The 137,828-nt window shown below is 37.8% G+C and overlaps 5 protein-coding genes across 6 annotated transcripts; 3 read left to right on the top strand and 2 right to left on the bottom strand.

Annotated features, from left to right (window-relative positions):
• The first annotated feature begins 6,138 nt into the window (after window positions 1–6,138).
• Window positions 6,139–17,298, top strand: zgc:154093 (uncharacterized protein LOC777623 homolog). Its single transcript, XM_062418682.1, has 2 exons — window positions 6,139–6,283; window positions 14,607–17,298. Exon 2 carries the CDS (start codon window positions 15,167–15,169, stop codon window positions 16,103–16,105), a length of 939 nt encoding a protein of 312 aa, XP_062274666.1. The 5' UTR covers window positions 6,139–6,283; window positions 14,607–15,166; the 3' UTR covers window positions 16,106–17,298.
• Window positions 17,299–19,195: 1,897 nt separating this feature from the next.
• ercc2 (excision repair cross-complementation group 2) lies at window positions 19,196–34,336 on the top strand. Its single transcript, XM_062418665.1, has 23 exons — window positions 19,196–19,334; window positions 19,555–19,654; window positions 20,577–20,654; window positions 20,868–20,930; window positions 21,126–21,239; window positions 22,032–22,148; window positions 24,475–24,591; window positions 24,838–24,961; window positions 25,141–25,237; window positions 25,656–25,789; window positions 25,899–26,067; window positions 26,653–26,771; window positions 27,652–27,721; window positions 28,285–28,354; window positions 28,989–29,090; window positions 29,341–29,404; window positions 29,564–29,685; window positions 30,321–30,413; window positions 30,669–30,741; window positions 30,925–30,995; window positions 31,188–31,331; window positions 32,142–32,285; window positions 32,650–34,336. Exons 1-23 carry the CDS (start codon window positions 19,330–19,332, stop codon window positions 32,740–32,742), a joined length of 2,283 nt encoding a protein of 760 aa, XP_062274649.1. The 5' UTR covers window positions 19,196–19,329; the 3' UTR covers window positions 32,743–34,336.
• A 538-nt stretch (window positions 34,337–34,874) lies between these two features.
• On the bottom strand, window positions 34,875–53,077 carry klc3 (kinesin light chain 3). Its single transcript, XM_062419053.1, has 14 exons — window positions 52,909–53,077; window positions 49,896–50,144; window positions 48,844–48,909; window positions 48,045–48,209; window positions 46,178–46,253; window positions 43,992–44,137; window positions 43,774–43,856; window positions 42,956–43,043; window positions 42,483–42,584; window positions 40,648–40,821; window positions 39,452–39,551; window positions 38,881–39,061; window positions 38,109–38,175; window positions 34,875–37,900 (listed from the first exon to the last, which is right to left on the bottom strand). The coding sequence occupies exons 2-14, from the start codon at window positions 50,103–50,105 to the stop codon at window positions 37,805–37,807; spliced, it is 1,554 nt and encodes a 517-aa protein (XP_062275037.1). The 5' UTR covers window positions 50,106–50,144; window positions 52,909–53,077; the 3' UTR covers window positions 34,875–37,804.
• A 14,132-nt stretch (window positions 53,078–67,209) lies between these two features.
• Window positions 67,210–72,607, top strand: ckmb (creatine kinase, muscle b). The gene is made up of 9 exons (XM_062419766.1): window positions 67,210–67,280; window positions 68,774–68,886; window positions 69,085–69,181; window positions 69,391–69,545; window positions 69,845–69,977; window positions 70,107–70,278; window positions 70,969–71,092; window positions 71,239–71,428; window positions 72,067–72,607. Exons 2-9 carry the CDS (start codon window positions 68,794–68,796, stop codon window positions 72,243–72,245), a joined length of 1,143 nt encoding a protein of 380 aa, XP_062275750.1. The 5' UTR covers window positions 67,210–67,280; window positions 68,774–68,793; the 3' UTR covers window positions 72,246–72,607.
• A 173-nt stretch (window positions 72,608–72,780) lies between these two features.
• On the bottom strand, window positions 72,781–137,615 carry mark4b (MAP/microtubule affinity-regulating kinase 4b). 2 transcript variants are annotated; one of them, XM_062419764.1, is made up of 17 exons: window positions 136,544–137,615; window positions 114,180–114,377; window positions 111,982–112,035; window positions 97,397–97,445; window positions 97,216–97,281; window positions 95,990–96,060; window positions 95,517–95,573; window positions 94,831–95,067; window positions 94,174–94,293; window positions 93,183–93,282; window positions 92,442–92,551; window positions 91,492–91,684; window positions 90,432–90,673; window positions 89,100–89,203; window positions 84,321–84,599; window positions 77,928–77,972; window positions 72,781–76,189 (listed from the first exon to the last, which is right to left on the bottom strand). In XM_062419764.1, exons 1-17 carry the CDS (start codon window positions 136,589–136,591, stop codon window positions 75,856–75,858), a joined length of 2,307 nt encoding a protein of 768 aa, XP_062275748.1. In that variant the 5' UTR covers window positions 136,592–137,615; the 3' UTR covers window positions 72,781–75,855. The 2 variants fall into 2 exon arrangements, with proteins under 2 accessions (XP_062275748.1, XP_062275749.1); XM_062419765.1 differs by having other exon boundaries at window positions 90,432–90,652.
• Window positions 137,616–137,828: the final 213 nt, after the last annotated feature.

Here is a 137,828-nt window from a genome sequence, read left to right as displayed (position 1 = left end):
AGTATAAAAGCAGAGTGAGTACATGTACTCAGTAGGGCTGGGTATTGTCATCAGTACCAATTCAAGTACCCTTAAAGTGATACCGAAACTGAATGAGTACTTCAATCGATACCCATTACACATGTTGTTTTATCCAGTTTAAAAGAGTGTTTAGGTGGCATCTTGGCTGATATTCAGCAGTTTAGCTCTCTGATGGCACTTGGATAAAAACTAGGAATCACAGATCAGGAATCTGAAAGTGTGAGTTTTTAAGGACCTATATCACTTAACAGAAGGAAGGTGGTGGCACTAAAAAGTCAAAAGATCATCAAAGTCAGTAGGATTTATCCTCTGGGCACCATGATTGTCACTAAAATTTCACAGCAATCCATCTAATATTTGTTGAGATCAAGGCTGCAATCCCCAGGTGCCTCTGGGCGCTGAAGCTCATGAACCCCAAAAAACATCAAGAGATTGGATCAAGCCTTGTTTTATTTCTATAGAACTAAATTATTAATGCACGATAGAAGGTTTGCATGTGTGTGTTCTATTTTACCATTAACATTAATATCTGATTCTCATTTTATCAGAAAAAGATCACCTACACTTTCTTTCACTTACAATTTGTTTTGTGCAACATCATACAATATTTTGTTTTTATTGCACGTCAACAACTTAGGAAAGCAAAAAGAGAAGGGAAAAGAATGAAATAATAATATGAAATCTGAAACACTGCATTTTGAACTATAAAGAGCACATCATTAGCACAAAGACTGATTAAGAGCATTATCTACATTAGAGTCTGACGGTGATGCACACAGAAGCTGTAGTTTGTCTTTCACTTATCAGGAAACCAGGATCCTATGAGGAATGAGAGTGGGGGTTACTGTAGGTCAAAAGTCGACAGCAGGATGCTTCCACGTTGATGAATGAGTCAGGAGACAGTTTTCCTCTGATGCAGGAACGTGTAGCACTGAGGTCATTTTTCTGATCAAAGGGCCAGTTTTTCTCTCTCTTCTCATCATTCTAATCTCTCTCTTTAATCTCTATGCCCCAAATACAAGCTGTAAACATGAACAAATGGCTTGTTAAATCTATTTTCCCCCTCTTTTTTGTTTTTCTCAACTTTTTCTTGTTTCTCCCCACCACCCTCATCTATCTTTCCTCTCTTTCTCTCTCTCCCTGTCTTCCTTCAGTCTTTTACCCCCAAGGCTCTGCAGTTTTTTTCAGTCACAGCAAACTAAATGGAAACACATGCAAGGTCATTTACTCACAGATTCCCAGAATTCCTCGCTATGAGGTCACTCGGTGTCTCAGCTGCATGTCGGTCATGACTTTCACTGCTCGGGAATGGGAATGCAAACCCCCACACTCACTACAAACGACCAAAGGGCCGGACGTTAAGATCTGTGGGTCAAGACTAATGAGACCGAAGCATTTTTTAAGGTTTTTTTCAAGTTAGATTGTGATTTCATGTTTATGTTAAACAGAAGATGATTTTAGGGTTTATCTTGAAGGACTTGGAGCACTTGGCACCAAACCAGATAAAAGAAACATATCATGACACAAGGGATAACAAGACAGCTGTCAAAAAATGGGTTGTAACAAATAGAGGGGAATGGACAATCATCATAACCTCTGAAACAGAAGCACAGAGCTTCAGACTACGTGTTCACCATCATAATCTTTTTTAAATATGATCTTTTTTAAAGTTACTAACTAGTTACAAACATTTTCATGTCAGTAAATTGTTCAAAACCTTGAGAACTGCTTAAAACATCTTTAATCCTGCTCGGCCCAGCAAAGGGTCCATCATAGCAGCTGTTTTGTGTAAAACGGGGGTGTTAAAGGGTACCAATCTGGCCCACTGGATAACTTTCAAAGTATGATACCAGGTTTCAGGACCAGAATACAGTTACTCTGAAAAAACAATGATTATATTTTGTGATCGTATTTTTTTAAAAAGCATTCATATATTGAACATCAATCAGCAGCTTTTGTGCAAAATAATCTGATAAAGACTACACCCTTTTTTCTTAAGACATATCATATAGATAGTCTCCATTCAGATGCAATAATCTTCTTTTAAATTATTGTTTTAAAGAAATTTCGGTTAAACTGTCTCTACAAAAATGTAAAAAGTACTCCTATTTTTGTATATTCTGGGTCAAATTAGAAGAGCACATCAAATTTAAGGCTAAAAAAAAGTGAATTACTGAACAGTTGAAAAAACGATGATGATGACCACATAGTTTGAATCTCTGTGCAGAAAAGTTAATCCTGCTCAACCCAACAACAGTTTCATCTGAAACATTGTTCAAACTTCCTTTTATTTGTAGTCAAAATCTTAGTTTTCTCATTAATTTTGAACCACGGCAAGATGTATAAAAGGATGCACAAAAGATCTAGTTGTCATCATAAAGCCTTACATATTTTGTTTACTTATTATATAGCTTCAGGTAAGTGCTGGGTGAGGCAGATACAAAATATCTACGCTTGTGATATCGTCATCTCCTGTGAAAAATGCTTGCACAATGAGTAAAATCTCTGAACTGCCTGAGGGGGAATTTTAAGGGGTTAATCACGTTTTAAAACAGGCTCAGGAGCAGCGAAGTAGACTTCCTGGGAAGTAGATTGTTGGTGATTCAGCAGCAGAACTTTTTTTTGCTTAATGTTGAGTCTTGTGAAATCCTCGAGAACCGCATGGATCATGGAAAAGGATTATTTCCACCTGGCTGAGTCAGCCTGTTGCATAATATCTCACAATGACAGGGGACAGACTGGCTCTGGTTTTGATTTGTGTGTGCCAGCATCAGTTTACGGGGACCAACATGGTGCTGTGTTACAAAAGATAATCTCCCTGCCTCTTGTACTTCTGTTCCTTCTACTTCCCCTCTTTCTCTCTCAACGTCCTGAACTCAGGAACTGAAAGAAAATGTCTGTTACTTTATGTGACTGTGATTTCTGTTTTGTTTTTTTCTGCACCTTTCTTTTTTTTTTCTTCCTTTGTTTTTACTTACACAGACCTCACTGTCTTGCTGGGGGTGAAACTCTGTCAGAATATGCACACACACACACAGAGAAGCACCAGCCTCTCTTGGAGTCTCAGCATGGGGCGACACCTGGGGGGTGGGCTGGAGCCTCGCCATGGGGCCTAGTGGTGTGTGTGTGTGTGTGTGTGTGTGTGTGTGTGTGTGTGTGTGTGTGTGTGTGTGTGTGTGTGTGTGTGTGTGTGTGTGTGTGTGCGCTAAAAGAGAGAGTGAGAGAGAGATGATAATGATCTCATGGATCCTCATGTGGACCCTGCCCATACTGCACTGATTACATCTTGATTTACTTAGGTGATGTCATATCTTTGTGTGCTTGTGTGTGTGTGTGTGTGTGTGTGTGTGTGTGTGTGTGTGTGCGTGATAGAGTGTTCCTATGTGTGTTTGTGTGTGTGTGTGTGTGTGTGTGTGTGATAGTGTTCATATGTGTGTGTGTTTGTGTTAGTGTGTGTGTGTGTGATAGAGGTGTTCCTCTGTATGTGTTTGTGTGTGTGTGTGTGTGTGTGTGTGTGTGATAGAGGTGTTCCTCTGTGTGTGTGTTTGTGTGTGATAGTGTTCCTATGTGTGTGTGTTTGTGTGTGTGTTTGTGCATGTGCGTCTACACGTTGTTTGACTCTGTGTGATGTAACCACATCATCCAGACCCTCCGCTTATCTAGTTTACACATTCCAGTTGGCTTCAAACACTTACAAAGAGCGAGAGCAATACAGAGAGCCAAGAGAGAGATAAAGAGTGTGTGTATAATAGTGTCCTCCCCTAATGTTTGCCCTGTTATAATAAATTCCTCTGGCAGCTTTGAGGTTTTAACTTTCACCCCCAAAAGCATTAAAAAAAAAACAACATCTCAGATTGTTTGGAGGCCGTCGTTCTGCTTGTGTGCACTTTTATAGCGTGATGCTGCTTCAGCAGTAAAAGATGCTTGTGTTCCTTTGCAGACGAGCACACGAGTGGATGCACAAAGAGGGAATGGGTTTAATTTGCCTTGCAGGCATCCCGCAGGAGCTGTAAACAAGATGTGTCTGCAGAGTGACCTACGAATAGCAAACGTCTGCATTCTCCATTTGCTAAATCCTCATTAACTCGTTGTAATTATGCTCAGCGCCAAACCCTGTTGAGGACAACCAGTATGTGCCTCCAAACTTTATGCACCAGCAGGCCTCTGAGCTTTGAGCCAGCAGTTAAAAAAAAAAAAAATTGAAGGCCCATTTAAACGTCTGATTACTCGCAGAGAAGGAGAAAACAAGGCAGTTGTTGTAGCCTGACCCAGATATTTGCGTGACATTAGCGAAGCATCATCAGACTTTAAATTTTAACTTTCTAGAAGCTCTGTAACATGACGTCAGCCTCTGATCACCTCATACTAAACTGATGAGGAAGGTAAAAGATATCTAACAGGTAGTCTGTAATTCTCGCTTAATGGTGGGACAAGTGGTGTCACGTTTTGTTTCTTCGTGTCCGCTGAGCCAGAAATATTCCACTCACTGTTCTTTCCTAACAGCAGAATGACACGTAAGCAGATAAATAAAGCCTCATTAATTTAAAACTTTTAACATTTAACCTCATAAAAACACATAAACTCATGCACTTAACTTGTACAGCTGTTAAAAGCATTAAAATAAGCTGCAGGCCAATATTTCTAATGCAACCTGACATTTATTTAACCACAACTCACAACGTTCAACCATCATGTGAGTGCACCACACATGTTTGTCAGTGTGATTGAAGCCTGATGAGAGATCTGTGCATGCTTCTGCTTCTTGCTTTTTTTTTGGGACTGCACTGGTTTGGCTGTTGGATTTGTGGTTTCATGCCCTGCTGCTAATCAAATTAAAGAACAGAGCCTTCATCACCTCCACCTCCTTGGTCACAGCAGGAGATTAACGCTGACGGAGCGCTCTGTCTTATTGGCTGAATGAAAAGCAGGACAGGTGGTCAGAAAACTGTGACTTACTAGTTGCACTTACAGCTGACTTGCAGGTGTCATAGCAACATCTGGACCCCCCCCCCCCCCCCTAAATAAAGTATCTGGTTGTGTTTTGTAAGACAGATGAGCTCTGTAGTGAATAAATCATTATTTGAGAGTCATATGACCCATTTCAGCTTGAGGTTAAACTCTGGGAAGCCCGGCCTTGACAAGGCTACATCCTGACTTTATTTCTCACCCGTTGACCATTGACCTCCATTGGCTTCACACCAATTTGATCAAAGCAACTGCCTTAAAGCACTCCATCACAGGCAGCTTTACTTTATTTTTGATGGCGAATTTGATCAATAGTGTTGTCTTTTCTCTACTAATCCTCTTTATAAGACAGCTCTGGTATTATGATCTTATTTTAGGACCTGTTTAGTAGGTTATTATCCCACTTGGCTGCTGTGTCAAATCCACCCAGGTACAAGCGGAAGCGGTGTGATTCCTTCCTTCAGAATAAAACCAAGCACATGTAGTTTGTATTTGGAAAGATAATGCGTGTTTTTCCCCATCATTTAAGAGGCATATGACATTAGATACTACTACTACTACTACTACTACTACTACTACTACTACTACTACTCCTGCTACCATTACTACTGCTACTACTACTACTACTACTACTACTACTACAACTCCTGCTACCATTACTACTACTACTACTACTACTACTAATAATAATAATAATAATAATAATAATAACAAAAATAATACATTTGATTTGTACTGCAAAGTGATTTTAAAGGCACTCAAAGCTACATTGAAGTTACTGACAAGAACAGAGCAGCAGGAAAAACACAGTGTTAAAAGTAGAAAACGTACACAGTAAAAGAGTAAAAGACCAAAAATGGACAGTTTAGTTTTTATTTTCTATTTTTAGTTTGATATATAGTTGGTTACTTCTCTCTCCCTCTTTTATTTTTATTTGTTTTGTTTTTTTGTTTTTTTTTAGCTCTCTCCTGTAAAAGAAACTCCAAACTTTAAACTTATAAAATGTAACCACAGCTCACTGATGAACATGTTTTTAATTTGAACTTCCTAACCGGATGTGGTCTAATCTCAGTATAGCGGGCTTGACGCAGCTCCTTGTGTTACTGACCGGCTGATCTGCTTCACTTTCTCCCCTCCAGAGCGCTACAGGCACTCATAACCGGACTGTTAAGAGGTTTACCTGGACTCGGAGCTGAACTGTGCCTGTGGGTGGATTGTACAACTGAACTGAACAACAGACATTATTTTGATTAATAGATTTTTATCAAACTTGACGGAGTGACGCTTCATTTTAAAGGTGAGTCCTGATGTCTAAAAAATCAGTTTATCGTGAGATTCTTTTTATGTTTTTTTTTTTCTCAGGGGGGTAAATATTGTCAGTGGTCGGTGGTGGGTGACCGCTGCCTACCTGTTGAATAGACCTATTGTTTCTCTATTATGTGAATAACAATAAGAGGAAAAACTGACCAGTGTAACATTTTTATTTGTCAACATAATAGACTCTGCTCCAGCGTGTGACACTCCCTTTGGTTGCAAGTGCGCAACGTGCGTATAGTTTGTCTCAACTGGAGATGTAGTAGAGAGGATGAAAAAAATCTTCACCTTTTAATAGCATATTTATATATCAAAAAACTTGTTTTGATTATAAACTGAGGTTTTATCACATATTATCGACTATTAGGTAATAACCAATCCTATTAGGTAACATGAGCGCGGTGTTTTCAGGCGTTTCTGGCAACACAAGGAACTTCTGCTCGGAGTCTAAAAGGCTATTATTGTTTCACCATTCAGTCACCATTGTCACAGCTTAGGCTATAGTGGTCAAATCTCACCAGATCTAGGTTATCTTATTTCTAAGCAGATTACAGTCAATTTTTGGTGCGTCCAGTCCAGAGTTGTTGCTCCTGTTCAACAATTACCAAAAAAGGGGAGAGAGCTAATCAGCGATGGGGGTTGGAGAGGTATATTATGTTAAAACACATCCACTGACACTGACACAGGCTGGTAATCACTGCTACCTGTATACAGTGCTCCAGTACAGCAATCGACTCCCTCACTCTTGCCAAGAGGAGTTCACAGCACTCGGCAGGGAGCCAGTGTCCCCTCTGCTGTCAATGCTCAATGCGTTCTAGTTGCACACTTGGACCATTTTAAGATAAAGTAGAAGGTCGTAACGCAGCATGATAAAAACACGATTTGTTAGTCTATGAAATAAGATTAAAAAAAGTTGTTTTGCAAAGGTTAATTCTGCAGTGTGCGTTTAGTCCCAGCCAATCAGCAGCACACATGTAGGCGTCTATATTAGCCTGATTGAAAATAGCTGTGCTGGATCTGTGACCGTCTGTGTGGATTAGACTAGAGAGAGAGAGATTTGTTCCACTGGTACCAATCAGTCAACCGGCGGCAGAGTCTTCAGGAGGACAGAGATGATCTCAGAGGCTGCAGTTGCATAACACATGGAGAGAGAGAGAGAGACAGAGTGGAGGGGGGTGTTGGTTTGGCTTTATTCTCCCTATCTTTTATCTTTAATCTCTGTGCTTCAGCAGTGTTAGAATTGGGTGTTGATTAGATTTGTTTTTGATTAGTGGTTTATATACTCTTTGTGGAAGAGAGAAAGAGAGAAGGGGAAAGAAAAGGGAAGGGGGCGGGGTGCTATTCAAACTCAATCTAATGTTGCTTCAACACCCTGTGAGAGATTCATCACATTTACACATGTAGAAAACACTTCACTGGTGTTTTGAATCTATTCATACTTTTACTGAGCGTCAGGTCTGACCTCCTTTGAGTTAGTCATCATTAACTCACTACAGCTGACACAGACTCGTCATAGGGGAAACCTCATTTGGGGTAAAAACAACCATATAAACTCGATGACAGAAGAAAATCAGCTTTACTTTTTATGGTAAAAAAACAAATGGATTAAGCAGACAACCAAAGGGCTTTTTTGTCAACAATCGCCTGCTGTGCGCAATTACGCATGACGCAAGAGTCTGCGGAGGATAACCACGATAAAAGGAGTGGTGCCGTCTTGCCGTTCAAACAATTTCCGCGTGTTTGTGTGTTTGTCCTCGAAGATGACAGAGCTCAGGGGTGGTTCACTGCTCCTCTGTCCTGTTTTAGAGGAGACAGGCGGCAAATGGGGCCTGAGAGCAGAAACAGATGTCAGATCAGCCTCCGCTGCGGCTGATTGCATCATCAGCAGTGTCCCAAATTCCAGCTTCCAGGAAAGGTGATGCATGGAGGAAAGAAACACTAGAGTCTGAGCTTCTTCCTTCCTTGTTGATTATAATTACTTTTCATGCATTGTGGGTTCACTATTTAATATCTTAAACGTTGTATTACTTTTTTTTTTTTTTTTTTTAATTGAAAACACTTCTTGTTGAACAGCTGGTGTCACTAAAGTAACATTTTTGGATGTCCAGATTTGGTTTTGATTCTTTTTTTTAATCAAATATGGGTACATGGGTTATCTGAAAGTATCCGAGAAATGCTTTTACAAGTATTACAACTTGATGATTGTTGTAAAAATCAGATTGTGTAGTGTTGTGATCTAGTTTCTGCACAACAAATCATTCATGAATAGTCATCAGTCACAGATAATAATCAAGATTAATCCTTAATGAAGCTTTCAGAGAGCTGAGAGTTTATTATTCAGTTTCTACACTTTTCGTTCATGGAGAAAAAACATGAACTATATTAAATGGGAAGAATGCAACATTTTTTTTGTTGAATTTTTGGATAAATACAGGTCAAAAACTCTGCTGCACTTAAATGTTTTAAGGAGAAGTCATCAAAGTTCAGGTATTTTGAGTTCAAGTATTTAGACTGTATTTACTGCTTTCAAATGTAAAAATGGGTCAAATTTGACCCTGAACAGCAACTAAGGGTTAATATTAATAACTATACTTCAGTCTGACAACCTCTGAGTTTTTTATTGATTGAATATCCTCACTAATTAAATGAAAAAACAGCCCACTCACTCACAATGAGATGAAAAGAGGGTTTTAAGCTGAGTAGAACAAATGAATTTGTCTAATGACCTATGGTGCATTCATGAAGTGAAATATCTCTCTAATATCTCTGAGCTTTCTGTCACCTTTGAGATAAAGTCAGGATGTACAAAATACGTTTAAATGTGATTAGTGCGGTTGTGTAGCCATAAAAGCAGCGCTGCGGGATGCTCGAAGTTGTAATTAGACGTCCTAGTCAATAGTTAAGTAGCAAGAACGTGGAGATGAAAGTATGCAGTCAGTTATCCTGCAGATTTCAACAGAGTTTCAACAGACGCTGATTTATGACTGAATCTTCCTTATTTGGACACACTGCTCCTTTAAAGGCACAGCTGAAGGTCAGGTCGTCCCCTTCTGAGTCACATACAAATCATTCATCAGTGGGGAAAACACACACACACACACACACAAAGATACTGTCATGTCATAATTTCAACGTCTCCGCCCCCTCCGAACCGGTTCTGTCTTCAGGTCCTGCAAATGTGCATTGTTGTGGTCGAACTGATGTCACATTTTCACAGTCTGGTTGTTTTTGTGGGCTTTAATGAATCCAACAGTGCATGTCCTCCTTTCATTAGACTTGATGGTTTGTTAGCACAGTTGGTTTTTTTTTACTCATTTGTCTCCCTTCTTCTTTTGCTCGGGACTACATTATTGTAGTAAAGAAAGTAAAGTCTCGTTCATTACGACTCTTGGTGAGGTTATTTCGACTGTTTAAAGCTATTCTCTCTGATAAATCTGTCGCTCAGATGTTCTTACAGTCAGACAGAGAGAGGAGCTGTGCTGTTGATAGATGCTTTTGGATAATTGTGTTTGAGAAAGAGAGAACAGAAATGAGTGAACAACTGATCCTCTTCAAATACTCTTGTTTTTTATTGTCAAACTGGATGTTCAGAAGTGAATTATTGCAAGGAGATATCATTTAGTTTGGATGATCCGTCACATCTGCATCTTTTTAATAGATCTCAACCGTACCCCCACCAAAACCCAACCAGTCTGTAACATTTTATACTTTTTACTTAGATTTAACCACATTTTTTAAAGGTATTTGTACTTCACTCCAATCATACTTGTACTCCACAACATTTCAAATGGACATATTGTACTTTTTACTTCCATATACAGTCCCAGTAAAAAGTTTTGGACACACTTTTCCATTTAAGTGAATAGGAAAACATTTGGTGCTGTTTATCTTTCAGTCTTCTTGGTACTTCATAGTTTAAGAGATTATGTCTAGCCCCAGATATCAGTATAGAAAATATAATGCACTGTTACAGATTAAAATATCCATCAGCATCTATAAAATGAGCTTCATATTGACCAGTTTAAAAAAGTATGCATTAATAATCATTTTAAAGGGTTAAAGGTTCTGCACAGTCTCATTTTTGACACTTAAAGAACATTTTACTGCCAATACCTTCACCTAAGTGTAATTATTAAGTATTTTACATTGTATTATTAGTATATTTACTTAAAAAAAAGGATGTAAGCGCCAAAGTTTGTAGTCACAGGAACCATTATCGAGTCATCTATTCCTTTTTTCTAAGTCATTTATTATGTTTACCAGAAATCCTTTCAGCAGCCATGAGAAAGGAGGTGTCAACATTTTGTAAGCAGTTCTGGGTTTCATGTTGCTTCATTCATGTTTTTCCCCTCACGAGTAAAAAAAATGAACCAATAAAATCTACCTTAATCCAGGGATTGAAAGTATGTTACCGGTAGCTGTTGTGGGAAGAAGGGGGTGGATTCTTCTTGATAAGCGATACAGAAACTGTCTGAGTTGCACGTTGCTGACATCATGTAGGATTAGAGGAACAACGGCAGCGGGACACTCAGACTATTCATCCATCTTCATTATGTATCTGATCCCAAGTGTGTGTGTCAGCACTGAGCTGATTACGAAAGACGCAGAGACATTCAGTAAACTTCTTCTCGTGTCCAACTGAATGAAGAAGGCTCCATTTCACTTTTAAGTACCAAAAGTGGCTGAAATGTAAAGTTTATAGTCATTAGTTCTGTGTTTATCTTATCTTTTGCACTCAGTTTACAGTGAAAGAAGAGCCCAACATTGATTATAAACACAGTTAAGAGTGGTAATAGCAGCATTAGACTTCCCTTTCATCATTTTTAATTCAAAATAATTAAATATCTCTAAAGATCTACTGCTGCTATGAAAAACAAGATTATTCAAGTCATGAGTGTTTCGGTTATGAAATGTTTTTATCAATGCAAGTTAGACGAATACAAAACTAGTCCCATGTGTCTAATGAACCTTTAGCAATGTGACCAATCAGGCTCATCTTAGCTTATTATTTCTTGTTTCCTGAAGTAAATTATTTGTCCTTTTAATAATATTAAAAGAAGGTAGAAACCAAACGGCGACATATTCTTGTTGAGCTATTACATGCTGCGACATGAAGAAAACAAAAAAGACTAAAGCAATTCAATTAAATATTGCTTCAGAGGAACTCAGGGGGACACTTTGTTCTGTTGGTTTCCAAAATAACTGCGAAATCAAGTGTTGATATCATCTCCAGTTGATGAGAGTTTGTCCCAAAACACAATCACAGAGGATTTAGGTTTCTTTTTCAGCTGAGGTGGAGTAGAACAATGTTTACAAAGCGAGATGGCGAAAAGTTTTGCTTACATTTTTATACAGCTTTGATCATTTTCAAATGAAAGACAAAACAATTCATTATCAGTAATATTCTTTAAAAGTAGGACACACCATTCATCAGCCACAGCCACCAGCCAAAAAACACAATCTACTGATAATTGAGTGGCTGGTAAAATTTGAGCATTCATTAGTCATTTGACAGTGTTAGGGAGTAACTAGTTACATGTAACAGCATTAAGTAATTTAATTACAAAATAAATGTAACTGTATTCTGTTACAGTTACTGAGAAAAATGTGTAATTAAATGAGTTACTGATGAAAATGTTGATGATTACAAAGGACGTTACATCTGAAGTCAGACCTTTAAGATTTTACTCAGGAAGGTTTTTCCTCATTTTTAAATATTTAAAATATTACTGAATAAATATGTTGCTGTTTTTAATTCTTTGAAATCAATATTCTTTTATATATTTTGTAAATAAATCATGACGTGGGCATAATAAGAGCACACATGGGCTTAAATGGTGTCACAGTACCAATTAAGCCCATGCTAGACTTTTGACTTTTTTCATCAAGTATCTATTTTATATTCCAAAATCTACATGAACTAATGAATACATTTTCAAATGAGAGATAAACTTGCTTTATAAGAAATGATCTTTGACTATGGGTCTATTTGACTATTGGGTCTATTTGACCAATGCACAATGTAAATGTAGTTTTTATTTAATACTCCACCTGACACGTCTATCTCACCTCATGCTCAGCGACCTAGATGTGAACCCTGTGTGAACTTTCCATAGACTGTATGGAACTTTCACACCAGCGTTCCAGATACCATTGCGATCATGACATGATGGAAACAAGGATGTTTTGTTGCTGTCAGCTGAAAATTCAGTTTAAATTAAGTTTACATTCAGTAATGAAGTACACAGAAACACAAACAAGAAACAGCTAAGACACAGGTCAAAAGCCTCCAACTGGACACACCTACAGACAAAAAAAAACAAGTTGCCAGAGTAGCAAAAAATTGTTCATGTATGCTTGGATATGTTGTATTTTTAGCATCCACAGTGCCCATGACGGAGACATCCATACAGGCTAAAACTGACCGTACAGTTACAGTCTGAGGTAGTTAAAATAAACTAAATCACATTAATCACATTAATCAACACTAATTAATTAGCAGTACTTAGCTGCAGCTGAGGTCATATACTTTCTAATATAATCAATAAAGGAACCCCAGATATTAATAAATTGACTGTATGAGTCAGATGAGATGGGATTGCATAAACCCCCCAATAAACAGGAACTCATATCATTGAGCCACTGAAAAAAGGGAAGGAGGTGGATTTCCATCCTCTTAAAATAACTGTTTTTGCTGTTACAGTATATGTGAACATGTTACTGTAAATTAAGCAAAAATGTTTCCTTCCAGCACTGGTAACATGCATTTTGGAGATTTGAAATACAAGATTCAACAAAAGACAATAACGATGCCGTAGCATGAAGTGTAAATTTACTCTTATAGCTGTTCTGCTTCATGCAAAGTTGCAGAAAAATATCAGTCTAAAAGATCAGTCTCAAAGTGAGGCTGTGTAATTCTTGAAATCATAACTTCAATCATAAAGGAAACATGCTCCTAAAATGCTCCAGGATACATTTTTTTTTTTTACTAGTTAAAAATGATCAGTTTTGCTGTTTTAGGATGTTTATTATCATTCACACATGATAATCCACATATTTCCACAGTGCATCTCCTCAGATAACATCATTACGCAGTGATTTTTAATGCTCTCTGTTCAGCTCTTATGATATTTTTCAAACAATGGTGAGCACACATCAATGATTAAAACACTTTCCGTTAGATTTCATGAAGCATTCAGACAGACTGCGAGTCACAATATCTCCAAATTATATAAGATGTAAATAAAATATCTGTTATGTAGTACACCAGGGTTGGGAAGGTTACTTTTGAATTGTAATAAGTTACAGATTACTAGTTATCCTATTTAAAATGTAATAAGTAGTGTAACTATTTCAATCAAAGTAATGTAACTTATTACATTTGATTACTTTTTGATTACTTTTCTAATTTTCTAACCAATGTTTTCAGCTATTAGGGTAAATGTAACTCCCCAACACTGTAGTACACACACAAAGTTTTAAAGACACAACTTTACCTCAAGCTACTCCTCTCTGTCCTAAAGTCAGCCTTTCCTTCTGATTTTGTGTCAAAACATTTCCGAATAATATCAGTTAGACTTCCTCAACACAGATCAGTATACTTCTTTATGTTAAACACCAAAGGAGCGTTTAGGATGCTGATGGGGTCACAAGATCACAAAGTCCTCAGACGTGACCTGACCGCCAGAGTTCTTTTCAGTAAAGAATCTCTTAGATCCTTCGCTGATAACAGGCCGCCACACGAGTGAGGACGGAGCAGAGCTGCAAGGGCGAAAAAAGCTTTTTAAAAAAAACAAAAAAGAAACAACTCAACAATTTCCATGCTGTAATTTGTGTTTCCACTTAACTGAGCTGAGGGGTCCTTTAGAATGCGTGACCAATTTTCTGGGGCTGTTTCATTGACTGACTCACTGTAAGGAACAACCTCAACGCCCACATGGCCTCAAGTCACACACACACACACACACACACACACACACACACACACACACACACACACACACACACACACACACACACACACACACACACACACACACACATACATACACACACATTTTCACATAATTTGGGGCAGGCAGACCCCTCTCTTAGCAAACACTCAGGATTCTTGGAGTGTTTTCCATCATAAGTCCTCTGGTTCACTGAAAAGAAGGTTGTAAATCTCCCTCCCGCCTTCATTCCTCTCTCTCCCCCAACTTCCATTTATCTCCCCCCCTCACCCCCTTGCTTTTCCTCCCTTTTCTCTTCATCTCTTTTAGCTACTTTCTAACTTTTTTTCCCCCTCTTGTTGTTTCTCTTCACAGATCTTCAAGCATTTCGATGTCACATTCCTGAAGTTTCTGAAGAACCCAAGACGACCAAACCCCCGGCAGCAGACAGCGAGAGCCCGTCAGAGATTATACTCTTCATCCTCTTTGTGTGTGTGTGTGTGGAGGGATAAAGAGCAGAGTGTGTGTGTGTGTGAGAAAAGGTCCCAGTGTTTGCTTGGATATGGCATTTCTTCTTATGAGAGAGAGAAAGACTGAGCTGATCTGAGGTCAAGGCCTTCCTCCTCTCTCCCTGGAGTCACATGTCAGCGTGAGGCACAACCCCCAGGGTTGCTAACGCTACACTGACCGACCTAAATACTTGAATACTCACTAGGAGAAGCAGCACAGACTGGAGTGTTCAGCTGGGAGTGGAAAGAGCAAAAAAAAAAACGCTTCTTATCAAGTGAGTTTGCTGTGTGAGCTGTTTACACTTCAGTTTCATTTTCCTGCTGGTTTAAGTCACCCTGAGAAACTGACTGCCACCCAAATCTACAGAGGAGCCTTTTTTAGCCAGTGAGTGGATTTAAGGAGAGGTCGACTTTTTAAGAGGCAAAATGCCAGCAAAGACGCCCATTTACTTAAAAACTACAACACCCAAGAAGGGGAAGAAGCTGAAGCTCCGCGACGTCCTCTCAGGTGACATGATCAGCCCGCCGCTGGGTGATGTACGTCACAGCGCCCATGTGGGGCCTGAAGGGGAGGGTGACATGTTTGGAGATGTGGGTTTCCTCCAGGGCAAGATGGACATGCTGCCGTCCCTGAGCCGGGTGCAGAACGGGCACTCACGCTCGCACAGCGTGGAGAGACGCCTGGATGACGGCATCCCCGAGAAGCAGGACTCACACAGCTACGCCTACAATGGTTACCACTATCAGAGTTCCTCCACAGGTCTGCTCAAGACCACCATCTCCATGCCTGTGTTCATCTCCCACGAACAGGCTCCACCCAAACCGCCACGCCTCCACCTGGACGACCCCTCGCCTTCCCAGCATAACAATTTCCACCACCATCAGCAGCCAACAGAGACCAGCTACGGCCAGACGCAGAGCAACGGCTACAGTCACACAGACAGCACCCACATCCAGCAGCACCCCACCCTGTCGCTCTGTGGGAACAGAGTGGTGGGCCGTTTGGCATCAGAGCCCTGCCGTGACATCTCCATCTCCCCGGGCATCCACAGGCTTGTCCCCTCTTCTAGCTCCTTCTCAGAGGCCTCTTCTGAAGACTCCATGTCAGAGACCTGCGTGCCCCTTGATGCTCACCGGGGCCTCAGCCTCGACTCCGATGCCGGCCTGAGCAACGAGGATCTGAGGAGCGAGCGCAGTGAGTCGCCCTGCGCTCCCTTCCATCTTTCCGGTCTCACAGCCTCATCCAATGTGTCACGCTCAGAGTCGATGGCGGGATTGGACCTGGATCTGGGGCCCTCGATCCTGGAGGATGTCCTGAGCATCATGGACCGCTACAAGAGTGTGGACGACCGCTGTGAGCTGTGAAGAAGGGAGAGATTAATGAAATGTACATATATATTTTTTATACATGGTTTAAAAAAATCCTTTAAAAAAAAAAGAAAAACTCTGTGAACAGACTCAAAGACGATGAAGGTTGAAGGATTTAGAAAATGCCTTTTTTCTTGAGGACTTGCCAGCTGAGTTTTAAAGGTGAATAAAAAACTGAAGACAAGGTGAGATGCATGTGGACATTATTGTGCTGGGATGTTGCTGCCCTGCAATGACAGCAGCCAAGGCAACAGGCTGGTCCTTAGGAGCCTTTATCAAAGCTGAACCTCATAAACAATTAAAAACTGTAAGAGCAGAACCCGCAGTCACGTTATTATCACTACCCCACATCGTATTTGTCTTTCTTAATCCGAACTTGTGTAGAGGATCTTCTTCTGCCCACTTTTTTCTGCTTGTTAATGGTTAACAAACTGCTAACTGAGTCAGATATAAATGTCTGTTAGACTAACATGGAGGGGAGGAATGGGAGAAAACGCCAGCTGTGAACAAATTTCCGGAGCAGCAGGGACTCTTCTTATCCATCTGCTAATATTTCTCACACTTTTACATTGATGACGCTAGATTGTGAAACACTTCTTTTTTTCTTTTTTCTTTTTTTTTTTTTTAAAAATGTGAATTTCTGCAGTAGAGCTCAGTCTATGCACACACTAAGCTGGACTGCAAACATAAATATCATATTCTATAGGCCATATTCTGTCCTAATTCACTTCTGCAGCCTAAAAATATCAGTTTCAGACCTAAAAAGTTTCAGAACAGAAATATAATATCCTCATTCTTTAACTGTAATGTTTCATAATGTGCAGATCAGTTCATTTACTCGCTTGCTTAACACATGGAAGCTGAAATGGTCTGTACTCCCCATCTAGTGTTGCTTTAGAGAACAGCAGCTGGGAACAGCATTCTTCTGATCAGAGGGAAACAGATGATTCTTCTACTTCTTCTTCAACTAATAAAACAGTTTTAGTGTAAGAAAAAAAGGGCTGCTTCGTAGATAGTTTTCAGATATTGGTCTTTGGGTTTTTTTGTTCTCTTTAAAAAAAAAAGAAGACACTCATCTTCCATGTTGTGGCTCACTGTTGGCCTCCCCTAACGTTCACTGTCTGCATAATCACAGCAGCCTATTATTCAAAAGTCATTTATGCATATCTCTGTTAATGTATGAATAAAATGTTGCCATTGAAAAAAAATGGAATCTGTGGATTTGAGGTCATTTCTTTACAAACACATAAACATATAAGCAGCGTATTGAGATGTTTAAAAAAATGTTCAAAATCAGCATTTTACCAGTCGAAGACACAGCTTTTGTCCCCAGTTGCACAAGCTGTCCCCAATCAACTGGTCTTAAGTCTGGTGTGTGTCCCTGAAAGTAGGCTAAGTCATACACAGTATGTTGAGTCAGTAACTGTGATTAAACACAATATTAATACAAAGAATACGACATATTTACACTGCAAGCTGCTTATTGGAATGTAGTATATAAAACTGCAGGGCTTAATGTCGTTTGATAACCAAGTGTACATTAATACAGACTATTGGACCCAATATGTAGTTGTGGAAGAGCGAGAGGATCATAGACACAGTGCTGCCTGTAGTATTTCTGTGATCAAAATTATGATCATTTAGTGGCGTCTGTGCTGCTGGAAATACACTCCCAGACCACCTCTGTAGCAAAATATTTTAGGGGAGACATTACAACATGACTACCATTCCACTGGGTTATCCCCCCTGTTAAAATGAACAAACCACCTACTGAACATGGTTATCAAGACTCCCAAAAAGTATCCCACAGTTTCCTTCGTTTGGCCAATATGAAAACCACAAACAAATAAAAGAGGTAGTTATTCATAGTGAGGGAAAGTAAATTTACTCAAGTACTGCACTTAGTACAATTTTAAGGTACTTGTAGTGTGGTATTTCCATGTGATGCTACTTCATACTTCCACTTCACTATATTTCAGAGGGAAATATTGTACTTTCTACTCCACTATATTTATTTGACAGCTTTAGTTACTTTTCAGATGAAGATTTGACACAATGGAGAATATAACAAGCTTTTAAAATACAACACATTGTTAAAGATGAAACCAGTTGTTTTCAACCTTTTTGTCTTTTGACGTCTTACAAAAAGCAGTGTGTAGTCAGTGTCACATTTCAGATGTCTATGAGTTAATAGCTCCACCAAATAGTGATTTTTCCCTCTAAACTTCTCACATGATTGGATCATTTGAACATTTATTGAAATTAATTTGACCAAAGATTAGAGAAAAAAGTTAGAGAAAATGTTTGTATCAGAACTTAGTTTTTATTCTTCTTAATTCTTAATCATCTCACCAACCCTCACATTTATCTGCTGACCCTTTGGAGGGGCCCCACCCCTAGGTTGGGAACCACTGGACTAAACTAGATAACTGTATATAAAGTAGTGTAAACTAGCTCCACCTCCAGCAGCGACAACAGTAACATGCTGCTCTAACACTGATGCTTCACTATTAATAATCTAATGATGTCACAAATATTAATATATCAGTCAGAGGGACCAAACCACTACTTTTACTGTATTGCAGTAAAAGTACATCAATATTATGAGATTGATGTAGTTAAAGTATTACAGTAAAAGTACATAAGTATTGAGCTCGATTACAGTAAAAGTACATAAGTATTGTGAGCTTGATGTAGTTAAAGTATTACAGTAAAAGTACATAAGTATTGTGAGCTTGATGTAGTTAAGTTATTACAGTAAAAGTACATAAATATTATGAGATTGACGTAGTTAAATTATTATAGTAAAAGTACATAATTGAGCTTGATATAGTTAAAGTATTACAGTAAAAGTACATAATTATTATGAGCTTGATGTAATATATAAATGCAATACTTTATATTAAGCTCATAATACTTATGTACTTTTACTGTTATACTTTAACTACATAATACAGCTCATAATACTGTATCCGTGTAAATGGGGACTCATGTAATTCACTCTTCCGCCGATTGGGGACGGTAACCTGACAAGCCGAGGAACGTTTAAACGGACAAATAAACTGTAGAAGAAGAAGAAGAACAGTAGCATGTCTGCAGCGTCGCACCACATTAGTGTGTGTTTAGTGTTATGTTTTTTATAAAACACTCATCAGTAATTGTTTAAAAGTAGCGAAAGTGATTGACAAAGAAGAGGAGAAGCTGCTACACATTTTACAAAAATGAAGTGAGTGTTTCTGAAGAATAACAGCCCCTTGAATGACACCTAGCTAACACATTTAAGCTAACGTCAATAGCGTTCACGTTATCTTCTATAAGTCAGTTACGAGTCTGTGTATTCATTTAATTAACTTTGAGTGATAAAGCCAGCCATATTAGCTCAGCTTCATATACATGTTTAAATCAGTAAATGCAGTTTATAGTTATGTATACGTATTTTATTCCAGGATCAATATCGAGGGTCTGCTGGTGTATTTTCCATATGATTACATCTATCCTGAGCAGTACTCCTACATGCTGGAGCTGAAGAGGACGCTGGATGCGAAGGTGGGGGATGTTTATCTGTTTCTTAGTTTATTTTACAGGTTATTAATGAGCTGGATTAAAGGACAGGTTCACAGTGTTTCAAGTGTATCTTAAAACAGCAATTAAGTGCCGATATGAACAGTAAAAGTAAAGGTTTTCCTCCCTGTACTCATTCCTCCTGTTCATACTGACTATTTACAGATCTTCAAATGTGCTTTCAATGGAAGTGATGGAGGACAAAATCGACAGTGACACAGTCATTTAAAAGTAGATGTGAAGCTTATATGAGGCTTCAATAGTCTGAGTTAGTCATATGTGGATATCTGACACATTTACAATCTTTTTAACATCAAATTCCCTCTTTGTGTTTCCCTGTTGAGCTGTGGTGGAAGTAAAGCAACAAAAAGAGGGACTTTGGCACTAAAAAGACTGTAACGTTGAAACCTTTCTACTTGATTTGACTCATTTGGAACAGCTGAAGCTTCATATTAGCTTCAGATAATTTGCTAATTTGCACAGGAGGAGGACTGTGGATTTTGTCCTCCATCACTTACATTGAACAGCTGTTACAGGAGGAATGACTACAGTGAGAGAAAACCTCTTTCAGTGTTCATATGGGCAACTGACTGTTGTTTTAAGACAGACTTGGAAAAATCGTGAACCTGTCTTTTAGTCAATATTGCTGAATTAGTAGCTGAATGACTTATTTCCCACCTCTGACAAACTTAATGATCCAGCATGAGCTCAGCTGAAAACATTAAGTTTTTCATTGAAAAGTACATGATTGTTTAAAGTATGTATATTAATAATATGAATATTGTTTCTTCTATTCTTTCTTTTATTATTACTTCTTTCCTCTTAAAGACTGATGGAACATAAGTCCTTACTATTGTTTACCACTGTGTTATTATAGTCAGTGTTAATTTTGAGTGCATGTTTTCAGGGTCATGGAGTCCTGGAGATGCCTTCAGGAACAGGGAAGACCATCTCCCTGCTGTCTCTCATCATTGCCTATCAAAAGGTGAGTTTAACCATGTGTTCATATGACTTCTTGCTTAGACGTTCTGTGCTTTAGGCTATGATCTACTCTGGCTTCCCACCAGAAAATATCACGTGAACACTTTAATAAGTGAGATTCTCTCTCTCTCTCTCTCTCTCTCTCTCTCTCTCTCTCTCTCTCTCACTCTCACTCTCACTCTCACTCTCACTCACTCACTCTCTCTCTCTCTCTCAGACCTATCCTTTGGAAGTGACCAAGCTGATATACTGCTCCAGAACAGTTCCAGAGATTGAGAAGGTCAGTCAAAGAAAACCACTCTCCACATGAACTGTAATTCATAGTCCATATAGGTTTAATCCCTCTAACAATAATTCATCCAGTCAGCTACATGTAAGAAGAACATTTATAACAGTAAGAAGAAGCCACTTTATAATTGAGACTTTATAATACAGAGTTTGTTTCGTACATCTGATCGTGTGGTCGTCTGATTAGGTCGTGGAAGAGCTCAGGAAGCTGATGGAGTTTTATTCCAAGGAAACCGGAAAGAGCAACAACTTCCTGGCTCTGGCTCTTTCCTCCAGGAAAAACCTCTGCATCCACCCCGAGGTAAGAGAACCTGCTGTCTCCTGTGTGTGTTACACATGGTTACCTGTGAGGTTAGATTTTACTGCTGGTTTTTAAAGCATTGAACGGTCAGGCTCCTGCCTATATTCATGATTTGCTAACCTCCTTATGAGCCTGACCGCTGCCTGAGATCCTCCAGCAGGCATGGTTCCTAAATCTTGACATTTTACTAGAGGGGACCGGGCCTTTGCTGTTCGGGCCCCTCAGCTGTGGAGCTCCCTGCCTGAAGATCTCAGGCAGGCAAACTCAGGATCATCTTTTAAATCTCTTCTCAAGACTCACTTTAATCGTATGGCTTTTTCTTAACTGTTGGTTTTTGTTGTGTTATTATTTATTGTATATTGTCTATATTTTTACCTTGGATCTTTTATTTGCATTATCCATTTTTTTGTATAGCACTTTGTAACTTTGTTTTGAAAGGTGCTATATAAATAAAGTTATCATTTTTTATTATTATTATCATTATTATTATTATTATTGTTTTTGTTATTAGACACACTTTCACAGGCTTTCTGCTCTTCTATTTTTTTGTGATATTTAACAACTTTTTATTGAAAATACACAAATAAACACAGGAAAAAATGTCCAACCTTACATAAAAAACACAACAAAGAAACAAAAAGACTCACCCAAACTATAATAAACCATCTTCAGGCCCGGAAAACGCAACCAGCACTATGCCCTTTTCAATGTTTGCTGCTGTAAATGTCTAAAAGATTAAAATAATGCTTTTCTTCCTTTTGACTCTAACAAGTTTCCTCTGTTTATATCCAGGTGAGCTCTCTGCGCTTCGGTAAGGAGGTCGATGGAAAGTGTCACAGTCTGACAGCGTCGTATATTCGTGCACAACGCCACAGCAACCCCGACCAGCCTATGTGTAGCTTCTACGAGGTGAGAGGCGCCTGAATTGATTTTTAATTTTTCAACTTTAAAAGAAGCACGCGAGGCAGGTTGAAGGAAAGTTTGGGCAAAAAAACACCTGATCACAACTGTTATGGAGGTAGTTTAAACCTTTTAACTTTTTATTTTTGAGGATACAGTTTGTGAAGATGTGTTTGAGTGTGTTTTTTTTTTAAGCCTCATGTAGGTAGTATCTGATAAACTGCCGCTCTATTGGATTTCTAAAAACGTAATTACTTCTTGAACATTTGCAGGTCTTTATCTGTGAAGTACGGGAATCTTTCTGATATTTGCATAACATTTGGGATTCAGCAAGGCTCTGCTGACACTGAGCCGTCTGATTTTCATAGTTTCATAATTGGACAAAGCTCTGACCAAAATTTACCAGACATCGCTCACAGCAGCAGACTGAAGAATCATGGGAACAACAAAAACTGAAATCCATCCATGGTGTGACCCTCCTGTGAGGACCTCTAAATAGGCTAAAGCAAACAATGAAAAGTACTCACATAATAATATCTTGTGTGTAGCTGCAGACTATAGTGAGTATCTGGTTTCTGGTTGTCCTCTGAATGAACTCACAATGCTGTTTCAGGTGCAGCCACGCTTAAGTTACGATAACATCAGTGATAATGTATGTTTGAAACTGTGTTCCTTTATTTAGTTGAAACCCAAAACTTCTAACTCTTTACTTCAATAAAAGTACCAATACAATGTAAAAATACTACTTATGTATAAGTACATCAGTATTATGATCTCAATGTAGTTAAAAGTATTGCAGTAAAAGTACATAAGTATTATGAGCTTGATGTAGTTTAAGTATTACAGTAAAACTGACTGAGAAAAATTACATTAAAAACTACGTTAAAAACTTTAATTTGTCTTTTTACAGGAAAATCGTCCTGCCAGGCACAGTCTGTTAAACATTCACAAACATGCCTCATATGTATAATAATAATAATAATAAAAATAATAACTTTATTTGTATAGCACCTCTCATACAATAAATGCAGCTCAAAGTGCTTTACAACACAAGAAATGCTTCACATAAAAGGAGCATAGAGCAATGTGAAAAAGAACAAAAAAGAAAGAGGAAAGAAAATAAAATAATTTTTAAAATAGTACATAGTAAAAGTAGTTAAAATGGAGAATTTGTTTGTCAGTGGTTAACTTAACTAGTGCAAGATGCCACCACGATTTTGAAAAACTGTCCTCTGTGGATAGTCTTTAACCCTTACATATTGTTCATATTCTGACTAATTATTCTCTTCACCAATTCACATTCATAAATTCCCCATTAGTTATTAATAAATATTTGATTAATCCTTCTTTTTGATTAATCTTATGAAGAAAATACATTCACATTCACTATTTTATAGAATACATGTTGATGAATACAGCATGTTTGAATGCTGATTTTTGTGCATTTGCATATATAAAAATGTGTATCAGCTGCACAAAAATGGGTGGAAAAAAGCATTTTATTTTTTTTATATTTTATTTTATTTTTGTAAACTGTGGGTCACATTAGGAAAAGTCTGGCTAAAATAAATGTGTATAAGGTGTTTTTACAGCTTTTAAGTGTATAAATGGGTCACATTTGACCCTGAGCAGTATGTAAGGGTTAAGCCTTCTTCAGTGCCATAAATGCTCTATGCCCATGTATAGTCAAACTCAATGCATCTACAGCATGTGGAATTTGCCTATTGGTTTGTTACTCTACAAACATCTGTGGGTTTTTAGGGAGTCAGACAGTCATATCCTCTGACTTTGATTACCACAGCAATGCTGCGCCACCGTTATCAAAGTGGCTCCCGCTTTCCCCAAAACACCACAGAGAGCTGCCTTCACCGTCTCAAGGAGAGAAAACAGTGTGTGTCTCTCTTCCAAGACGATAGTGCTGCTTTTACTGTGACCTCAAGGCTTGATCCTAAATATGGAAAATTGCCTAACAATAGAATTCCAGTTGCATGTTAGTTGCAATTCAGGATTCTGTGCAAATTGTCTATTTAATCCTTACATACTGTTCGACGGAGACAGTGATGTAACCTGGACACTACACTATGAAACCTGACCTCACACCTGTGTGCTGTTATTGGGTGGAGGGCTACAGACCCACTGCCTAAAGCTTGGCACCCAGAATTATCCTGAAAACAGCAAAAATACAGGCAGATCAATACACCGCCGCACATTTGTTTTTTAGGAAAATCCTGCATAGTATACCTTTAATCCAGCCATGCTTTAAAGGTATATCTGTTTATATCTGTGTGTCTTTCTGCTCCTCTTATTTGCTTGAACTTCCCTTGTCGTTCTGTAGGAGTTTGATGCAGTCGGCCGGCAGGTGCCCCTTCCTGCTGGCATCTACAACCTTGATGACCTGAAGGACTTTGGCAGGAGGAAAGGCTGGTGTCCTTATTATCTGGCACGCTACTCGGTACGCTGCACCAAAGATAATCTATCTGACGTAAAGCATTGAGCCTGGTGTGGAAAAATGCTTTCCTAGCATTTTAGTAGCAAAGAATGAATGTTTTACTACAATAATACAACCTGACAATGCCTCTCTTAAAGACAATATTACTCTTGAGTGAATAATATTATAATGTTTTAAGCTATACCACAAAGATTGGTGGGATGTCTCTTGATTTGTGCTCTTATCTCTTCGGGCTTTATTTCCTCTCAGATCCTGCATGCAAACATCGTGGTGTACAGCTACCACTACCTGCTGGACCCCAAAATAGCTGACCTGGTGTCCAAGGAGCTGGCCAAGAGCTCTGTGGTGGTGTTTGACGAGGCTCACAATATAGGTGAGGGGATAAATGTTTATTATCTAATTCTAAGTATCACAAAAATATGATACTAAATGTATAATTCTGTTTTTTGAAATTAGTTTAACATGAATTATTGTGAAGATGAAAAAAGGGTGTTAGTGTTTCCTTTCTTTCTCTACACTGCTTTTTCTCCTGTTCTTTCCCTCTCTTCTCAGACAACGTGTGTATCGACTCCATGAGCGTGAACATCACCAGACGAACGCTCGACCGATGCCAGAATAACGTGGACACGCTTCAGACAACCATACAACAGTAAGAGTCCGGTAAATGTCTGTTGTTAGTAGATAAATATGTCATACGTCTGAAAAATACAAAGCTGTAATCGACAATCACAAAGAGGTTGAAGTTTATGACATGGTGTTTTTACATTGAATGTTATTGTACAAACATTGATTGTATATAAATATGGACGATGCATCTTCATTTCCTGCTACTATGCAAAAGTGATTCAGTTACTTTATTTATTGAATTACTCCTCTTTTTTTCTTTTAAGGACATTTGTTTGCAGTTGTAATGTTTTATGATTGGTTCTACTCATCTGTCACTTGTGAAAATAAAATTAAACCAACAGAGTGCCATTTAACCACATATTTCCACATGTTATGGGATGTCTTCGTTATACCAGCGTGTTTCAGTGAGCTCTGATAAATCTCCACCTCCTGTCTGACAGGATAAAGGAGACAGATGCTGCTAAACTGAAGCAGGAGTACAGGCGATTGGTGGAAGGTTTGAAGGAAGCTAACGTTGCCAGAGAAACAGACGTCTACCTCGCAAATCCAGTGCTGCCAGATGAAATTCTTCGAGGTAAAACCACCAGCAGGACTGGACATCAACACAAAATTAATCTCTCCCTTTTTTTCTAGAGTAGATGGTACAGACAAACACACATCTGCTCCTTATCTTACCCCCACAGAGGCCGTGCCCGGCACCATTCGCACAGCGGAGCACTTCGTTGGTTTCTTGAGGCGTTTCCTGGAGTATCTGAAGGCCCGTCTGAGAGTCCAGCATGTGGTGCAGGAGAGCACCCCACAGTTCCTCAAAGACATCTTCGACAAAGTCTGCATCGACCGCAAACCTCTCAGGTCAGTGTCGACACTCCGGACAAACATAAACCAATCACTACCTCATTATCTTGTTCTTTTATTTCTTTAGTAGGATGCCTTTATCATTTTTTGGGGCTTTTCCATTATACAGCTCTAGCACTACTCGGCTCAACTCGGCCCGGTTTTGGTACCAGGCACGTCGTTTTCCATTACTTCATAGTACCTCCTCAACGTGGGCGGGGTCGTCATAGCACGGTTGCGCAAACTGCAGTGACTTTGTTCAATACGCGACACAAATGCATAAACAATGGAGGACATCGAGGCGATGGTGTATTTTCTGCTCTGCCTGTGTCTTTTGTAACACACAAAGCAAGAGAAAAGAGTCGAATCGCTGTAACGCTGTTGCCAGTATTTAAAAATGGCGGGTTTAATTCTTGTGTGGGATGTTGCGCTCATGACTCTTCCAGTGACGACACTCTCTGGAAAAGCAAAAAAAACCGAGTCAAACTGTATAATGGAAAAGTCCCATTTCTTACTCAATGACTCACCTCCTTCATGCGCTCTCAGTTGCAGCTCATTTCCTCGTTTACTTAATTACTTTATAACCTTTTTGTGTCTCTCCAGGTTTTGTGCAGAGCGGTTGCAGTCGTTACTACGAACTCTGGAGATCGCCGACATCGCAGACTTCTCGGCTGTTACTCTCATCTCTAACTTTGCTACCCTGGTCAGCACCTACAGCCAAGGTACTCAGTGACACTGAATGATTCTGCTTGCAGTATTTAGAGATGTACAGACACTGTTAATAAATATATTACTTTGGCAGATACTGTTGTTGCTATAAGGTGTGAGGTAGAAGTCAGATTCTAGTCTGTGATACTGATTGTTGTAGTTGCAGTGGCAGATTTTAGCTTTTGATATCTCCCAAATGTCACTGCTTATACTGTCTAAAAAATAAATAAAAATAAATAAAATTGGCACGCAGGTGGTTTAGTGGTTAGAGTGCATGTCACGTATGCAGCGGACCCCGGTTCGAATCCCGGCCGGAGGACCTTTACCGCATGTCACATCCCCTTCTCTCTCCCATGATTTCCTGTCTATCTACTATCAATACAGGTGTCTGTGCCTGAAAACAATCTAAAAAGCAGAGCGGTTAAACATCTATAAAAATAATTTATTATAAAAGTAGCTAAAAAAAACCCACCCAGAGTAAATACAGTATATAAAATCAAGTATTATACATCATTTTAAAAGAAGTTCAATAGTGCATCAGTGTGGACATGACTGTCAGAAAAGCTAGTTAAAGGCTAAAGTGAAGAGATATGTTTTTAACTTTCTTTTAGTTTTGGGGCATAATAGACAAAGTCTGCATCCCTGATTTTCTGAACCTCCAATAAACCAGCAGCAGATGAGTGCATTGTATGTGGAAAAATAAGTTCTCTTGATAGCTTTTTTTGATAGCGCAGCTTGTTTGTTTCAACAGACAAAAAAAAAACAATCCCAAAAGATTTTTGTTTGTTTGTTTTGTGGCTTTGGAAACCTCTTGACTGTATTTATTCTATTTTAACTTAATGAAGCACTTCTCTCTCCCTCTCTCTCTCTTTCTGTCCTTCTCTATCCGTCAAGGTTTTACTATAATCATCGAGCCATTTGACGACAGAACTCCAACTATTGCCAACCCCGTGCTGCACTTCAGGTAAGATAGATTTTAGAAATTAAGAGTTAGTAATGGGGAAACATTATAGATTAATATCTGTTTGAGGTTACAGTCGGCACAAGCAAAGTAACTGATGAGGTCACCTGTTAGTGATTTGGTGGACTTTTAATACAAAATATCACCAGTATTTTAAATGTTCAAACATTTAAGTTTAAAATCTTCCATCCACCAACTTCTAATTTCACCACCTACTGAGAGATTTGAATGCTTGTTTTATCTATCTATGCTTGACTGTTGTTTTTATTGTGTTTTTGTGTATATTCCTTTAATTTTATTTAGTTTAGTGTGTTTTGTGAAGCACTTTATAACCTCAGTTTTGAGAGGTGCCTAGAAATGAAGTTTATTATTATTATTTCACTAGTTTACATGCTGATGATCATCATTAGGTGTTTGAGATGACTCGAGACTCCAATACATTTATGACAGGTTGCAGTAAATTAATCAAATATGTAAGATAATAGAGAGCTAAGCCACGTGTCGTATAAACAGGTCGTCATGTGACTATCCTGATATTTATTTTCTGTCTTTTGTTCCCCTTCCAGCTGCATGGATCCGTCTATAGCCATCAAACCTGTTTTTCAAAGATTTCAGTCGGTCGTCATCACCTCGGGGGTAAGTTAGATACAACTCTGTCTCTTTCCTCTCTGCTCAGTTTACAGTCTGTTGTCATTTCAGTCCTGTAACTTACACTGTTTCATTAATGCTTGAAGATTTTTGCCTCATGGTGTCAAAAACCCAGCATGATGTCTATTTGTAACCTACATGTCTCAGGCTGTGTGCAGAATGAGGAACACTTCAAGTAAAAATAGTTTTCTCAAGGTTACCTACTTGCATCATTCCCAACCCGCATAGAGAGTAAAAATACTAAATGTCTCCTTCAGATGGAGACTTTCCATACGGCTCTTCCCCTACCTATTTCATTTTATTAAATTGTTTTTAAATATCTAATATAAATGTTACTGCTGTGTGTAAGGAGAGCAACAAAGTAAGAATTTTGTTGCATCTTCAACTTCAATCTTAAACCCTTAAACTTAAATATCATTTTGCTGTTGCTTTGGAATATAATCATGCATCTTCTTCCTCTTTCTTCATTTCTTTACATTTATTTAAAGCACATAGAATAGCTGCCTATCATAAACCACGTTGTTTAAAGTATGAAAACTTTGGCCCCCAAATAAACGACACTGATAAATTAATATATCTGCTCTGATTTAGAGTCTCTCGTCCTTCTCTTTGTCCTCCTCAGACTCTCTCCCCGCTGGACATCTATCCCCGGATCCTGGACTTCCGCCCTGTTACCATGGCGTCTTTCACCATGACGCTGGCACGGACCTGCCTCTGTCCTCTGGTGTGTAACCAGAGACGCTTGTTCACTTCAGTGGATTTTGCGAATGATTATTAAACCAGAGAAGGACTTTTTGAAATGTACTAATCATGCCATCCATCGGTCTATCCATCCATACATCCACCTACCCTTCTTTCTTTCTTACTTTCTTTCTTTCTTTCTTATTGTTTCATTGAATTGTTTCAACCTGTCTAACTCCCTCTGATGGCCCCATTAATGTCTTTTTTTTTTCTTCCTCTTGTTTATTTCGTAGATTGTCGGCAGAGGAAACGACCAGGTGGCCCTCAGCTCAAAGTTTGAGACCAGAGAGGACTTTGGTTAGTAGAAATTATTTTTTTTTAAAAAGGGGTTTAAAATTGCAGCTATGACATAAATGTACATCTAAATGTTTCTTTTTCAGCACATAATATCTCAAAATAGACCAAACCTTCATGTCTTTTGATAACTGATGATGACGGATGACTTTTTTCTTCCAGCTGTGATTCGTAACTATGGCAACCTGCTTCTGGAGATGTCGGCCATTGTTCCTGATGGCATTGTGGCATTTTTCACCAGCTACGTTTACATGGAGAACATAGTTGCGTCTTGGTATGAACAGGTCAGTGTACGCACGCACGCACACACACACACACACACACACACACACACACACACACACACACACACACACACACACACACACACACACACACACACACACACGCATATCTCAGAGACTGTGATGTCCTCCTGCTCTTTTGGATCCCAATTTACCTTCACATTCACGTTATTCTTAACCCTTACATACTGTTTGAGTCAAATTTGACCCGTTTTCACATTTGACAGCTGTAAAAACACCCCAAATGTCTTTTACTCGGACTTAATGCACAAAGGTGCTACAAAGATTTGTCAGTCAGATCGACTATTGATGCTTTGTAAACAGATCTGTGGTTCAAAATGTGGTATAGACACTTTTTATGAGGGGCTTCTTACTGCCAGCGAGGGTGAAGAATATGAACAGTATGTAAGGGTTAATAGTTGCAGTAAAATGGTAACACTGATAACGATAAAACTGTCATTAGGTATTAATAAGGGTTTTGTTCTTCAAGAGCAGAATTCTTTTTTTCTTTTTTTCTTTTTTATTCTTTTTTTTTTTCACTATTTAATGTTAAACATATTTGTATATGCAAAAGAAGCACATTTTTATAATGGTGTGTGTTTTTGTGCATGGTTTTTTGTTTGTTTGTTTTGCAGGGTATCCTGGAGAATATCCAGAGAAACAAGCTGATCTTCATCGAGACTCCGGATGCTGCAGAAACCAGCATGGCCCTGGAGAAATATCAGGAGGTCAGAGAGACACCTGTCAGCTTACTTCAGTCTTATTATATAATGAAAGAAGTCACAAGTATCTGTACAAAAAACACACACTCACAGCTGCAAAGGCTTGATTTGAAGATCAAGTTGGTAAAAAACGGATGATTCAGTGTTTATAATTTGTTCCATTTAGCAGCAGACTCATGGAGCTGTTTTATCTTCCTTATCTCCTGGTGAGTCTCAGACTTTTGACATCTGACCTTTTCCCTTTCTGTGTCGTCTCTTCAGGCATGTGAGAACGGCAGAGGAGCCATCCTCCTGTCTGTGGCCAGAGGGAAGGTGTCTGAGGGAATAGATTTCGGTAAATGATCAGAAAGCTGCTAACATATTATTTTATATTATTATAAAATAAGGAATGAAAGGACACAGTTAAAGCAATGCAACAGATTCATTTATGCTTACTTATATTGTAATGATGCAGCAAACATGTGGGTATGTTTAATTTTTTAACATAACCATGAGTCTTGTTATGTTTTCTGTTCAGTGCACCACTTTGGCCGAGCGGTCATCATGTTCGGAGTGCCCTACGTTTACACACAGAGCCGCATCCTAAAGGTCAGAACTGTCACCGTGTAGCTTTATATCATATAAACTTCTACATAAATCAGTGCTGACATACATGCAGCTAAATAACTGATATGGTAGACTGTAATGTTGATTTTACTTATGATTTACTTGTTGATTTGTTGGGGTTACCTGTGCCAGCAGATAAAAGAGAACGTAACTTGCAACGTAAACTTGTTTCAGGCTCGTCTGGAGTACCTTCGGGATCAGTTCCAGATCAGAGAGAATGACTTCCTCACATTTGATGCTATGCGTCATGCAGCCCAGTGTGTGGGCAGAGCCATCAGAGGCAAGACGGACTACGGACTGATGGTTTTTGCTGACAAGGTGTGTCTGTCTGTGTGTGTGTGTGTGTGTGTGTGTGTGTGTGTGTGTGTGTGTGTGTGTGTGTGTGTGTGTGTGTGTGTGTGTGTGTGTGTGTGTGTGTGTGTGTGTGTGTGTGTGTGTGTGTGTGTGTGTTTTGTCTTCTGATCTCAATTCCAATTTTATTTAATGTACAGTATTTCCCTTAACCTAAGATACCTACAAACACATGAACAGTTTCTCAGCATCACCCTGCTTCACATTCACTGCTGGTGGCACCCCATTACTACCAGTATTCTGACATTGGCATTAACCCTTTACATACTGTTGAGGGTTCAAATTTGACCAATTTTTACCTTTAGGAGCTGTAAAAACACCCTTTACATATTTTTTAGGTGGACTTTCTAAATGTGACCCACAGTATACAAAAATGGAAATAAAATGCACCTTTTAAAAAAACATTTGGACAGCTGATACACATTTTTTTAAGTACAAATGTACAAATTGACCTGTGTTTATTCAATCAGCATTCAAAGATCTTGTATTCTTCATATTCTATAAAATGTTTTTTCCCCGTAAATAAATAGATTACACTCTTTGTTTGCTCTCTGACAGCTTCACTAAAAATTAATCAAACATTTATTAATAACTAATGGGGAGTTTATGAATGTAAATTGGTGTAAAGACTAATTATGAGTCAGAATATGAACAGTATGCAAGGTTAAAGTAGATCCACTTGAGGAGTTGATGGTTTATTACCTTCAGTAAAGATGAATCACTATGCAATCTCCCTTCCATACTCCTCCTCCTCATCTTCCTCATCTTCCTCCACAGCGTTATGCTCGAGCAGACAAACGTGGGAAGCTTCCCCGCTGGATCCAGGAGCACATCAGCGACGGCAGTCTGAACCTCACTGTGGACGAGGCGGTGCAGCTCTCCAAGCACTTCCTGCGTCAGATGGCTCAGCCGTTCAGACAGGTACTATTCAAACCGGCCAATCACCACACAAGTGTAAAATCTGCGCTAAATTGTTCTTTTATACATAATAAATGGAAGAGTGGGAGAGTTTTAGATTTAAAGTGCAGTTTTATTTATTTTAAATCCACTTTGACTTTCCTAGTGACACGAAGTGACAAGATGATTAATCAGAGGTCTGCAGGAACAGCTTCATATAACAAGACACACAATAGTTGACCAGACTGTCTGTTAACACCAAACTCAACTTATTGTTTCTTTAAACTTTATCTGTATTTATTTTTTACCCTTTTCTCACAATCTCTTTCTCTCTCTCTCTCTCTCTCTCTCTCTCTCTCTCTCTCTCTCTCTCTCTCTCTCTCTCCAGGAGGACCAGTTGGGTCTGTCTCTGCTGACTCTCGAGCAGCTGGAGTCGGAGGAAGTGCTGAAGAAAATCAGTCAGATCGCTCATCAGACCTGAAGGTGACATACGCCTTTAATGCCGTCACCATGGCGGTGCCCGTGATGATGACAGGTCCTCAACCTGTTAAAAATGATTAGAACCGGGGTTAAAAAAGCAGATGCAACATAAGAGTTAATTTTTTTTTGCCTAATGTGGAGCGCAGATGTTTGTTGGTGATCAACTTCACCATTAAGGCTAAAAATGATCTGGTATAACAAACATATTTAACATTGGTTCAGCTCTGGTGGTTATAGTGATGGTGACTGCCTTTCAGTGTCAAACACCACCAGGAAAAAAAGCCAAAGCCACTCATCATTCAGTATTTTGGGACACACACTGAGTCCACTGAATATCAGCAGCACAGCCTTTACATAGTGCTCTGTCCACCGTCATTTACTGTAGATTTAAACAAACCTCTGAGAATGTGACAGGATTCATTTTTTTAACTTAATCATCACTGCTCTAAAGTTACAAACCTGAAATGTGTTACAGTGATTTGTGCAATTTTTATAGATGGTTTACATGTTGGTCCTACAGTCTCAAACCAACACAAAACAGTGATGAGGATCAGTTAGGAAAACCACAATTTAACCAAGAACACAACTAGAGCCTGACCGATACTGATTTTTTGGGGCCAATGCCGATATTAAGAAGTAAAAAAATCCCAATATCAATATATAGCCCAATACATATTCATAATATATACAAAAACTAATTTTTTGCAATCATCCATCAAATGTGACTTATCACTTCTGGCAAAGATATGTAATAGAGGCTGTGATATTTTACAGTTTAAGAATAAACCTTATTCTGTAAAGTGACATCAGTGCACAGAAAGAGTAAACCTCACTGGGAATTTAATAATTAGAAATAACTATAAATATAAAGAGGCAAGTATATAAAACTCAAGGATCAAGTATACATAAAATGTGGCCTATATAATTTTTAAGAATTAAAAATATGCATATATGCTGATAACAATATATCTGAGATAGACCAATATCGGTCAGGCTCTAAACACAACATTACACACGGGAGAAGGACTTTATGTTGAAGGTCTTAGCATTTTTTTGACTCAGTCAGGGCTCAAAATTAGCACCAGACAAATGTGGGTAAAATACACAAGTGGCTGTTAAAATTTGAGCACACACTATCTATTTATATAGTGGACATTTTAAGTTGATTTCGAGCCCTGAGTGAATATTTCCAGTATTATAACTAATTCACAGACTCCCTAAGAGACGATACTACATTAAGTGCAACAATATTTCCATTATAATGAAAACTTTTACTTGAAATTAAACTCCTAAAAAAAGTTTTGTGCTATTTTTGGCACATCAGAGCTACTGTAGTCTGTGACATAAAAAAACATTTTACACTGTTTTTGCTTTTTTGTTGCTTAAAATGAGACAAGCAGATGTATTTAAGGATAAGTTATAAAACAGTGTGAACATGTTGCGTTAAAACGTTATCCTGTCTGCGGCTGTAACATCGGTCCATTTAGTGTCTGTCATACAGATATAGTTAGTCTACTTTTCTACCGCAACTGTACATAGAAATATTTGTATGTTTTTCAACCTGAAAATTGAAATATATAAATGTTTGTATATAACAGTTGTCTTGTTTTTCTTGTGTTTTAGTCTTTATATATTTTACTTAAGAGGTTTATATATGGGTCAATTATGTTTTTTTGTGTTCATGTGCTTTAGTCAAATTTAAAGGGGTTAAAATGTGAAAATAAACGTATGAATAACTTGCACACATTAGTTTTTTGTGGACCCAGCATAAAATGTTGAGGATTATGGCAAAAACGTCTAAGTGGTGTAACCATAAAAACTTTGTACCAAATAATTCAACTTGCTTAAAAACGCTAAATTCTCAATAAAACACCATATCAACTAGTTTGGCATGATCTCACATTATAACTTTTTTATATTAAATAAAGGTAATGGAATAAATTGTTCTAAATATTACATTTAATCTGGGGAATCATGTAAATCTGGATTTTTTAATGAAGTAAATATTTGTATAAGTACACTTAAATACACTTTAGGTGGATAAAATATTTAATATTTATCATTCTTTTGTGTTTACACCATTTTTAAATTTTCAGGAGCATTCAGTCTTTTGGTTAAAAAAAATGGTGCAAATGTCATTTCAAATGACATAAAACCAACAAAAATACGAAAAGTACATTTTAACAAACCTTAATTTTATGTTATGTTATCCAAACATAACAAGAGCACCAACCCTAAAAAAAACCCCCAAAGCATTTCCATGCAAACACACACACACACACACACTAAAATTTAAAGTTTTACATCTTCTCATACTTTTATTTTACATTTCAGCTCAACTTTGCAAATATAAAATACAAACATTCATATTTATTTTACCAGAATAAGCACAGCACATGATGAAATAATTGTCCGTATTTTCTACATAATAGTTTTTTCATTGTTTTCATTTCGTACGTTAACATTCTCACAATGCTTCAGTAAAAGCTGGTAACAGACTGGATTTTCTACAAGAAAACTAATAATTTTCAACCCTTTTAAATAAACAGCAGTGAAAGTGTTTTCTACCACAGCAGACGTACAATCAATAGTTCTTTCACCATCATGAAAAAATAGGTTATATGTTCGTTTATGAGCAAAAATAAAACTTTATTAGAGCCCAAACAGGAGTTTCTTGAAATAAAATCCAGTGGTCATTTTAAGGGAGATTTCTTAGCAGCACTCTCTCCATCTATTTTGCATCAGTATCTTTCTTTCTTAAAACATTCCTGAGTGTTTATTTATAAAAATGGAAGAATCAGTTTTTGTTGTTATTTCACCTAAATTTTGACTTGAGTCTCAAATTCAAGTAACTAGTTCAAGTAATTCTTGCTACTATAGATTTAAACTTAATAAAAAGCACAAAGAAATCTACCAAATGTCCTATTTAAAATTTAGAAAGCGGGTTTATGGTTTATTATAGTGAGTATATGGTAAGTTGTAGAGTAGTTTAACAGGCATTTCAGTGAAGAGGAATAGGAGTAAAATTACAAGGAGGAAGAAAACTACTTGAAAACGTTGTTCATGCTGTAATGAGCTATTTTCACCCCTGTGGGTAAAAAACACAGCATTACATCTACATGCCATTTTGTCTTTTTAAAAAAAATGTTTAAATGCACTGCTGCTGAGAGGCAACAAAAGTCTGAAATGATTTAATCCTTTAGAGTGGCTTTGGGTAAACTGTACAGATCTGTCTTAATTAGTCTTGATTTTTAAGTGAGTCGCTTCATTTTAATCCAAATAGCGAATGAAAAAATCAAAGTTTGGGAATTTTTGCATTACAACTTTGACTCAGGCACACAATTTTGAGTATCTAGAAAACTTAAAATATTTTATGAACGAATAAATAATCTGTGAAGTTCATCAAGCGTAATTGGGATGGTTAATATTCAATTACAGTTTGCTACAGTTAAACGTTTAAATTAAATATATTAACTGATAATGTGCAAAAAGCATTGACAATCCTTTTAAAATACCATCTTTCAGTGACACGTACCTTCATTTTGCAGCAGTTTTTTTTAACTGATTCATGAAACATTTTAGATTCTTTAAACTTAAATTCAGTCATAAAAATTTGGTCCTTAGTTTAATAATGTGGAATAAAATGTTTGTTTGTTTTTGTAAATTATTAGCTCTGATATGAAAATATAATTTCTATGACCTGCACATGGTAAACATTTAAGTAACTTTTTTTTAAACAGTATAAACTTTGTAGCTTTACTTCTACCTCGTAAACCAAAATGTAACATTTATATTTGGACAAACATCACATGCATTAATGATTGTGCAAACGACTTTTCATCCCTGTGCTTCTCAAAAGAGAAATTATTAAATATGGTTTAAAAAAAAAAAAAGATATAAAAAAGGGCAAAACAAGCATAATTAAATCCTAATAAAGTAAATGTGACAATAATTATGACAGATTTCTGTTAATCTGCAAAGGATTTGGTCTCATTTATGCCAATATAGTGAAAATATAAGTTTTCCTACATTGTAAATGCTGGTTTTAATTGTAAGTGGTCTAAAGTGAGATTATGTTTTTTACGTTTATAATTAACTTGTAATACTCAGGAAGGAATGAAGGTACATTTCAAGTGAACAGGAAGGAAAGTGTAGATGTATTAGTGGTTCTAGTGCAATGTAGAAATGTGGCGCTAATGACTTTTTAATCACCTTTCATTACTGGAGACAAACATGTCATTTTATACTGTGAAGGACAAAGAAAACAATAATATTCTGTTACTTATTTAGAGCAAAATGGTGAAAACAGTTGAGTGATTCTCATGAAGCCAAACGCAACATATGTCTGAAGATTTTAGGGACATACTCGTACGTAACGTACAAAACGTAAAATGATTCACTTTTATTTGACACTACAACATGTCTATTACATGTTACGGTTTGCTGTTAAGCACCAAAATATAATATATGTAAATAAAAGTATTTTATATGTTTTTTTTAAAGATTTATGAGTCACTAATTCATTACTGTAATTGCGCCTTGGAGAAAAATTAAATGGTTTCCCCTCAATTTAGCATAATAAATATTCAAGCAAGTTTAGGGATTTAAATATAAATTTGTAGAAAATTGTAGAATTTAACAGATTGATCAGATATAATGGTTTCCAGCATTGTATAAATACATATATCAGTGTCCGAACATGCAGCTTTCGTTACCATTGCACCATTCACAGCACCACAAACAAGAGGAGACAATAGATCATAGACGATGCATTGACTGCTGCAGTTTTTCTGGAGAAAAACTATTAAAACGTTTACATTTCTCAACTGATTTCAATAACTTTATATATTATAGTTTAAATATTCAAAGATTTATGACCTACGTGGAGTTGGAGTTGTATCGTGTTCATGAGAATCACTCAGGTGCAAGTTAGATGTCGAAAAAGGCTCCAGTTGTTACAATTATTATCTTAGTTTTGCTTAAGGGTATTTAAATCCACTGTAGTGTTCGATATCAGATTGATTCAGAGCAGCGGACTGTGTGAACATTTGTCTAATTATCCTTTAAGGTGTGTGTGTTATGGTCCCACCGAGTGACCCCCGTCTCGTCAGGTTCTGCGTGCTGCAGCTCAGGGATCGACGATCTGTCAATTGACTCAACTGAGCAACAAAACAAAAAAACACATGATGAGTCAAAAGGATTTTTAATCAGTTAACAAGGACATGCACATGTACATATATTAGTTGTGGAGAGAAGAAACATCACAGAAACGGTCATTTAACACCAAAGGAGTACGTAGATTTATTACTACAAGTACATACATGTCATCGGTTAAATGGGTTAATGAATCACCAACAGTTTGCTCACCTGAGATCCGTCCTGAGATTCTCCAGCTCCGACATTCAACACATTCAGAGAGTTTGCCCTTTTCATCCTGAAAACAGCACACAGTGACATAATGAACTCTTAATACTTACCAAAGGAGCCTAATGTCACTAAACTACTCACTAAAACTTCTGTTATAAACCAAAGTCAAGCTCAGCCTCTCTTTAAACTGTGTTTGAATCTTGTGACATTTCTATTTTTCAGTGCTGAATTTTTAATCTTAATAATTATATATGGGTCAATGACGTGATGCAACCCAGTGTCAGTTGGTGTAACCAGTATTTTTTCATAAAAATCTGACTATATACAGGATATAAATGTGAACTAAAATGTGGAATAAATATAATCACTTTTACAATGCAACACTGTTTTTAACACATTTTACATCATTTGTCAAAACTTGTTTTTAGGATTTTTTTTTTTTTTTTTTAAATGAAGTAATTATAAAACCCAACAGAAATACAAAATGTACATTTCAACAAACCTGATTCTGCTTTTAAAACTATTTTTTAAGATATTTTTGAATTGCTCAACCTGCCAACCCTTATGTCACTGACCCATAAAGGATATGTTTTCAAAAGATGAAATAACCACAATTTGAATAAAAAAAGAGCTCCTCTTTCTTTTCTTATAACTTTTACCAGTAAACTTTGATGACATCAGATTGCATTCATGAGCTAAAAACCTTCCAGTACTGGTTCAGGATCTGGTTTCAGCTACATTGGGGACCTGCATTGGGGGTCTAACCCCTTACCCGGCATTCCTCGGGGTTGTCTCCTCCATGGCTGCGACTTTCAGCTTGCGGATGAGTTTCTCGCTGCTTCGTCGTATCGACTCTCTGAGTTTGGTGAAGGAGCCGCTGCGCTTCAGGTTGCCGAGTCCGTCTGCTCTGGAGCCGCCGTCCTCGCCGCCGGACCAGCTGGGACGACCGTCACCTGGAGAGACGATTGGACGGTCAAAACGACAAACTGATGGAAGAACGTATCCATTACATCAAAGACCTGCTTCTAACAGGAACAACAGAGTATTTACATTTCATTATAGTACGTTTCTGGCTTATTCTCATGCACTTAAACATTATAATTTAATCCATCTGTCACTGATGGAAAATTGGGTGTTCATTTTTGTAGATTTAGCCTTTATTGGAATAAAGGAAACGTTATAAGTAAATATGTCTTTATAATACAAACCTCATTTAATGTGTTAATGCTTTCACTTTTAACATACTGTTCAGGGTCAAATTTAACCAATTTCTTTTTTTTTTTTTTTTTACATTTGAGAGCTGTAAAAACACACTATACACATTTCTTTTCACCATTTTGTACCTTCTACAGATCCAAACTCCTTTTCATGCGCTCTTGTAAGGATCTCTTTGTAAAGGGCTTCGGCTTGTCTGTATTTTCCCTGCTTCAGATAACAGGAAGCCTAAAAAAAGAGAGAGAGAAACAGGAAAGTGAGATGAGTGAGTGTTGAAAGAAGGTTTGAGTGATGGAGACATAAAATGTAAAATTTGCTCCACATGCAGTTGTAAATGCAAGTATTTGGGAGGCATAAAATAAACAATGACTCGACTGTATGAGAAGGTTTCTATTTGTCATATTTTTCTTTTTTGTCTTTATTAAACAATGATTATGCACAAAAAAACATTAATCTCCCAATGAGAAGAGATGATTTATGCCAGATTTAGGTTACAGATGATTAGTTACCCTATTTAAAATGTAATAAGTAATGTAACTATTTCAATTACTTCATCAAAGTAATGTAACTTATTACATTTGATTACCTTTACATTACTTTTATAATTTTTTAACAAATATTTTCAGCTGTTAGGGTAAGTGTACCCATTAAGCACCAAAATCTAAGTTCAGGTGTTTTTCATGGATACTGACATGATTAATAAGGGAGATCATTTCTTATGAAGCAAGATTTATCTCTCATTTGAAAATGTATTCATTAGTTCATGTAGAGTTTGGAATATAAAATAAAGATATTTGATGAAAAAAGTCAAAACTCGGGCATGGGCTTAATTGGTACTGTGACACCATTTAAGATCATGTGTGCTCCAATTAAGCCCATGTCATGATTTATTTACTAAATATTTAAAAAATATTGATTTCAAAGAATTAAAAACAGCAATATATTTATTCAGTAACATGTTAAATATTAAAAATTGAGGAAAAAACCCTCCTGAGCAAAATCTTAAAGGTGTGACTTCAGATGTAACCTCCTTTGTAATCATCAACATTTTCATAACTGTAATTTAATCATACATTTTTTCTTAGTAACTGTAACAGAGTACAGTTACAATTATTTTATAATTAAATTATGTAACGCTGCTACATGTGACTAGACACTCCCCAACACAGCTGGGCAGGTACACAGCAATGTTGTGGATTAATGATGTGTGATTTTACAAACTCTTACATGTGAAAGGACAAACTCATTGAGGAAACATGTAAAGAGAGAATAGTCACAGCACAATGTTAAAAAAAAAAAAAGCAGAATAACAGACACCTCTCACCAGGTTATTCTTGGTCTTGGCCACGTTGGCGTCATCTGGTCCCAGTTTGCTCTGGTAGATGTGCAGAGCGCGTTCGTAGTACTGCTCCACCTCCTGGTATTTCCCCTGATTCTGACACAGCAGAGCCAGGTTGTTCAGCTGCTTGGCCACATCTGGATGGTCTGTACCCAAAACCTGAACCCCAAGAAAGAGAAAACACACCCTGAGGACAAACAACAGGATCTGATCCACACGCAAAATCCTGATGTTCAGAGATCACTTGGGGTGGTGTTTGGTTCAGTGATGGAAGATATATTCAGATTCTTACCTAAAAAAATATAACTATACAACGGTGTAAAATACTCCATTAAAGTAAAAGTCCTGCATTAAAAATCTCACTTAAAAGTACGTTATGCAGAAAAATGTATGTTCTATTGTTACAATTATATTATTATTACAGATGTTTTGTGTTTTATTAGAATGTGACAAATAACCAACAGAACTGAAATCAGCCCCCAAATGTGAATATGTTTAAATCCAGGTTAAAACTTTTCTTTTTTCATGTGCTTATGATTTTGCTATTTTAAAGCACTTTAAGTGTTAGTCTTTCATTTGCACTGTATGTTATTTTAATAATTTTAATGCAAATAATTATTTTATGCTGCACTCTCATATTTTATGCTCTATTTTAGTCTAGCTTTTTATTGTCTTTCTCTGTATTTTTCTGAACTTTGTTGTCTTTCTTATTATAATTGGGTTTTCTTTTCTTTTTTTTAATTGTATGTTTTAATGTGTCCTATTTTTACTGTTTATTCATCCGGATGTTTTGTATTTATGTAAAGCATATTGAGTTACTCCTGTGTATGAAATGCGCTATATAAATAAAGCTGCCTTGCCTTAAAGTAACTTGTAACTATGGCTGTTTGCTGTATGAAGGAGATAATTTAGTTATATTTGACCACTGCTGCAGCTGAGGGTTGAGAGCGAAGCTGGCTGCATATTTAGACATATTTTGGGAAGATATCTTTGAACTTTTGATCCTTTTTATCTGCCGTAGACTCACAGGTCTACACTTTGCTCATAGAGACTGAGGACAACGACCGAGGTGTTGTTGTTAAAAGTGGGTGGAAACAATCCAAAGTCTTCATACTGACGTGGTGGCATGCAGTTCACTATGTAGGATAATTGTGTTGAGTGCCATGATGGGGGCATTATTCCCAATAAGGTGTGCCCTCAACAAAATATAAGGGTGTAGGTTTGTTAGCGGTTGTTGTTGTCACTGTTCAAACAACTGCCCCTTGTATTAAGAAATCCTCAGACTTCAGTAGGCGGAGATGTATGATTGTCTGGTATCACCACTGGGATCCACTGTAAACTGGGAATCCAAACTGGTTTTTACAGTGACAAAGCAAACAATAAACATTTCACAGCCACCTCTTAAGCCTACAGGACAGGAGTGACCTCACACACACAGGTAGCGTTGGGAAGGTTACTTTGGAATTATTTTCACAATTGGATTTATTCACAAATAGACATTACAATACTGCGAAAAACTCAGGCACTAACATAGAAATGGAGTTTTATGGAGACATAATGGTTTAACACCGTTAAAACTTTGAGGAGATTTTAGTGTCTCTCACTTCTTCAAAAAGGGTCATTTAAGGTTAGGAAGATGTTTTGAAATTAAAGATACAGTTGCAGTTAAATTAAGACTTGGGTTTGATGTTGAAGTTAGAGTTAGTATTAAATTAGCGTTAAGGTTTGTTGTGTAGCAGTGAATAATAGGGAAGTATTAAAGTCATAAAAATGTGTGTTTGTGTGTGTGTGTGTGTGTGTGTGTGTGTGTGTTTTCTCACCTTCTCTCTGATCTCCAGAGCTCTTTTACACAGCGGCTCTGCTTCCTTGTATTTTCCCCTTTTCCCATAAAGCACTGCCAGGTTATTGAGTGTTGCTGCCACCTGCGCGCACACACACACACACACACACACACACACACACACACACACACACACACACACACACACACACACACACACACACACACACACACACACACACACACACACACACACACACACACACACACACACACACACAGTACATTACATATCAACTCTGTGTGTCTGACCTTAACTATAAACAACTATATACAATTTTAGGTAATGAACTACAAAAATGAAACACTCAGTGATAAAAACTGAGTAAAATCAAGTGATATAAATACTAAAAAAGAAGAAAGTGATTAAGATTAAATTTGTCCTGGTTAGATTCATTGCGTTTTAGGGGTTAATAAAGACTGACACTGGTTTATTAAAGCAGGGAGACTTACAGCTGGATGGTCCATGCCCAGAGTTTTCTCCCTGATGGCCAGCGCGTCGTTCAGCAGGTTGGCCGCTTCTTTATATTTATTCTGGTCTCTGTGGAGAAGAAAACAAAACAGTCCCCACTGTTAATCACTTTACACCTGAATCCTTCCAGAAATCATTTGGTTATAGTAAATGGAGTTTCATCATCTAAATACAGAGATAATTGTAGCTTTTATAATTTCATTATTAGTATTTTCATGATTTTTCAAGATGTATCACTTTTAGTCTGTAAAGAGCTTAAATTATGTTAAATTCAGCTTATTGTTGCACTATTGATGCATTAACAGCCTTGTCACAGTTAGCCAAGTTATACAAAGTAACTGTAACAGAGTAAATTAAATTATTTTCAATCAATCAGTCAATCAAACTTAATTTATATAGCACCTTTCATATAGGCTGGTGTAGTTCAAAGTGAAATGCAAAATCAGAAAATAAAAATGATATAAATGTTTAGAAATTTTAAATAAAATAAAGTTTAAAAAAATAGATTAAATAGATAAAATAATTTAATAAATAAGTAAAATAAGAGAAAACTAGGTTAAAATAGATTAAAAGGAGAATAAAATAAAAGATGAAGTTTAATTATAAAAACTGGACTAAAACTAGATTAAAAAGAAATTAAAAGACAAAAGAAACAGACAAAAAATGTATAACAAAATAAAACTTATAGAATGATAATAATAATTGCTGTATTATGTCATCACAACACTAGATACTGTAAATATTCTTCCTGTTAACTCTAACTCTCAAACATGGAAAATAATCTTCCACTTGGCCTCACCTGTACACCAGCGCCAGTATATTCAACATGGTGGCTACATCTGGGTGGGTGTGACCTGAGGACTTCTCCAGGTCTTCCAAGGCCTGTTGAGACATGATGAAAGTAAATCAGAAGTAGGTATAAAAGGTCAAATTTGTTCCCAGGCTGGATGTGAAGGAGCCAGATCCTCAGAAATCTGTTGTGGGACTAAAACAGAGACAGTTACGCGCCCCTCTCACCTGTTTGCAGAGCGGTACGGCGACCTCGTATCGGCCCTGGGATGCGTACTGGATGACCAGGTTGTGGAGCGTTCGAAGGCGGGCGGGGATCTCGTAGCCTCCCTGCTGGGCTGCGGCTGCTGCGCTGCTGTGATGAGGCTGCGACACTGAACAGCAATTAAAAAAAACAACACACACACATACACACACACAAAGGAGAATTTAATACAAATTGAGAGCTGGACTTTTCACTTCTTCAAAGATTGAGAGGTTGAAATATGATAAGACATAAGTATATGATATAAGTAAATTAATTAAAGGAAGTGACAAGAAATATATAAATGGTGCAACCATCACTCTACATCAGCGGCGAGGAGGTTCTTTAAGTTCTGCGGCCTAATAGTGACAGAGGAGCTGTCCTGGGACACCAACACAGCTTCAAGTCATTGGGAAAGCCCAGCAATGCCTCTTCTATATCAGGAAACTGAGAAGAGAAAATCTACCGCAGAGGCTGCTGATCAACTTTTATCGCAGAGCTATCGAGAGTGTGACAGTTGACAGTTTTTCAGCTGTATGAAGGAGGAACAGGCGGGCATACAGAGAGTCATTAAAACAGCTGGAAAGATCATTGGGGCTGAATTGCCAGACATAACAACCATCTCCACCTCCCGAGACTATAATGATTTCAGTATTTCCACTACTAATGGACTGATGATCGAGGGAGTCACACAATATAAATATAAAGATGGTATCTGGATAGATTTCAAACTTTAAACATTAAAATTCCACATAGATAATCTTGTGTCGTGACTCATAGAAAAAGTAGGTTATTTCTACAGAAACAAAATCATGTCTTAGGAAAATGGTTGTTGTCATTGCAGCTTTAAAATGTTTTCATGCTGTGTAGCTGCAGTAAAACAGAGCCGTCTCTGTAGCCGTGCTGTGACTCTACTCGAGTTAAACAAGATTAACGAATCAATCCTCAGCCTGCTTCTGTAGCACAGAACAGAAAGTGAGCTAGAAGTGAAAATCCTTTTAATGTGTTTTTTTTTTACTGTGGAGAGATTCCCGGTGTGCTCGGGTTGAAACTGATTATCCATCACATGCTATGAAAACTCATTATCGCTGCCTGTAAATGTAGATGCTCGAATGTGACATTAGAGCTTGAAATGTGTTTGCTGTGTGTGAAGAGTCAAAATATAAAACTGCAGTCACACAGTTCAGACGTGTTCAACAAAGTGGAAACAGAAAGTCTTCCTGGTTATCAGCTGCACCTTTGATTAAAGAAACCATTTTTTAAATAAATGTATTTTCACATAAGCGACATGTTTAATATGAAGCTCATCATGACGTAACATTAAATATTAAAGGGTCAGTTCACCCATATTACAGAAACATTTTCCCACCAGCAGTATTTAATCACTTTTTCTTTGTTAACAACTTTAACAAGATCAATGAGTGACTCTAACAGCGACATCTCCTTCCAGAAACACTGTCTTAATTATTTGAGACACTGATTGATTGATTGATTTTAACACTCCCATTATATTAGTACAGTAAGAGCATCTAAAAATTTCAGCAGATAATATGTTTTTTTAAATTTTGGTGAACTAAATTCTTTAATATTTGACCTTGTCAGTGTTTATATGTCTCTTTGTAATCTGATGTGTTTAATGCCTCCTGTAGAGCAAATTTCCATCAGCATAATAATAAAGCTGAAGTTGAAAATAGGTACTGTGTAGAGGACTGGCTGATAATTAAGTCATTATCAAGCAGCTAAAGCTTGTTAAAAGGCTTGATAAGGAATTAATTATTAGACTCAGGTGTGTTAGAGTGGAGAGATACCTAAAACATGCAGGGCAGTAGCTCACCAGGAGCAGGGTTGGAGACTACTGCTTTAAGGTATTGACCGAATTAAATCGATACCAATTAGTATCAAAACATCTCTGGCAAATGATACCTGCAATCGATCCTTTTTGCACCCATGCAACATGTGTTTGGCCCACTGCCACAGCAGCTACACCCCGTCTGTGATGGCATTTTATGCAATTTAATGCTTCCATTCACATGATGGGTATCGAATGAAGTACTCAACTGGTATCAGCATCACTTTAAGGGTACTTGGATTGTTGCTGGTATCATCATTTTTTAAACGTTACCCAGACCTAATTGAAAAGCACGATAAATACACATAAGCAGAGCCTTACTCTGTGACTGCTCCTCGTCCTCGGCAGGAAAGAGGTCGTCCAGAGACTCCTTGGTGGAAGACGTCTCTTTGTCTTCCTAAAGGGGGAAACAAACACACCCGCAGGATTCAGAGGATGATACTATGAGCAAAGATGAAGCTGCGTCATGTTCTCAACATTTACCCATGTGTATGATATGCAGTAGATGTGAATAAAAAGGTTCACATTTTTAAGCCTTTGAAGCTCACAGTTTTGGTTTTACAGCACATTTACAGTACAGTTCAGTCTGAGTGTCTCATTGAGAGCTAGTAGCTGCTGAAGAAAGTGCATGAACATTTAGCAGCTTAAGAGCCAGATATTTATCTCAGGAGTTGGTGAAGAGAAAACCAGAGCTAAAAGGGAGAGTGAATATCTGACTTCAGTTTATCAGCTGGACACAAATACAACTGCAAATGAATGATAATGGTTCTAGTAGGTCAGCCATAACTACTTTCAAAAGGTGATAATGTGTCAGGACTGTGTGTCTGTCAGCTTTCTGTGGAAATCTTTTAACCGACAGACATCAGATACAATTACAGCAACTTTAAGATAACTGCCAATGGGTGCAATGCAAGAAAATGTGACTTTTTCTGTGATGTTTGTTCTTTCCTATGAGATTTTTAAGTTAGATTCAACACACTTTTAACAACCCAAACATCTTGTAAATCACTTCCTTTAGGCTGATGAATGTCATCTGTTCATATGATAGTGAGATCTGATCATTAACATAAATAAAAGCCTCTAAAACATCCATATGGGGCGACCTGTTTCACTTCATTTGTGGACAGGTTTCACTCATAAAAATGCTCCCAAAGAGTAAAAACAACAATTTTAGAAATCAGCAGACCAAAATATAACAAGTTTGGTAGTGTCAGTAGCATGGCAGTAGGTATGAATTTCATTTGTAAATAAGGTATAGTTGTGTGAAAATTACAGCTTGTACGAGCCTTTTAAGAATGAATCTGTTTCATATGCTTTTGCAGGTTCAGAACTTTGTCAGATTTTAGTCAAAGATTCATAATTCAGTTTTAAGGAGGAGCATTGCAGCTCTGGGAAAAACAAGACAAATGTTGCATCATAAAATTACTGTACACTCTGTATTGTTCACTTATATTAACAATATCAGAATTACTGTGTGGAAGCATGCAGGTAACACCCATAAAAGCAATTTACAACCATTATGCATACTATAAAAAAGAGCAGGATTAGGATAGTGAACAATGCAGGATACTGTGAACACACAGACAAGTGCTTTAAAATTCATGATCCAGTCAAATTTAAGACTGCACACATCAGGTTTGAAGCAAGAAATACTTCACTTCTGGTGAATATACAAAAGAAATTGTTCCGTGGCAGAGAGGAGGGCTGTAATTTAAGAGTTTAATCCAAAAATACAGTGAAGAGTTTGTGTATCTCAATCTGTGAGGTGAACTTGAGGAGTGGTTTGGATATTTAGTCAAAACAAAGAACAAATATAAATCAGTTCAAAAAGATAGTTATACAAACAAAAGAACAAATATATAGATGAGAAAGCTTTGTGTTGGTTGGTTTTATTTGTGACACTGTGTGAATATTTGGGTTGTAAATAAATGTGGGATAGTTCTTCATAAATCATACATGAGTTAATGGAGGAGTAGTGAGTACTTACTCCTACTTCTTTTTGAACAGTGTAATTCTTGTTTTGTTTGTTCTCTTTATCTGTTTTTATTCTCATGTATGAAATAAACATATACATTTAAATTTAAAAACACCCTGAAGTCTGTTTTATTCTGAAACACAGAGATTGATTAAAGAGCAGACTCTTCCAGTAGGTTTTGCTAAAGGTAAGTGTGCTGTTTGTCGTTCTCACCAGCAGCGGCTCCTCCTGGTCGTATTTGCGTATGGAGGACATGAACTGCAGGTGTCTGTTCTGCTCCTCCAGGGTGACCACCTCCTGCTCCCTGTCCTGCAGCTGCTGCTGAGCCCGGGCAAGCTCGTCCCTCAACCACTGGTTCTCCTGACAGAGACGACGCACCTGAGGAGGAGGAGTAGGAAGAAAGAGAGTGATAAGGTGAGGGGAAAGGATGAAGAGAACAGGAGATGAGACAGAGGAGAGAAGGAAAGCAGATGAAGCAATAGAGAGTAAAGGGAAAGAGGAATGAGAGGATGGATGTTGAAGGAATTTTTTTTTTTTTTTTTTAAGTAGGAGAAAAAGGAGCAAAGGGGTAAAATGACATAAAAGAGGAGGACAGGGAAGATGAACAGACAGGGAGGATGAACGAGGAGAAGGAGATGAAGGAAGAGGCAAGAGTAAAAAAGGAAGTAGGAGCAAAAGGACAATGAAGGAGGGAGATTTACATTTACTATAGTATCAGAAAACTTTAACCAACAGAGAAACAAACTTTTAGGGTGTAAAATCTACTTTTTTGTTTAATGTTCACATTTAACCAGCCGACAAGCTCACTAGATTAATATTGTTTTCTTTAGCTCCTAAGTGAAGCAAATCTATCAGCCACTTGCATATTTTACAAGCATGTGGCTGGTGCTAATTTTGTGCCCTGATTTTAAGTGAAATAAAGTTCTTAATTCTCTCCACACAGGAAAAAATAATGAAGGATTTAACTGTTGGATTGTGGGGTCGATTATCAGGCTGTATGTCAGAATCTCACCTGAGCTCGCAGCTTCTGTTTCTCTGCCTCCAGTGAACCCAGGTGAGCCGACAACGCCATCATCACCTGAAGAGACGAGAGACATAAAACATAAAAATGATTACTTTAATTGATTATCATTTAAAACCTATAAACCAAAAGTCAAACATTGGACATGCATCACACTTTACTACACTACACTAGGCTCAGACCATATTGTATCAACCCTTACATACTGCTCATATTCAGGTATTTCACATTATCCCCTCAAAATTAGTCTCGATACATAATTTCACAACCACAAATCATTCATGAATAATCTCATCAGTCATTAATAAATTGGTGATTAATCCTTGATTAAGCTTTCAGAGAGCAGAGAGAGTGCACTCTTTGGTTTTTTTAATAAATATGAGTCAAACAAAAATGTGTATCCTCTGCGCAAAAACATTTTTAGAAAGGTGAAATATTTCCATTTTAGTATATTCTGGGTCACATGAAGATAAGTCATCAAATTTCTGGTAAGAAAAGTTTTTAAGGTGTTGATTTTGTTCTCTAAAATGTAAACATGGGTCAAATTAGACATTCATTTTTAAATTAGAGTTAAATTATTTTAAAAATACTTAATATTTAACAATATTGTGTCTTGTGTATACAGTCTATACAGATATCTTGCATTGTATGTATTGAGTGTTGTCAATGAACCTAAACTTAAATAACATTTTGAAAATACACAATAGATTTAATAAAACAAGTTAAACCTGCAATAAAAGCTGATTTATTGGATGCTTGGTCAACGGAGACAAGTTGGAAACAACACTGATGTATTATTGGCCTTTAAGTAAATAGAACAATTATTTACACCACAAAAAGACTCAAAGCAAAATTATCATTCATTTGGAGTCATGTTTCTGTGCACTTCTAACTCTCTTTTAGCTCCGTTTTAATAAGGTAAGGTGAGGTACACTTCCAAAATACTGATTGCGGCTGCTAGATCCCACAAAAAAGTAGAGGCAGTACATGAGGAGACATACATCATTATAGCTTTGCCTCTGCTCTGTTCTTCTGTTGCCTACCTGTGCCTCACTCAGCCCCAGCTCTATCCTCTCCAGTGATTGGCGGATGATGCCGCTCTTCTCCTGCTCCACGCTGACACTCTCCGACGCCGGCTGGCTCTCCGTGGCTTCCTGCAGCGTCTCCAGCAGACTGCGGTTCTCTCCTTTCAAAGCCTCCAGCCCCGCGATTACCTGCTGCGTGCTGCATAGAATCTCCTCTGCCGACAACATGGCTCCAACTCCGAGGTTCCTCCTCTCACAACAGCTGACCTGAGAACAGCACAGAGGGGTACGAGTGAAGTCGAATCAGTCGGCCGATACCAAGTACCAATCTAATCCCATTACATTTATAAAGAAATGAACACCTGTATACTACTAACCCTGTATGGATGTGATATGATTCACATCTTTCATGTCATGTGTCTTCCAAAACTTTATACGGTTGCTGTTGTTGAAACTGGCAACACTAGTGTCACCCCTTAAAACTAAAGCCTTGTATATTAGCTTTTTACTAAAATATTGCTGACATTTAACACTGCTAATGGATATACATTTATTTATTCCATTATATGTTCTGCATTTTATTCTTATTTAATGTCATATGTTTTATTCAATGTCCTGTGTTTTTATGCTTGCACCACAGAGTAGCTATTTTAATTTATTTGTATACATATACAATGACAATAAAGGCAATCTATTCTAATCTGATATTCACCAGAGATCAATTTTTCTTCACTGCTCTGAAACTGTAGTTGCACAGCACAGTTTGTTGTGTAAGCTACTGTTTTGGAGCTGTGAAGAAGAATTTTTTTCCAGAAAAAACTGTCATTTTCTCCAGAAAAAACTTTCATTTTCTCCAGGTGTGAAACTACTTTAAAGTTTATTGATATATTATGAATGGTATCGGATCGGTGTGTAGATTGTTTCTCACTAAAAAGTCGACAACTAATTCAGAGTCCTCACTAAGACCAAGAAAGTGGGTCATATCACTCCTGTTCTCAGATCTGGCTTCCTGTCTGTCAAAGAATAGACTTTAAAATACTTCTGTTGGTTTTATAAAGCACTGACTGGTTTAGGGCCAAAATACGTTTCAGATAGGTCTGCTTTCTGTCCCCCAGAGTCAAAACTAAACCTGGAGAAGCAGCGTTAATTTTTTATGCTCTACATATCTGAAACAAACTCCCAGAAAGCTGCAGGTCTGCTGCAACTCTCAGTTCTTTAAATCACGGCTAAAGACTTTTCGGCTCTTTATTAAATCATAATGTTAGAGTTAATATCTTTTACACTGCACTGTAACTTTGTATTCTCCTGTTTTTAATCGCCCTTATTCTATTCTAGCTTCATTTTATTTCCAATTTAACACTTTTAATGATATTTAAATGTATTTTCATGTTTGCCACATGTTGCATGTTGACACCTGTCTTGATGAATTTTATGTTTTATGTGAAGCACTTTGAATTTCCCTGTTGTTTAAATCTGTGCTATACAAATAAATGTGCCTCGCCTCACCACTGAAACTAACTGAAAGTGTTTATGAGGTCGATAAATCAAAGCTCAGTGTACTGGAGAAGAGTTATGTGTTCGATAATGTGAAGATGTTTTAAATATTCAGCACTGTAGACGACAACGAGAAAGTGTGTTCACAGCTGTCGGCAGCTTCACTACAAACTGAAACATTTGATGGCTTTCAGTTTCCTCTTTTCTAGTCTTATTTGAGCAGAGAGTGAGAGGAGAAGTGAGCACATGGAGCTAAAAACAAAACAAATTCACTTCAGTGAATCAACGTGCACAAGATTCAACTTGCACAAGATTTGTCTTGTGCACGTGCACAATATCAATCTTGTGCATGTTGATTCACGTCAGCACATCCTGTTAGTTAAAGTTTTGAGTTTGAAGAGTTTTGAGTTTAAGAAGAGAACTTGATATGAGAAACGAGCATTATATTGACATGCTGTAACTTTTTTAATGTCACTAAGTGTAATCCGCAAATTGTTATCTAAAGTAAAAAATCATTTTTGCTTCAAGACTGGCTGAAAATGACAGTTTCAAATTGTCTTTTCATTATCTGCAGTTCAATTCAAGCATTTATTCACTGTATCTAAACATCTGCTGTATCTTTGGTTGGACTCATAATTCATTTATAGTCATAATCAACCTGAACATTACACACATGTCCAAACATTCACACTCAATCCAACATGTAACACAGACAGATAACACCTAAGCAGATTCACTTAAATGTATTATGTAAGAACTTTATGGAACTGTGGGGTTTATTGTATAACCATTAGAGCCATCAGTCTTCACTGCTACATCATAAAAAGAAATCCTCATAACTACTATCTTATTAAAACTATTAACTATTCATTTAACTAAAAGTCATGTCAATAGATACTGATTAAAATTTGACCGAGAACCGCCTCAACGGAGTAAAATGTGTAGCACCTATACAAAAGTATAACATTTTAAAATATTTTCATTTTTTGCATTTTGGACTACTTTAGGAAGGGTCATCAAATTTCAGAGTAAAAGACATTTGGGGTGTTTTGTGTGAAAATGGGTCAAATTTGACACGAACAGTTAAACAGTTAATTAAAACAAATTAACATCCTCACAACACACACACACACACACACACACACACACACACACACACACACACACACACACACACACACACACACACACACACACTATGACTGTGCGCTTTGTTTACTGTGGGCGGCGCAACAGGCCTCAGCGTCAGTTTTCCAACATTTTTAGAAATAAAGTATTTTTACTGCTGATTTTAACGCAACACAAACCTCTCAGCTGATATAAAGACGACTGCGTCATACGGTTGACGTTTCTCTTCATTTTGAATCCAAATTTAAATAAATAAATAAATAAACTGAGTGCGCACAGACCCGGCTGCGGTGCAACATATGTGCGTTTCTCTTGCTGGTTTTGACATCACGTTGCGGTAACAGCATGTACACACACACACATACAGACTTCTTCACATCCACAACAACTAAAGTTATTTATAGCCTACCTGCTAAGTCCTGGTTCCGGCGTGGTTTGGTCTCTTTGTGCACTCTTGAGTTAAAAGTGTAACGCTATTATTATTATTAGAATGATTACGGTAGTTGATCTGAGCGGAGGATTCAGTCACACACACACCGGGACATTTCCGCTGTCACGTTGCCTCCGTTTGTTTTGAGTTGAACAGGTGAGACAATAAAAGGCTGTAAATTATTCACCTGCTGCCTCCTCCACTCTGCTGCTGTCATCACACTCAATGCTGCGGCAAGATGACGGCAGCGACACTACTGCTTCCGGCTCACACCTTCAACATAAAATGAGGGACTGGCTGAATGAATGAATAAAACAAATGACTTAGTTAACAAAGAAATGAACAAATTAATGAATGAGAGAATTCATAAATAGATTAATAAATCAACAAATAATTGAAAGCATGAATCAACTAAATGAATGATTAATGAACGATTAACTGGACGAATTAACAAATGAACAAACAAATGAAAAAACATTTGAATGAATGAATGAATGAATGAATGCATAAATGAAGAAATTAACAAGCAAATTAATTAATGAACCAACACGTGAACAAATGAAAAAAAGAATCAACAAATGAATGAACAAAAGAAGGAACGAATGAACAAATGAATGAATGAAGAATTGAATGAATAAACAAATTAATTAATGCAACAGCATACCATTATATGTTTGTTTGTATTTTAGTAAAAACACAATTATTACACAGTATATACTCAACTCATACTAAACTATGATAAGAGCAGATTTCTGCAGAGTTTAATGTTCCTGTGTGCAAACATACAGGTGAGATTCTCCAAAAAAAGAAACTTTATTCACCTTGAGAAGGGCTGAATGAGACTTTGTGACTTTTATTTAGACACAGAGGAATATTTATACTGTTTACACATGAAAACATAAAGCAGCCTCTGTCCCATTAAATCATTGCACCAAAGAAGAAGCAAAGTGCAGTATTTTATCCAGTGGACCCTCTACAGTCACTTTAATGCATGGCATCAATCATGGTGGCAACTCATAAAAGCAACAGTGTGTAATATGACTCTGAGTCTGAGAGGGTGGGTATAATCTAAACTCAGATCCAGTTTACTGGATATATTAATTTATTTATTTTATCCTATTTTGTCTTATCTATTGTTGATTATATTTTTAGTACACTTTCACCGTTATGCTGCTACTTTTTCCCACTGTACTGCTGTGTCAATTTTGAATTTCTCCCAAATGGGATCAATACATATACATCAACAGTATGAGACAACAACACAACAAGTAATACTAAAATATTATCGATTAACCTGATCAATATGTCAAAGTTAAGGCAGGTTTATCATCATTTAAATAAACCCAACACTCTTATTCTGAAGGCAGAGTCTGGTGACTTCCTGGATTTGTCCGGTTATGTCTGCGACACTTCACGAGTCTGAGCAGCTTACCTGATCCCCCTGTTTCCCACCATACACCGCGGCACCGGGGTCGGGCTGTTCGGGATGTCCTGACTGGGACAAGGCCGCCTATCTGCGGGAGATATGAACTACTGCTGCCTGCTGAAGGAGAGAGAGAGAGAGAGAGAGAGAGAGAGAGAGAGAGAGAGAGAGAGAGAGAGAGAGAGAGAGAGAGAGAGAGAGAGAGAGAGAGAGAGAGAGAGAGAGAGAGAGAGAGAGAGAGAGAGAGAGAGAGAGAGCGGATTATTAACTGAGACTGTTTGTGTCTGGGCCCCGAGAAAGTAAGTGTGTGTGTGTGTGTGTGTGTGTGTGTGTGTGTGTGTGTGTGTGTGTGTGTGTGTGTGTGTGTGTGTGTGTGTGTGTGTGTGCGTGCGTGTATTTCAGTACTGCACACAAGAATAACCATTGTTTACTGTTTATATAACTATTGTACATTTTTTTATTACTATTATTGCACTGCATGCCTGTTTTCACATGACTATCTAAAATAACACTATTTAAGTTGATTACCACTTATATTACTTTTTTTCCCTTTAGTTAAACAATCATATTTTTCAATCTACATTGCACTCGAGTCCTTATAATTACTCTACAAATAGTTATTATTGTAATCACTAAATATTCCCACTTTTTTTTTTTTTTACAATTTTTCTATTTATATAGATTTTTTAAAAACTTATATCATGTTTAAATGTCTTTTTATTTGCTGTGTGCTGCTTTTATATTCTGTCCTGATGCATTTTATGTGTTATGTAAAGCATTTCGAATTGACTCGTTGTTGAAATGTGCTATACAAATAAAGTTGCCTATTTTTCCATTTAAAAATAAAAAATTCAGTGTCATTTTTACTGTTTATCATAATAACCTAATGTCATCACATATCCTTAACAGCATCTTTAAACACAACCTTGAGGTAATACATATGCAGACAGTAATATATATCAGATATATTTATGATGTGTATAAAATAGAAAAAATAAATGAAACTGTCTCTCTTTAGTTTTTCAGATTGGAATAATCCACCTGTTCTATTTTATATCCTACACAACGTCCTGCTTTAAGAGGTGAAAAATGTGCACTTAAAGGTTGCCAATATTACTTTATTATCAGGTATAATCACATATATCAGATACATAATGCATACATAATAACATCAGTTCCTGCATTTTTTCCTCCTGTTTTAACAAATAGTACTGTTTTTAAATTTGTGCTGTTATTTGCCTTCATTCCTGTTCCTAACCGGTGTGTGTGTGTGTGTGTGTGTGTGTGTGTGTGTGTGTGTGTGTGTGTGTGTGTGTGTGTGTGTGTGTGTGTGTGTGTGTGTGTGTGTGTGAGAGAGAGAGAGAGAAAGAGGCCACAGTGTGCAATGTGCAGCATTAGTCTTATTTATGTCAGATTAGTTAAGCCGATGGAGGTACAAAGTTACATTAAGGCTTCATTAGTAATCAGTGAGGACCTAAATAACGTGTGTGTGTGTGTGCCTGTGATAGATATATAAGATACCATCATATTTATATAATGTGACTTCCTAAAGCCTGATATCCTCAACTGTTACTTTGGATTTTCCTTTGATGAAGTGTCCATAGAGTTTCTATAGGTGGCGCTACTCTATCTATCCCTGATCTATCCATTGAGTTGTGGAATTAGCATGCCGCTCATGCTAATGAAGTAAAGCTGTACTTAAAACCAGAGGGAGTTGGTGTCCTGAGGATGGAGGAACGTCACTTTCACAAGAGTCACATTAAAACCAACTGAAATGAAATTTTAGAGGGAGGAAGACACAGCTGCCCAGCCAAGTGTGTGTGTGTGTTGAGCTGCATGTGTCTCTGAATGACAGTTATATGAGCAGGTTTGACGGACAGCTCAGCTGTCAGGTAGGCAGAGAAGCAACTGACTGGTGGGCGTGCAGCAGGGCCTGGCCATATAAGGTCACCGGTCCCTGGGGAAACTTCTCCAGGCTTCTTAGCTCTGTGCTGACAACCCTCCACTACCTGCTGCTCATCACATATTCACCTATTCATGTCAGCAGGGTTAGTGGGTCAAAAGATCAGGTTTTGAGGAGCCTGAACATGACGATAATGACGAGATAGATAATGTATGAAAAGGTGCAGGAAAAAGATGTTTAAACCCTTCTTTTCACAGAAACGTCCAACAAATTTCTGAGCGTAAAAGTGAAATCAATTTTTATTTATATATTCCAATTTCTGTACAGCATACAACATCCTAACCCATAATTCAGATTAGGAAAAACTCTCCAAAAAAACTCTGTAACAGGGGAATTAAATGGAAGAAACTTCAGGAAGAGAGACAGAGGTGGGATTCCACTTCCAGGACAGACAGATGTGCTTCTAAACATTATAGATTAATGAATACAGCTGATACTGATTGACAAATAAAATGAGTTGATGGTGGAAGCAATAAGACCAATAGACACAAAATTATTTCTGGTCCATCAATAATAGTTTCGGTACATATACTAAAATGAACACCAGAATTTGACACCTTTGCATGATCATACACACAATAAAGTTTGATGTGGTGTTTGGTGGGGTTTTTTTTATTATAACAAAATCAAAGCAAGGACTTTGTAGAAAAAATATAAAATCATGATTTAAATCAGAAAATTCTTTAAAAAGTGCTAATTCTTAAATAACAATGTCCACATTCAGATCAGATAATCTTAAATTGTGCAATAAATGGACAGTTTGTTTTTCCTGTCACACCCAAAGGAGACGAGTGCTGCAGTCTTGCTACTATGTAATTAAAAATGTAAGAAAAAATATGAAGGCCACTGGCTGATAACAGCAATCAGCTCCATATATTAAAATTTAAATAATCAAGTACTAGTCAGAGTTAATGATGGACATAATTCAAATTGAAAACAGTCACTTACATTTGTCACAGCCCAGCTGCTGCTGCTGCTACTGCTGCCGGCAGCTGAAACGCAGCTGACAGCAGGACAAAGTGAGTCCTTCAGTATTAATCATGTACAGCTGAGGCGGTGTGTGGTGGCGAGGGAAAGGGGGGAAAGGAAGGAGGATTGTGGGAAAGTGAGTTTTTAGGTTTGCAACTCCCTTATGCACATTAACCTCGAAGCCTGTTTTTATTGCAACAATATAAATTGTAAATGTATTCATTTAAAGCTGTAATAGACCAGATATTACATAAAAAGTACACTTAAGTCTCGAGGAACCTCATTTTGAAGCCAGAAACACACAAAGTTTGTTTTTGGGTATATTTCATCACTCAGGCTATAAGAAAACTAATACAGGGTAAGAAATACATTAACAAAACTCTTTTTATATCCTTAATATTCTTTTTATGATTGATTTGTCTTGGCTTTGTGGGATCTAGAGCTTGTTCCTGTGCACACATAACCCTGATAAGAAGAAACATCTGAAATGTGTAAATGGCGTGAAAAAAGCACTTTGCATTATATTATGTCTCCATTGAAGGTTGAACTCCTCCATTTTCTCTTGTTTCATTGAGCTCTGTATTCATGGCCACTAAATATTCCCTATAAACCTCTGTGGTTCAAAGTTTCTTTGACCTCTGACCTTGTTGCAGAAAATAGGAACTGGTTTATTTTTTCATCTGTTGCAGTGAAAATATGTAGATTCCTTTATATAAAGCAGTTATAGTTTCTGTCCACAGCAGACAAATACTGTGCAGAGTTTACAGATGTACATTTTTATCATTATGGTTTTAGTTTAGCTTTTAGTTTTAGTTTTATTTCTGTGTCATGCCAAACATCTAGCTCATCTACTACTACTATGATTGTCGGATTATAAAATAACATGCATAAATGCATTTAAAAAAGACATGCATTTTCCAGTGATACATATATGAAAGCATGTGGATAAAGAAAAGAAAAAAGAAAGACACACAAAAATAAAAATCCAATGTGAATCGTTCACAGGAAATAAAAAAGTATTGCAGTTTCCAGTAAAGAAAAAAGACAGCAAACAAACATTAAACAAATCTGCTTGCTTTCTTCTAGAATTAACATACACCAGTAAGAGTTAAAATACCATATTTCAGATGGAAACACATATCTGTCAGAATCATTTTTTCCAGTAAGACATATACAGAAGCATGTGGATAAAGAAAAGAAAAAACAAAGACACACACACACACACACACACACACACACACACACACACACACACACACACACACACACACACACACACACACACACACACACACACACACACACACACACACACACACACACACATACACACACACACAAATCCTAAGTGAACTGTTCACAAAAAATAACTGCAACACATCTTCAGTTTATTTGATTTTGAAGTGTTTTTTTTCCTCTTCTTCCAGGATTTCTAATTGGCTTATTATATGTTTTATATGTGAACAACCAACTCAGTCATTGTGCTTACTTTAAATCTGCTTACTTTCTTCCAGATTTACATACATCCAGTTTCACCAGTAAGAGTTAAAATACCACATTTCAGCTGGAAACACATGTTCATCAACACCACATTCATTTGCATTCATATTGTGTGTTTTGCCTTCTGTCATTATGACGACCACACTAACTGGAATGAGTGTCCTTACTTAAACAGTCTAGACTGAAGACCAAAGGGGGACAAAAGCTGGTGTAATGTGAAACCTCCTGAGTAAAGCTAAGCCTCAACAAATCACTTCAGCCCTTTAAATCTCTTTAGAAACCCAACTGACCTTTAAAATAACTATTAAGTTTGTATTCTTAAGTATTAAGTATTACTGACCCACCAACTATTGACTCAATTTAATGTAAATGCATGTTTTCATTCCTTTTCTTCTCTTCTTTTGTTCTGCAAAATGTTTGTCTGTGAAATTATGACAATGCTTTTTTTTTTACCCGCTCATTGATTTTTACCATAACTCAGTAACACCTTATTGTGCAGTACACACCTGCACAGCTGTCTACAGCTGTCTACTCTACTATTATTACAATCTAAATCAACACTCAAATTAAAAGTGTCTTTACTGTGCATGTTTAAATATTTATCTGCACACTTCTTTTTAAATATCTGATACTTGACAAAAGGAGCGTGTGTTTGTGTGTTTGTGTTTGTGTTTGTGTGTGTGTGTGTGTGTGTGTGTGTGTGTGTGTGTGTGTGTGTGTGTGTGTGTGTGTGTGTGTGTGTGTGTGTGTGTGTGTGTGTGTGTGTGTGTGTGTGTGTGTGATGTGTTAGTAGCTGCTAAGCATGAAAAATGAGATCAGTGCTGAGGTAAGAGAAGTGGTGGGACTTCACGCTCGCAACACAACACTCCTGTTGACGCTCATCAGATAGCCGTCAGCAAGAAAGAATGATGGTCGAGGCCTGCAGTCAGATATGTGTGTATTTGTGTGTGTGTATGTATGTGTGTGTGTGTGTGCATTTACGTATGTGTATATATAGATGTACTGCATGGGTAAGCTGCACAGGTGTGTATAACTGTATAGATACTAGCATTCAGCCACATGATCCAAAAATTACGCAACAATCACGCACATGCACGCACATGCACGCACACGCATGCATGCATACATGCATACATACACACCAGAAAAGAGCTCAGCAGAGGCAAAATGTTACAGCTGTCTTCACCAACGTCCCATTGATTTAAAATTAGAAATGAATGACTGCAAGAATGAAAGTGAACAATGACACACACAGACGCACAACACATGCACGCACACAAACACACAATATGATCAGTATCACATGACAAGTCCAGTATCACATGGCAAAAAATTAAGCATATGCTTAACTGACATGGTTGACTGTGTGTAAAAGAAATTAATTAAAATGCACACATGAATATTGTTCCGGGACTCTTTCTTCAATAATAAATGACTTCTACTAGAGTTTTCGAGGGTTGTTTTACATGTGACAGACGGGAAGGGAGGAGGCATGAAATCATACATATGTGAAGAGCTAAACATTAAATTATATGATCACAGATTAGAGCAATTTAATCCCATGACCCACACAGCTAGTTCTATCTCCATTATTCTGTCTTTTTCTCAGCTGTTCTGCAGAGTTTTGGTTAAGAAATGTTGTCAGTCTGGTGAAGTGAAGGCGTATGACCAGATGAATGGATGAAGGGATGGAAGGAGGGAGAAACAGACTGACAGCTGAGTCGATGCAATTCAATCGGGAGAACTGGTATTGGAGATGGGAGGACCTGGTGAGCCGACACTAAAGATAGAAATCCCCAGTTGTGCCCCCGTGCCCCCCACCCCCCGTGCACCCCCCCTCTCATGAGTTGCTCAGGTAGCTCATATTTCAATATAGGCCCACCGGTGTCACCTTCAAAAAACATCTTAGATATTCAAAACTATGATACAACAAGTGACCTAATTTAGTTACACAATACAATTTACAAAGAAAATAATTAAAAGTGTGATTTCTATGCAACTGTGCACCATTATTTCACCATTAAACATGGTCAACATTTGAAAACTTGAGGTTAATGTATGCAAAAATGAGTATTTGTCACTAAGGTTGTTCCACAGGTTATACATGTTCCAGCTAGAAAATGTACTGATGTATCTGAGAAGCTGATGTTTTTCATAAAGAACAGGAACAATAAGTGAAATCCTACTACAATTTTAGTTTCTGTAGCCTCTTGAAGCTTCTTAAAGCTGACCAATCAGAACAGAGTGGGCTCATCAGGAGGAGCCTTAAAGACACAGGAGCTAAAATGGCTTGTTTCAGACTGAGGATGAACTGAGGGGCTGCACAATGGACCAGTATAAGATAAATGAAGTGTTTTTAAAATGGTAAAGCATGCAAAAAATATCATAGTAGAGCCCCAGAATAAAAACATATAGCTGGAAATGTGAAAAATATGTCTGCTTTAAAGTTTGAAGCTCAAATAGACTATTCTTCCTGTAGGGATTTAGTGTTGTTTTTGCTCCAAGGTACCAAGATATGATCACTTTTTGTAAATTATACATGGCACAGTTTTTACATTCAACATGTAACACAGTATGACCCTCATATATATATAGACTCAGTATATATATATATATATATATATATATATATATATATATATATATATATATATATATATATATATATATATATATATATATATATCAGCTATATATATATATATATATATATATATATATATATATATATATATATATATATATATATATATATAGCTGATAAAGCTTCTGCATATGAATCAAAACACACTGCTGCACCAATGGGTGACATTTCCAACCAGTAAGTCACTTAACAGGTTATATTATGAGATCTAACTCAATTTCATGGAGATGAGTGTGAAGAGGAATGCGGTTGTAGAGATTATGGATCTACTATCACAAATGAGGTGACAATCCAGTCGATAATACAGTTACTGTTTTCATTGGCAGTGTTCTGCAAAGTTATATCTGTTTTATATCACTGATCCTTCTCAATAGAAATGCAGATTACATGTGCACATAAATAATATGAAGATTACATTTCTCCACCATAAAGTAATGATGTGACAGGACCAAGACTGAGAAGACTTTCACTGCATCCTTATTTATGTTTACTCTTTGGTTTAATACAGTTAAAAATTAAGTACAAGGAATGAAGTCTCAGTAGAAAACATGTGTCGAAATTATATTTTCACATTTGTTGATGCATGGCAACCTGCTCTTGAAAGTTGTGTTGCTATATAACTAATTTGCATTAGCAATTTCATTTAGTAGAAAATTGAGCAAATTATTCTTTTTAATTGACATAACAAGGAGGAAACTTTTATACTTAACATATCTAAACACTAAATATTCTAAACTAAACAAGATCAAAACATTTACTATCATGTGTTTTCCTACAGGACAGAGAGTGTTGCAATGAAACAAAAAAAGATTTAAAAAATTGTAGCCCATTTTACATCACCTCATTTACAGAGTTCCTGTGTACACCAAACACACTCACTCACTCTTCTCATCTTAACTCATTATCCAAAACTCAGTCACTCCTCCTCATTCAAACCCATTCTGATCCTTCTAGCACTTTTCCCCGTGTGACAAACTTAACATGCACACATGTCGACAGAGTCGTCTTACAAATGCCTGGGTCTATTTGTGGGCTCCTCAACTGCTAACATAATTTTTTTTCCTGCTCTGGCTCAGGACTGTACTTCTGAAACTGTTAGTCCAGGTCATCTGAGGAATGCAAGGAAGGCATTGAGCATCCTGAATACTGGCTGCTGCTGCTTCCTGAGAGCTTCACCATTGCATTTGGGAAGTTATGTCTTAACAAGAACAAGAAGGTGATTCTGTGTCAGCTTATGTTGAAAACATATATGTAAAGTCATGTATACATGTAAAGTCTCTGACAAAGAAGACACATTGAATTCAAGTCAGTCTCTTGTTACATCTTCAGATTTCACATCACTGCAAAAAAACTGAAAACAGTTTTCTTCCATTGCCCACTCTGTCTCTCTGTGCAGGCATCAAATGGAAAAATTACAGCGCTATGTACATAGAAATATCCAGAATATCTGTCTGTGGATGCTGCCATTGACCGAGACCACCAGTTGTTCCTGCCGACACCCATGTGTGAATGTGTGAATACATGTAATCCTCAACTGCTCCCCGAGGCCTTTCCTGCGTATCAGAATCTGGTATCAGTCTGCACACCACTGCCTTACTACTTACAAAGTTCAGGGCGCATAGATCATACAAACCAGCATTCAAACAACATATCATACAACAAAAAACTAATTGGAAAATGTGATGCTAAAATAGCAGGTCTAAATATAAGATATTTCCTATGCTTCCTCATAAACACAGAGCATCTGCAGGCTATAAATTAACAGAAACACATGGTACATGTATATTAACTTTATCTAATGTAGATACATATTTGATGGTAGAACGTGCATGAACCTTACACTATAATCTACAAAAAATACTAAACCAATGAATTTACACCTTTCAACAAAAGTTAACAATTTCAGCTTTACAGATGTTATATTCAATGCAAAGCTCTTGCAATTGATTGTAACCAACTCTGTGTCCACCTGTATGCATGGATTCATGCACATTCAAACTACACTAACTCTACAATCGAATATGCTCCTGTAACACTGTTCAAGATATGCAAACCATTTCCTTCCTCATCCAGTTATCTCATATGGATCAGAGCTACTTTCCATATTCTTCTAATGTCATATCCTCACGCAGATGTCAGAAAGCAACATTTAATAAATGTATTTCAGTCAATAACATGTCACAATGTATGCGCTAATCCCAGAAAAATAATCAACTTTCTGGATTTTTGGCACACCGTGTTCATTAGATTCAGCTTAGAATCATAATAAATGATTCACACAGTGTTCCCAGTTACATAACTGTCCTTGATGCCTGTTGCCCCGGGGCTGTTTCACTCTGCTGTTGGGGGTGGGGTGGGGTGGTGGGGTTGCTATGGGTGTGTGTGTAGGGGGAGTGCCTGGGGGATACAGTGACAGTCTAAACTGGGATACTGGATATGTATCAGGGTGGCAAACAACCTGAAGAACTAACTGGTCTGAATGGGCAGAAGACACACACAGCACATATCGCACATCAGTTGGCATGAGATTTATTGACAGGAGATGGTGTTACAGGATAAAGCGGAGGATAAAATCCCATTTCTATTAGTGAAAAAGAGTATAATACACCCTTTTAGACTGCTACAAGTCAATTATGCTAATACAAAGCATCTGCTCTCATGTCAAACATGAAAAATACACATATTATGAGGGAAAAAAAGCTAAATTCTGTGCAATTTTATTTGTCATATTAGAGAGGTTTCATTTATAGTGATCATAAACAGGTTTTTATACTATGTTCACTATGTGTGTGTGTTTGCATATATCATTTCAGGCACTGCATTGGAACTGTGACTGGTTATTATGGTAATAAGTAGGTGTGTGTGTGTCCATTCATTTGTGACTGTGTTCACAGTAGATGAGCAACATGCAGTGACATGGAGAGAGACTAATTTGGAAAGTCATGACTGTGGATGGTCAGGTCACAGCTGTGAAACTGGAGCCTGAGTTTTGATTTAGAGGAGAGTAGCTGAGACTCAGACTAACTCTGAGGTCCGTACACTCACAAACACAACATCATCAACTTCTGCAAATCTGCAGTTACAAAAACTAGCTGAATAGACACATGCAAACAGAAATGTACAAACAAACCTGCAGTGTGTGTGCTACATGCAAGTATGTGTTGAGTGCATGAAAGTACATGCACCTAAGACTATTAGATATATTCCTGTACATTCATATTTGGTAAATTGAATATACTGACAAGAATTTAGTTGAGCAATATCATATTTCTGTAATATCCATATATTGACTTTATGATTATGCATGTCTAAGGTTAGAAACTTGGAGTGGTCTTTGGCATGTAGAGTTGATCGTCATCTGCATAGCATGTAAATCCCTGATTTGCAAATTATTGTGAGATATCGTGTGTGCAGAGAGGACCCACAACAGAGCCTTGTTGTACTCCAAAACAGCACTGAGCATTGAAATGATCACCTGGGGACACATGGATTGATTGTAAATGGCTGCCATTATTATTCTAATGGCCTTGTTTGTTTTGAGGAAGCTACAGTGCATGTGGTGGTTCCCCTGTTTACAAGTTAAGTGTTGTTTGTCAAAGCCATTCGCTCCTATCTGTAGACAGACATATAGAAAAATGACCAAATTCATTTGGTTTCTCCACTGGGATTTACTCTGCAGGTTAACCTAATTTAAGCCAGCCCTCACTGTGTTCATCAATCCAGGCAGCACACAGGAAGCACCGGCACAAAAGAGAGACACCATACTCAGACCTGGCAAAGAGTGGCAGATGTTGGTGGACCTCAGAAGGAAAATGGTCTTCCTGAGAGAGATCTTAACAACCACGTTACGGCCAGACCTCTTTAAGTGGTCTGCAGTAGAGAAAAGGGTCCTCATGATAGAGCTTACCATTCACTAGGAAGACGGCATGACAACAGCCCATGAAAGAAAACGCCTCAAATATACAGAGCTGGCAGTGGCATCTTGAGACACGGGCTGGAAGGCCAGGGTCGACCCTGTAGGGACTGGATGCGGGGGCTTTGTCAGATAAGCAGAAGTTCAACTGCCCCAAGGTGCTGGCAAACCTATGGAAAGCCGTGAAGGAACTAGGAGCAGGACACGCCAGCTACTGGCTGTGGCTTTGGAGGAAGGACAATGTTTGAGGGTCAACACCCCTGTAAAGGCAGCTGCAGGGAGATGTCCCCCCTAAACACACTACTGCCCCCCAGCAGGGGAGATGTACTGGAACAGGGGACAAAACACAGTGGCCCCCAGCTGACGACCATGCAGCTGATCTAAGGCCTAACAGGCTAATGTTGAAGCAGGAAGTAACACCTCACCTGTACAATGAAGTGAAATGAGAAGACCACTGCATCGCTGTGATAGTTACACCTATGAGAACCTTGTTTTCTGTTTTCAATAAACATTTTGCAAAACATCATTAGCTGTTATGAAACACTGTCATGAAATCTGTGTGATACGAAGCATCTGACTGCAGTCTCAAATATCTGTTGTGTTTTTAGAAAATGTTGTGCATATGTGAGATGGCTCTCTGCGTCAGTGACTCTCAGCTCCACCCCGCAATTTGACAGTGTGATTTAATATCTGTATACGTGTGGAATACTGAGGTCTATCATGTTACCAGTAAGAAGTAATGACGATGGCACAGAGCTGGAGTCAATTAAACTCATATCTGACTCTGGGTGTGTAAGCCTAGACTTGACTAATGTTTTTTTAACATTACATACAAAGCAATATCAACCTGAAACATGTCAGGAAGGGTTTTAAGTATGATTGGTTACATTTCTGAGGACAGCACAAGTCAAACACACATGCACAATACTGAGAAAGGTGTACCCTACACTTACAATAACTTAGATGTTATGATAGGAACACATAAAGACACACTGGCATTTATATTTTGCCTTGTCCGACTTGCCAGATATCTTGAGTTTAAAACAGCCTGTCACTATGCACCACTACATGACATTTCACGCAGGCAGCAGTAACAAATATACTAAACTCACACATGCAGACTCCACTTGGCAAATGGATAGGTGAAAGGAACACAGCTTATTGAAATCCAATCTGTAATCCTGAATATTATGATTACGTAATGTAAGACAAAGTGGTTAACACTTAAAATTAGATGGCAGACAGAACTGTGGTTTCATTGACTCCCAAGATATACTTATTATACCAGAGACCATTGATCCCTTATCCATATGAAGCTGAAATCCATCACTCTTCTGCACTCTCTCACCCTTTTCATTGGAAATAATGAAAAGCACACTTAAACTAAAGCAAAGATGATGATTTTAGTATATTTTATGACACTTCAATCAAAAGCCTCATTAAATGTTTAAAACATTTTTTTCCCTCCATATTTGATTCACTCTTTGGATTTTGATGGTTTGGTTGAACCTTTCTGAATCTAATTGCACCACATGTTAATCATGACTGCGCACACATTTAATGTACACACATTTAATGTAAGAAGATGCATGTGCTTTTCTACACTCCTGCCTACCACTGTTCTTTCCTGCAGGCTTTTATCAAACAGCTATAGGCTGGCAGAAGGTGAAAGGTTGGACCAGGCAGCTGCAGCTGTTGCCTTGTCTCTCGTCTCGAGTGTTGTGTGGTTTTTCATTCTTGCCTTTTAGAAACTCACACAGACACAGAAGACCCCCTATGTCCAATCAAATGAGGGAACCCCGAGCCCAGTCAGCCAATAGGGCCAAAGGTCTGGGTATAAATTTGTAAGTCCATCACCTGGCAGAGTTGGGCAACCCTTACATTTGGTGGACAGGATCTGATCCCAGGATCTGTTACCTCTTTCTTTTCTCCTAATCAGGTAAAAAAAAAAATCAACAGAGCAATGCTTTAGTCATCCATTTTGATAAATCCACAGGACAGTTTGTGGGGACAAACCTGAAAACAAAATCACACTAAGAGGGGAACAATTTTAAGCAGATATCTGTCAGACAGATTCCTCCATTGGTGATCTCCGGAGCCATGACATGTTTTATTCTTTTCATGCATTTTTGTCTTGGATTCCTCTGAAGTTTTTCTTTTTTTTCTTCCTGATATGGAAACCACCAAAATCTACCTTTTATCAGTGCACACTGTAGCCTGACACATTTTTTTAAAAGTCTGACACTCTTGGTTGTTTGATTGTTGGTTGCACTAATCTGCTGGTAAAAAGTATAGTTATGTATGTAGTAGCGAAACAGTTGTGACTATCTATCAGCTGTTGCTGACGCCAGCAGGACATGCTTTAAGTGCGTCTTTGAATAGTTTAGGAGTGCTTGATTTAGTCATGGAACATGTGGAGCCATCTGTGTGGCATGCATGCTTTGACCTTTAAGTGTACCGGGTGTCATCAATCAACTGCACCTCAAGCATTTGACGAAGTTCTGACCTCTGTCTGATTGAGAAAAGAACCGCTTGAGAATAGATACAACATGATGGCTACCAGTGTTTAATGGAGTCATGACTGCATAGTTTTGTCTGCAGCTGCAGCTCTGTTGATTTCTGTATTTAGACTTTTTTAAATTTAAGTCATTTGTGTTTAAGAATTAGATCATTAAATCCTTAAATGTATGTAACAGATAATTAGAGAGTGTTTGAGTAAGTAATATTTATTCAAGAGGCTTTTTCTACTTTTTCTAGTACAAAAGTAGTTATTTTGCTGCCTCTGTTGCAGAGTAGGTCAAAGTCTGTGTTAGCCTGAGGCTGAAAGGAGTGAGAGAGGAGAGAAAATCCACTCCTCATAACGTCCTGGAGACCGTAGCTTCCTGCAGAGAGGTGGAGGGGGGGTCTGCAGGGCAAGAGGGGGCACAGCCATGCTATTAATAATCTTCTCTGTACAAGGGAAACAGGTGCTAAGAAAGCTGGCTAAAAGCATTTGGGCAGCACAGCTGACAGAAAGATCTGTTTGCAGACAGATGAGTAGAGAAGAAGACAGGGGGGAAAGAGAAAGAGATAGTGAAAGGAGAGAGAGAAAGAAAAAAACAGACAGAATGAGAAGGTGTCTCCTCTTCACCAGAGGACTCATAGACAGAGCACTTGAAACACTTGGAAAGATTTCAGACAAGAAAAATGGTACTCCCCAGATCAGTGTGTGGTGTCTCAAGTTTCTCTGTTACACCACTGCAACATGATCTCGTTATTTTCTTTACTCTTGTAGCTAGTAAAACTATAAAAACCCTTCTGTACTATTCTTCTGATTTAACACATAAATAAGCACCTAAACATGACTGAAAACTGCATGGAGTCTCCCCATATGACTACAAGTTTTGCAGATTGTGGAAAAACTCATAACTTTTTTTTCTCCTCTCCTCTCAGGCGGATTAAAAATTGCAACCATGGCAAAGAACTGCCACAACGATTACAAGATGAAGTTCAGCATGGACGATGAGTTCCCTGATCTGTCCAAGCACAACAACCACATGGCCAAGGTATAAATCCTGTTGTCTATACATGGCCATTAACCATATTGTACCCAAATCACACATCTCACATCTTGCACATTTAGTTAATCAGCAAGGCGTGACTTTTCTGTACAAATTACAATCTGCGCCTCAGCTGTAATTTAAAGATACATTATATGACTGTATTATTACTAACCTGCACTGCACTTTATGTCAACACTGTAGTTGCTGACCAAGGAGATCTATGGCAAGCTGAGAGGCAAGTCCACCCCCAGTGGTTTCACCGTGGATGACGTCATCCAGACCGGTGTTGACAACCCTGGTAAGAAGGAGCGAGTCATCGGCGTATAACAAACACACACGTGCAATGACGCAGAGTAGTGAGATTTAGGATATTAATTACGTGGCCAGTTATGATTATTATTATATCATTGTATCATTCTCTCCACGAAGAGACGTAACAATCTTATATAGTTTAATTTAGCTAGTAGCATTACCAAACTTTCTCATTGTCCCCTTGTCTTCCCAAAGGCCACCCCTTCATCATGACCGTGGGCTGCGTCGCTGGTGATGAGGAGTGCTATGAGGTGTTCAAGGATCTGCTGGACCCAGTCATCTCTGACCGTCATGGTGGATACAAACCCACCGACAAGCACAAGACCGACCTGAACTTCGAGAACCTGAAGGTGATTAGCAAATAGACAAAAAAAGAAGGGAGGTTGGATCATTGATAGCTTACATACCAAAGAAGTAACTCTTCATTAATTTAATCTGATTAAATTACTGGTTAACTTTATGGTGTGTTCACGTCATGGCTGACCAAGTTGACCAAATGTCCAATTACCCCGAAATTGTAGTATTTTTCAAATGCAAATATAGTCAATCAATCATCACTTTAAGTTGAGAAGAGACAAAGGAAAAAAGTTATAAACAATGGCTACAATACAATAATAATGTGGTTTTCTGTCCTGCTGTCCTCTCTCAGGGTGGTGATGACCTGGACCCCAACTATGTGCTGTCCAGCCGTGTGCGTACTGGCCGCAGCATCAAGGGATTCACCCTGCCCCCCCACAACAGCCGTGGAGAGCGCAGAGGCATTGAGAAGCTGTCCATTGAGGGTGAATATCAAACTAATGACTATAATTTATCAATCTTACTCTAACTCTCTTTCTCTTTGTTGAAAGCAGCATATCATTCTCAGAGACTGAATATAACTTTCCCTTCCTTCTGTCCAATTTTACTATCAGCCCTGGCCAGCCTGGAGGGTGAGTTCAAGGGAAAGTACTACCCCCTGACCGGCATGAGCGATGCCGAGCAGGAGCAGCTGATCGCTGACCACTTCTTGTTTGACAAGCCCGTGTCCCCCCTGCTGACCTGTGCTGGCATGGCCCGTGACTGGCCCGACGGCAGAGGCATCTGGTGAGAGACACGGACAGATTTTAAGAAGTAGTTTAGGAAGTAAAAGGGGCAACTCTATGTGCTTTACATTAAAAAACAACAACAATTTTAACAATAAGAATTGAAAGCATAAAAACAATTGACAAAATAAAAACCCAATTATAATAAAAGGAATAAAACATCTAAAAGCAAAAATCTAATCAGATGGGTGTCCGTTTAGGGGTCCTTGACATGAAAAACTTTAATAACCAATAACAGAGTGTAAAACCTGAGTTTGTGTGACTATGTAAATGCAAAAATACAGATTCAGTCAACAACAACAACCCCTCTGAGTTTAAAATCCCCCATCTGCCGTTCCCAAGCTCCCAACCTTTAAAACTTTCACCATCTGTCTCTTTCCCTCCACGGCCTCACAGGAAAATCCTCATTATTCCCGTTTTTAAACATCTGCTTAAATGTATCATGAATATCTAGGGGGCAATGCCCCTTTATCGTGGGTCAGATAACTCATATGATAGGGGTTAGTGATATACTAGAGGTGTATAGACTCGTGTTTCCCTTACAGAACTTTGTAGAAACGTCTCCACCAAATGGTAAAGTGTGTTCATGCAGCGCTCAATGTGGTGTTCCAATTACCGGCTCATCGTTTAGGACATTTTGTCAGGTATGCAAATCGAGTGAAACTGAGATGGATTTTTTTTTTTCCTCCAGGCACAACGAGAACAAGAGCTTCCTGGTCTGGGTGAACGAGGAGGATCACTTGCGTGTCATCTCCATGGAGAAGGGAGGCAACATGAAGGAGGTTTTCAGGCGCTTCTGCGTTGGTCTGCAAAAGGTAACATATAAAAAAAACATGCATGCATACTTGCACTTTAACACATGTAAATATTCATGTAGACCTTCCAGCAGCATGATGTTTAATTTCTTAATCAATTAGTGTGACTATCATGCATCATTGATTTCACTTTCCTCTTCACTCAGATTGAGGCCATCTTCAAGAAGCACAACCACGGCTTCATGTGGAACGAGCATCTGGGCTACATCCTGACCTGCCCCTCCAACCTGGGAACTGGTCTGCGTGGTGGCGTGCACGTCAAGCTGCCCAAGCTGAGCACACACGCCAAGTTCGAGGAGATCCTGACCAGGCTGCGTCTGCAGAAGCGTGGCACAGGTACTGGTTTAATTAAGAGTCAGTAACAAATAAGGGTTGGCAAGATGAGCATATATTCAAAAATATCTTTAAAAATAGTTTTCAAAGCAGCATTTTGTTTGTTTAAATGTACATTTTATATTTTTGTTGGTTTTATGTCATTTGAAATGACATTTGCACCATTTTTTTAAACCAAAAGTAAGACTGAATGCTCCTGAAAATGGAAAATGGTGTAAACACAAAAGAATGATAAATATTAAATATTTTATCCACCTACAGTGTATTTAAGTGTATACAAATAATTACTTCATTTTAAAACATCAAATGAAAAGAAGCATTTTTGGAGTATTTTTACATTTAAATTTTAAAGCATTTTGTCAATATTTAGCAGGACATTTTTTCTAAATATTTTTTAACAAATGATGTAAAAATGTGTTAGAAAACATGTTGCATTTCTAAAAGTGGATTACATTTATTCCACATTTTAGTTCACATTTATATTCCTGCATGTAATCAGATTTTTATGAAAAAATACTGGTTACACCAATTGACGCATCATTGACCTTTAAACAAATGGGATGGAGGGTGGAGATCACCCACTATTAGTACTACTCAGACAGTGGACTCATTCTTATCTCCCTTCTTTTTCCCCCTTCCAGGTGGTGTGGACACAGCCTCCGTGGGTGGCGTGTTCGACATCTCCAACGCTGACCGTCTGGGCTCCTCCGAGGTGTATCAGGTCCAGCTGGTGGTTGATGGTGTCAAGCTGATGGTTGAGATGGAGAAGAAGCTTGAAAAGGGAGAGTCCATCGATGGCATGATCCCCGCCCAGAAGTAAAGAGGACAGACACCCAATGACTGAATTGACTGTCTGTGTTTGTTTTTTTTTATATTATGAAAAAAATGAACAGGTAGCCTCGGTGTAAAGTTATTTTACTGGTTCCGGCCATTTGGCTACTTCCTGCTTACTTCTTTCCGTCAAGACGACACTCCACCTTTCTTTCTTTCCTTTTCCTGCTTGTTCTTCCTTCTTATTTCCTGTCACTTTAATCATCTCTTTACCCCCCCCTCCCCCATCTTCTCTTTAACATCCTGGGATCAATCAATGCATAGTCTGGTCATGGCTATGTGTATGCACCGAAAGTGTTTAATTGTAAATTATATCCAGACAATTAAATGAAGCCCCATGTAAAAATCAAATGTTCTCTCTCTCATGTTTTCTTCACAGATGCCCGTTTGTTTCAAATACACCAGATTTAGAAGGATCTATGAGCAACTATTCATAAGACAGTTTTTTTGCATTTTTTCACAGACGCACCATGTCATGTCAAAGGTGTTCAATATCTGAGAAAAAACAGACATAAAATATAAAAAAAGGTTGAAAGTCTTTATTTGTCACACATTATTTCCTAGGAGACATGCAGGATTGCAGGTCGATCATTTTCCGTCCATAAGTTAAGCCCATAAGTTAAGTTTTGTTGATAACAGCGACAGCTTCAAACACAATATACAACAGAACTGTAGCCTTAAAGCGTGGCTCTAAACAGTATCTAGAGAACAGGGGTCATAGAGTGAGTCCCAGTTGTGTACAAAACAAAAAAAAAGTCTGCAAAAAACTAGCCCTAAATCACAGCTTCACATTTTCAGACAGTGGTGGCCACCCTTGCTGTGGCTGAAATCTCCCATGAAACTGATTCCTGTAACCTCGAGAGTCGTAAAAGAGGTCACAAGTCGGCTGTTAACATTGACATTTTCTTTTCCATTATTTATCAGTTGTTGTGTTAGATGCTGAATACGTCCGAAGTACAAGTTATAATTGGTTGGCTTTATTTATAGAGTTACAATATAAAGTATGACAACTTTTTTTTTTCTTTCTTTTTTTGATATTGGAGTAGTCAGTGTTAATGCAGCAATATATGATCCATGTAGCACTTCGTTGGGACTGTATGATTCTTTTTATTTTTGTCAAATCTTTGTTTTGTAGCTTTATTTTTTAATAAGCAGGAAGTGTTTTATTTATTTATTTTGTTAATGCAAACTAAAGTTAAGGTCACATTCATATCTTAAATCGCTGCCTCATCGATGCACACATTGCATGCTTTTTTTTGAAAATGTATACAGTCGGCTCGATGAGGCGGCGGTTTTGGATTGGTTAACAGTCGAACACTTCTTACAGCAATGACAAAATTTGATTGGTCAACAGTCGCACACCCTTTTTCAAGCAGTGCTGCCGCCTTATTGGTCAACAGAGGGGGGGGGGGGGGGTCTACAGTTTCTAATACATCACAAGTGTCACTGAGGTTAAGAACACAAAACTAATATATGTAAATATATGACAAAAAATTATGGAGACAGATTTTACCATTTTGAATTGTAGTTTATCAGATATTTGGTACTTTGTAGAAAATTAAACCTTACATTTCCTTAATATGACTTTGTGGCATCGCTGGCACTAGATAGCACGTCTACCAGGAAAACTGAGGGTGTTGTAATGTAATGTGACGTCCAGCCATCACTCACTAATTTCACTGCTTTAAAATGAAAGAGATCGAGAAGCCGTCGTAGGTAAGTACAAGCAAAGACATTCAGAATGTCAATTATTCACTTCAGTGAGCTTTAAACATGTGAGACAATATGATGGGTTTTTTAAAAACAAATTAAACAAAAAGAAAAAAAAATACAGATTAATTAAAAACTCTGCCAGTGTGGTGCAACAAAATCCTGGCTAGAAAGCATAAAAGTGCTCAATGAATTTTAACGACAAATCAGCAAAATATATATATATATATATATAAAAACAAAGAGCCCTGTTATTCAAGTCTTGATTCTTGGCTTTGTGGCTGTATTGCACTACATTTAAGGAAAGTGATGGCCTCCTGACAGGTGCTACCAGAATATAACTAATGTATTTCTGTAAAACTCCTATTCCTTAATTTACTATGAACCAGTAATCATTTGTGTGGGGGGAAATGATGAAAAAGAGATCAAATTATATTTTAAAAAACGGTTATTGTCTAAAAAAGCACATATTAAGCCATTACTGTTTTTCTGAATAAAACTAGAACCAATTAAAAAAAGCTGTCACATCTGAGCAGAACAAGGAATTTTTAACCATTTGTGGCACATATCAAACAATTAAAATTTGTCTCGGCACTCAGTGAAAACAGATATGCTGCAAAAGAAATTCAATTTAAGCTTTCCTTTTGTGTTCAAATCTACTATAAGGGAAAAAATATTAGTTAAGCGTTAACTTGACTTTATTCACTTGAATTAAAGTCAGTTAAATGGTGCATCAATGTCAATACTGGATCCTGATTGGCTGACATAACCTGCCTTTCTAATTTCAATTAAATAAATCTGCTGTGTGGAAGCATTTCATGTAAAATAATGTGAATTGGCTGTTATAGCTAACATCCTTTAGTGAAATAAAATTTAAAAAAAAATCATGATTCCAGTTGAAGGAATAAATCCCACTTTGTACTGTAAACTATGAAAATCTTCAATTTGAAAAGGACTTTGGCATGTAAATAAAAAAGGTAGTGAGGGGAAAGTTGAGCATTTGAAATTAGGGTGAATTCAAAATGATGAAGTTGTCAAGTACAACAGATCACATCAGCTTGTCTGAAAGCGGCTGGGCTGCCAGTTATCAGTCGACTGTGGAGAAGTCAGAGCAGATAACGACGTTTTACCAGAAATGCTGCAAACACACATCAGAATCCCAGCTGAGCGGTAAAATGGGCTTTGTCCATGAATGGGCAGAAAGGCCATGATGCTTCAATCAATCTGATAAAAGTCTCTGCATTTCTGCATGTCTCCCTCTAGAGGCTGGAGGTCAGACTGCGCCCCTCGTTTCTTAAAATATGTGACGTTCCACTTCGGAGAATGACAACAGGTGTCAAACTTCTGCCCATTTTAAAAGCATTAAAGAAAGAAAATAAACTTAATACACAAAAAAATTTAAAACATTTCTTTAAATAGCAGCTCTTTAAAAAGGAATGATGACAAAATATGATACAATAGGAATAACAATGACAACAACAACAACAACAAATTATCAATCGCGACCATTCTCAGCAACACCATCCTCATTATCATGAAAAAAAAAAAAAAAGAGAGAACAGTTTGACTCCAAGGGCTCGCTGACTATGGAGGTGGTGGCGTGTTGGTTAAGCAGTTCGTAGGTCACTGACAGTTCCAAGGTCAAAGGTCATCATAAATCTGCAGATGGTGGTCTATCCGTGTCTGTGCATCCATTTCTCTGGCTGTGATTGGTGGCATCAGAAGATGAGGGTCTTTGGCGGAGGCGAGGCATCGCTAGCCGCATCAGCTTAGGTGGAGCCGAGGGAGGATGAGGAGGAGGTGACGGTCTCAGCCTCACTGTTCCTCCTCCTCATCCCTCCTCTTTAATCAGCCTGTCCGTCCTCAGTCTGCCCCGCCTCCTGTCGCCCTCAGAGCTCTAGCTCCTTGGACACTTTGGTGGCGATGTCTCTAAAGGCTAACGGTGCCCCCCACAGGCGCTTGAACCTCACACCGCTGCTTTGGCCCAGCCCACTGGGCAGCTGGCAGACCTCGGCCTCGAAGGCCACGCGGGCGCCGGCTGCTCCATGGGTGCAGGACAGGAGGAAAGGCCCGGCAAGGTGGACCTGGCAGCCGCAGCCCTGTGCCGCTTCACGCAGTGCTAGCACCACCTCGGCCGGGTCGCGAGGGCTCCGCACCCTCACATCCCAGCCGCATCGGGGGGTCCGGGGCTCGGCCGCTTTCTGATGCCCAGATATATGGCGACTGCAAGGGAGAGGGAGGGGTATACGGGCGATGCAAAGGGAGAATAGAGGAGGAAATGAAGGAGATAAAAGCAAAGAAAGGACAGGGTTGATATGGGATGTTAACAAGTGGAAGGTTGGAATAACAAAAATAAGCATGGAGGAGGAGGAGGAGCAGGAGAAGAGTATAATGTAGGTGTGTTGGGTTTGGGTAAATGTAGAGATGTGAATAAACAAAATAAAGGATAAATGGGAATGAATGTATTTGAGTTGAAGTGAGATGGATGTAGAGTCAGTGTATGGTTGAATGAATATCAGTGTATGAGTGTTTAGGGAAGGGGAGAGGGGGAGACAAAAAAACAATTAATATCACACATTATTGGATTTTTACATTTCTACATTGCTACTTAAGTCACAGACTGAAGGGGAATGTGTATGTTTTAGTCTATTAACATCTATATTTTCATACTAAACACAGATCAAACCCACCTTGAATGACTATCTTTAATATGAGTTCACAATGACATATATACTATATATATTTTCATAAATGTATTAATATTTGTTTTATTTAGGATTTGCTTTTCACTGTGGTCACTAGAAATCACAAATAACACCGACTGACACCAAAACATCACATCTGGAAACCTGCTAATGTGGGAGAAAACTGAGGGTAAAGACACAATCAATCAAACATTATTATTTCTACCACTTATTTAAATAAAAGATCCAAGGTTCTAGCAGCAAGGGGATCATCTAACCACAAGATGCCACACCACAGTCAGTTAGCTGATGGTGCTACTGGTTTTTTACCTGCTGTTTTTAACCTGAGACTGAAAGTGGGGTGAAGGTGCTGAGGCTGAGAGGAAGTTCAGAACACCTTTAGTGACACACTAAGGAGCTACACAGCTGACTAATGAATAATAATACAGTATGTATACATGATTAGAGTACATAAGATCAATATCATTTCTATAGTCTAGGTTTCAATTGTTTAAAATGCTTTTGTGATGACTGAATGTGTTCCAAACGTTTAATTTCTGTTACAGTTTGTACCTTTAACCATTGATTTAATTAAAGTTTCTCAATTATAATAAGAAGTTGGATACTTGGCTCGTTGTCCTCCATTTAAAGAGTGCACATCCAGGCTTCCTTGTGCACCAAAAATGATGACAGTTGTCCGGATAAAAGACACGAAAAAGCAAAAAAAAAAAAAAAAAAAAAAAATACAATTCTAGTTTTTGTGCAGAAGTTAAATATTTCAACTGTGCTGAAGATTTTTAACAATTATATGTTCTTTACAAGTTCTAGGAAAGAGAGGTTTGCATGCTTTTGGTTTTAATAAGAATGTGTTACTGATTGTGCAGAAGTTAAATTATTGTATATATAAGTGTGATGAAAACACTTACAGCTGCAGTATAAACACAATGTTTCTGCTTGAAATTTAAAGTTATATGTTATACTTCATGTATTTTATTATGTAATGTTAAACTCTGTGCATACAGTATTCAACAAATCCTTTTACTTAGAGATTAAAGTACTAGTAAATTAGCTTCAGAATAACAGTCAGTCAGAAACTTGAGAGCATTAACACCTTCATTCATGTGTGGCACAGGGAAGTCACATTGTGGCGTAAACTAACATCAATATAAGCAAATTAATTGATAAATTATAGAAAGCTGGCTACTGATATATTTAATAATTCTTCTTCTGTTGCACTTTGATGTTCAACGTGGAAAAAAACTGGAACGTGTACTCACCTTGTGACCGGAGATCTGCTGATTCTCTCAGGTTCGTCTGTGACCCTCAAGAAGAAGACAAATGTATCTGTTAGAAATCAATCGGCCAAAGACATCCTCACACAAATCCACTTAACCCCCCCCACGCCCCAAACTCCCTGTTTAAAATGCACCAATGAACTGCAGGGCTTTGTCAGTCAATCTACCAACCACGACACAGAACACGACCACAGCTCGTTCATCAAATCAAATCACAGATGGATCATAACCGGTCGACACTACACTGGAAGACTGGATGGACGTGAAACAAAACCACAGAAATGTTTTTCGGGGTCAATGACAAAATGAAAAATGAAAAGATTAAACGAATGTGGTGGGAGGTGAATCCAGAGAAGAGGCCCCGGGTTATCAATACACAGCAGATACAGTGTGTGTGTGTGTTTGTGTGCAACAGCGGAGGCCGGACAAGACTCACACAAAACACAAATCTAACGCTGGTAAAAGCACAAATTAATGAGTTTAAGGAGAATAACGGACTTATTTAGAGAAAAGGACATTTTATTTTGTCTGGTGTTGACATGAATCACAGCTAAGATGTGGATGTAAGAATAACATTTGTGAGGAAGTCAAAGACTAATTGATGAATGTGGCGATTATTTTCTCTATTTCTCTATTTTCTAGACTCCTTGCGAGGCAGCTGAGATCACAAGGATCCATCTCATCAGGCTTCAAGTTACCACCAGTGGTTCAGATAAATCATTGTCCTGTGAAGATTCTTGCATGATCTCATGAATCCAGCTGCCTTATAGACACTAATAGGTGCCCTCTATGTTTACTTTTAAATCCTGACTCTCTCAAACCATTTTAATCTATATTAAATCTATTTTATTCTGGTATTAGTGTTTATTTCATTGATTGTTCTGCAATACAATACAATACAAGTGCAAAAGAAATGACAAATAAAAGGAAATCTTGAATTTGAGCCTGGCATGATACGACAGTAATAGACAGTGATAGACAGATGGTTCATCCAATCACTTTTTGTGCATGCTCTTTTTACAAAGAGCATGCACATGTCCTATGGACTACTTTTCAGCACGTCAGGTTACATTCATCAAGGAAATGTCAGAAAAGAGTGAAAAATGTAAACTCACATTTAACTAAAAGTCCAAGGTGATGATATGAACTTTCTTTCTTTGACCAACCCGCAGACCAAAACCCAAAGATATCCAGTTTATGATGGCATAACATGGGCTACCTCTCTGTATAAACTGCATTGATTATGTTTTTTTTCTTCTTTAATGGAACGTCTTTCAGTTATTGATTAACATCCCTTCCTACATCTCAAATTTGGTTGAATGTAGTTGCTGTTTGATATTAAAGTCATGTAAGATATTCCTGTTTGTTGCTGTTTTAGGTAGATTGTCACATTTCTTCTAATCATGTGGTATCTCTCTTTAAATAATCTCACAGGTGATGCATGATGCTCTGAATTAAAGCATCTTTAAAATGAGCCAACAGGCTGTCAGATACTGTTGAGATTTGGAAGCGTTGTTGTAGTGCACTTCCCTCTCATGGCCTCCAGGGGTCGCTATTGCTGTTTTTTTCAGTCTAGACTTGAGGGCCAACTTCCCACCAACCTGGCAACCTGATTTCTATTCCAGGAACTGGGGGTGGCCTGACGGAGCAGTAGTGTGAGTTCATTGATAGATTTTTATTTTATTACTGGAAATAAAACCTTACTCTAATATGTAATATATAATATACATTTTTTTAGACGGTCTCTCAGCTTGTTGACGACTGCAGTCTAATGCGTCACTTCTCTTAAGGTTCAGGGAGGACTCCCTGCTAATCCGCACAGATAATCACTGGTTAATGCCTCTGCATTCATGAATGAATGTTATCCAAATAAATATTCAGCAAATATCTGAAGGGTCATTCTTGTTGGATTAAGAGCACTAAACCTCTTAATCTGAACACCATTATATCGTTGGGGAAAAAAGTAGCTGTACAAATGTTTTTATATATATATCTAGTCTTTTTAAAGGCCATCTACCATCAAGTGTGGCCTGTGAAGCAGTAATTATGTAAATGCAATGGGACCGAATAATTGGGAGGTGTCACGTCTGACCTTGCCTTCCTTGTGGGTAAAAAAAAAAAAGAAGTCAGTGAGTAACATGCTGCTCTTGAGCAAGACACGTGGTATCACATCCTTATGGAAAAATAAAAATGGGGGGTTGGGGGGTGGACAAAAAAAAGAAAAAATCCAAGAATTTTGTTGATGGAGAGCAAGGGGAGTGAGACTCTTTGTGTACTGTGATGCCAGTGTTAAAACTACAGTACTGGAATCTGTACCACGGCTGAGAGCTGAGAGAGAAAGAGAGAAGAAAGGGAGAGAGAAAGAGAGAAGACAGGAAGATGAGATGAGAGAAAGAAGAGCAGAAAGAAATGTTAAAAAAGAGACAGAAGCAGAGTGAGACAGACCCAAGGACACTAGCCTAGCAGCAGTGTAACAGAGCAATCTGCTTGTATCTTGAGGGAGAGCTGTGTAAGATCCCTGTTTAAGGGAAGGATAAATCCTGGTTACATAACTAATCCTGATTTAAAACGGCAGTGACGCTGGGTCAGTCAGTCAGGATGACTGGTGCAGGGCTGAGACTCCTTACAAGCATCTGTTCCCACACAAGCGTTTTTTACCTTTTTACCCAGACATAAATCTTTATAACCTAAACTATGCTAAACAGGAGCTCATTTAAGAGTTTAAAAACCTTTATTTTCCTGTATTTCCTTGTTACTGTTACAAACTGACATTCATAGTTTACCCGCCTCACCATTTACCACCATGTCCCTGCTCCTTAAACTGTGAAGGTCGTCAAATCAGTCAAGAAAATCTCCCACCTTGTTTGCTTCTACGTCAGTTATCCTATTCCTTTACTTCTTGACCAGCACCAGCATCGCAAACACTAAATCAAAACACTAAATCATGTGCTCACCCTGTATTCTGTTATCTGAGGTCAACCTGTATAAAACCTTTCTGACAACAGATTTGACTGTTAATGTCACTATAAAATGTCGGCTCTAGAGAAAAGCCTTCGGTCTTTCATTTTGAAGAACTTGAACCGAAATCTAGACCAAATTTTCAAGGTTTTAGATAAATGAAACTTTTGTATTTGGTCTATTTGGACAATTATACACAGGAATGAGAGATGTATTCACCCCTAAAAAAAGGAATGCACACTATGTTAGCAGTAGCTGATTTTAACAGCGATTAATTGGTTTACGTTAAAGACTGAATGAACCTCTCTCTCTCTCTTGATCACCACTGCTACCGCTAAGTTGTATAAAGCACCACCCCCCCTCTTCCTCTCTCTTCTAGATTTTCTTCTGCTTCCTGAGACCCCCTCAGCCCTGCTGCAGGACTGCTGATAACATATGGTCGTAAAGCTGGAGTGCGGGATTTTGTGTGTCTCCCCCTTTTGGTATTGTGAGTAATTACAAAAACACTGTTGACACTGTTGGCGCCTGCATACGGGTGACTCCTCCTTTCATCTCCCCCATCCCCAGGAGCACTCTGTTATTGGCATTGGGGGAAATTAACCACGATGGAGTTAATTGCCCATTTGTAGCCTATTTTCCGCCACAGAAATGTGTACTTCCAGCATTTCTGATGCACCAGCGTGGGTATAGTCACCACCGATATCAGATCTAAAAATGTGTATTGTGAAATAGAAAGAGATTTATCTGGAGTTGATTGGCTTAATCAGCAATGTGGGAACTCATTTAGCAAGGGCTTAAATATAATGGGCGCTCATTTATATGTAAAAGTTCTGCACTGCAGGTTTGATTACATGACTCATAATAGTACAGTTGAGCTGCAATAAATCGCCCCATTAGCTCAAATAACACAAAAACATGTACTAGACAAACACGTGTGACTCTAATTAAGTGTGTGTGTGATTGTGGATTTCGGCATACATAAGCTAACAGACAACCATCCCATTGTACTTCACGCCAACACTCAAGACTATTGTCCAACTAATGGAGGTAAACTTGAACACCCACTTCTACAAATCAAACCAACTTTACCCCCCACCTCCCTTGTTATTCCAGACACTAGATTTATCTGTGTCGTCGGAAGCGGGTAATGTGCCTCTAGTGAGCACTACAGCACAAAGTCCAGCCAGCAGAGACACAAGCAGTCCAGACAAAACAGACACACTCAGGCAGACGGCTGCTGATTAGAGTTTTAGTCACACAAACATACCGTTTTGACATCGAGCTGCTCTGTATAAAAACTGAGATACACTTTGATGGAATTTAAGTTTTCTGGATAAAAGAATAAGCTGGTGTCTCAGCTAATAGGACTCAGACTGATAAATGTCTGGATTTTCTATTTCTAACCCACTTTTGTTAGTTATTGCAGCAAAAAACACTAAAGCTGAGTTTGGAGGAGTAAACAACAACAACCACATCATCATTCTGATAAAATGTTCTTGTGTTTTTCCTCTGTGAAGCACTTTGGATCAACTATATTGTGTTGAAAGTGCTCTATAAATAAAATTAAAGTTGAAATTGAAGTTGAAATGTAATTATACTGAGACCAGGAATCTCTTCAATATAACTGGTAATGAAATAGGGCTGCTTTATTGCAATATTGGATTTATAAAATGTTTGCATCAATGAGAAGGAGTATCCAGATTTTTTTAAGTGTTGTGATTCAAGTATTTTGTGCATCTAATTTAATGTAATTTGCTGGAGTCAGTTAAAAACAATTAACAGTGTCTCTACTTAATTGCCAGAATATTAACTATATCATAACATCTATAAATATCCCAACCAGTGTTAGTGTGATATAAAATGACATGCATTGTGATAAAAGAACACGTTTCAATCAAGCAAATAGCAAATGTAAGTCTTCCTCTATTCTTGATTAAACATGCATCTTAAGTTAAATTCAACTACTGAGAAGCACTTTTTGTGAAAAAAAATCTAAATTAAATAAAAATGTGAGACTGTAAACTACTGTATAATGTTTCCACTGCATATCAGTAGTTTTCTTGGAGCCAGAATTGCTGTAGGTTAAATTCCTGCCTGTAGAGTAGCTTTGCCTCAGATTAATGTTTGTATAACTAAACTCCAACCTGCAACAGACAGCGACGAAGAGGGGGGGTGGTAGAGGGGATGACAGGGCAACTGGCAGGCAGGCAGACAGTCAGACAGACAGGAAAGCAGCCAGAAAACACGGGAAAGGAAGACTTACTAACTGTTTTTGTCCCCTGTGGGAGGGTGCAGCCCGACATGGATTTGTTTGAGCTCTGACGTTTAGAAGGGTCAAGAGTGACCCTAGGAGGAGAGAGGAAGAAGAGCAGAAGATGTCGAGAGGATCGCAGGAATGGAAAAAAACGTGAAAAATAACAGCAGAGAGAGTCACAGAAAGAGAGAAAGACATTGAGTGAAAGTAGAAAGCAAGTGACGGGGAAATAAACAACAGAGATGACAGACAGTAAGAAGCACAGGTAGAGGAGGCAGAGAAGTACAAATTAAACTGTATGTACTGTAGTTCAGGAAATAAACAAAAACAAAAAAGAAGGATAGATTGGCAGGTGACTGGCAAGGAAAAGCAAAAGTTGTTAAATAATCAAACAAACAAACAAACAAACAAACAGATAAAGCAACAATAAAGCAGCCAAGAAGAACTGTGACTGTGAAAGACATACTGTACTGTGTGTGTGTCCCACCTAATCGGCAGACCTGGTCAATAGCTTATAGTTTGTTTTACCTGCTCAGAGTTGGAGTGGGATTAACTGCGTAAAATGAGTGAACAATTGAGCAAATTTTCTAAGACTTAACATGATATCCTGCAGCAGTAACAGCATGTTTTAATGGGCAGAAAAGGTGCTGACAAGACTGAAAAACACCTCTTAGTTTAAGCAGGTAAAACAAACTAATACAAATATGGATTAAATAACTATTAGATCCAGATCGGCGATTAAGCAGGACAAATTCTGAAGCCTGTAAAAGCTTTATTATTATTATTATTGTTATTAGAGAAGGAAGGCTGGTAGGTTAGTATTGGTTAAGGAAAAAGACAATGAGAGGCAGCAAGATTAGCTTAAATGATCTTCATGTAAAGGTTTATATAGTAAAAGAGGGAGCTGCACTTCCCCAGTCCAGTTGCATAGAGGCCTGTTCAGGCAGTCTGCTATTAATACACTATATTAGTGTTAATAATTAAACACATACAAGCCTTAAGAAATACTTACAAATATTACAAATGAGCAATGAAGCTTATATTTAAAGGTTAAGCAGTTATCATCTCTCTCTCTCTTCGTTTCACATGTAGTCACGCCTCTAAACATCAATAGCAGCTTTCTACTTTCCTCCCAAACTTTATTTCCCAGCCTCTCCTCTTACCTGCGGGTCAATTTGGAGGTGAGTTTGCTCAACAGGTTGGTTGTGGCCCGGGTCCTGGCGTGAGGCAGCGGGCTGGCATCGTGGGACGGCGTTGGGGAAGCAGGGGGAGCATGGGAGGGAGGCCGTCGGTCTCTAATCTGCCCTCCGTGGAAGGTGCTCCTCACAGTGGACCCCCTCGAGAGACGGGAGGATGGCGTAGAGGCCGAGGAGGAGACGCCAGATGCCCCGGCGATGCTGTGGGTAGAGGGGGAGGCGGGGGGAAGGCGGTGGGATGCAGTGCTGGAGGGAAAGGAGAGGAAAAAAAAGAAGAAAAAGATGGTTTATTTGTACAAACTTTCATCAAACATGGGTCAGTGACGTTTTTTTGTGTCCATGTGGTTTAGTCAAATTTAAAGGGGTTAAAATGTGAAGAAAAAAAAACCTATGAATAACTTTTATTTGTGGACCCAGCATAAAATGTCTGCTTTTAATCCATTTTGAGAGAATATATTAGAGGATTATGGCAAAGATGTCTAAGTGGTGTAACCATAAAAACTTTGTACCAAATAATTTGACTTGCTTAAAAACGCTAAATTCTCAATAAAACCCCATATCAACTAGTTTGGCATGATCTTACATTATAACTTTTTAAATGTCATAAAACCAACAAAAATATGAAATGTACATTTTAACAAACTTGATGCTGCTTTTAAGACTATCCTTATTTTTCATTGACCTACATACAAGTAGAGATGCTAACACACAAGTCAAATCTCAAGTGTTGTGAACAAAGTTAATTTTACATTCAAATTAAATTGCTTGCTGGCTGTATTCCCTGAATTTATTATCACAGAAAACCAGAATAAAGATACAAAAGACAATTTACATAGTGTATTCCTCACTGACTATGCCTCTGCAATGTGTCCTTAAATTATGGAAGGCAGAATATGTTTGTGTTTGTGTAAAGAAGAGACAGAGGAAAAAGAGGGCGAGACAGACAGACAGACGGATGGATGGAGAGACCAACAGTCACTCTCTAATCTCTGAAAATCGACTCCCCCCCTCTCTTCTTTCAGCATGCCCCCCCTTCCTCTTTCCCCAATTCCCTTCTTTTCATCCAACACACACTTACACTTTGTCACACCTTCCCACCACCAACACACACACACACACACACACACACACACACACACACACACACACACACACACACACACCCCTCTAACTCTCTGGCTCGCTGGTGGCCTGAGGCTGCTTTTCATAACGCTCTAGATAGCACCCACACACAGGGTTCAAGTGGGGCAGAACCATTAGACGGCTTAAGTTGAAGCACAGCCGTTGCAGTGCAAAATCGTTTAACGTCAATGTGAACTAGCGGTCTACTGCATCTCCCTGCAGGGGTGCACACCGGGGGGGGGGGGGGGGGGGGGGGGGGGGGGGGGGGGGGGGGGGAGTGAAGACAAGAGAGAGAGAGTGGGGAGTAAAGGGTTAGATGAAGGGCTCTTATTATACTGTGGCGGGTGGGGATGGGGGTGGCGGCGGACACAGCAGCTCCACACTGGTGAACTGGCATTTTCCAGGAGTGTACTGAGGTTATTTCCTCGAATGCATCATGGTCTAAAGTGTAGCAGCTGGCGTTTCATAATAAATTCACACAAATAAATCTGTGTATTTCAGTTATAAGCCATCATTAGCGTAATAAATAAAACAAAGGAGAAGAAATGTATTTTACCACTCCAAAATCACTGTTTCTTCTTCTTTGTCCACAATAATTTATCTATGAGTGTTGGAGTTTTATTTGTTTGGATTCTCACTACAAATTTGCACAACTTTACTTTTCACTAAATCCATAATACGTACGTTCACGCAACATGGTCACTTTCACTTTCATTCATTGTTCCTTAACCAGCTGACCTGTGATCGCGATAAAGGCATTTATGGTGGCAGGTATCTATTATGTAATGTTGCACAACGTCGAGGCACAATTACGCACGTCAGAGCTGCTGGTTACACTTTGTGAAGCCAATTATTATGATGTACAGTTTCTAATGCAAATCAACAGTGACTGACACATAGGACATGATATCAGTTCACACATCCAAAGAAATACTGTAGATTAATTAAAAAATAACCACACACACACAAAATCTATTTATTGTTTTTACAACTTTTAATTGATCTTATTTTTTATTTAACAGTTTTACTTCAGTGTGTTTTATTATTATTTTTTACATCGTGTATTATTACTCTGTCTTTATCTCTGTGGTCCCTGAATTGTATCTGCCTTGTTTGGTTTTATTTAGTTCTGTAAAGCACTTTGTAACATTGTTAAGAAAAGTGCTATATAAATGAAGTTTATTATTCAGTAGTAACTCCCTCAGAAACGTCCATTCAAATCAAAAGGTGTTATTTTAAAAATCCTCATTTATTTGCAGCAAGATCACATGTATGTCACAATAACTAAACAGGCATCTTTTTGCATTTTAAACAGTAAAATCTAACTGATCTAAACTGTATCCATTCAAACTTTCTTCATTATCTCTTTGTCAAAATACATAAATAAAAACTTCTACTTTTGTAAAAAAGCCGCTCAGCTAAGATATTCTGGCCTCTGGATGTAAGAGTGTAGGTTTGTGTGCTCCATGTTTATTATGTGTTTTCCTGTTTGCATCCACACTATGTCTTGTTATGAGGTGACTTAACTTCTTGTGTCAGTATAGATTAGTGTGTGTGTGTGCGTAATGTGTAGACACACAGTGCTGTTTGTAATTAAATCGCCTACATACGTTCACTGTCTACAAACACAATATGGTTAAAGGCAGCACACATGCTTTCGGTTACATAATCAGTGTTTTTGTGTGTCTGTCTATATATATATTTATAAGATTCATTTTTATTAATGAAATGTCAAAGTGTGTGTGTCCATGCACGTGTTTACCCCGTCAACCACTCTGACATGGCATCACATTGACAAGGCCTCTGAGGCACAGTGCCAGCCCTCACTTCATCCTGCTGCTCACCTACTGATATCTCCCACCTCCCATCTCTTCCTCCTCCCCACCACCTCTACCTTCTACTCTACTCTTTTCCTCATCCTATTATCCTCCCCCTCATTTTACTCTTCCCCTCCACCAGTAACCACCTGTTAAATCACAAAATGGGAGCTGAAATACGTCCGCCTGATTGTAATGGTGTAATAATGTCTTCTCTGCACAAGAAGGGGGGAGTCGAATCAAATCTAAACAGTCTCCTTAACAACAGTGAGTCAGCGTCATCCTGAGCACAGTTTTTTCTTCTTCTGTCTCGTCGGTTTGGTGTCTTATAACATGAGCATGTTGTGTGCAGTTTACTGGCATCATTTAACAGGATTTTTTCCAGTAAACATCATTTAATACTTCACGTTTTGCTGCACAGCTTTAACGCCAAGTCTAAGTTTTATTTAGTTATACTCAAAATACACATCATATGATCTTGGATTTATAAACTCCATCTATATATCTATCGTATCCATCTGATAAACTCTCTTCCTAATCTACTCACACACTCCCATCTGGGCAGGAAAAATGTTACCGGAGGTCAGACAACAGACTTCTGGCTCTCTTTCTGAGAGTGATGAAGAGAAAGGGGATGGAAAATGGGACGAAAGTGAGAAAGTGACCTTAGGAAGAGACAGAGAGAGAGAGACAGAGAAAGAGAGAGAGGAAATGATGCCTGCCATCTTCTGAGACTGACAAGCAGACAACCATCTGTCATTACACCAGACAGTTCATACTGAGTGCATTAACACCAACTGACACACACACACACACACACACACACACACACACACACACACACACACACACACACACACACACACACACACACACACACACACACACACACACACACACACACACACACACACACACCAATCTACTCATGCACAGTCTAAGCTCTTTATCCTTTCTTGAGGAGAAAAAAATGTATGTGAGACAAACACCCTGGGCTAAAACACTCTCTAAGCTCTGTGCAAACAGAGGCAACCAGCACTCGACAGTAACAGTAATCCTTCACACATACACTGTATTAACTATTAATATGAATGCATTATCAACTGTGGGTTAAAACAAGAAGATTAACTTGCACACTTTATTTCATCCAATCCAGACATAGTTGATATCCAGCCACAATATCAGCCAGTTAAATAATATCTGGTGCTGAATATGATGCTTATTTGTTTTCATAAAGCTGGATCTGCTGATTAGTTCTGCCTTAGTATAATGCTTTATAATCCCTTAAAGCTAATTCTGACCTCAACTTTGAACCCTCGAGGTCCCTCAGGGAGTTTATATACAGGATGAGGTGAAATTTAGAGCTTGCACAAAGTCAATAATGGAGGCGAATGTGCTCTGTGTGAACTGAGGTGAATTTGTGTTCGCCCAAGTTTCAATTTTCATCATGCTAATGAGTGAATCCTGAATCTTCTGGCTTGGGGAGAACAGCAGAGGTACAGAACAGTGATGGAAAAGGTGATTTTGCTTGATGATACTGAAACCTACTACTTGTAATATCTATGCTAAAACACATATGCGTCATGGTTTATTGGCTCCAAAGAGGAAAAACTCAATGTAAAGAAATGAAGGAGGACCAAATTGTCCACACTTTAAACAATATGACTAATTTCTTCTATCATATCTACAGTAAAAGATGAGCAGAGACACCCACACACACTAGACCATTGTTACTTTTGGAGTCTTTTCATAGATTTACATTCATTTTCTGGAGACTTACACACACACACACCTATGCTCCTCTTACCTGTTTTCCTTGCCGTTTTGCAGCAGTGAGTGTCTGTCAGTGTTGGATCGGTCGGTACACACATACGTATTTCTTCGAGTCATGGCACTAGCAGGGACGTTATTCTGGAGAAAGAATAATACATTCAACAGCATGTGAATTCACTGAAATAAATGATTTCCTGACTATCAGTAAAAGTCTGAATGTGGTGGGTGAGACAATTACAATGCCTTACAATTCTAATAATATTTGGCCTTCATAACCAGTGTTGGAGGGTAACTAGTTACATGTAACGGCGTAATTTAATTACAAAATAAATGTGACTCTAATCTGTTATAGTTACTGAGAAAACATGTGTAAATAAATTCAAGTAACTTATGAAAATGTTGATGATTACAAAGGGGGTTACATCTGAAGTCAGACCTTTAACATTTTACTCAGGAAGGTTTTTTCCTCATTTTTTAATATTTAACATGTTACTGAATAAATATATTGTTGTTTTGATGATGTGGGCTTATTTGGAGCACACATGGGCTTAAATGGTGTCACAGTACCAATTAAGCCCATGACAGACTTTTGACTTTTTACATAAAATATCTTTATTTTATATTCCAAAATCTACATGAACTAATGAATACATTTTCAAACGAGAGATAAATCTTGCTTCATAAGAAATGATCTCTTATAAATCATGTCAGCATCCATGAACAACACCTGAACTGCTTAACAGCTAACAGCTAAAAACATTGGTTAGAAAAGTAATCAAAACGTAATCAAATGTAATAAATTACATTACTTTGATGAAGTTATTGAAATAGTAAAATTACTTATTACATTTTAAATAGGGTAACTAGTAATCTGTAACCTATTACATGTCCAAAGTAACAATCCCAAACCTGATAAATAACATAAAACAGACAAGCACAAAAACAACAAGGATTTGACTGTTTGACCTCAGATGATCATGAGCTCTGCTTGTATCGGCCCTGCAGAACATTAAAGAGTTAATCTCAGGTTAATCTGACTGCTGTCCTCAACTCTTTACATTACCTAAACACTCTCTCTATCTCTCTCACACATGTTATTCTGACTAAACCACTGCTGCAGTATGTGATTCATCTCAGGGTGTGTGCTTTACTCTTCACTTCTTCTCTAATCTGTGGTGGAAGTTTATGTTTACAGTCTCCATGATATCTGTTTCAGTGTAGCCTCAATATGCTGTAATCTGGGAGAATTGGATTAGGAGACTGTGCCATCTGTACACGTAATTGTTGTATTTATAAGGCTTTAAATGTGACAGAGTGGTGACACTTGGGACAATTCATCCCACCCAGAAGAAGACGTCGGCCTCACCATGGTTGTGTTAACCTCCTTGCGCCGGTCGGGTATCTCGGCCTTGTTTGGATTGTGAGCGGAGCTGACCATGGGGCTGGAGGGGGCCGGGATGCTACGGGAGCCGACGGTGTTGGTGCTCGGCTTGCGGATCGACAGTCGCTCCTCCTTAGGCCCCGCTGCTTCACCCACGGTGCTGGGACTGCGTTTGGGATTTGTGGACCCCGGAACCGCCGGACCACCTGAAACAGAGGACTTCTCATCTAACCAACCACAAACACAAAGCCAAATCAATTTTATTTGTGTAGCCTAATATCACATATCACAAATTGTGGGGGGGAGGGCTTTATAATTTGTACAGCAATGAAACATCCTTAGTCCTTAGAGCCTTGATTTGAATATGGAAAAATTCCCTAAAGAGAAACCTCTAATAGGACAAAAATCAGAACATTTGCAATAATGGATAAACTCGTCAGACAAGATTTTTAATTAGTAAAGCCTGATGAATTCAAGGAGACTGAGATAGAAGTGATATACAGTACAAGGGCATAAAGACACATAAAGAGTTTTCAGTTTAGATTTAACCCTTACATTCTGTTCAGGGTCTAAATTTGACCCATTTTTACGTCAGAGAAGAAAAAACACCTAAAAAACTTTTCTTTTAACCAGAAATCTGATGACTTATCTTCATGTGACTCAGATTATACAACAATGGAAATATTTCAACTTTCTAAAAATGTTTTTGTGCAGCTGATACACATTTTTGTCGAGTATTTAACTCATATTTATTCAAAATGACTGCATTTAACATCATTCATTGAAAGCGCTATTTATTTTTTTCTATCCAAAAAGTGTAAAGAATACACTCTCTCTGCTCTCTGAAAGCTTAATTAAGGATTAATCACCAGTTTATTAATGACTGATGAGGTACTCATGAATAATTTCAGGTTCTGAAATTATGTATAAAGACTTAATGCCCAAATATGAACAGTATGTAAGGCGTAAAGGACTCAACAGATAGAATATACGGTTTAAAATTAACTTTGTTATTTCATTTATTTTTTTATTTTTCACCCCTTACAGAAATCAGAGTGTCGTCTCTGGCGGTGGTAAGTCGAGGCACTGCGCTGTGCCTTGTGGCCAGAAGAAGAAGAGGAAGGTCCACCAGAGGAGGAAGAGGAAGTGGAGTGTTTGCTGGTACCGTTGGTGATGGTGCCGGGCCGGACTCGAGCTAGGCTCAGACTGCTGCCTGACCGGGACTCACTGGTCTCCGTCTGACAGAGAGAAGAAAAAGGATTTATAATTTACAATATGACTGGAGACAGGTATTAGTTAGGCTGCTAATAGCTTCTCATAGCTTGACACAAACCCAGTGCTCTAATCAGGATCATATTAGTCCAGTCTAAATTTATTCAGTTAAATTCCAGTTTATTTGTCTCGTCCCCCTCCATTGATAACCATTAAAACCTGTCTAAAGACCCATTTCTTCATGAAGTCTGACCATACTCTTGCAGCTTATATTTGCTTGTATTGACTTATTGTGCATGCACTGCTGATCTGATTTTCTATCTTATTTTTTGTTATTTTTGTTTGTGTGTTTTAAAAAATATTTTTGATTGTAACCATCACATGTTAATCTCTCTGTGAAGCACTTTGGTCGATGTCGCTTGTTTTTAAATGTGCTCTATAAATAAACTGACTTGACTCAATCTAAAGCAGGTTTGAAGTAACACATTCATATTCATACACTCAGTAAAACACATATTTTTTTCATATTGTACTACATTTTACTGTTATTACTACGACAGGGCACATGACACCATGCTGAATCTGACATATTCCCATACTGCAGTATCTCTTGATTTTGTGAACATTTGATTAAGTAAGTATATGTGCTTATCTAGTGAGAAATATACTGTAATATACTGACAATTAAGTTTTTCTCATTCATATTTAAGAAAGAAAGATACAAAAAAAACAAAAAACAAGCAGAGAAAAAACAAAATAATAACCTTAAGCTGATACACTCACCTCACTCTTTCGTCCCAGCAGCAAGTACGTGGCGGTGACCTCATTGTACTTTTGACTGACCAGAGAATCTCTGATCTCCTCTCTGGCGAAGCCCATCCCAACCATCACATCTGTAATGAGATAAACAGTCTTAAAAACAGTCTACAACTTCTACGGCAAGTGACGCAGGCTGATCTACTGAAAAATTACAACTGTTTAAACTTCAGTGCTTGATCCATATGAAGGATTTGAACACCTGCCAAGAGCTTAGTGCCTGTAAAACAGGTCTGGAGCACCATGTGGGCCAGTTTTTATGGTAAGTAAATGATGATATCTCAGCTGCGCACAAATTTAAAAAAAAGATGCATTTTATTTCAATTTCTGTATATTTGGTGTCACATTAGGAAAAGTCCAGCTAAAATAAATGTGTATAGGGTGGTTTTACAACTCTCAAATGTAAAAGAAAAAGGGTCAAAATTGACCCTGGACAGTATGTAAGGGTTAAACCCACTCTGACTCTGTTGCCACAACTTCAGACGGCTGCCTGCACAGTGGCGGCTTTGAACATGGTGCACTTAGATTACATGTCCAGACAATCACAGTTTACAATCACTGCACATTTTTATTACAGTGACTGTCGGGCAGCTGCAACATTACCAGAGAGTAATCAGTAACAAGTCCGTGACCAATGATTAAACATAAATGAGTAATGACTATCAATAAAAACCCTTAAGTAAGAGTAGGTATTATGGTTTTACTAACCGATGCGGCTGGTGTCGTTGTAATCCTCCACAGGTTCTGTGTGAGGCTTCAGTTCCTCCCCCTCGTAGCTGACATTCAACCACTTATCTTTCATTATTTGCTGATGAGGAGAGACAAAGAAAGAGAGAGAGAGAGACATTTTTATAGCTACTAAAAACTGATATGAAAGAGCCAAAAAACTCTGAAAACTATAAGATATAAAACAAGTTAAAATGTTTGGAAGAGTTTTTTTCTAGATACATTCATATCATTTATTTTTTTACATCAGTAACTTAAACATTTTGCTTTCTGTGTTTGTTCATTGTTGTGTCTCATCTCTTACTCTAAAAACTGATATATTTTATACACTCAGTAACAAATTCATTTGTGTATTTTATTTGTTACTGCTCCAAACACACTCCAAATGTGAATATTTTTAAATCCAGGTTAAAAACTTTTCTCTTTTCATGTGCTTATGATGGAGCTCTTTTAAAGCACTTTAAATGTTAATCTATCATTTGCACTGTTTGTTCTTTTAATATTTTTTAATGCAAATCATTATTTTATGCTGCACTCTTATATTTTATGCTCTATTTCAGTCGAGCTTTTTGTTTTCTTTCTCTGTTTCTATTTTTCTGTACTTTTTTTTATTTTTATAATTGGGGTTTTTTTTTTAATGGTATGTTTTAATGTTTCCAATTTTTACTATAATTGGGTTTTTTTTTATTGTATGTTTATGCTTCCAATTCTTACTGTTAAATATTTGTTTTCATGCAAAGTTACAGTTGCCCATGTGTATGAAATGTGCTATTATAAATAAAGCTGCCTTGCCTTGACTTGCTATCTTTAAAAGTCAAAATCACTTACAGATGTCCACATTGGACAAGAAGAGCAATCAGATCTTGACTGTCTAACTATCAAACTGACTGCATTGTACAGCTTGATATTAAGATGCTGGTACGCTCCGTATTTTGGACATGAATGCGCTGTGTGTTTTAGGTTTCTTTCTCACCTCCAGCGAGCAACGCTTGGCTGGGTTTAGGACCAGGAAGCGGCGCAGGATTCCCTCGCAGTCTGTAGACATGTAGAAGGGTACACGATACTTCCCTCTCAGGACACGCTCCCGCAGCTCCTGAACACAACACGCAATCACACTGTGAGTTTCACATACAGGGACAGTGAACTGATAAAAGACTGGGACCAGGTAATATCTGATTATAACAGTTTATCATCTATAAGATATAGATGATGGGATATTGTGTGAATAAGCAAATAGAATAAAAACACTCAAAAATATTTTAAAATGTCAGTTTTGACCATTAAATTCATTATGACTAACAACAATTTCATTATTTTACATGTTAATTTTGGACTTTTAAGATTGTGTGATCTACACAGACTTTCGTGGTAGTAATTTTTACCATGTTTTAACAGTGACAGGAGTCAGATCATAATATGGGTATGGTGTGAAAATCTCCAAAAATGGCTTTAACATTTTTTTTTACAGTCAGAGGAGTCAGATTATAACACAAAAAGTGAGCGAACCAAGCAGAGATAAAACTATAGTTCCCTCACACTGATACTGTACCCAATTTTAATGTACTCATAAGGAAGATTTTTTGCAAAGGATCTTTTATGAACCTCAAATGACAATCACAATATCGCCCACCTTTAGGTTCTGTCCGTCAAATGGCAGGGACCCGCTGACGAGCGTATACAGGATGACCCCCAGGCTCCAGATGTCTACCTCTGGACCGTCGTACTTCTTTCCTTGGAAGAGCTCCGGGGCAGCATAGGGCGGGGAGCCGCAGAACGTGTCTAGTTTGCTGCCAGCGGTGAACTCATTACTGAAGCCAAAGTCGGCTATTTTGATGCTGGAGTTGGCGTCTAGTAGCAAGTTCTCCGCCTGCGGGAAACGACATGAACAGTGGAAACATATAAGAATACCAAAAAAAACTATAATCATAAACTTTTATTCATTAACATTAAAATAATTCTAGTTATATAAAAAACGACTGTGTTATTGGCTTAGTTGCAACTTAAAACTGGTGTCCATACAGAAAGTAATGTGGTTTCCACATGTGTGTTATTGCTAATAAACTTTGGCTGACATTTGCAGTAGTGAATATAAATAAATGGTAGATGTAGTTTAAACACTATTGCTGCCATAGAGAATAAAACATGATGAAAAGTAACATATCAACTGCAACTAAATGTCTCTATTCATTCATCAGTAGCATGCAGCATGTTTTATACCTGATTTAGACAGACAGAGATATTGTACAGATTATTTTTCATCTGAAGAAGGTTTATGGACCCTTTTCATTCTTTTTAATTGTCACAATATGTAATCACCTTCAAGTCTCTGTGAACAATGTTCTTCTGATGACAGTAGTGCACCGCTGAGACAATCTAAGGAGAGAGAAAGAAGAAGAAAAAACATCAAACAAGAAAAAGGAGGAGATAAATGCACTTATATTATGTAACCAGTAGCTAAACTAGGAGCCCCGTTTAGACATCCACATGCCCTCATTGACACATAATGTAATGCAACATTAGCAGTAAAAGCAAATGACCGACTTTTCTTTTTGCACGATCACACCTACAGTTTGTTTAATTTGGTCTGAACCACAGTGGAAAAGTTTACTGCATTGGCTGTATGGGTTTGGTTCAGGCTGCCCAGTTATAAGCAAAGCAGGGACTATATTAAATATATTAAATAAAGCACATGAACACTCAAGTTTAGGCTCAGATATCAGCTCATTTGTCCTCTTTTCTCTCTTCTTAATCAGTCCAGACAGGTGAAATGAGGTGTTGGTTAAACTGACCTGTCTGAACTTGGCTCTGGCCTCTTTCTCCTTCATTCTGCCGTGAGCCACGAGGTAGTCGAACACTTCGCCTGCAGGAAAAAGAAAAAATAGTATTAGATGAATTATAGATGCTGTTTAATTGTCACACGTTGGATACACAATCTGATTATGGATCAGTGACAAATAAAGATCGGCAAGATGAGCAATTCAAAAATATCTTTAAAAAATGTCTTAAAAGCAGAATCAGGCTTGTTAAAATTTATATTTTTGTTGGTTTTTTGTCATTTGAAATGACATTTGCACCATTTTTTTAACCAAAAGTAAGACTGAATTCATGCTCCTGAAAATGTCAAATGGTGTAAACACAAAAGAATGATAAATAAATATTATATTTTATTATTAATATTTTATCCACCTACAGTGTATTTAAGTGTATTTATACAAATAATTACATCATTTCTAAAACACTGAAATGTTTCCTGATTTACATGATTCCCCAGATTAAATGTAATATTTAGAACAATTGTATTCCATTACCTTTATTTAATATCAAAACTTATAATGTGAGATCATGCCAAACTAGTTGATATGGTGTTTTATTGAACATTTAGCGTTGAATTAACCCCTTTAAATTTGACTAAACCACATGGACACAAAAAAACGTCACTGACCCACATATAAAATGACCACAAACTCTCACTAAGAACAGTTTCTGAACATGCCGTGTTTTTGTTTTTTTGTGCAAGACCCTGTACTGTACACATTTTTTAAAATGTATTTATGTGTGTGTTTGTGCTCCAGCCAAACATTTGACCGCAGAGATCCTAAACAGTTAAACACACTAAAGGTTGAGCTGAACGGAGCAGCATGACAGCTGGTGAGCTTCTGCCTCCTTATTAGGTATTAGAAGTAAGACAGAAGTATAAAAGATCACACAACGTACAGAGAGAGAGCAGCAGGGAGAGATTAAAGGATCATGAAGGGAGGAGGGAAAAATACAGAAGCTGCAAAAATAGAGGGATGCAGAGGAAGCAGCTGAACAAAGTTAAGGGGCAAGATGAAAGAAAGAAAGACAGGAAGTTCCACAGTGAAGCAAAATTGAGAGAAAGGGAATGAAACTCAACAATTTATACCCCAAAATGAATGGGTTCATCAGTAAAAGTAATGAATCTAATTGGCTCTACTCAATACTTGGCCACGATCATGATGATGATGATGAGGCTGGGGGTGATTACGTCACTCACCTCCACTGGCGTACTCCATAATCAGGTAAAGAGTCTTCTCCGTCTCAATGACCTCAAACAACTGCACTGTAACACACAGACAGAGGAAAAAAGATGTTAACACAAAGCAGAGCAGGGAAAAAAACCCCACACACATTCAAGAGGAGTAAAATGCTCTCTACTTCTCTGCAGTGTAACTCACCTATATTCGGATGGTTGAGAGTTTTCATGATGCGTACCTCTCGAAACAGCTGAGAAAAACATAAGAAGTAAAGAATGAATCATCAGACTTCAATATTTCACAGACATGTTGCATAAAATATCCAAAAAATACATAAAATGCAACCATTATTGCTGCATTATCATGAGATATATATGCTGATACATGCTCAAGTATTCAAATTGGTTAAGTTCAACTAAAGTGTTTTTCAATATGACAAAATCCTCTAATAAAAAAAAAGAATGTCATGTATTCAAGATCGCTTTCAGATTTTGTAGGATTGAACTTTTTATTACATATCTTTACACACAGGAAACTGTGAATCACGACGTCTCAACATGAGAAATTTGTCACAATATAGGAAGACAATAACCAGTAAAGAGGAAACTGCTTATGGTAATCAGAAGACAGTCAATATTGAATAATTCCTATAAAAAGTCTCTTTAAATAATTTGCTTATCGTAATCAAGTAGTGCAGTTACAGTGTTAATTTTGGGTCCTTTAATACATGAAAGCATATGGAAAAACTGTTAAAATTACAGTAACTATTTATTTACTTTACTCCCATGATACACGTATGTGTGATATGCAACTGCAGCATCATTATGGCTGTTGCATGCACATTAAAATCATCACGGGAAAAATAAATGAGTAATTTTCTCTCAATGAAGAACGTTCTCTACTTAAAGCTCATGACAAACTGCTTAAAACAAGCCAATAAGATGCAGCAGTGAAACGAGAAGAGTTTGAAACAGCTTTACTCTATTTTAAAGCAGTCGATAAAATTCAGTAAATAGAGAAGAAGCTGTTTGTTTCATTACTTTATATTCATGTAATTAATATACAAATATAAAACACATGGTGAGATGATGAGAAATAAACTAAAAAAAGATTTAAAAAATTGGTTATAATGATGATCCTCTTAACTTGAAATGGACAGACATGATCATTGTAAGCAGTTTAATATGATATAATATACTGAGAAAAAAAATACATCTGTGTCAGTTTTAAAGAAGAAGCTATTGTCTTTGTGCTTCAGTGGAGGCTTCTTTCCTCTACATTATTTCTCATTTACTCATTAAATTACCTTTTTTTAAGTTAATTTATACAATACACAGCTGGCATATAGACATGATACCCCCTTCATCCATCTTATATGTCTATGAATACACACACACACACACACACACACACACACACACACACACACACACACACACACACACACACACACACACACACACACACACACACACACGTTCCTCCTCCCACTCATCTTTCTGACCACCTCCAGACCGGGGGGCCACCCAAAGCAGTGTCTCACTGGTGTGCGGCTGACAGTGGGCCTCCTCCCCTGGGTGTGCTCTCACTCAGCAGTAGCCCCCTCCCCTCCTCCTCCTCCTCCATCCATCACTGAGCTCCAGACTGCCGTCTCATCCTGCCACACTGATGCAGTCTCTCTAATGCAGTCTGTCTAATTAAAGTAATGTTTTTTTCCCCCTCTCTCTCTCTCTCTCTCTCTCTCTCTCTCTCACTCTCTCTTTGTGAACTCCATTTTAAAAGATTATAAAAGGAAAAGCGCCAGGACGAGATGCATCACAGTGGGACACACTGATGGCATTGGGGTGAATTTAATCATTTCACTAAAGAAATTAATGAAAATTTGAGGAATCTTAAGTTAGTTTGATATAAAAAAGACTTACAAATAACTACAAATGCAATTAATGCATCCATTGATCCATCATTAGCTGCTTTGGTTTGGTTATTAGTGACAACATACAACATTCTTACCCTGAAGAGGAAATGTGACTTTATTGGATAGAGTGTGTATGTGAACTGCATGATGAGAGAGACATTGTGTGTGTGTGTGTGTGTGTTACAAGGGAGTGTGTGTCAGCAGGAAACCGAACCAGAAATAGAAAATGAGGCAGACTTGACAATGCACGGGACACTAGGAGTGTCGAGGGAGGTTAAAGAGGAAAAAACAAAGAGAAAGACATAAAGTGAGAGAGAAAGTAAAATACTGTATTACGGTAATGAAGGGATTAATTACTCAAATCGAGAGAAAAAAATGTGAACAAATTGAGTAGAACATGTCAGAATATTTTATTTTAGTTTCCTCTTACCTTGGTTTTCCTTTTAAAACTCCACCTCACATTTCTGGTTTTACCCACTTTATTTTAAAGTGACTTTATATTTACTTTATTTCATAATCTGACAATGCGATACGTGTGGATGTAGCTGCTGTAAACCAAGCAATTTCCTGTGAAGGATCAATAAGGTATCTATCTATACCTACCTAACTATTTATTAATCTTTTATTTTATTTGAGTATTCTGAATCTTTACATTTTTATCCTACCTCTGATGTTTCCTCACTGCAGATTCATGAGAGTTATGACACCATTTCCTCAGTTCCTGTTTTTATTGTTTTATTTTTGTTTTTTTATTATGTTAACCACTTTGTGTTACATTATTACGCATGAAAAGTGCTATATAAATAAAGTCTGATTGATTGATGACTAAGAGATTAAAGGCTACTTAACACTTAAAATAACATTTGGTATGCGTATATAAATACTGTATGTTCTGCTTCACATTCATAGTGATTTAAATTCTTCCCAGTTCAGACCTGGCAGTTGCTGAATTCGTCCAATCAGAGACGGCCGCTGTACCTCACATGAAAAAAAGAACGTTATGTACTTTTTCTTCCGGCTTCATTTGTTTGTCAATCTCATTTAAAAAAAACAAAATCTCAGTTTCCCTCGAGCCACGTGTTCGAGGGATTTGTTTTCTCCCAGTGAAGCAGCACCGACACTTCAACGATGACATAACATCACCGTCTCGCCCCGTGGCGATGTGTGTACTGTGTATGCCTGTGTGCACGTTGTCACACACATACACATACACCACCACAGTGACTGATTCCTGGTATTCAATGGCCTCAGAGGAAAATACCGGTTTACGTAAACACACATCCTCCCACACACACACACACTCATTGAACTCGCTATAATGTAATACAATGTAACAAAAACTGGCTACTTTGAAAAAAATTACTAAAAATAATAAACACTAATATATAATAATAATAATAATGTCATCACAAACGGTCTTCTTATTCTTTATTATAGTCTAGTTTATCCCTATATTTTATATTGTAATATAGTTTAGGTGAGTATGTTTCTTACTACTCTCTATTTCTAATGCATCTCCTCCTCTATTAAAAAAATGTTTTAAATATGTGTGTTTTTATTGATAAGATACATTCAAGTGAAGGGAATATTCCTGAGCAGTTTCAGACTGTCTTTAAAGTCTATTCTTACTCAACTCGTCAATCTTCAAACCTTCATCCTCCTAAAGTTTTCACTTGCAAAGGTCAATTTTTGATCAAATTTAGAGGAACCAAATTATGTAATTGATTTTCCCCACCTGGCATAAAAACTGTTCCTCTTTAAAATGTTACGAAAAATATCTATTTATCTATGTTTCGTTTGTTTCACTCATAGTTGTAATGTCATATACAGATGTATAAACCAATATCCCCCTCACAAACACATGCACACACTCTCATGCATATATATAGTTAGTAGTTAGTTTGCCGTCACTCCTGTTTGGTCATTTTATTTTTAGGCGGAGGCTTCAAATAAGCCCATTCAGGTTTTCTGCCTCTCCCTGCACTGTATATTATATGCAAAAAGACTAAAAACACCTGAATACAATGAATACAATAATATAACTGCTACACATGATGAACTTGTATTAATGTTGTGCTGATTTATTCATTAGTCTGTTGCTGTTTTCTCTGTTTTATATAACTGAAAATGAAATATTTGGGGATTTTTAAACTGTAGGTCTAAGTAATCTGAGGCCATGACCACAGGCTGTGGACTCAATAGAAAAAACTATTGAGAGATTACTCATTTATGTAATTAGTCATTAGCTGCAGCCCTAAACTGATTTGTAGGTGTTTGGGAAAATAACCATTCATATGAAAAGGCAGACATGATTTAACAGCCTGTCTGTTGTGTTAAAAAAAAACAACAACGTTATATTAAAGAGGCGTTCATGCATAAGAACCACAGGCGATGTTCTGTTGCTGTTAATGTGTTATGAACATTTGTTTCTTTTCTTATTCCTTCTCTTCTTCTGTCAGTTTTTATGTTCAGTGCTCTTTAAATCAGAAGCCGCATCTTCACCAACACACACGTCCGACGGGAGTGTGTGTAATTGAATTAAGTGTGCGGTGCATCAGCTTCATCATCTGAGCTTTAAGAAGAATTATCGGATCAGTCTCTCTCCTCCTTCAGCTCTCTCTCTCTCTCTCTCTCTCTAAGACACCCATTCACCTCCTTTTCCTCCACTCACTCGCTCACCTCCTTCTCTTCCACCTTTTTTTTTATTCTTCCTACTTGGTCCACAAACTGAGAAATCCAACATATTTAGAGATATAGATAAAAATTCTGAGAGATTCGTCCTAATCCGAGCATAAAAGAGACATTCAGGAATCAGAAACCTCAGCAGTTGCCCGGGAAATTGCTGAGTCACTGGTATTGATCAGCGGTCCAATCAATCAGCTCATACCTGTAGGGCAGTTCATTCTTATAGTTCTTGTAATGGGTGTTAATAATGTAACATATTTCACAGTAAAAACTAAAATGTCTGACTTTTTCCATCACGTCCAAATGCAAAAATGTTTCCAATTTCTACAAAAGCAGACAGAATGACTTCACTTCACTCCCTGTCATGTTTTTTTTTTATGTTCACCACTCTGTTAAATCACTTCTCGGTTCTTTCCCATGGCGATGGCCCCCGCGTCACAGTTGTCATGCCAACCCAGGTATTATAATCCCCGGGCTTGAACCTTCTGCTCCCCCAAGGGGTAGTGTGGGAAGTCATGGAACGACAAGCACATGGTGGGAACTGCAGCACACAGCTGCTGTCATGAGTAGTCCTTCTATAATAAAATACAAAAAAGCTAATTTTTATGTTTTAAAGCATCATGTGTAGCTGATTTTAATAATTTAGTGGTGTGCTCAACTTTCAGGCTCTCTTCTGCTCTTCTTCTCTTTTTTTCCTCCCCATTTCAAGAAAAAAAAAAGCCAATACCCGACAGTGGTGTTTTACTCTCTCTTCCCTGCTTCCAGACAACATTAATCAACCTCTGAGCATTTGCATCCTCTTTCTCTCTTTCTCTCTCTATTTGCTTGCCAGGAATTATTAATCAACTGCAAAGTCGGAGGCGCTCTTGGTGCTTTTTCTGCAAGGATTAACACAAAGCAACTTCATGACCGACTGTCGCGTTTTTCCACTATTCTGTCTATTCTCTTCTTTCTCTAAGTAGTTCTGCATGGGACTGATTCATGTGTCTGGCCTGCCAGTCTGTTGACCTTTGACCTGTTTATCCAGGCTGTGTATCTGTATTTTTTCCCCTCTGCTTCACACACAAAGAGAGAAAAGAGGAGGCACGAAAAAACATACAAAGATGTTGAAATAGAGAGAAAGGAGGAACTGATAATGCTTCTCTAGCCCTTATGTTTAAATGGCGAGCTCCTTCACATCTCTACTTACAGGAGACGTATTGTAACACAAGGTTTTAAAAAGTCACTTCCTGTTATCGGCTGCAGCCAATCACGAGACCGGAGGAATTCAGAGGGGGGAAAAAAGGAGGGGGGAGGCAAAAGACAAAGAACGACAGAATGAGAGGACGAATTAACACACAGGCTTCTATCTACTACCAGGTCAAATAACCCTCTGTTTGTGTGTGTGTGAATGCTGAATGAGGTACAGTCCAGCTCAGTCCATTACTGATGGAGAGATGAAATATTTTACAACACTTCAGTCAGTACATGACAACAACCGCTATTGCAGCTGTATTTGTGTTTCATCTACAGCAGGGGTGTCAAACTCATTTTAGTTTAAAGGTCACATACAGCCCAATTTGATCTCAAGTGGGCTGAACCAGTAAAACTATTGCATAATAATCTATATTAATATATATTATAACTTATCTATAATAAACCATATGGGTCAATGATAGATTTTTGTGTGTGTGAATAACTTGCACACATTCTTTTTTGTGGACCCAGCATAAAATGTCTGCTTTTAATCCATTTTGAGAGAATATATTAGAGGATTGTGGCAAAAATGTCTAAGTGGTGTAACCATAAAAACTTTGTACCATATAATTAAGTTTGCTTCAATAAAACACCATATCAACTAGTTTGACATGATCTTACATTATAATTTTTTATATTAAATAAAGGTAATGGAATACAATTGCACGTTATGTCTCAAGAGAAATGAGTGAAATTTCAACAATCTGAGTCTTCACAAGTGCATCAATATTAGGTGTCAAATCCTGAGCAGCTGCCATTTTCAGTCATTCAGGCGCTATCATAATATATAATAGACAATAGATAAGTATTCCCAAACATGCATAACATTCTTTTGCAGCCAGGGTTGTCAATATGGGGTTACCCTGGTAAGAGATACTGATAAAATGCGTCCAAGCCCACTGAGTCATCAGTTATCTCAAGTTGGACGTTCTTGACTTAGAATGGTCAGTGAAACTAGGCAACAATAGCATTAGAGGTGCATTTTATTGAAAAGTTGGAATTACTTTTTAAAATTTTCATACTTTGCAAAGTTATCCAGTGGTGGGCTGGATTGGACACCTTGGTGGGCCAGTTCTGGCTTGCAGGCCGTATGTTTGACACCCCTGATCTATAGGCTTCCAGGTGCGAGGATCCTTATAATTACAGCACCTCCTTGTGAACATGTCGTTCAATAGAACCAGTCACATCTGGACAAAGAGATATTGCAGCTGCTAACTGTAGTTCTGGTGGTCCAAACCTAAATTAATACAGAGGTTATTTTAAGTATAATTTTAATAAGGTTATAGTGTGAAAAGTATCTACAGACACCAAAAAAGACTCCTCGAGGCACCTATGTAGACCGTTAACAGTGTGATTGGTCAGTTTGGACTGTGAGTGATTTTTCCTACATGTTTCTGATGCCTGTAGATATTATTACACACATATTTTATAGTCTAGTAAAGCCATTTCTGCTGAAAATCCACCTAATTACATCACAAAGTGAATGTAACAACGTCAACCCAATTGCTTTATTTAGTTACTTTAGCTTAGTTAGTGATGTCTTTCCTCTCCTCTCCTCTCTTGCTCTCCTGCTCTCTCTCTCTTGCCTATTGTGCCTCATTTGTTGAGAATGGTGTATGTAATTAATGTAGTTTTCTTTATCATGTTGGAGGCAGCTGATTTAGTCAGCCAGACACCACTAGCTGATGCAGGTGTCAATAAAAACATAATCAACCACGCCTACACAGTCTCGAGAAATACTCTAAACAGCACAACGAGCTGCGTTTGAACAGTTTCTAATAGTTATGAGCATTTATTATCAGATCAGATTATTGTGGATGCCTAATGAGACATTCAACATTCTACAATGTCAAGCCAATTTTCCAGAAGTTTTAATGATTGCACAGCAGTAGTCTTCTTTTCAGTAAAGAGACGGTCAAACTTTCACAGTGTCATTTTATCAGCAAGTGAAGTGAAGAATGTATACGTGATTAATTTGGCTATATAAATAAAGCGCAATAAGACTTGATAATGTACTACACACCCAGGTAAGCAGTGGTGCGACAAAGACATTTCACACAAGGGATGTAGCTCAAAGTTCTTCACAGAGAAAAAACTAAAAAATACTATTCAATAAAACAACAACAAATAACATTAGACATTTATTAAAAAATACAAGTTAAAATGACAATTAAAAGCCAGATTAAATAAATGTTTTCAGCTGTTGTGTAAAAAATCTCTTATGTCCCCTTATCAATTATTTATTTTAGGACCCTTATTGATTTAAATGTTTGCTGCTATATGGAATGCTGCTGAACTAAGTTTCATTGTATTGTTTTATCAGTACAATGACAATAAAGTATCTATTCTATTCTTATAGCTTCAGGTAGACATTTAGAATGAATATCTGATGTAAAATCCTCAGTAATTTCTGTTTCTGGGCTCCATCGATGCCTCTCTGGCAGGAGTTAAAAAGGCAAACAGCAACGAAACCAAACTGTCAGCGTACTGCCGAATGTTTCGGGACACTAATGAGCGACATCATTCATGGATTTGCCTCCAGTCTTTTGCCTGTTGCCGGGGAACATTTGAATAGGCTTCTGACCCTGCATGTTCCCTCTTTGTTGCCTGTTGCTGGGAGTGCTTGCACCTTCTAACATTTTCCTTAAAAAAAAACCACCAGCTATATGAACACCTCCTCCTCCTCCTCCTCCTAATACCTCCATTCCACCTTAATGTACAGCAGTAATTGGAGATCACGGGCCTGTCAGTGAGAAGAGAGCTGAATCATTAATGAAGAGTAGCTGGGTAGTATAATTCAGGCTGTTTGACCCAGATCGCAAGAAGGCTGAGTCAGCTTGCTTAAATAATGACAATTAAATATAGTTTTATACTGTAGATGCTGCTGCTGTGAAGGGAGGACGATACAGTGAAATATCAAGACTGCTGCTTTGAAGATGAGCTTGCTCTCGTTCCGTCCGCCCCTCTTGATGCCTTTTATTGTCTAATTATTCCCTTCACACACTTGCACAATAACAACAATGCACAGAGCAGAAACAATATGATTATGCACAGGCACCCACACAGGGGACAATATGCTGCATACAATAGCAATGCAGATAATTGCATTACACGTGCAGACAAAGCCAGAGCAGAGACCATGTAGGGCTGTGAGTTTATCCGCTTGTTATCACACACACACACACACACACACACACACACACACACACACACACACACACACACACACACACACACACACACACACACACACACACACACACACACACACACACACACACACACACACACACACACACACACACACACACTGTCTGTTCTCTTCAGTTCTGCTCTGTATCTTGTCTTTCTCGGGGTCCCTGCTCCTGTGCCAAGGCCCCATAAACCCCACCACCTCCCATACACACCCCCCCAATCCCACCTCGGCCATCTCTTTTGTTTGCCTTGTCTGGAATTCAGCTCTGGGTTTAGGGGGCCTGTGCGAGGGACAAAAACACACTTTTACAGCATTAGATGGTGGCGCTAACACTGTCTTCCACACACACACATCACACACGCACAACATTGGATGGCCGCCTACCAAATTTTCCTGTTCTCAAAGTAACACCAGGCTTTTGATGGGGGCCCTGCATAGTCTGGCAGATTATCCAACAACGCACAAACGCAGTGGGAAGAGTGCACAAAAAAACACCCCATGTGATCCAGTCTGTTGCGTTTACAGCCATGAGGCTATGAGATATAAAACAGGAAAACAACATATATATATTTATATATGGGTCAATGACCTGATATAACCCACTGTCAATTGGTGTAACCAGTATTTTTTCATAAAAATCTGATTATATATAGGGAAAAAAATTGTGAACTAAAATGTGGAATTAATATAATCCAATTTTGCAATGGAACACTATGTTTTGTAACTAATTTTAGATCATTTTTCACAACTTATTTATTAAAAATGTTGTTTTTAGGGTATGTCCATCTCAATATTGAGAAAAATACGTTATAATTTAAATGTACGAAAACTTTTCTTTTCATTTGATGTTTTAAAATGAAGTAATTATTCGTATAATTTCACTTAAATACACTATAGGTGGATCAAATATTTAATATGTATCATTCTTTTGTGGTTACACTATTTGACATTTTCAGGAGCATTCAGTCTTACTTTTGGTTAAAAAAAAATGGTGTAAATGTCATTTCAAATGACAAAAAAACCAACAAAAATACAAAATGTGCATTTTAACAAACCTGATGCTGCTTTTAAGACAATTTCTTAAGATATTTTGGAATTGCTCATCTTGCTAACCCTTATTTGTTACTGACCCATATATATACGCAACGCAAAATGTCATACTTTCACACTAGCACTCTTTAAAACACTCCATACTCCCTAAACCTCTGAAATAGTTTCAGGAGACATTCTGTAAGTAGACCTACAGACAGTAAAGAGTACAGCTGTGATTACAGTGAGGCTTGCTACTACTGCAACACTACGCCTGGGGAGAAAAGGAGAGGAAAGTGGGACACAGAGCTACAGTAAAAAGAGAAGGATATACAGAGTTGCTAAAGAGAAAACAGAAAGAGAGCAGTGGGGAGTGGATACATTTTAAAAAAGGGAGCATAAAGCTACAAAACAGAGAGGAAGTTTAAATATTAATGTTGTGAAAATGAAACTGTGAATTATGTACATTTACATCAGGCACATAGAAACAAATAAATAATCTCTCAATCTACCATGAAAGAAAAAATGTTTAGAAAACTTTCCTAGAGGGCTTTTCAAAATGTTCATCCTCATATCTGAACTGTTATTTAATCAGCTAATGCATCTCTATTTATTGTATAATAACTTCTTTTTCTTTTCTTTTTTTAAAACTCAGCTTTTGTTGGCGTGGATGGCGGCAGAGCAGGTGAAACGATCTGCAGTTGTGCTTTAACGATTAGTAGGTTAATTATTTAAGTAACCAATAGAAAATGAATTCCAATTTTGATAAATGATAGGTCTTTTGAGATAAAATTCACTGGCCCAAGCCTCTAAAATGTGAAGATTTGCTGCTTTTCGGTTTAATTTATTGTAAAAAATGTACTGTTAGTCAGAAATAATAGCAATTTAAAGACATTTTTGAGCGTTATCAAAACTTTCAATAGGTATTTTAAACAATGTCTTCACATCTTACAGACTAAAACAATTAACTGATTTAACAAAAAACAAATTCGACAGATCAATAATGAAAATAATAATTAGCTGCAGCTTTAAAATGGTGTACAGTAAAATACTAATTTAATTACTGACACTGTGATTTGATTTATTGTTTGTTGTTGTGGTTGTTTTTGAGGACTCCAGGAAGACTAGCAACTACTTTGTGGCAGCTAATGAGGATCCCAATAAAGAATAAAGAATATAAAAGGCAGAAAGGTGATGAAAATTATGATTTATAGACTACATAAAGAATTGATTAATCAAAAAACTAGTAAGATTTGATGGATAATAACAATTAAACCTTAGTTTCAGCCCTAGTTTGTAAATTATAGAGAAAGATGTCAGGAAAAAGAGAAGGTTAGGGAGAGAAAGAGGGTTTTTGTGAATGATAAAAAGCGGGACAGAGAGTAAGTGTCACCTGGCAGCATGTGTGGCGTCCTACACTAACCACAAAAATGCTGACTGGACAGGGTGCAAACTGGCAGCCCCAGCCCTGCGCTATGCAGCACTGGACCACTAACACGCTGCTGCAGAACACATACACACACACACTCATTCAAATACAGCACGATAGCAGCCGTGTTAATAATCAAGGTCTTAGCTTAAAGATTTGAAGAGCTGAATCGTTGTGTAACATTTAAAAAAGGCAGGTCCGTGTTCCCACAGCAAGAAAATCACACACACACACACACACACACACACACACACACACACACACACACACACACACACACACACACACACACACACACACACACACACACACACACACACACACACACACACACACACACACACACACACACACACACACACACACACAGATACAACCATCCATCACCTCAGTTTCACCTCAGATAGAAAAGAGTCAATAGTTTATCATCAGGTGGTGATAACCCTCCAACAGAAGGTTAACTGTGCTATAAACTGTGTTTTTGTAGACTTCCACTCTTTTGTATATATAAATAAGCACAGGGACATTATGATGCTACTTCATAAGAGATGACTCAATAAAGTATTTTTTTTTTTCTTTTTACAGCCTGCTTTAAGTGTGATTTCTGAGTCAGTCCTCAGTCAATGGCTGTCCTGTATTCAACCTTTTGGCAATGAACTCTTCAGTCAGTATTCATCTATTCATTTCCTGATAAGAATCAGCAGTGGGTTGAAATATATAAGTTATAAGTTTAGATTTCACAGCCACTTTTCAATACAGTCTGACTGTTTTCCAATCTAAATGAAAATGATCAGATATATTTCTCCTTTTTTTGTATCTTCTTGTTTTAACTGATCTACATGTGACTGTAGGAATATGAAACAGGGCGTGGTGGAAAAACACCTTTTTGTGGCTAAATTTAAAGTTTAGAAAATGTTTTTATGAGTCATACTGAAATGTGAAGGTCACGCTGTTATCTGATGTCATTTCCAGGTGAAACAGGATGGGCAATAAATCTGACTTAGAAGAAGTTCAAAAACAAAACAGACATAGTTTATGTGAAGAGACACAATGCAATGACTGACTAAACACTTGAACTGAAACCAGGAACTAAAGGAAATAAGATGTTACACATTATTATATCAGGAACTGGCTATCAAAGTGTGCTATTTGTTGTTTATTTTGTGTGGAAGTTAACAGTGAGAGCAGCACAGTGATAATACTGCCATCCCACGCTGTATGTAGGCCAGGTGGACCAACTAGCGCACAGAGTCAGACGCCATCAATAATCCAACGCTGTGATATCAATAGAGTAGAGGCTGGACTGGTTAGCTAACCAGCAGAGTATTCATCAATAGTCTAGCTCAGTGTGTGTGTGTGTGTGTGTGTGTGTGTGTGTGTGTGTGTGTGTGTGTGTGTGTGTGTGTGTGTGTGTGTGTGTGTGTAGTTGCTGATAAACTCTGAAACAAAGAGTGACTTGTATGAACTGTGAGAGCGAAGCTTAAACACACAAACTACACTGAACTATCTCTTAATGATGAAAACCACAAAGATCTGATGTCATTTGTACCAAAAATCCCACCTGAGCTACAAAAGTGAAAAATGTGTGAAGTGATTGCATTTTAAGCAATAACAACACACTCATTCAAGAGGCAACATCAGCATTGTATCCATATAAGGGATGAAATGTTACATATTATTTGTAATTCTGAACAGCTGCCCATAATAGATTTTTAATGATGATCATTCATATTCACTCACTATATACAAATATCAGTCTTTTAGTTAATGAGAGTGACTCAATCTGGCTTTACTCTTTTAAAAAAACATGTGAGTTCTGGAGATTTTAATCTAAACATCCAATCAAGCCTTCATGTTTCATGCTATTCTCTGGCTCAGCCAAAAGCTGCTGTGACACTAAAATTATGACATTATGATGTAAGTAAATGATGTAAGATGAGAGCAATTTTTGTGTGAAGAAAAAAGTGTCAGTGATTTTAAAAAAAAACATATTCACAAAATGTTTTCACACTTTCTGAAGCATTTGTTACAGACACTACAGCCAACAATATTTCAATGCAGTCTGAGGTGAATATTCCACCAACAAAGCTGAATTGAAAGCAACAGGCAGGCCTGAGGCGATGTTTCTCGCTCAATTTTGTTTCATTAGATCGCTGGTAACACTTCACACACACACACTCATTTGGAGTCTGTCCATCTTTTGCGCAGATTAGTATACTATATATGTGCTATATATACATATATAATGTGCTTTTTTTAATACCAGACCAACCATTTTCTCTTGAAGATGGAGCTTAACCATATCACTTTTTTTTGCAGCTGGCCGCCCACCTAAAGCCCGGTTCTGCCTGAGGTTTCAACCTGTTAGAAGGGAGTTTTTCCTTGCCGCTGTCACCAAGTGCTTGCTCATGTGGGAATGTTGGGTCTCTTTAAATTAAATTTAAGGGTACGGTCTAGACCTGCTCTATGTGTTAAGTGCCTTGAGATGACTTTTGTTGTGATTTGGCGCTTGTTTTCTATGTTTTCTCTGTAAGGTGTCCTTGAAGGCTTTGAAAGGCAATAATATATAAAATGTATTATTATTATTATATCAGGATGGATATCATTATTATGATATGAGATTTTGGTCATATTGACAGGCCCTAGTGGACAAATGGAGGTCATATTATATTCAATGCTTCAATCAAAAACATAAGGGACTTTTCCACACCCACTTCTAAACAAACACTTGTTGTTGTCTCAACACTAAACAAACTCTCCCTTACCTCACGCAGAGGGTTTTTTTTAACCTCTTAAACTGCCAATAACTTCTTCCTCATCACTAAGTTTCACATAACAACTACATGGTCAAAGTTCAGGCGAACTGCTGCACGCAAAGGTCATCAGAGTTTTACAACCTGAGGCAAAAACAACATGTGAAGACGCTACTGTGCTCACTGAGTGATCCTGCTGCAACACAAATAAACACACTCAGGACAGCAGACTTTCAAGATTTTGTGGTCATATTCATAAATATTAAGCAGTTACACAGGTTAACTAGATAAAGTAGAGGTGATGAAATATGATAAAGAAGAAGTAAGATAATTGTAATGTTCCTCTCATAATACGATTTCACCACAATGGAAAAAAACTAAAAAATAACATCTTACAAACAATCCAAATAATGGAAAACATCTGTGTATTTTAAGGTTTGGAGGTGGTTTCACACACTGTCTTTGTATTCATCTTCTGCATTCACCTGAAACTAACACACACAAGCACGCACACACGCATGCACACAGTATCATGTCTCTTACCTTCTGTAGGCTGGTTGGGTTGAGTTGTGTTTTATCGATGATCTTTATTGCAACCTGAGAGGAAACAATGGAAAACATTTTTAAATTTGCACTAAAGGAAGTGGTTAATTTGTTGCGATTCATTTATTATCAAAATACTACCTGGTAATGTTTTTAATAGATTAATCAACTAATCGTTTCAGCTCAAGTTGGGTTTATTATGAACTTCTTTTGTGCACAAAGCTTTCGTTGGCTGCTGAACGATGTGCGCTGGTGCAGAGTCCAATTTCTCGATTATAAAAACCATGCAATATAGGAAAATTCATTTTTAGCACTAGCATTAACATTATCAAACCCGTAAACATGGAGGTACTAATTTCCTGTTAAGTAAAAGACTATATTTAACTTTGCATTCAGAGTTGGACAAGAAAAAACACTCCACACACTTCAACACTTCAGAGAGTTTCCCATATATTAATTTATTTGTGGCACCTGCTCCAATAAAACTTTGCTTGCCACACATTGATTCTTCTATTTTTGGAGCTGTGTACCCCGCTCTCTCTCTCTCTCTCTCTCTCTTTCTCTGATTTACTCCCAAACAGACGCAGACACGCCTCCCCCCTAAACTGAGCTTTTACCCTGCAGTTACATCACATCACCTACACCTAACAGGCGTGGTCATATTGTCGCTTTGAAAAGCATCAACAAAAGACTGTAAAAGCAAGGGATTTAATGGTGCATTCAAGTGTACCTTATAAACTCAGAAATCTACATCCAGATGACCGTGAAGGTTGTGTAAAATTAGGATGTTTCGAGTTTTTCTTTTACTGGTGTACTTTTTAAAAATAATTTTGTAGTATTTTTAATAATGAGATGCTAAATTTGTAATAATAACATCCCATTCATTTCTACATAGGTACATTTTAAAAATTGCATAACCCTACCTACAAATAGTCTGATTCTGTGGGAAATACTGAACTCCACACTGTAGTTTAGGCAAAAAATTAAATATACTGTGCATCTAAAGAACACAGAAGCTAAAATCCACAACAAAAACCAACAAGGCTTCATAAGAGGATTAAAAACATGTGGTGACCGGGTCAAAGACTGCATCAAACTACCACTGTAAACCACCGATATACGACTGTCTTCTGCTTTATGTAAGTGCAATACGACAACAGTTCACATGTGACAGAGCCAGTGGCAGAAACAAGAAGTTCCTACCAAGCCGAAGGAGTTATGAACGCAACGCTCAGTGTTAATGTAGGTCAGAGTTTTTATGAGAAGAAAGACTACAGTGTATGAAAGTACACTCACGCCCACGCAAAAGAAAGAAGAAAAAAAAGAAGAAGAAAAACAGTGACTGTGTCTCTTTAAAAGTTTAAGGCCCTCACTTTGCTGTGAGGCAACACTGACTTGGCCAACTTTAAAAAGCTAACAGGAAATGCTATGAAATTTGGTGGAACAGCCCTTTAAAAAAAACCCATCTGTGGGCTGAGTCACGGGATCCCGATCTGTTCTCACTCCCAAAATCTAGTATTCACTCAGGAGTCCAACTTCAGCTCTTATCATTATCATTCATTCTCATCAATTCACAGCATGCAGGATTTTACTGATACTTTATATTAAAATTAAATCAAGTTTTTTTTCTTTAGGAACAATTCCTGCTTTTCATTAAATGCTTGCTTTCTTACATGTCACATTAATAGTGCAAGTAGCCTCAGTTAACGCCCCAAAAAACATAAAACAAACTACCTTAAGATATCAGGGAAGCCAGCTCGCTATATATCTTTAAAAGAAAGCTAAAAACTGTCTTCTTAACTTTAGCTTTTAACTAGGTTTTCCATCAGTCTTCAGTTCTTTTAATAGTATGTAATTTACTTGATTTTATATGTTGTTTAATTATATTTTTAGCTACTTTTATTATGTAGTATTTTTTTAACTATTTTCAAATTACTGTTTTTATAATTCATCTTATATTACATGAATGTTTTTTCCTCTTTGTTTTTTGTTCTTTATAAACATTGCTCTATGCTCCTTTTTAATGTGAAGCACTTAGTGTATGTAATTTCTTATGTTGTAAAGCACTTTGAGCTGCATGTATTGTATGAAAGGTGCTATACTAATAAAGTTATTATTATCATAACTATAACCTGTATTGATAAAAGTTTAATAAAATGAAATAAAAATGTTTTTTCCGTCTGATTATTAAGACTCACCTCTCTGCCGGTCAGTATGTGCCGCGCCAGCTTGACCTTGGCGAAGTTGCCCTTGCCGATGGTTTTGAGCAGCCGGTAGTTTCCGATGTGCGGATGCTCGTCCGAACACAAGGCGATGGAGTTACGACATCGGGCGCCGAGCGAGCGGCTTGACCAGCCGGTACCCTTATCTGAGCGGCTGGCCGACAGGGAGGTATGCTGAGGAGACAGAGAGAGACGAAGTATAAGCAAACACTGTGCCTGTCACTTTTAATAAAGACATTTTCCAATACGACATCTGTTTTCGTTGGCCTTTCTAAATGTATTATTACCTATAATTACCTTATCTTTTCCCTCACGCTCAACTGTAACATGTTCATAGGAAGCTGGAATATCTACCTGATAATCTTTTAAAGCTTGAGGAAATTGTAGGACTATCAGTGTCTTGTGTGTGTAGACAAAACAGATGATACCAGTTTTATCCTTAAAATAAACAAATGGTGTCCTTCCTCGACATGATATCATTTTAAGATAAGGAATGGCAATTCAAAAATATCTTAAGAAATTGTCTTAAAAGCAGCATTAGGTTTGTTGAAATGTACATTTTGTATTTGTGTTGGTTTTATGTCATTTGAAATGACATTTGCACAATTTTTTTTAACCAAAACTAAGACTGAATGCTCCTGAAAATGTCAAATGGTGTAACCACAAAAGAATGATAAATGGTATTTATACAAATAATTACCTCATTTAAAAAAAATTTAAATGGTTCCTGATTGACATGATTCCCCAGATTAAATGTAATATTTAGAACAATTGTATTCCATTACCTTTATTTAATATAACAAGTTATAATGTAAGATCATGCCAAACTAGTTGATATGGTTTTATTGAGAATTTTGCGTTTTTTAAGCAAGTTTAATTATTTGGTAAAAATGTTATGGATACACCACCTCAACATTTTAGCCATAATCCTCTAATATATTCTCTCAACCACATGGTTTAGTCACATTTTAGTCAAACATGGACACAAAAAGACATCATTGACCTTACTGATAAGTGAGTAAAAAGAGATGCACACCCTCCACTGGGTCTTAAAACATATTAAAACTCAACGTGACCTGTAGTCATGTGATCGCAGCCCGGTACCAGACACCCCAAAAAGGTGAACAGCGAGAGTAACCAGACCACGTATAAATGTCATTTGACCTCACATAGTCTGCATTCCTCACATTCATGCGTGGCTGTGAGGTCACTGGTGAGTAAGACACGTGTTAGCACGGCCAGACGAGGCGAGGTGGCATCGGCACATTGATTTCACTGCCCCGAAACGCCCGACACTGATACACAACGACAATGTCCGATTTCACACCAACGAGAAACAGGGAGTCGAGCGTGTCTGTGAATCACTGTCTGCTTACTACTGAGAGAGTGATAATGACAAATTGACAGTCTAAAATAAGAACATGGCGAACAGGAGGAGAAGAAATTAAAATATTATATCAAATTCACAGTTTTACACAAGGCTGAATATTCACTTCTTATCTCCTTTAAACAGCCTCAATATCAAAAGGATGAAGCTTTCAGACAACACCGTAGAAGTAGATAAATGGAGAAAGACTGAGAAAATTACAAAATCTAATAAAATCTGTTATGTAATTAAGGTAGAATAAGCAACACAAATATCCTGCAGTCAAGTCATAATATGTTAAGTGATGAAATTAAGTTAAAGTGAAAGAAAGAAAGAAAAATGACCGAATTAGAAAAGCTGCTTCTGAGATACCATAATGTAAATTTGGTAAATGAACTCAATATTAGGGAATTATTTAACTAATTGTACTCCATAGAAGACATGCTTACATAAATTAACATACTTTACAGCACTATCACTGTGTCTCTCAAACTGAGAGGCGGTTGTTTGGGTTATTACCAATGGATTAGTTTCATTGGACTAAAACCAACCATAAGAAAAACATAAATGCTCCAGAGTGACTACAAAGAGACATTACCTGTAATCACCCGCTTTACCACAGTATAATCTTTATGTAGACAAAGTGCTCACAGTGCTGCAAATAGTTGAATTTTGTATATAGGTGAAAGCATGTAGAGTGTGTGAGAAAAACTGCATTATTGTGAAAAAAGAGGCAAATATAATGCTCTAGGAGAGACTGTGAAACTCATGACGAGCCCTCAGCACAAACAACTCTCTATTACCACAGTGTGAGAACTGCAGGCACACACGCACGCACGCACACAGAAAGAGATCAGAGGTCTGATAAAACCACATCACCTTGAAATTCACCCGATGTGCTAAACAGAGGCCAGACCACAAAGATCTGATTCTTTCCCAGCACAGACACAGAAGGAAAGTGCATAAACTCAGGCCTTTAATAGCATTTATACTAATATTACAGATACTATAACTACCATTTATGTTATTTATATTAAAATTAAACAATCTTTACGAGTGAAATTAAGATCTATAGACCGCCCTCTTCATCCACCTGTTCCCTGTATCATCTCCTCCCTCCTATTCGCTCATTCAATCGCCACAGAAGACTTCTGATTGGCTGTCTGCATCTTTCGAGCCCTTCTCCAGCTCCTCTCCCAGCATCATTTGGGACAGAACCCCAACCACCCCTCCTTTCCTTTTCCATCTCTTTCTTCTGCCAAAATGCATCTTTAAACTATTTAAATTAATTGGTAGGACAATTTATTCTAAACAGCAGTGCACAGAGAGAGAGAGAGAGAGAGAGACAGAGGAGTGCAGGTTTTTTAGAGGATGTGAAGGGATGCCCATCTGAGTAGCAGTTCAGTGCCACTAAACAGATTTAAGCCTCCAGTGGGGCATCAAAGTGCATTTATTTGGAAAGAAAATGTGCAAAACACATGTCAACAAAAAGCTGAGCCCAAACTAACGGCGGGCCGAGCCACAGCGCGTAATAAATATTTATGTTGGACTCATTTTGTCATTAGTTCATTGTTTAGAGGGATGTTTAGAGACATTTTGACATTTTAACCTCCAGTATGTGAAAAAACCACCAAGAAGAAAATGTAATCATCTCAATATGAAGATGACGACACATTTCAGCCATCAATAGTTTGAGATTTGAATGGAAATAAAGGTACAAAAAGACAAAGTGACGACTGGAGCAGCTTTTTATGGATTTTAGGGGAAGTTTTTTTCAATTATTGATTAAAACTCAATGTCATTACAGAGTTTTGTGCATTAAGGCATCACTAAAGCCACCCAGAAGATTATACCCCTTTGCCAATTTGCTCCTCCACCTTCGGTTTCATCTACTCCTCACCCTTCCCCCATTAATTCACCCCTTCTTCTTCTTCTCCTCCTCCTCTCTCCCCTGGCTCATCCCATCCCCCAGACAGATCAATTTGCCTCCATTCTCCTCTCCTCTCCTCTCCTCTCCATGCTGTGCCGTGCCGGACCCGCCCTCTCTTTTGTCTCCCGCCGCTATCTTCATTTTCAGCGACCTTGCATCAATTTGAGCTTCACCCCCCCACCCCCTCCTTTGCCGTCCCACATTTTCCTTTCAAGGAGTCCATCGATTCACCCCACTCCTTCTGATTACCACGCAGTTTCATTCAGGAGAAGGCCTGTGTGTGTGTGTGTGTGTGTGTGTGTGTGTGTGATATACATGCAGAGTGACGTTTGGTATAGAGGATGGGTGGAAGGGGGCTGGTGGATAGGGGGGAGGGTAGTGGGAGCGTTACTGTTACTATGTGATTTGCACATTCAGCAAACGAGCTGCAAAATTTTCTGAAAGAAATCCAGTTTTTTGAGATAATGCCCTGCAGCATCCCTGACTTAGTTCACTCTCCTAGTCCTGAAGTCTCTGATCTGAACCGGTGTGCTACAGGTGAAGCTCATTTTATTTTTTTATCAAGTTTTTATTCATTTGATCATATATGTTATGTATTTGCCTGCCTATTTCTGTGGACATCATCATGGATGATTTGAGGAAATCAATCAAAATTATCAGTATTAGAGCCCGACCGATATTGGCCTATCACAAATATATCATAAAATACATGTACAGGAACACATTTTTATAATACTGTATAATTGCTGCTCTTTGTTGTTTTATTTATTGTTTAATGTTTCATCTATTTATGCTTGATGTTTTATTGTGTTCTGTGTATGTTATTCTCTTATTAATATTGCATTGTGTCAAGCACCTTGTAACTTCGGTTTTGAACTTAAGTTTACTATTACCATCATTGTTTCAGTTTTAGAGCGCGCCCAATATTAGTCTATCACAGATATATTGGTATCAGTGTTTACGACGTCCGATATGTGCCGATTTAAAAAAAAAAAGAAGATATATAGGCCAAATTTTTATTCTATTTATTTTATTTAAGTGTAATACCCTCCACATTATGCTATCATAGCTGCATCTCATTTTTTTAAAGCCTACTATGTCATCTTTTTTTTAGCTGCGTGTGTATCTTGTTTTTATCTGGTTGTCATGTTTTTATTGTTTTTAAAGCACCAATGGAGTGGCACCTGTAATCTCATTACATGTAAAATATAATGACAATAAATTAAATTCAAGTTTAATGTTTTTTTAAAATGTTTTTAATATTTTGTTATTATGTAAAGCACATTGAGTTAACCCTTGTGTATGAAATGCGCTATATAAATAAAGCTGCCTTGCCTTGCCTTGATGTTATTTTATAAAAATTACGTTTATTCTTAAACTGTAAAATATCACAGCCTCCAATTCAAAAAAGTGTGTTTATGTACATACTCTGTATATGTATAAGATTATCAGTTGATAGTTTTGAAGCAAAACTATCCTGTGAAATATCAGGTTTGTCAGGTTTTTTTTTTACCCTTACTGTCAGCATGATTATGATAACGATAACAAGGAGCTCACTCCAGAGAAGAAGTTCAGGTTTACTTGAAGTGGTTTTATGAAAAGACATTAACAATACTGACGCAGAGTCATCTCCCGTCATTTACTTAATAGAGTCAATAACTCTTGTGCAGTTAACAGCGTGTTAGAGGACAGCTTGATGACATTACAACAAAAACGCCCAAACATGTGACAGTCAGATGTTTTTCTGGCGTGACACAGAAAACAATCACTCTGAACAGCATCGCTACATCACATCTGTAAACACAATTCATTTACACATTCACATTGTGTTAAACCTTATATCGAGTGTCAATTTCTTCAAAAAAACGTTCTAACACTACTACAAGGGCTGAGAAGACTCTGCAACCCATTAAAGCAGCTGTCAGTGTGTCTGCTTCTCTTCTTAAAAGAGTTTAAATCAAACTTCCTCCTAATTGGTTACTCTATCCGGAAACAGCTGGACATGTGGATCTGTGACATTTTATATTAATAAACTTATTTAACTTAACTTATTACTTATATTTATAGATCACTTTACAAAATACAAGTTACAAAGTACTTCATGAGGCAGCGAAATACACAAGTTTTAAAAGAGAACAAATAAAATCAAGTTGATGAGTAAAAAACAATTTAGTGGCTCCAGGATATGAAATGTGAGAGATTGCTGCTTTTAAAATCAATATTTTGTGGTTTTGGACTGTTGGTTTCACAAATTGAAGCATTTCATGGTGTCAAATTGTGCTCTAAGATACTATATGATAGCAATTTCCATTTTCCGATTTTGATTTGACCAAATTGATTAATCACAGAATGAATCTACATATTGATAGTGAAAGTTGCTGCCCTTAAAAATGAACTTCCCCCTTAGGTATATCACATGAAAATCATAAGGGAGAGCTCTCTTTACTTTTTTCACATCCTCCTCCTCCTAAAAGAATAAGTGTTGGCTCAAATATGTGACGGCATGCGTCGCAGTGGCACGCATGTTTGCATGTCTGGCATTCCTTAAGTTAATCTACAGCACAGCACAGTACAGCGGCTATCTTCCATCTGTGCTGTGTCTGCTGTGTGGGCGCACAGCTGAATAATAAAAAAAAAAGAAAGAAAAAACGCATGAATGGAAACACTTGTGATCCAGTTCTGCTGCTGAATATGTGCCTAATTTGACTGAACACAAGTCCTCTCATCCTTTGTAATTCATAAACACACAATAATCACTACTGTCAACTTTGTTCTCTTCATACATGCTCCATCCTTTTCAAGCTACAGGCATATTTGCAGTCATTATATTTTTAGTATTTTATGATATAAATGTAGGTATTTTTGCTTTTTCTTCTACTGCGTTCACTCTGTATGCATCTGTATAATAAAAAATGTAAAATGTGGTTTAAGTTTTTCTTCCTCTCTGTCTGTTATCACTGTTTTAGATGAAGCTGGAGGAGCGGGGAGGTGCAAGGAGTTACAGATAACAGCTACGTCAAGACTCGTAGTGTGATGAACGCAAACGTGTTTCAAAAACAATGGACCACGCCCTGAGGGAGGTGTCCTGCTGCGACTGCTGCACTGTCTAGACTGAGTGTGTGTGTGTGACGGTATGGGAAGTATTGTGTAATGATGACAGGATGTGTGACGTTGGTCCCCAGCAGAGAAATGGCGTAACCTTGAGCCATCCTCAACCCCTCGACACACACACACACTCTCGATCTGTCAGTCCAGTTTCCTCTTCCTCTCTCTCTAGCTGTATGTGGTGTGTCGCTGGCCCTGACACACACACACACACAGACACACACACACCTTCTCTATCACACGCCACAGCAGACAAACTGTCTCCGTAACACAACAGAACGCAGCGAAGAGATAACATTAAAAAAAACAGTCTGAGTTATTGAGTGGCTCAGTCGACTAAATTAGATTTTGTGCTCCTGACTCATCGAACAACCTTCAACACACTTTAAAAAGTGATTCCCTGATAACATTGAGCCCTTTTTGATATATCATTTTTTTAATGTAACTTTTTAAATTAGGAATTGATTTCTTCTATTGTGTGCTTTTAAATCTTAATGTTACTGTTTTCTTTAATGTAATGTCAGTATCAAAACGAGGAAAATGTTGATATCACTTACGTAATATGGAAAGAAAAGGCGTTTTACTATATTGTATTTGATATGTTTCTTGATATTTGCATACTGTATAATCATCTGTCAATGTTTCTAATCTTCTGTGCTGCTTTGGCAATGTAGATTTCTGATCTGTCATGCCAATAAAGCTTTTTTAAATATGAATTTGACAAAAGTTTAAGTTCTTAAAGCAAAATACTGCAGATCCATATCAAATGCTTCATATATCTGAACTCTGAAGAACAGCAGAGCTCCTGCTGTATCTAAAACACTGATATCACCTGAAATAATGTGTCTTAAAAGTATCATTCCATATTGTGGCTTAATATTGACAACTTGCTCTAAACTTACTGTACATAATAGCCAATAATTACATCTAAACAAGTAGCTCAGTTTGAGCATTACATTAGACTGATAGATGCTTCTCACACAATATTCAAGGTTTAAACTTGATTACATATTGTCCTCTATTATTAACTATCAACCCTTACATACTGATCAGGGTCAAATTTGACCCATTTTTACATTTGAGAACTATAAAAACACCATATACACATTTCTTTTATCTGGACTTTTCCTACTGTGACACAGAATACACAACTATCAAAATAAATGTGTCTTTTTTGTGTGTGCAGCTAATACACATATTTATATATGGAAATTTACAAATTTAACCTGTAATTCAAAAATCAGCATTCAAACATGTTCTTTTCTCCATTAGATTAATCAAACATGTATTAATAATAACTGATGGTGTAGAGCCTAATGGGTCAGAATATGAAAAGTATGTAAGGGTTAAAAAATATAATTATGATTGTAACTAAAATCTCATATGTTGAATAGAGACAATATCTGACACATTTTCCTTCATTTCCATCTTTGCTGAAATCTTATCTCCAAACATGTCAACAGCTCAGCACATCTCAGTCATCCATCACGAGTACGCGCGTCAAGAGCAGCAGAAAGTTGAGTGAACTTAACTTGCGTCACTTCCTGTTTCTGAAGACAGATGTCACAGCGATGACAGCAGACTTTAACACTCTCAGCGAGTGTTTCCTGGCAGGCCCCACAAGGAAAGAGGGAGCTGCCAGAAAAACAGGTCAGAGACCCTGACGGACAAGCTGTCTGACACTCGGGAGTCAAGCCCTGATCAGCTGCTGCCGAGGCCTTGCTTGGCTTTTAAACTATCATGTGAACTTTTGAACATAGAAGTATTTAATTCCAAATAATGGAGCTATAAACTGGCCCATCACTCAAAAAGAAGGTGAATTATAGTCCTCAAAAAATGAACTATTTCATGAGTAGATGTTTTATGATAGCGATAAATGTGTGATTTACCTTTTTTTATTTGATATGGTTGATATTTACTTTAAGAGGACACTTCCAGATCCTTTCACACATGGACTGCAAACCTGAAATTGTCCAAATGTCCAAATCAGTTGGACTGGATATTTAATGGACCCTACCAGCTCCTGAGTACAAAGCCCATATAATGTCCGAGCTGTTGCTTTGCGCAAATAGACTACTGCACCCGAGTCGCGCTTTTGCACATCGCGCTTCAACATCAGTTTGATCTGTAAATACTGAAACATCACAGCAACAAGTGTCTGAAATACTTCTGATCAACATACAATCGTTTTTCCGCACAACATACAGCATTAACGCGTCATCAATAGTCTATTTTCATTACTTTTCCTCGAGCCGAAAAATAATTTAAAAATCTGTATCGTCATAACAGTGTAAAGTCTGTGGGCCAAGCGGGAACTCATGGGCGGGGCAAATGGGGGAAACACTGTTAGAATAAATCCATGTGTATACTACTTTCAACAATCAACGAACAATCCCACAATGCAATGCTCAACATTTTAAAGATGTGAAAACTACCATCAAGGGACTTAGAGTCTGAAATCTTGATTTGCTGCTCACTATGTAGTGTTTATTATATATTGTATTAGAGCAGTGAATGAATGAATGAATAAAGAGTGATTTCGGACACAGTCTATTTTCTGGTTAAAAGCTTAAAAACGCAGTATTTCGGGTAGGTGACGTGGACAATCTCCTGTTGTGTGCCTCTACTAGCTTCATGTTATTTGTATACAAAGCAATCAATTTATTTTCATGCCCAATTTGTAGTACTTGATCAATTCTTCACATACTTTGAAAATAGTTTTTAAATCGCTAAAAATCTTCCTGTAATTTTAATCTGATGAAAACACAGAGTTAGTTAATTATTATCCACCATCATTCACACAAAAAAACGAATGCAAGTCACAAAAAATGGATCATAAAGTGTCATGCTGGATTTAATCTCTGAATCTCAAGTCTCAGGATTGACCACATAAAACTTTTCTCTAAAACCACAACTATTCCAGTCTTCACTGCTTATCATTGTGTGTTTCACTTTCATCACTGGCAGACAATCGCACATTTTTTTCTTGACTATTTCGGTAACACTAGATGACAGAGAGGAGAGAGGCAGGAAAATGTGAGAGAGAAGAAGTAGAGCTTGTTTATCAGACGAAGGTCATGGTGGATCGAAATGTCCATGAGTAACAGTGAGCAGAAAGAGCTGCTTTTAAAAGGAGGACTTACTGTAACCTGAAAACTATGCACCAAAATCAAAATGATCCACCAATTTCAATATCAGTTAATTAAACCAAACATTACCAATATTTCATCCTCATTATTTGCAGATAACTAAAGCAACACAACAGCTGCTAAGAGACTCTTTAGCTCCTTCACATTTCTACCAATAACCATTAGACAGACTGTATGAGTCAGACCAATTTGGCTGCATGGCTCCCCTCTCTGACATTAACTGTACGTATTGTATATTTCCCCCGGGGGCAAGGCTGAATTGCTTCTGCTCTATGTGTTAAATAGAGTTGCAGTAAGCAAAGGTACATTTATTTTAGGATTTAATTAGAGGATTAAGCCTTAGAGATGCACCAACTCGTTACAACACTGAAACAAAACAAAATGCTTTAGTAATAATATCCAAAACTGCTTCATCTGTGTAAAGAATGAACCAATAAAAATGTCTCCTACAGTGAAGTGGTGGCCTTTTCAGTGTGTCTTACATGAAATTATGATGCATTTTTTATTCTTTATTCTTAAAGTATCTTAAGTATTTCGCAGAAGTATCAAGCAAATTATCATGTAATTCTCTGGTCTTTTCTTTAAAAAAACAATGTATCTATTCATCATTAAGTTAGCTTGAATCTGCAAACTTAAAGGGCATTGATTTAACTGTGAGGCTTGCTCCATCTCCTACAATTCAACATCCGATTTAAAAAGACTTTAAAAGCATCAACATGTTGAGATTTATATCTAAATGACAGATATAGACAGAGGAAGACAAACACCCGACATTGTTGTTTTAAAGCCTCCCCCTTCCTGCCTGAGTGACATTATCAGCTCCGATATGCAAAGTGAAACTGGACCCTTCTGTCTGTACAGTGCAGGACTGTAAACAAACACACACACAGTGACATGCTTTCTGTTCGGCCTCTGGAGATCTGCCACATTACTCAGTGTATCATTCGCCGCAACGCTGTGGGATTGTCAGAGCAGGCTGAGTGTGGGTCAGATTTATTTTGTGTGGATCAACAGCAGCGGATTAAAAGAGCTGAGTCACTCCTTGGCTAGACTGTATCCAACAGATTGATTCTTCCTCCAGTCTGTAATGATCTGTTATCTGCTCTGTGTGCTGTGTGTTCTCGAGAAATGCAAAAAGACATTATTTTTTACTTAATTAAATCTGACAGGGTAAGAAAGAGACAGGATGTAGATAAGCCAGTAGCACAATTTAACAACAAGGCAATTCAGAGTGTTTTATATAAAACATAAAATGCATCAAGACAGGATATAAAAGCAACACATGGCAAAATAAAAAAGACATTTAAATATGATTAACCCTTACATACTGTTCAGGGTCAATTTTGACCCATTTTTTACATTTAAGAGCTGTATAAACACCCTATACACATTTCTTTTAGATGCACCTTTTTAAATTGTTGTGCAGCTGATATACATTTTCATATCAGCATTAAAACATGTTTCTGTATTCATTATATTCTATAAAATGTTCATAAAGTAGCGATCGTAAATGTCTTTTAATCAAACAGAAGGATTAATCAAACATGTATTATTGACTGATGGGGAATTTAAGAATGTAAATTGGTGTAGAGACTAGTTATGAGTCAGAATATGAACAGTATATGAGGGTTAAAAGTGTTAAATTTGAAATAAAATTAAGTTAAAATAGAATAAGAGATGAAAACAGGAGAATAAAAAGGGTTTTATTTTAGTTCAAGGGCCACATACAGCCCAATTTGAGTGAGCTGGACCAGTAAAACCATTCTAACCATGACAACTTTTAAATAATATATATTATAACCTCACTATAATAAACCATATATGACCCTATAAGACCTGAGCTTGAGATGTCTTAAGAAGTAATGAGTGCCATTTTAACAATACAATCTCAGTCTTTTACAGATTATTTTGCACTATTAGATTATATATAGATTATAATATATATATTATTTCTGCTGATTGACAACATTTTGGACAATGTTCAATATATAAATGGTTTAAATATGACCAAAATATGTTGTGTATAGTTTTTTCAGAGTAACTGTATTCTAATCAGGGTGGTGGAAAAACCTCTGAAGCAGCTATTTACAGGCTACTCACAGTTTAACTTGCACCTCTCAGCCAGACCCAAACATGCACATTATTGTTTGAAGGCCAACTCTCTCAATTTGGGCTTATACCCTGGTAAGAGATACTGATAAAAATGTGCACATTTGTCCTTCATCTCAAATTGGATAAGGCATGTATGACACCCCTGATATACTGATCATTATTTGTGTCCTCTACTCCGTCAGGCTTCTTTTAAAAGCTGTGCAATTCATTTGAAGAATAAAAATATTACTATTAGCAATATGAGTGGAGGCTAAAACTACAAAAATCAAATGTATGCAGCATATTTTCCTACATGCATCATTTCCAAACATGACTGCATCATTGGCTTAAACAGCTGATAGCCTCTGACATATTTACTGGTGTTCATTTTTGCACTCTTACTGGATTTTCAGTCTCATTTGTTGCTCACTTTAGTCACTAAATTATCTGAAATCCTTGTTTTGATGTATTCATACACTCAACCACATTTGTATGAGTCAAATCCTGTCTGAACACTTTATTGAGTAATACATGTTCTGCATCAGTCTCCCAGCTCACTGTTGTTTCTGCCAAGCCTGCTGCTCCAACAGATCCAAAAATGACAAAGTCTGCACTACTCAAAAAAATAAAAATAACTCTTCCTCTTACTCATAACAAAAGCAATTTATCTGTCTGCACCCTCCTCCCCCACTCCCCCAAGCTTAATTTTTGTGAAAACAAACAGGCACAGGGATGTAATCTGCTTTGTAATATCAGATAAATTAAAAGTAACGCTCGATCTGGCTTCACCGTCGAGAAATAGTGCAGATCCTCTGACTGATTGGTTGAAACGAGGACATTCAAAGTTGGATATTTTTAGTTTGAATCTATCTTTTATCTGGCTTGAAACTAAATTATCAAGACCAGAGAATATTCTGCTGTTCAAGATGATTTTGTTCAAGTATTAGTTTAAGATTACAGTCTGTCTGCTGCAGGAAATGATTAAAAACGGACTGTAAATGAAGTCGTGACACAGCAGTATACAACCACCCACAATGTGCTTACCTCTCGTTGCCATTACCCATAAAAAAAAACATGTCCAAAAACCCTCAAGATGGAAATGCTAGCACTGTAATAATGACAGTTCACAGGCGGCTCTGTGTTTGTGCAAAATCACAATTAAAGGGTCGCTCTTGTTGCAGAGCTGCCGTCTGCAGCAGCTAATGGACAGAAGCAGTGACAGCGACGTTTCCTGTGGTTAACAACAAAACAAGAAAAAGAAGACCCACCGATCATGATACTTTCCTTATCACGTGTAACTTGCAGTAAACAACATGAAGTGCAAGTACACCGCAAGCAAGGCAGCATTTCAAGTAGTGACTATGCAAAAAAAACAGATGAAAAGTTATAAAAAGGCACAATTTGGATTGATTGCTCTGAGATGCAAAAAACGTAGGTGGCATTAATGGAAAAAGGTGACACATGGACTAAAAAACTTAAGATTTGTAAAAAAAAAACAAAAAAAAAACAGACAAAGCTGTTAAAATTAGGGATTCTCGATATTGGCTTTTCTGTCGATATCCGATATTCCGATATTGTTCAACTCTTAATTTCCGATACCGATATATGCAGGCTTTTTACACCAAAACTGTTAGATAACAACATAACATATCTCCTATTATACCTAATTGTATTGTGATGCCCCACTGGATGCATACATAAATGCAACATGGCTTTCCAAATGTAAACACTGTCAAACACAAAATAAGAGAACAACTTCAACTTAAGTTATGGAAAAAAGTGCCAATATGGCACTGCCATATTTATTATGCCGCTTTGCAGTCATTGCAAATTACAAATTTACTATCCATAGGACACACTTGGAAATAGTTCCAAAACCACAGACATAAGCCCCGTTTCTGGAGGCGGGACCTTTACAGGAACGCCCTCTCACTCGGTCCTCTCAGCTGTTGTGTCTCCAGCAGAGTAGGACCCAGACAGGACCCACCAGAATCTGACGCTGACGTCACAGAGGCGACTCGCCGAAAACATAACAGAGAAAACGACAACGAGGAGGTAAACCTTGTTTCTCGTTTGTGTGTTCGTGTACATATCGGAGGGCCGATATTATCTGACATCCCTAGTTAAAATGAAAATATCTATCCTATATTAATGTTAAATCTCTGTGTGACACATGCACATACATGGAGTATAGAGCTTCATGCAGCTGCAGAGCTCACAGGACTCAACACTACATATGTAAAGACACTTGAGAGAACAGGAAGAGCTCAGGCCTGAGGACAACGAGGCCAGTAAGCCAACACCTGAAAGCCCGACAGCAGAAGAGCTTCATCATCATCATCGTTGTCACACAGTGAACACAACAGACTGACTGTGAGTGTCCGAGTGTGTTTCATGTGTGCCACTTCATTTTCATGTAATTATGTGTGCGTATCTGTGTGATACATGTTAACAGAGACTATATGAACTGTGCCAGGAGCCACCTGTTCAGCCTTGGTGGTAGTAATTTATACTTTTAAAGCTTTGTTGGAGCTCCCCAGAAATGAAATAGTAGTCTAGTTGATTCATTTAAAGAAGTTCAAACTCTGGCTCTGTTCTCACTTCCCTTGCTATGTCTGGTTAAAAGTTGGTTTTGTAAAGGTACAGAAATTGTCGGACACAGCTGCCCCCCCTTAAAGTTGAAATGATGCCTACTATGGGCTACACTTAGAGGTTCTCAGACGACCCATGTGCATGTTCATATTTGTATATAATAAATTAAGTTAAGGTTTGTTTTGCTCTCCTTTTCAGACCACTTATCGACAGGAAATGAATCAATCCGTCAACTTCATTGAGGTTCAGGTCTGCGTGCGCTTTGTTGAGATTTTAGAGGGTGCAGCGACCTACAGTTACCCAAAACATCCTTCTCTGCGTAGGTTGGGAGAGACATTTATGACCAGATGCTTACTGGCCTCATATGTGTAATTTCCAAACAAAACTTTAATTTAATGTGACCTCATACTGGTGTGGGTGGAGGGGGTTTCCGAACTTTATAATGGAGTATAGTGGCACCTTAACCTTTTAAATAGACTTAAATAGTAGCTGGTGGGAAAGCATCGTAAAAAGTCACATTATATTCTAATAAAAGTTAAATTTATGTGAATAAATATGTGTTTAACCAAAATATATTTACATTTGGAGCTTAATTATACCATCTTGTACTGGGCTCCTTCCTTTGGACCCCCTCGTAAAGTCAATTCAGATTCATTTCTTATTATTTTATGTTTTGTTTTTGTTTGTTTTTTTACATTGGGCTGACTTCTAAAGCACTTTTAGGACTTTCATATATTTAAACCTGTGCCTGTACCTGTGTTACTTAAAAATGCATTATGTAACATTAGAGGGCCGACTGTAATGATCCACACCAGTAAAATGACTTGTATCTGCATGCTTTTCATTGCACACACGTGTTGGGCCATCAATGTCAGAGATTAGCTGTATTATAGTGGATTTTAATTTACCCACTTCACTACATTTACAGCTCTCTAAACTACAGAAAGCCATGTTTTAACACTTCCAACAGCAGTAATAGCTTTTATTTGGAATAAATTAAGCTATAAAATAGTCTCCCAATTAGGTCCATAGATACTGTGGAGTCATTTAAAAAACACCTTAAAAGACCATCTGTTCAAGACAGGCATTTAGATAGTTTTTAGTATTTCATGTTTTAATTTGACACCTATGTCTGTTCACTTTGTATATTTTAATCTGGTGTCTTTGTTTTTATACAATTGCATTTGTTGTTTTTTGTATTTTGAATGTGACGCACTTTCTGACTGTTGTTTGCAAAAGGAGCTTTATAAATAAACCTTGCTGGCTTACTCGCCATATAAAAGAAATTATGAGCACCACTGAAACCCAAATTTCATCCACATATACTCAAAGGAAGAAGACGCCACAGTGGCCAAATGGATAAATGGAAAATTAAAGTGGAAATATAAAGAAAATATACTAATAATAATGCTTAATACTAACATCATTTCTCTTAAAAACCTGCCACTGATGTTCTCTTGAGCAACACGTTTATAAAGGAACGTTCGCTAAGCACTTAAGCTCTTTTAGAGTCACACACTTATTTCTTTCTTAACACAGTTTTGCCACTGCTGCCGCCCCGCTGTCAAGTGTCGACAGAGCATCTGGAAGCGCCTTTGAACGTGGACATCGCGGTAGTCGCCGTTAAAAACTAAACAGATGGTAACTCAATCACCTCTCCAGTGGTTTAAACTGGAAATTTCCCCTTTTTTAAACTGGCCCTACTTCTCTGACCTTTGGGCTACTGCTGCACCAGTAACTCAACACACATTTTGGGTTTTGGTTTAGCTGGCTGGCGTGCAAAAATAAACCAAAAAAACAGTACAAGTGAGCAAGGTATTGTGACCCCAATATATGTCGTCTAATATCAACCTGACTCATTTTATATATACTAATCATACATGGTTCAGTTGGCCTCAGTAGACCAAAAAAGAGCCTGGAGTTGTTTATGACTGTTTCTGCTGTGTTTCTAGGTGAAACCAACGCCATCGGTGGTGGTGGTGGTGGTGGTGGGGGGTCGAAGGTGGGTGCCAGCTTTTGGGTAACAAGTCGTGACAGCGAGCTCATGAATCTTTGGCTTGTCCCTGGGAACACAAAAGCTCCGGCTCTGCGCTGCTGTGGCACACACACACACGCAGAGAAAGAAAGAGAGAGACATGTCTTCTTTTTTTTCTTTTCTTTTGGTGATAACACACAGCTTTACATGTGAGCACAAGCATTCACCCACACCTACTATATGACTTCCTTTACTCTCCTCTTACACACACACACACAGAAAACCACATGACTAGCCTCAGGCAAAACAGTCTGTCCATTCCCACAGTGCTGCAATAAATACATAGATACCTGTTTATTACACTTGTGAGGACATTTCCTGACTATTATCCAGCTCTGGATTTCATCACCACATTGTTGACCCTTATCTAAATTGAAATCTACAACTATAATCCTAAAAACAAAACGCTAATGCAACACTGTAACTTTTTAAGATTTTTAAGTGACAAAATGACTTGACAAAAACCCCTCAGAGCAGAAACACAAATAAAACCCACAAATACTTTACAGTCCTTTACCAGTAGATACGCATGTGGTGAAGAAAACCCCAAAAAACTTTAAATATAAACACGTGCAGGGCCTTTAACAGATGCAGGTTTAGCAGGTTAGGTAATCGTCTGCTGCTTGGAAATAAGGAAACAAAGAAAAAGGAGGCAAGGAAGACAAACACTATTACGATTCCTGCGACAGATCAGAGCTGAAGCTGATTTAAGACGTTAGTTTTGCAAGGTAACACCAGATAAACCAGAGTAATGTAATTATACAGAGGAAAAATGTGTCAGAGGTCATGAGGTGTTGAAGGAAAGGGTCCTTAGAGAGTAAAAATATTCATAAGAGACTTTCTAAGTAAAAATGGGCCATCTAAAATGTACTCAAGGTATATTTTTGTGTGTATTGAATGCATATATACTTAATGTGCTACATGCATACATGCACCAACACGTTTAAAGACAAATATACACCGAGAAACACAAATGCATCAAACATTAGGACATTTGTGAGTCATCATGCTATGTTAAGTAACTACAGATAAATTTTCCATCCCCATTTTTCCATCCCATGTTACAATAATGAATAATCTAATGAGTAATCTTGTGCCAGATTTAGCTGCTTCTTTGCTGCTTATAAAGCCAAATAACCAGCATTAAAAAAAAACAGGATGATAAGTCTGTGCCTGGATAAAGTCAGTTAAATCTAAGTAATTATCTTGTGGTAAATAAGTCACAAATGTTTCCTAATGAGGTGAGTCTCTTCAAAATGTGTGTAAAACTCAAGCTTCTTTTAGCCTGACAAATGTTTAAAGGAAGGAGAAGGATGCAGGACTGAAAGGGATGCCTGTTTCTGAGACTCTGGATCCAGGACTTGATGGGAGACGAGAGGTGTAGCTGGGTAACATGAGAAAGAGGATAAAGATTGAACAGATGCGAGGCGGCAGCGGCGGCAGCGACGGAAGGGAACAGAGAGTCGAACATGCAAATTGTGGATCCTGGTGTGAAAGCGCCGGCTGTCACGTCACGAGCACCGCCACCGCTGCTGCTGAGACTAAATTTTAACTCTGATAGTGATAATGATCTCAGAGGGATGACAAGGCCACGGGAGGATGAATATCACGGGTTGTGTAACGGTGTGTGTGTGTGTTTATATGATTGTGTGTGTACGCTCTTGCTCTGCAGGAGGTTATGAAACACAGTGGAAAAGCGATAGTCAATTTTTGTATTACATGCACACAAGCAGCGACATGTTTAAACACAAACAGACGCCAAGAAAAAGTCATACATCAAAAATGAATTATGTGCCTTTATGTATGCGTCAATCACAACACTTTCACTGTAAGTTTGGCTTTTCTTCTCACCTCCACACCTCTCAAGCACTGCTGTCCAGATAGATAGATACATAGATAAATAGACAGATAACGAGTGATCTACCTTCTTAAAACATACGTTTATCAGGGTCTTTTCCTGATATTGTTTAAGTTTTTATTGACTTTAAATTGCTTTTTGTCTCCTTTAAATATGGTTTGACTATTCTTGCTTTTTTTACTCAAATAGTTTTTGTTTGTTCTCTTTTAAAAACTTAATTACTGTATGATTTGTGCAGTATCTGAAAATATAAAAACACCTAAAAACCTGTGAACACTGCACACAGTCTAACATTACTTCAGCACATTAAAGAGCAAAATCATCTATAAACTGCAAGACATGGTGATTTTCAATGTCAATACTCACATTTACCTAATTGTACATACTTGTAAAGTTAAATATATTTATTCCAAAGCTTCAGAAAGTGTAATTAAGAGACTGTTAAGACATTTCTGCCCTTAGTTATAGTGAAGCTATTAACAAAAGGTGTAATAATCTGTAAGATATTTGCTTATTTCTTGTCAAACACCTTCATGAAACAGCTCTTAGCCTAAAGATTAGAGAATAGTGAGTTAGTTCCTTGGCTCAAAATGGTTCAAATCACTTGTGCATGCATCTATATTACATTATAAATGGCATATATTGCTGTAAACTGGTAAAAAAAAAAAAGTGGAAGTGACAGAAAGCGGAACAGCTCAGCGATAATATCCGCATTAAAAGGAAAGAAATTACTTAAATATCACAACAAAATGTTATGTAATGTGCAGCTAATGTTTTAATAAATAAATTAGACTGTTAGAGTGTGGATTAAAAAGGCTGTAGATTAAAAGGCTGTCTGAGGAAAGCCAGAAAGCAAAGCTGTGCATGTGAGTTTTATTGAAGTGGACAAGAGTGGGTGAAGATGGCTGAAGTGGGAGGGGTAATAAGGAGGTGGGAGGACCCCCTGCTGTTACCATGGTAAGTTTGCTAACAAGAGTGGCTGGTGACTGGGTGAGACATCATCCTGCTCATCCCAGCTCAGAGCCAAATACTTCATATCCTGCACGGCTCGCACTCAACTACAAGCAAACTTCTGACTAACAACAAGTACTTCAATGATTGGCACTATTATTGGTTTCTTTTTATGGTTTCCAATTATTCTGATAAAGCTTCTTTAAACCTGATAATTTTTATAATTATTGTTGGAATAAAAAGGCTATGTAATTGCAGCATCATCTTTTAGGAGTCCTACATTTGGGTGTGGCCTTGACGAGAAATATCCAAAACAAACCACAACAGGCTTATATGAAAATATTAAAATTACTACTAAAAAAGTGCTTCTGGATCCTGGCACGGACTACAGGCGATAAGCTCCTATCTATAACAATCTGCAGTGAGTCTGGAGCGATGGGTACAACCAAGGCAAGGGCTCAAGAATGCATACAGTAAAAGTTCCTGCACAGAGGAACTTAATCTGTATGTATGATTGCATGTTATTTTCACACAGCTAAATTTCTAAACTTATATTACAGCGTACAGTTAGGATGGGAAACAGTGTCCCAATCAATGCCAATGTGATCCCTAAGGAGACCAGCTAATATGAAAAGGAGATTTAAGATATGGACGTAATATCTAAATAGCAAATAGTCAGGGATTGGGACGGTGACAACTAGGGCTGGGCAATATATAAATATTATATCGATATCATGATATTAAAATAGATATCAGCTTATATTTTGGGTATTGTAATATTGAGATAGGGTGTAAGTGTCTTTTCCTGTTTTAAAGGCTGTATTTCAAGAAACTGATGTCACTTTCTGAACTTGGACTGTTCTAGCTGTTCTATTATTTGACTTTACCCACTTAGTCATTATATCCACATTACTGATGATTATTTATCAAAAAATGTCATTGTGTAAATATTTTGTGAAAGCACCGATAGTCATCCCAAAAATATTATCGCAATATCGATATCGAGATATTTGGTCAAACATATGGTGATATTTTATTTAGTCCATATCGTCCAACCTTAGTTTGTCTATCTGCCTGAAACTGTCCTGAGTATTTTTACCATTCATGAGCTGATTAAGAAAAAAACGTAGACATAAAATGATCTAATTCTGTCCGTGTCGCCCAGCACTAGTGACTGTGAACATATCTTTTAATAAAAAAAAGGAGTACAGCCAGACAGATATATTGGTCAGACGATATTATTGGCCGATATTGGCCTATCACAGATATATCGGTATCAGCATATATGTTGTCCGATATATTTTTTAAGTCATATAGGCAACGTTTTATGTATATTTGATCCTTTTTCTTGACAACCCAGAGGATGCCATCACTCACTTTACCATCCCACAGAGTCCTTGCAGCACGCCTCAAGTGTGCAAATAATGGATAATAACATCTATTCCTGTGTCCTGTGTTCTATTATTTATAGGCATTAATAATTATTAAATTGTAGTGTAGTTTACTGTTTCAGTGCACTAAATGTCATTTTATACAATTAAGTTTATAGTTAAAGTGTCAAATATCACAGCCTCCTTTGTCAGAGGTGTTTGATAACCACATAAAATAAACAAAATGTGCATTTTATGTATATATTCTCAGTGTTTCCTACTGAATTATGAGAGACTACAGTGATTGGACCTCAGTCCGACCTTCTAGGGGGGGTCCAGCTCCCCTGGAGGAACATTTTGTACATTTTTAAGTCAAATGCATCATTCTGGTGCACTGGGAGCAAAATTAAGAAGTTGTATCATGAAAATTTGTGCTCTAAACTAAATTTTGTGATTTAGTAATTTAACTAGTGGTTGTATTGATATGAATGGTGGTGACACAGCAAAAAGGTCACACCCTCAAACACTAATGCTCATATTTCAACTCAACATAAAAAAAGCTGAAGTTTTCTCCAAGTTCAGCTAGTACTTTACTTTTTATTACTTATAAAAATATAAAATACTGTTAAGATTTTGACATTTTTCAGTAAATATCTTTTTCTACATTGTTTCAAGTTCGTGTTTTGAGTTTCTTCAAATAACTGCACTACAAATTAGAGGCCACAGTCTTTATAATTAGAGGGAAATGCTGATACTGTATTCTTATATATAAAATTATATATCGATATTGGAATTTTTAAACTCCCTAATATTGCTATCAGCCCCAAAAATCCAGGTTCTAAAAAGGGGTAAAGTATGTTATATTTTATCAGCTGTAGCTGTTATAGTGAGTGCTGCCAATCCAGAGGGGAGTCTGTGATGTTTCGGGGCTGGTAGGTGCCCTTGAGATAAAGGTGGAGGCTCTCTGAACAGCTGCATTGCTGATGTCAATGTTGTTAAAAGGGATATTAGAAAAAAGCTCACATCTTTACAAGCAAGTGGATATCCAAAATTATTCTAGAACATGCTTAAAAAATAAAAATAAAAAAAGACATTCAACTCAAAGCCCCCCACCCCCCCTCTCTCATATAACAAAAACCCAGACGCTGCCACAGACACAGAAGAACGTCAGCGGGACAAACCGGGCTAGCCTGACACAGCAGATTTTGCAATAAAGTGCTGCCCACTGAGCTGCCTGTCACACAGTTTCATTAAAAGAAAGGGTGTGGGGGGGCTGAACAGATCAGACTGGCTGGAAGGGGCGGGGGTGCAGAGAAGAAGAAGAGAAGATGAAGAGCTAGAAGCAGAGGAGGTGATGGAGGGGTTATTGAGTTGATTGAGAAAAGGGGGGTGGAGAGGGGAGTGGCTGAAAGTGGAGTGGATGGATGGGTGCAGGCCATGGTGGAGTGCTGGGTGGCCTTGCATCAGATGCATTAATTATTGATCAGCTGGGAGCAGACATACAGGCGTACTGGAGATACCCCCATAAGTAAGATGAAGGTGGAGGTGAAAGTCTGGAGGGGATTTTTTTTAAGGTTAAAATTATGCAATTTTTTTGCTTGAGTGTGTAAATCTGTGTGTGTGTGTGTGTGTGTGTGTGTGTGTGTGTGTGTGTCCAATTACAACCCATCCCAAATGATCTAGGAGAGATTAGCCTGTCTGTGTCTGTGTGGCCTGGCTTGATTTGCAGCTGCTCTTTACACATGGCAGACTAATCTCTGGGCCTATAGCTTCATTATTATTATTATTTTTTATCATTTTCTTCAAGTGAACAATAAAAACCTACTGCTTAACTATTTCTGCAGCTGGAAGATGACAAATAGAGGCCTTCTGGGGTTTTTTTAGGTTACTTACATGGTCCGGGTTCCGCTCATTTCCAGGCAGTGCCGTGCGTAAAGACATGTTTGTCCCTGAGTGCGCTTCGCTGTCCAGGAGGAAAAAAACAATAAGCAAGGGGGTGTAGGTTTTTAGTGAATACACTTGGGTTAAACCCCCCTCTTCTGGTAAGTCAGTCACACCAGGCTCTGTGTATCAGGGAGGGGAAAAAAACAGCCTCTCTTCTCATACAATCTTCATTGTCACAGTCCGTGAAGGCAGCACAGATCACCAAAGATCCAGCTTTAAAAAAAAAGAAAAAAAAAGAAAAGAAAGGATGCGTAAAAACTGTTCCAAGCTTACATCCACCTCATGTTTTTCTTTTTTTCTGATGTTATTACAAAGCCCAGCCTCATCTGGAGGAAAAAAGAAGACAAAACAAACAAAAATAACCCAGATTGACTGACTGAACCCCCCTCCTCCGCTTGGCTTTTCACTTTCCAGACACTATCGTACCATTTCGGAGGACACGTTAACAAAATCCTGGTGGTCACCGTCTGACTTTGAGCTGCGACGAAAGGAAAACCAATGCGACCATTGAGGTAACTGATAGGGGGGTTGAGCTGAAGGAAAAAAAGGGGGGAGCTAGCTAATATGATTTTTTCTTTTCTTTTCTGGGTGAAAACACGTCAAAAAGGTGGAGAAACTGTGACGGAAACACATCCAGAAACCGTCTGAGGCAACATTTCAAGCACACAGATGAAATGATCTATATAAAAATCAATGAGAAACTGCGGTTGTTGTAATAAAAGAAAGCGGCGGATGTTGCGTTAACGTTACAGCCTCCCCCCGGTTCTTCCTCTGAGTCCAGTCCGCCCTTTAGCTCCTCTCATTCGGCTTGGTTGAGAGAGATGTCGCGGTGAATGAAGCGTCGTCGTCGGAGAAGGAGGAGCAGGAGGAGCGGCGGCAGCATAACACGAAGATTTGGCCGCTGCGTGTCGGAAACATAGCATTTGTTTTCAGTAAAAGACGGAGGAAAGAAAAAAACTGGATCCCCCACTACCTCTCCTCTGCCTCCCGAAAAAAACCCAGTGACAAGAGAAAGAGGGAGACGGACGTCAGCGGTGATAATAGGCAGGGCTGCTGCGTCGCTGCTCTCCTCTATTGGTCATGCTGCTTTCAGGGACTCCTCGTAAATTCAGACTTCTGAGCTCCGGTGGGCATAGCTGACACTTGCTTATGAATATAAGTCACAATTAATATGATTATAACTTATTTTTAAGACAATTTTACACACAGGTTAATATCAATAAGGTTTTTCCAT

Source organism: Scomber scombrus, chromosome 5 (assembly GCF_963691925.1).
Source record: "Scomber scombrus chromosome 5, fScoSco1.1, whole genome shotgun sequence".
NCBI lineage: Eukaryota > Metazoa > Chordata > Actinopteri > Scombriformes > Scombridae > Scomber > Scomber scombrus.
Note: the sequence above shows the minus strand (reverse complement) of the source record. Positions and strands in the feature narration are given on the sequence as shown.

Excerpts from the sequence above, each read along its gene's own strand:
- zgc:154093 (XM_062418682.1), top strand. The coding sequence starts at position 15,167 with ATGCCAGCAAAGACGCCCATTTACTTAAAAACTACAACACCCAAGAAG.
- ercc2 (XM_062418665.1), top strand. Across the intron at positions 20,655-20,867 it reads TCATCATTGCCTATCAAAAG|ACCTATCCTTTGGAAGTGAC; the intron begins GTGAGTTTAACC and ends TCTCTCTCTCAG. Across the intron at positions 25,238-25,655 it reads CTTCAGACAACCATACAACA|GATAAAGGAGACAGATGCTG; the intron begins GTAAGAGTCCGG and ends CCTGTCTGACAG.
- klc3 (XM_062419053.1), bottom strand. The coding sequence starts at position 50,105 with ATGTTGTCGGCAGAGGAGATTCTATGCAGCACGCAGCAGGTAATCGCG. Across the intron at positions 48,210-48,843 it reads AACAGAAGCTGCGAGCTCAG|GTGCGTCGTCTCTGTCAGGA; the intron begins GTGAGATTCTGA and ends CCTCCTCCTCAG. Across the intron at positions 39,062-39,451 it reads GGAGTTTGGATCTGTAGAAG|GTGACGGTCGTCCCAGCTGG; the intron begins GTACAAAATGGT and ends TCGTCTCTCCAG.
- ckmb (XM_062419766.1), top strand. The coding sequence starts at position 68,794 with ATGGCAAAGAACTGCCACAACGATTACAAGATGAAGTTCAGCATGGAC. Across the intron at positions 69,978-70,106 it reads TGAGAAGCTGTCCATTGAGG|CCCTGGCCAGCCTGGAGGGT; the intron begins GTGAATATCAAA and ends TTTTACTATCAG. Across the intron at positions 71,429-72,066 it reads TCTGCAGAAGCGTGGCACAG|GTGGTGTGGACACAGCCTCC; the intron begins GTACTGGTTTAA and ends TCCCCCTTCCAG.
- mark4b (XM_062419764.1), bottom strand. The coding sequence starts at position 136,591 with ATGTCTTTACGCACGGCACTGCCTGGAAATGAGCGGAACCCGGACCAT. Across the intron at positions 95,574-95,989 it reads CCAGAGCCAAGTTCAGACAG|ATTGTCTCAGCGGTGCACTA; the intron begins GTCAGTTTAACC and ends CTCTCTCCTTAG. Across the intron at positions 94,294-94,830 it reads TTGACGGACAGAACCTAAAG|GAGCTGCGGGAGCGTGTCCT; the intron begins GTGGGCGATATT and ends TGTTGTGTTCAG.